Consider the following 144,179-nt stretch of genomic DNA (forward strand, 5'->3'; position numbering starts at 1 on the left):
GTACAAAAACTAAATTAGCAAAATAAACAAATTAGTAATGAAACATGACTTCATTTCGTCTGTTCAGACCATCTGGAAAGCTTGTGCCTTAATTGTAGATCCAATACGCCTCATGGGTAAATAGGCACCGCTGCATATCATCACCACCTGGCAGTTTAATAATTTTTTCAATGCCATAAACACAGAAAAAAGAAGTATCTCTAGAATGACAGGAAATAAAATGTGTAGCCATTGATGAAACATTACTTATATATTATCAGAATTATCCTTAGTATCATGCAGATGTTCAGAAATTCGTTTTAATTTGCGTGTTGCGCAACCAATGTAAGAAATCCTACATTTGGTGCCATCAATTTTATACACAACATAATTAGGATCACAATTGATAAACCTAGTAATATTAATTTTTTTGTATTTCATCATGATTATTGAATAGCTTGACATTAATAGAATGTTTGCATGTTTTCAAGAACAATTTGCCTTGTTAACATTGCAAGATTAAACGTAAAGAACCCTTTTTTTTATCCTCTACAGTCTAGAGCTGAGTGCATGGACAAGTTTCAGGAATTGGTGGAACAGGAGTTGAAATCTCTCAGGGACAAGTGTAATTCTAACTACATTGCATCAAATTTTTCTTTTGAAAAACACAGAGCATTGACAGAGATAAAAGATAATGTCCGATATCTCCATCAAGATGTCGGACAAAGGTGAAGTAGTGGTCATTATGAACAGTTCTGAATACCGTAATAAAATTCTTGAACTTTTGTCTGACACAATGACATATAAAAGACTTGCTGTGGATCCCACACATTTGTTTAAAATAGAGAATAATAAAATCATTGAAGAGGGGGTGTCATTAGGTGTGTTAACCAAAAAACAGGCAAAATTTCTGGGAGTTAAACATCCTGTTTGACCAATCATGCATGGTTTACCTAAAATTCATAAAGATGGGGCTTTCCCCCATGAGACTCATTGTTTCTGGTATGGGCTCAATTAATGAGCACATGTATGATTGGTTGGACTCGTTACAGCCACTGGTACAGAGAGTTCCTGGATATATAAAAGATTCCAGAGATTTACTTGATGTTTGTTTTCATAAAATTTGGTCGTCACAATATGCATGGTTAAGTTGTGATGTAGTGTCTTTATACACAAGTATCCCACATTCAGTGCCTATGGTAGCTTGGCAATTTCATCTAACTAGATTTAGCAATTACTCTTGAGACTGAATTTTTGCTCACTCAGGCTACTTTCACATTTGCGTTTTTTTGCGCTGCGTGCGCAGTACAGACGCGCATAAAAATGCATCAGGCATTTTCTTGTATTTTGCGCATGGTTTTTGCAAAAAAACGCATGCTTTTTTTGCGCTGACGTGCGCATAACCATGCGCACGTCAGCGCTCCCATATACTTTAATGGGTTTTGGATGAATTTTGTGCGCATTGCGTGCGCATGCGTTTTTTTGAGACAGGTCGGACGCACAAAAAATGCAACCGGATGCATTTTGTGCGCCCAGGCGCACACTACAAAAAAACGCATGCGCATACAAACGCGTTCAAACGCATGACTATGCGCACCCATGTTAAGTATAGGAAAAAAACGCATGCGCATGTGTGCGCAAAAACTCAGCGCAAAAAAACGCAAGTGTGAAACCAGCCTCACATATTTTTTTTCTTTTGACCAACAGTTTTTTAAAAATGTTCCCGTGTGGCGATGGGAGCCAAATTCTCACCTTCCCTAGAGAATTTAGTCATGTTGTATTGGGAGTATAATTGTCTCTATTCTGTTTCCAATGCCTACATGTCGCACATCGTCTTGTATGGTAGATACATCGATGATACACTCTTTATTTGGAGTGGAGATTTGTCTGCCATACCAGACTTTGTGCGACATCTTAACAACAATGAATATAATCTGAGATTTACTTATGTTGTTAATTCCACGTTAATTTCTTTTCTTGACTTGAATTTACAAGGTATCAATGGTGAAATCATTTCCACCAAAACTTTTTCAAAACCTTTTGCTGGTAACACCATACTCCATGCAGAAAGCAGTCATCCCAAACACACTATTAGATCAGTACCGGTAGGTGAATTTATAAGGATAAAGCGCAATTGCAGTCATGTTTGCAATTTAGAGTCTGAATTGGCTCTTTCAGCACAGAAATTAAAAAGGAGAAAATATCCAGAATGGACTTTGAAGAGGGCTCATAAAATAGTTTCTAATAAGAACCGTAGTGAATTAATTGCACCTCTAGTCCATAAGAATAAAAATAAAAATGATTGTCAATTTGAGTGCAAACCTTTTGTCTGTTTTCAATACAGTCCACAGTTTCAGGAGATTAGAAGTATAATTAATACATTTTTGCCTATTCTTTTTGAGGATCAAGTTTTAAGCAATATTTTACAATTTAGTTGTAATATTGTGGCGAGCAGGGTGCCCACCATAGACAATATTGTTTCACCTAGTTTATATACATCAAAAAACAGGGATAATATGTGGCTTAGATGTTATGTTTTTTTTTAAATGTAATAGAGTTAATTGTACAACATGCAAACATTCTATCAATGTCAAGCTATTCAATAATCATGATGAAACACAAAAATTTGATATTACTAGGTTTATCAATTGTGATTCTTATTATGTTGTGTACAAAATTGATTGCACCAAATGTAGGATTTCTTACATTGGTTGCGCAACACGCAAATTAAAACAATGAATTTCTGAACATCTGCGTGATATTAAATTTTGGCGTCCGCTGACTAGAGTGGACGGACAATGAAACATTTTTTGTCTGCACAGATCCGCACTTTTACACTGAGCATGCCCGGAAGCATTTCCTTGGCAGAAAATTAACCCTAAATCCCGTTCTGGTGGCAGAAAAAATTCTCTCTCTCTCTCCAGACCGCAGTTCCTTTAACTTTTCCCTGCATGCCGACTCCAGCGGATCCATCAAATACTTGGATCCGGTGCCATACGTTTGCCACTCGACGGAGACGGATCTGTATTAACGGCTCTGGCGGATTTAGCCGGCCGTCAAAATACGAAATGTGAAACAGGCCTTAGGCACAAGATTTCCAGATGGTCTGAACAGACGAAATTAAGTCATGTTTCATTATTAATTTGTTTATTTTGCTAATTTATTTTTGTACATATGTTTTGTTATACAATTTTTGTTGTTATATTTAGAATTAATGATTTTGTTTTGCTTTAGGACCTTTATTTTGTCACATGATCTATTGTTAGGATTTTCATTGGCTTATGGTTCTTTAAAGCTGTGGGGGTTGTGGTGTTTTACAAGCTTGGACAAAGATCACGTATGTGATCGAAACGTGTCGCTTTGCCATCACTTGTTGCCATTGGATCTGTCCCAGAGCAATAATGTTTTTTTGAATATTTTTCAATAAAGGATTTTGAATTTTTTAAGGAGCTGAAACGTTGTTACTTTTTATTGGATTTTCAAGTCTGACCTGGACGTAGCACCTGACATCAATTCATGGTAAGCTGGATTTTCTCTTCTATTGCTATTAGATTTCCACCTTCTTTGAATAATAGTATCAAAAAATTACCCAAAATGTAATCTTCTCTTCCTAGAACTACAGTAAAATGCAATGATCTTGTAGTCTTTGTTGCGAATCTCATTTATGCCTTGGTTTTCCACAACCTCACTTGAATGTAGGACTTTCTTAAATATTAATAAGGCTTTTCACAGCCAAAGCTTTCTGCTGTCACATATTGTGTCTTGGGACCCTAGTTCAACCATTGAGCTAACTAGTCAATGACTCAAATGAAAGCAAGTATTGTAAAAATGAAGAGTTTCAACAGTGTATCTCATTAGCAGCCTAACTATGGCAAACAATTAATAAGGTGCCTTTTGGTTGACTTGTATTGTCGGGTTTATTGAGACTAATTTAATCTACTATATTTATCTATTTATTTAGTATGGGAAAAACAGGAAGCTTTAATCATTTCAACAGCAAATAAACAATTCATTTTTTTTAACATATGACGATCCCTGACCTCTATTTCCTTTAACACTACAGTGGATATTTCATTCCCTACTGGGTAAAAAAAATTGCTTTTTTGAGCTATCGCACCCCTTCAGCACTTTTCCATTATGATGTGTAAGAAGCAATGCACAGTACAGTGAACAGTTGGTTAGAGCTTAGAATGGATAAGCTCAACAAGATGTGGATTTGTAAAATGTGAAATTGCAATGGAATATTGGATAAGTGTACCGCAGAACTAATTTACCTTTTACATAACACAATGTTCGGAGCAAGATTTATTTTTTTACATTCACAGCTTTGTTTCTGGAAAAACCAAAGATGTAGTGATGCTGACTTTATCATTCACAAGAATCTTTATTTACTAGCTGAAGAGCCCGGCGCTGCCCGGGCATAGTAACTAACTATGGTTAGTTATAACAAATTATAATGATTATATCTATATATATAAAGCTGAGTGCAGAGCGCCGCCCACTCATAGCCACATTCTCTTTAATATCCCACATCATCCCGTCAGCCAGAGCCTTTGGACTACTACCCCTAATATCCCACATCATCCCGTCAGAGCCACCGGACTACTACCCCTAATATCCCACTTCGTCCCGTCAGCCACAGCCACCAGACTACTACCCCTAATATCCCACATCATCCCGTCAGCCAGAGCCACTGGACTACTACTCCTAATATCCCACATCATCCTGTCAGAGCCACTGGACTACTACCCCTAATATCCTACATCATCCCATCAGAGCCACCGGACTACTACCCCTAATATCCCACATCATCCTGTCAGCCAGAGCCACTGGACTACTACCCCTAATATCCCATATCATCTTGTCAGCCAGAGCCACCGGACACCTACCACTAATATCCCACATCATCCTGTCAGAGCCGCTGGACTACTACCCATAATATCCCACATCATCTCGTCAGAGCCACTGGACTACTACCCCTAATATCCCACATCATCCTGTCAGCCAGAGCCACTGGACTACTACCCCTAATATCCCATATCATCTTGTCAGCCAGAGCCACCGGACTGCTACCTCCAATATCCCACATCTTCCCATCAGCCAGAGCCACCGGACTACTACCCCTAATATACCACATCATCCTGTCAGCCTGGGGTCAGAACCAGATCGCTGAGTGGAACGATCCTAAATTCCATACCTGGGATCCCTTTAATAGAGGCCTGATTTCAGAACCAGAGCGCTGAGTGGATTTGCCCTGACTTGCATACCGGAGATCCCTTTAAGAGAGGCCTGGGGTCAGTACCAAAGTGCAGAGTGGATTTGCCCTCACTTCCATACCGGGATCACTTTAAGAGGGGCCTAGGGTCAATATCAGAGTGCAGAGTGGATTTACCTTCACTTCCATACCGGGGATCCCTTTAAGAGAGCCTGGGATCAGAACCACAGAGCTGAGTGGATTTGCCCTGACTTGCATACCAATCATCTCTTTAATAGAAACCAGGGGTCAGAATTAGAGCGCTGAGGGATTTGCCCTAATTTCAATACAGGAGATCCCTTTAAGAGAGGCTGGGGTCAGTACCAGAGCATTTGAAGGCAATTGCCCTGACTTCCATACCGGGGATCCCTTTAAGAGAGCCTGGGATCAGAACCACAGAGCTGAGTGGATTTGCCCTGACTTGCACACCAATGATCCCTTTAATAGAAGCCTGGGGTCAGAATCAGATCGCTGAGGGATTTGCCCTAACTTCCAACCCCGAGATCCCTTTAAGAAGGGCCTGGGGTCAGTACCAGAGTGCTTAGTGCAATTGCTCTAACTTCCATACCAATGATCCCTTTCTTTAAGAGACCCTAGGGTCAAAACTAGAGTTGAGCGACTTTTGGTTTTTTAGGGTCGCGTTTCGTTTCGTGAAACCCGACTTTTCCAAAAGTCGGGTCGAGCAAGATCGTCCGATTATAGGGAAAAGTCGGGGTCGTCCCGAAACACGAAACCCAATGTAAGTCAATGGGGAATAAAAGTCAGCAGTGAGAGGAGGACAGGAAACACACCTACAGTGCCCATTTGAATGCCAAAAGCATCAATTCTTCTTACTTAAGCTTGTCAACCTTAATTAACTTCATAATACAAGTTACGCACTGAAAAATGGGGGTTATTTGGCTAAAGTTGTGGGGGGGGGAGGGCTGGCTGCAGGTTTTCATGTGCCCTGGGCGAAAGAGCGCCCCTTTAACACATACCACAACTCATCATGCTCCGATACGGCAGAGAAATAGCGGTATAGTACAATGAAAAATACCTCACTTTTTACATCTCATGACGAGGCCCATCTATTTCTCCATACAGAATCATTAGTCCCATATAATGTTTGAAACAGTATATGATGAGCTCCACATAATGCTACAGTATATGTTGGTCCCCATGGATGAAGCTCCACTGTCTTATGGGCCCAAATAATGCTCCAAACATAATGGGCCCCATTTCTAATGCTCTAGTGAATAATGGGCCCTGTAAATGCTGCTCCAGTGTCTGATGTCCACCTTTGGAATGTTCCAGTGTATGGTGGGCCCCAGCTATCATTCTCCAGAGTATAGTGCTCCACAAAAATTGCTGTCCCAACATTGAAAACAATCAAATAAGTCTCCTCGCTAGGGAATCCCTGTACTTGTCTGGACTCCTTGTCGTCCCCATCTTCCATCTCACTGCACAGTATTTCAACCTTGCAAGTGCTGTGATCCTGAGCAAGCAGGGGGGGCCCACTCGTTGGCGACGGCACTGGCACAGGGCCCCTGATAGTACGGTGGTGTGTCTGATGGCGGGTGGGCCGAACCTGCACTTTCATCTGCAGCTTCCTCTTTGTCACCGTGTAAGATGGAACTGTATATGGGAAGGGTAACCTGAGTTTCATCAGGGTCAGATTCAGGTCGTGTAGCGTGCGAGGGGAATGTAGTGGTCTGGGTCAATGTACCAGCAAATTCATCGAGCAGTGGCTGGGCATCAGTGCACTTGTGTCGCCCCCAGGAGTACGGTCGCCACAGTGGCATTACCTTCTTCCTAGGGAGTGTGATGTCATGCTTGGGAGCAACGAACGATCTCTCTATCAGGTTAACTGATTGGGCGGCATTATTCCCACGAGTAATGACCCTCCAAACAGCGTTCATGAAGGCAAAGTGTTTGTTTTACGTGGGCAGTATGGTTGCAAAGCTGAACCTTAAAGGAATGTCCAGAAGGGCACCACCAGGAGTGGAGCCTACGGTTAAATTCGACTCCACCTGGGAAACCTCAACCATGCCAGCTACAGAACAGATGCACACATTGCAAGCTTAATTCCGTTAACGAACGAGACTCCGTCATGCCCCGCTGTCCGAGTCCGGCTTACTAGAGGGACACGTGAGGCTCTGGCACATGAGATTGGCCAATAACTGGTGTGTCATGCCCTTACATGTCCGTGGCTGCATGTGCGCTACACTGAAAAGGCCAGCGTTTGTCGCTTACAGGTGCAGATAACCCGCTGAACAACGTTAGTGATGGGGATCACTGATTACAATTATTACCCGCGAACAATGATTTCCCAGTAAGTGCAGGTCAACCGCAGTTCCGGAATTAGGCCTAACCGTCATTCCTGAAAAAATGAAAAACTTACGTGTGCAAACCACAGGTGCTGTAGCTTGCTTAACAGCTCGACAGCCGTTCTCACGCCCAGTATGGATTACACGTGATTGCACAAAGGTGAGAAAGGGTACCGTATCCCCAGATAACATGTATGGATAGCGTACACATTCAAAATATATGTCTATACATCAGGAGGCAGGCTCAGACGGTGTTAGGCCCAGTATGGATTGCACGTGATTGCACAAAGGTTAGAAAGGGTACCGTATCCCCAGATAACATGTATCGATAGCGTACACATTCAAAATATATGTCTATACATCAGGAGGCAGGCTCAGACGGTGTTAGGCCCAGTATGGATTGCACGTGATTGCACAAAGGTTAGAAAGGGTACCGTTTCCCCGGATAACATGTATGGATAGCGTACACATTCAAAATATATGTCTATACATCAGGAGGCAGGCTCAGACGGTGTTAGGCCCAGTATGGATTGCACGTGATTGCACAAAGGTTAGAAAGGGTACCGTTTCCCCGGATAACATGTATGGATAGCGTACACATTCAAAATATATGTCTATACATCAGGAGGCAGGCTCAGACGGTGTTAGGCCCAGTATGGATTGCACGTGATTGCACAAAGGTTAGAAAGGGTACCGTATCCCCAGATAACATGTATGGATAGCGTACACATTCAAAATATATGTCTATACATCAGGAGGCATGCTCAGACGGTGTTAGGCCCAGTATGGATTGCACGTGATTGCACAGAGGTTAGAAAGGGTACCGTTTCCCCGGATAACATGTATGGATAGCGTACACAATCAAAATATATGTCTATACATCAGGAGGCAGGCTCAGATGGTGTTAGGCCCAGTATGGATTGCACGTGATTGCACAAAGGTTAGAAAGGGTAACGTATCCCCAGATAACATGTATGGATAGCGTACACATTCAAAATATATGTCTATACATCAGGAGGCAGGCTCAGACGGTGTTAGGCCCAGTATGGATTGCACGTGATTGCACAAAGGTTAGAAAGGGTACCGTTTCCTGGATAACATGTATGGATAGCGTACACATTCAAAATATATGTCTATACATCAGGAGGCAGGCTCAGATGGTGTTAGGCCCAGTATGGATTGCACGTGATTGCACAAAGGTTAGAAAGGGTACCGTATCCCCAGATAACATGTATGGATAGCGTACACATTCAAAATATATGTCTATACATCAGGAGGCAGGCTCAGACGGCGTTAGGCCCAGTATGGATTGCACGTGATTGCACAAAGGTTAGAAAGGGTACTGTTTCCCCGGATAACATGTATTGATAGCGTACACATTCAAAATATATGTCTATACATCAGGAGGCATGCTCAGACGGTGTTAGGCCCAGTATGGATTGCACGTGATTGCACAAAGGTTAGAAAGGGTACCGTATCCCCAGATAACATGTATCGATAGCGTACACATTCAAAATATATGTCTATACATCAGGAGGCAGGCTCAGATGGTGTTAGGCCCAGTATGGATTGCACGTGATTGCACAAAGGTTAGAAAGGGTACCGTTTCCCCGGATAGCATGTATGGATAGCGTACACATTCAAAATATATGTCTATACATCAGGAGGCAGGCTCAGACGGTGTTAGGCCCAGTATGGATTGCACGTGATTGCACAAAGGTTAGAAAGGGTACCGTTTCCCCGGATAACATGTATGGATAGCGTACACATTCAAAATATATGTCTATACATCAGGAGGCAGGCTCAGACGGTGTTAGGCCCAGTATGGATTGCACGTGATTGCACAAAGGTTAGAAAGGGTACCGTATCCCCAGATAACATGTATGGATAGCGTACACATTCAAAATATATGTCTATACATCAGGAGGCAGGCTCAGATGGTGTTAGGCCCAGTATGGATTGCACATGATTGCACAAAGGTTAGAAAGGGTACAGTTTCCCCGGATAACATGTATGGATAGCGTACACATTCAAAATATATGTCTATACATCAGGAGGCAGGTTCAGATGGTGTTAGGCCCAGTATGGATTGCACATGATTGCACAAAGGTTAGAAAGGGTACCATATCCCCAGATAACATGTATGGATAGCGTACACATTCAAAATATATGTCTATACATCAGGAGGCAGGCTCAGACGGTGTCAGGCACAGTATGGATTTGACGGCCCAGACTACACAGCGGAGGAGCAGGGAGAGGTAAAGATTGCAAATGCTGGGGCCCTGCCCAAGCAAGGGGGGCCTACTCGTGGGCGTCGGTACTGGCACTGGGCCCCTCATAGTACGGCGGTGTGTCTGATGGCGGGTGTGCACCACCACCATCAGAGACACTTGATTGCACTATGAAGGACCCTGTGCCAGTGCCCGCGCCCAAGAGTCGGCCTACCCACCTGTCCAGGGCAACGGCACTCGCATGGTGTCGTGCGCTAGGTGGTGACCCCGGCCATGGTGGGGGGAGGCAGCACAGTTAGGGAGTTTTAGAAAGTGGCATATGTTGATGTTGGACATTCAGCTGATGCAAAAGGTGAAATAGGTCAAGTCCCAGGAAGAGGTGGACCAAAGCAAGCCATTTTTCTGTCACCCTATGTGTCATCAGGGGAAGGTGGGACAAAATCCTTGGAAACCCATGCGTGGTTCATTTTAATGAAGGTTAGATCATCCACATTTTGGGTTGACAGACGGGTCCTTTTTTCTGTCAGGATTGATCCAGCTGCACTGAAGACTCTTTCCGATAGCACACTTGCAGCTGGGCAAGCGAGCTCCTGTAAGACATATTGTGCCAATTCAGGCCAGGTGTCCAGTTTAGCGGCCCAATAGTCAAAGGGGAATGACCTGTGTGGGAGAACATCGATATGGGAGGAAAAGTAGTTTGTAACCATAGTTGACAACTGCTGTCTCCTGTCACTTTCCATCGATGCAGTATTACCAGTTGTGTGAGCGGTACTTGAAAAATCAGTCCACAACATTGTCATGAAACCCCTGTCTCCAACGTCACTTCTGCTGTGTGCACCACGAACACCTCTGCCAAGCTGCCCCCGGCCCGTACGGCTCGTGTGAGAACCATCACCACTGCTGTGTGCTGGGAATGCCTCAAGCAACCGATTTACCAGAGTTGCTTGTTTATTAGCCAATATTAGGTCAAGGTTCTCCTGTGGCATGATGTTTTGTAATTTGCCTTTATAGCGTGGATCCAGGATGCTGGACAACCAGTAGTTGTCATCGTTCATCATTTTGGCAAAGCGTGGGTCCCTTTTTAGGATCTGCAAGGCATAATCTGACATGTGGGCCAATGTTCCCGGTGTCAATGATGCACTGTGAGTGCTGGTTGGAGGAGCACTTTCTGGCAAATCCACATCCCTCCAGTCACGCACAAACCCTGTACCAGACCTTGCCACGCCAACATTTTCACTTGCCCCACGAGATGCATCCTCCTCCCCTAAGTAATCATCCCCATCATCCTCCTCCTCCTCCTCTTCTTCCTCCACCTCGTCCAGGAGAGGTCCCTGAGCAGACAATGGCTGAATGTCATCAAGGATTCCCTCCTCCTCTTCCTCCTCATCAACATTGGCTGCAGACGCCTGCTCCTTAAGGTGCGTCAAAGTTTGCATGAGCAGACGCATAAGTGGGATGCTCATGCTTAGGATGGCGTCGTCTGCGCTTACCAGCCGTGTGCATTCCTCAAAACACTGAAGGACTTTACAGAGGTCTTTCAGCTTCGACCACTGCACACCTGTCAACTCCATGTCTGCTCTCAAAGTGCCTGGCCGTGCATCCTCCCACAAATGCATTATGGCCTGCCTCTGCTCGCACAGCCGCTCCACCATGTGCAGGGTGGAGTTCCACCTTGTTGCAATGTCGATAATGAGGCGGTGGTTGGGAAGGTGGAGCAATCGCTGCAGCTTCTGCATACGAACGGAGTGTACAGGCGGCCGGCGGATGTGTGCGCACAGTCTTCGCACCTTCTGGAGCAGGGCTGTTAACTCCGGATAATTTTTGAGGAAGCACTGCACCACCAGGTTCAAGGTGTGAGCCAAGCAAGGTATATGGCTGAGTTTTGAAAGGGCTATGGCTGCCACAAAATTACGGCCGTTATCACTAACTACCTTGCCTGCCTCAAGATGTACACTGCCCAGCCATGACTCAGTTTGTCGCTTCAAGTACTCGGCCAGCACCTCGGCGGTGTGTCTGTTGCCCAAACACATCATCTGCAACACAGCCTGCTGACGCTTTCCACTAGCTGCTTGATAGGGGGACACATCGTGTGCAACAGTGGCAGCTGCAGATGGAGTGCTTGTACGACTGCGCTCTGTGGACGAGCTTTCGCTTCTGGAGGAGGAGGAGGGTCGAACGCCTACAGCCAACTGTTTCCTATACCGTGGGCTAGGCAGCACTGTCCCACCACCGCTGTCCCCTGTGGACCCTGCATCCACCACATTAACCCAGTGCGCAGTGATGGACACGTAACGGTCCTGGCCATGCCGACTGGACCATGCATCAGTTGTGAGGTGCACCTTTCCGCTCACTGACTGCTTGAATGCATGGACAATGCGGTCTTTCACATGATGGTGGAGGGCTGGGATGGCTTTGCGAGAGAAGAAGTGGCGACTGGGTAGGTCATAGCGTGGTACTGCATAGGCCATGAGTTCGCGGAAAGCTGTGCTTTCCACCAACCGAAAGGGCATCATCTCAAACGAGATTAGTTTGGCAATGTGGGCGTTCAAACCCAGTGTACGCGGATGAGAGACTGAGTACTTTCTTGACCTACTCATAGTGTCTGGGAGGGTGAGCTGGACTTGAGAGCTGCATATGGTGGAACTAGCGGTGGACAGGGCGGACTGAGAGAGGGTTGATGATGGTGAGGGAGTTGGTGTTCTTTCTGATGGCCTAGAATCAGTCTTTCGTTGATATAACAGTAAATCCTTAAGGATATAAAGTTATTCTCGGGCTTACTGTGCGCTGCTTGACCGGAATGAAATCACCACAATATGAGAAATTTGACCATTTATTTCCCTACGCGTTTCAAAGTGTGAACCACTTCTTCTTCAGGGGTTGACATAAGGGGAACTGATACAGCGGCTTCTGGTTAAATAAATGCAATATTTGAACAAACCCTGACTGAGTGCATCAGTCAGGGTTTGTTCAAATATTGCATGTATTTAACCAGAAGCCGCTGTATCAGTTCCCCTTATGTCAACCCCTGAAGAAGAAGTGGTTCACACTTTGAAACGCGTAGGGAAATAAATTGTCAAATTTCTCATATTGTGGTGATTTCATTCCAGTCAAGCAGCGCACAGTAAGCCCGAGAATAACTTTATATCCTTAAGGATTTGCATTGGAGGTCACGCAGTGGACCTTCGGGCGTGCAGCAAGCTGACGGCGAGTTTATATGCTTATACCTCTCCTGGAAAGGGTGAGTAGACTTTTTTCATATTTATTCCATTTATCACCAGATAAGACCCTATTGCGCTCTTTTGTTTCCTAGTTTCATTATATTAGTTGATATAACAGTGGGATTCCCTGACTGCTGTGGCCTTGCAACGATACCTCAACATTTGCTGCTGTGCTAACCGGTGGGCTTACAGTGGGGGAAACAATGTAGCGTTGCTGACTACCTTCGTTGTGATCAGTTGCACATGTGGCACTTGAGGTTTGGTGTTGTGTCCACGCTTGCAAGTGCATGCTGGTTAAATGTCTAAGCATGCAACTGGTATTCAAATTTTTCAGATTTTTCCCTCGGCTAAAGGTCTTTGCGCACTTCTTACAGATAGCCTTGGCCTGATCATGAGGATTTTGGTCAAAAAAGTGCCACACTGCACTCTTCCTACTTTGGCAGACATTTTGCGGCCTAGCACGCTGTGATCTTTTGACCCTCTGGACAAGCTGTCCAGCAAGACTTTTGATGTTTGGAACCTGTCTTTGGAGTGCTCCGGGCCTGCCAGATAACAGCTGTTGCGATGTCGATGTCTGCTGTGGATGCTCCTCATCTGAGCTATTGGAAGCAGCACCCTCTTCCCCCAATGGATGCCAATCTGGGTCAACAACTGGGTCATCCATCACCTCCTCTTCTATGTCATGTGCACCTTCCTCTGTGTCACCGTGTATGGTGGTATAGTGTGCGGGAAGGGGCACCTGTGTCTCATCAGGGTCAGAATCTGGCTCTGTACACTGCGAGGACAATGTAGTGCTCTGAGTGAATGTACCAGCAGAATCATCCATCAGCGGCTGTGCATCAGTGCACTCCATGTCAGATTCATCTTGGCCTGGGTAATTCACCATTTCACTTGATAATCCAGGCATGGTATGTGAAAACAGCTCCATGGAGTAATCAGTAGTATGGCCTGCGTCATCCTTCAATCTTGGTTAGGGTGAAGGACACAAGGAAAGGTGTGGTTCATGAACATGAGCCTCCAATGACGACTCAGTGCTTTTACTTTTTACAACTGAAGAAGAGGAGGCGATAGAGCTGGAGGCTGAGTCAGCAATTTAAGACAAAACTTTTTCCTGATGCTCTGGCTTTAAAAGCGGTTTGCCAACTCATAGAAAACTAAGCGTTCGAGGCCTTATGTAGCCAGACGATGACGCAGGCTCAACACCTCCTGCATTCGGTCCTATTTTGCTCTTGCCACTACCATCAGATCCACCACCAACACCATCATTACCAGCTGCCAACCCCCGCCCAATTCCACGGCCTCTTCCACCAGCCTTCCTCATTTTTGGTAGAAATGTAGACAAAATCCAACAAACTATATAGTAATGTAAAACAAGGTACAAGGTGTCTATAGGACAGGGGAGATTTTGAATTTCTGCAGACACTTGTGGACACTGGACACTTTTGGATTGTGTGAGGCCCACTGATATCTGAGCGCTATGTCACAGGCTCGATGGCACAGCTGTGACAAAAGTGACGAGAGGATAATGGAGATTTTGAATTTCTGCACACACTTGTGGACACTGGACACTTTTGGATTGTGTGAGGGCCACTGATATCTGAGCGCAATGTCACAGGCTCGATGGCACAGCTGTGACAAAAGTGACGAGAGGATAAGGGAGATTTTGAATTTCTGCACACACTTGTGGACACTGGACACTTTTGGATTGTGTGAGACCCAATGAATATCTGAGCGCTATGTGACAGGCTCGATGGCACAGCTGTGACCAAAGTGACTAGAGGATAAGGGAGATTTTGAATTTCTGCACACACTTGTGGACACTGGACACTTTTGGATTGTGTGAGGCCCAATGAATATCTGAGCGCTATGTGACAGGCTCGATGGCACAGCTGTGACCAAAGTGACTAGAGGATAAGGGAGATTTTGAATTTCTGCACACACTTGTGGACACTGGACACTTTTGGATTGTGTGGGGCCCAATGAATATCTGAGCGCTATGTGACAGGCTCGATGGCACAGCTGTGACCAAAGTGACTAGAGGATAAGGGAGATTTTGAATTTCTGCACACACTTGTGGACAATGGACACTTTTGGATTGTGTGAGACCCAATGAATATCTGAGCGCTATGTGACAGGCTCGATGGCACAGCTGTGACCAAAGTGACTAGAGAATAAGGGAGATTTTGAATTTCTGCACACACTTGTGGACACTGGACACTTTTGGATTGTGTGAGGCCCAATGAATATCTGAGCGCTATGTTACAGGCTCGATGGCACAGCTGTGACCAAAGTGACTAGAGGATAAGGGAGATTTTGAATTTCTGCACACACTTGTGGACACTGGACACTTTTGGATTGTGTGAGGCCCAATGAATATCTGAGCGCTATGTGACAGACTCGATGGCACAGCTGTGACCAAAGTGACTAGAGGATAAGGGAGATTTTGAATTTCTGCACACACTTGTGGACACTGGACACTTTTGGATTGTGTGAGGCCCAATGAATATCTGAGCGCTATGTGACAGGCTCGATGGCACAGCTGTGACCAAAGTGACTAGAGGATAAGGGAGATTTTGAATTTCTGCACACACTTGTGGACACTGGACACTTTTGGATTGTGTGAGGCCCAATGAATATCTGAGCGCTATGTGACAGGCTCGATGGCACAGCTGTGACCAAAGTGACTAGAGGATAAGGGAGATTTTGAATTTCTGCACTCACTTGTGGACACTGGACACTTTTGGATTGTGTGAGGCCCAATGAATATCTGAGCGCTATGTGACAGGCTCGATGGCACAGCTGTGACAAAAGTGACGAGAGGATAAGGGAGATTTTGAATTTCTGCACACACTTGTGGACACTGGACACTTTTGGATTGTGTGAGGCCCAATGAATATCTGAGCGCTATGTGACAGGCTCGATGGCACAGCTGTGACCAAAGTGACTAGAGGATAAGGGAGATTTTGAATTTCTGCACACACTTGTGGACACTGGACACTTTTGGATTGTGTGAGGCCCAATGAATATCTGAGCGCTATGTGACAGGCTCGATGGCACAGCTGTGACCAAAGTGACTAGAGGATAAGGGAGATTTTGAATTTCTGCAGACACTTGTGGACACTGGACACTTTTGGATTGTGTCAGGCCCACTGATATCTGAGCGCTATGTCACAGGCTCGATGGCACAGCTGTGACAAAAGTGACGAGAGGATAAGGGAGATTTTGAATTTCTGCACACACTTGTGGACACTGGACACTTTTGGATTGTGTGAGACCCAATGAATATCTGAGCGCTATGTGACAGGCTCGATGGCACAGCTGTGACCAAAGTGACTAGAGGATAAGGGAGATTTTGAATTTCTGCACACACTTGTGGACACTGGACACTTTTGGATTGTGTGAGGCCCAATGAATATCTGAGCGCTATGTGACAGGCTCGATGGCACAGCTGTGACCAAAGTGACTAGAGGATAAGGGAGATTTTGAATTTCTGCAGACACTTGTGGACACTGGACACTTTTGGATTGTGTGAGGGCCACTGATATCTGAGCGCTATGTCACAGGCTCGATGGCACAGCTGTGACAAAAGTGACGAGAGGATAAGGGAGATTTTGAATTTCTGCAGACACTTGTGGACACTGGACACTTTTGGATTGTGTGAGGCCCACTGATATCTGAGCGCTATGTCACAGGCTCGATGGCACAGCTGTGACAAAAGTGACTAGAGGATAAGGGAGATTGGATTGCTTTTAAAAAAGCAGTTTGCAGAGCAGTGGGTAAACAGCAATGCCAGCCTGTCAGGAAGCCTTAACAGGCAGCCCAACAACCAACACCACTGATACACCACAATATAGCCTCCCCTTGCACTGCACACACAGTGACTGGTGTGTTGTGCAGGCCAAATCGCTAGCAGCAGAAGCAGTTTTTTTTTCTTCTCAGCAGGACAAAAAAAAAAAATTGGGATTGCTTTTAAAAAAGCAGTTTGCGGAGCAGTGGGTAAACAGCAATGCAGGAATGTCAGGAAGCCTTAGAAGGCAGCCCAACAACCAACACCACTGATACACCACTATATAGCCTCCCCTTGCACTGCACACACAGTGACTGGTGTGTTGTACAGGCCAAATCGCTAGTAGCAGAAGCAGTTTTTTTTCTTCTCAGCAGGACAAAAAAAAAAAATTGGGATTGCTTTTAAAAAAGCAGTTTGCGGAGCAGTGGGTAAACAGCAATGCAGGAATGTCAGGAAGCCTTAGAAGGCAGCCCAACAACCAACACCACTGATACACCACTATATAGCCTCCCCTTGCACTGCACACACAGTGACTGGTGTGTTGTGCAGGCCAAATCGCTAGCAGCAGAAGCAGTTTTTTTGTCTTCTTCCCTGCCTAACGCTCTCCCTACAGAATCAGCAGCAACCTCTCCCTATACTGAGATCGGCAGAAGTAAAATGGCGGTCGGCGTGCACGCCCTTTTATACCCCCTGTGACGCCCACCAAAGCAAGCAAATCACTTGCATGCCCTTCTGAAAGATGGTTGTGACCCCTGCCTATGTCATCACATTGCCCACAGTGTCCGTGGATCCTGATTGGCTGAAAAAGAGCGCAAAACAAACTTTTGAAACGCGACTTTGGCGCGTAAGTCGCCGACCTCGTGGCCGACCTCATCCTAGGGTCGGGTTTCGTGTCATGAAACCCGACTTTGCCAAAAGTCGGCGACTTTTGAAATTTTTCGACCCATTTTGCTCAACTCTAGTCAAGACCACAGAGTTGAGTGAAACGGTCCTAACTTCCATATCGTGGATCCGTTTAAGAGAGGCCTGGGGTCAGAACCAGAGCGCTTAATGGAATTGTCCTAACTTCCATACCAATGATCCCGTTAATAGAAGCCTGGGGTCAGAATCAGAGCGCTGAGGGATTTGCCCTAACTTCCATACCGGAGATCCCTTTAAGAAGGAAGATGTGCCTATGGGATGGAGGATGTGTGATGTGTATATGGGCAGGGAGGGGGTGATTCATTTCTGTCATGTGCTCTCTGCTCTGCTCCTTTCTGGGGGACAGACAATGGCTGGGAGCTTATGTTCCCAGGGATGCTAGATTTCTCCCACCCGGTCATTGTCTGCTGAGGTGTTATGAAGTGGGAAAACTGTTGCTCATAGCAACCAATCACAGCCCAGCTTTCATCTATTAAACAGCTCTGGTGAAATGAAAGATGCTTAGTGATTGGTTGCAAGGAAAACTGTTGCTCATAGCAACCAATCACAGCTCAGCTTCTTTTAAACAGCTCTGGTGAAATGAAAGTTGCTTCGTGATTGGTTTGTGATACACACATACACAAATACATTCAATTTTATATATATGGACTAGCTGAGGCCCCGGTGTTGCCCGGGCATAGTAACTAACTGTGGTTAGTTATAGCAAATTATAATGATTATCCTCCATCCCATAGTCCAGTGACCATAAACCCATCACACATCCTCCATCCCATAGTCCCGTGCCCATATACCCATCATACACATCCTCTATCCCATAGTCCCGTGCCCATATGCCCATCATACATATCCTCCATCCCATAGTCCCGTGCCCATATACCCATCACACATATCCTCTATTCCATAGTCCCGTGCCCATATACCCATCATACATATCCTCCATCCTATAGTCCCGTGCCCATATACTCATCATACATATCCTCCATCCTATAGTTCCATGCCCATATATCCATCATACATATGTATTTTACTTCAGTATTTGCTCAGAATTTTACCTCAGTATTTGGTCGGTGGTTTACCTCAGTATTTGGTCAGTATTTTACCTCAGTGTTTGGTCAGTATTTTTACTCAGCATTTTAGTATTTTAGCTCAGTGTTTGATCAGTATTTTACTTCAGTATTTGGTCAGTATTTTACCTCAGTGGTTGGTCTGTATTTTACCTCAGTGATTGCTGTATTTTATTTCAGTATTTGATCAGTATTTTACCTCAGTATTTAATCAGTATCTTACCTCCGTGTTTCGTCTATATTTACCTCAGTATTTGGTCATACTTTTACCTCAGTGTTTGATCAGTATTTTACCGCAGTATTTTATCAGTATTTTACCTCAGGATTTGGTCAGTAGTTTACCTCAGTATTTGGTCAGACTTTTACCTCAGTGCTTGGTCAGTAGATTACTTCGGTATTTGGTCAGTGGTTTACCTCAGTGTTTGGTCAGTATTTTACCTCAGTGTTTTAGCATTTTACCTCAGTGTTTGATCATTATTTTACTTCAGAATTTGGTCAGTATTTTACCTCAGTATTTAATCAGTATTTTCCTACGCTGGTAACAATAGAGTGCGGCAGTAAGGCTAGTTTCACACTAGCGTTTATTCCACGCAGCGCACTGCGCCGCTAAGCCCCACCCCCTGCCGGCTCCCTGCCCGCCCCATCCGGTCATCGCCGCCTACTATCGCACATGAACGCTTGCGATCTGCGCACCCTATCTTTAGCATAGGGTGCGCAGATCGTGCGCTGGCCATGCGCTAGTAGGATTTTGGTGTGTGCTGCGCACTTTTGAAGGTGCGCCCGTGTGCGCCGAATGCAGCATGTTGCATTTCGGCACGCTCGACGCACCTTCAAAAATGCGCAGTGCACGCCAAAATCCTACTAGTGCATGGCCAGCGCACAATCTGCGCACCCTATGCTAAAGATAGGGTGTGCAGATCGCAAGCGTCCATGTGCGATATTAGGCGGCGATGACTGGATGGGGCGGGCAGGGAGCCGGCAGGGGGCAGGGCTTAGTGGCGCCATGCGCTGCGTGGAGTAAACGCTAGTGTGAAACTAGCCTATTGGAGGAGGGAGGATTCATTTCTGTCATGTGCTCTCTGCTCCTTTCTGGGGGCAGACAATGGCTGGGAGCTTATATTCCTGGGGATGCTAGATTTTTCCCATCCTGTCAGTGTTTGCTGAGGTGTTGTGGGATGGGAAAACTGTTGGTCATAGCAACCAATCACAGTTCAGCTTCTTTTAAACAGCTCTTGTGAAATGAAAGATGCTTAATGATTGGGTGAGGCTATGTGGAGTGGGCGTGGCCAATACACACATACATGCACGCATACATTCATTCATTCATTCATTCATTTTTATATATAGGTTATTTATTATGCTTTGCTTATATAACGCTATCTTATTCCGCAGCTCATTGTTATTACTGTCCCCATGATAAACTTAGAGCTGCTATATATACATTTAAATTATGCAAATCACAACATTATATATTGCCTAAATATGAAGCACTTCCGATTATCAACAAATCATACAAAAAAGGAATGAAAGCTATATACCATAAAATCAGTAAAGTTTTATTAGGAACAAGTTAAAATGCCTTATAGCACAATACAATACATATGGGGGCAGTAAATGCAAAAGAAAAAGGCCTTAAACACCAGTGCATGAGGTTCAAAAAAACACATATACATGAATCTTGTTGTTGATCCATAAAAGTATAAGATAAGGGTGTCCCAAAAATGGTTAATGGAGCTTATAATGTAACGCTTCCAAAAGGAAAAACTCCTAAAGCAGATTAATATATGAATAAACAACAAGTGATCCTATATAAAACCCCATTAACCCCTTAACGACCGCGGGTACGCCTTTTAACGGCGGTACTTAATTAAGTAAATAGCGCCCCCCAGTGTCGGATTTTCTCTGGGGTCTCGGCTGCCGGGGATAGCCGAGACCCCAGAGAACATGAATCGGGTCGGTTTTTACTGACCCCGCTTTTGCGATCGCCGTTATTAACCCTATAACTGCTGCGATTTTGCATTTAATTTCTCTTTCCTCTGATGTGATTGCACATCAGAGGAGAGAGAAATAAGGTCCCCGATCCCACCCCTGTACCTCCTGGTGGTCCTCTGTCCCCTCCCGGTGGTCCTGGGTCCCTGCGGCTTCCTCCGGTGGGCACCGCCATCTTGGATCCGGAGAAAATGGCGGTCACATGCGCTGTGCGCTGGCCGGCAGATTCCATTCATTCATTTTGATCACTATGATAAACTATCATAGTGATCAAAATAAAAAAAATAGTGAATAGCCCCCCATTTATCACCCCCTTAGATAGGTAAACATAATGAAATAAAGAAAATATTTTTTTTTTTCATTTTTCCATTAGAGCTAGGGTTAGGGCTAGGGTTAGTGCTAGGGTTAGGGTTAGGGCTAGGGCTAGGGCTAGGGTTAGGGCTAGGGCTAGGGATAGGGTTAAGGCTAAGGCTAGGGTTAGGGCTAGGGTTAGGGCTAGGGATAGGGTTAGGGCTAGGGATAGGGTAAGAATTGGGGTTAGGGTTAGAATTAGGGTTAGGGCTAGAATTAGGGTAAGGGTTGGAATTAGGGTTACGGCTAGAATTAGGGTTAGGGTTGGAATTAGGGTTAGGGTAGGATTAGGGCTAGGGTTAGAATTAGGTTTAGGGCGAATTAGGATTAGGGTTAGAATTATGATTAGAGATTAGGGTTAGCATTGTGATTAGGGTTAAGGGTGTGTTGGAGTTAGAGTTGGAGCAAGAATTGAGGGGTTTCCACTCTTTACTAATTTTGGGGGTCTAATTTCTCCTGTTACCCTTGGGAAAATAACAAAATTGGGGACTAAAAAAATCACTTTTGTGGAAAAAAAAGACTTTTTATTTTCACGGCTATGCGTTATAAACTTCTGTGAAGCACTTGGGGGTTCAAAGTGCTCACCACACATCTAGATAAGCTCTTTGGGGGGGTCTAATTTCCAAAATGTCACTTGTGCAGGGTTTATATTGTTTAGGCACATCAGGGGCTCTGCAAACTCAACATGACGCTCTCAGAACATTCCATCAAAGTCTGCATTCCAAAATGGTGCTCCTTCCCTTTCGAGCTCTCCCATGCGCCCAAACAGTGGTCCCCCCCACATATGGGGTATCAGCATATTCAGGATAAATTGCACAATAACTTTTGTGGTCCAATTTCTCCTGTTACCCTTAGGAAAATAAAAAATAGCGGGCTAAAAAAATCATTTTTGAGGAAAAAAAAAAGATTTTTAATTTTCATGGCTCTGCGTCTATAAACTTCTGTGAAGCACTTGGGGGTTCAAAGTGCTCACCACATATCTAGATAAGCTCCTTCAGGGGTCTAGTTCCCAAAATGGGGTCACTTGTGGGGGTTTATACTGTTTAGGCACATCAGTAGCTCTGCAAACGCAACATGACGCCCGCAGACCATTCCATCATAGTCTGCATTCCAAAATGGCACTCCTTCCCTTTCGAGCTCTCCCATGCGCCCAAACAGTGGTTCCCCCCCACATGTGGGGTATCGGTGTACTCAGGACAAATTGCACAACAACTTTTGTGGTCCAATTTCTCCTGTTACCCTTGATAAAATAAAACATAGCAGGCTAAAATATCATTTTTGAGGAAAAAAAAGTGATTTTTTATTTTCACTGCTCTGCATTATAAACTTCTGTGAAGCACTTGGGGGTTCAAAGTGCTCACCACATATCTAGATAAGCTCCTTCAGGGGTCTAGTTTCCAAAATGGGGTCACTTGTGGGGGGTTTATACTGTTTAGGCACATCAGTGGCTCTGCAAACGCAACATGACGCCCGCAGACCATTCTATCAAAGTCTGCATTCCAAAATGGCACTCCTTCCCTTTCGAGCTCTCCCATGCGCCCAAACAGTGGTTCCCCCCCACATATAGGGTATCGGTGTACTCAGGACAAATTGCACAACAACTTTTGTGGTCCAATTTCTCCTGTTACCCTTGATAAAATAAAACATAGCGGGCTAAAAAATCATTTTTGAGGAAAAAAAAGTGATTTTTTATTTTCACTGCTCTGCATTATAAACTTCTGTGAAGCACTTGGGGGTTCAAAGTGCTCATCACATATCTAGATAAGCTCCTTCAGGGGTTTAGTTTCCAAAATGGTGTCACTTGTGGGTTTTTTCATTGTTTAGGCACATCGGGGCTCTCCAAAAGCGACATGACGTCCAATCTCAATTCCAGCCAGTTCTGCATTGAAAAAGTCAAACGATACTCATTCCCTTCTGAGCTCTGCCGTGAGCCCAAACAGTGGTTTACCCCCACATATGGGGTATCAACGTACTCAGGACAAATTGCACAGCAATTGTGGGGGTATGATTTCTCCTGTTACCCTTGTAAAAATAAAAATTTGGGGGCAAAAATATCATTTTTGTGGAACAAAAATGATTTTTAATTTTCACTGCTCTACGTTATAAACTTCTGTGAAGCACTTGAAGGTTCAAAGTGCTCACCACACATCTAGATAAGTTCCTTAAGGGGTCTAGTTTCCAAAATGGAATCACTTGTTGGGGGTTTCCACTGTTTAAGAACATTAGGGGCTCTCCGAACGCAACATGGCATCCGATCTCAATTGCAGCCAATTCTGCGTTGAAAAAGTCAAACGGCGCTCCTTCCCTTGCGAGCTCTGCCGTGCACTGAAAAAGTGGTTTACCCCCACATATGGGGTATTGGCGTATTCAGGAGAAATTGCACAACAAATTTTGTGGTTTATTTTCTCTTTTACCACTTGTGAAAATAAAAAAAAAAATTGGTTCTGAAGTAAATTTTTTGCAAACGAAAGTTAAATGTTAATTTTTTCCTTCCACATTGCTTTAGTTCCTGTGAAGCACGTAAAGGGTTAATAAACTCCTTGAATGTGGTTTTTGAGCACCTTGAGGGCTCTAGTTTTTAGAATGTTGTCACTTTTGTGTATTTTATGTCATGTACACCCCTCAAAATGACTTTAAATATGATGTGGTCCCTAAAAAAATGGTTTTGTAAATTTTGTTGTAAAAATGAGAAATCGCTTGTCAACTTTTAACCCTTATAACTTCCTAACAGAAAAAAATTTTGTTTCCCAAATTGTGCTAATGTAAAGTAGACATGCGGGAAATGTTATTTATTAAGAAATTTATGTGACATATCTCTCTGATTTAAGGGCATAAAAATTTAAAATTTTAAAATTGCAAAATTTTCAAAATTTTCACCATATTTCCATTTTTTTCATAAATAAACACAAGACATATCGAAGAAATTTTACCACTAACATGAAGTAAAATATGTCATGAAAATGCATTCTCAGAATCAGCTGGATCTGTTAAAGCGTTCCAAAGTTATAACCTCATAAAGTGACAGTGGTCAGAATTGTAAAAATTGGCCTGGTCATTTAGCTGTAAAATGGCTCTGTCACTAAGGGGTTAAAGTCAGATGGGTCCTAATACTAAAGTGGCAATGATAAACATATGCTATATATGTGCATAGTGCAATGTGTAGACAGACATGCTATAAAGGGTAATGCATAGTACAATAAATAGGCATGCTGGCTACTAAGGGTAAAGCATGTTAACAGCCAGAGAGGAAAAGGAAAGGGTTACTGCTGATAGACAGATAGCATACCTGGAAGGGTTTTATATAGGATCAATTGTTGTTTATTCATATATTAATCTGCTTTAGGAGTTTTTCCTTTTGGAAGCGTTACATTATAAGCTCCATTAACCATTTTTGGGACACCCTTATCTTATACTTTTATGGATCAACAACAAAATTCATGTATATGTGTTTTTTGAACCTCATGCACTGGTGTTTAAGGCCTTTTTCTTTTGCATTTACTGCCCCCATATGTATTGTATTGTATTGTGCTATAAGGCACTTTAACTTGTTCATAATAAAACTTTACTGATTTTATGGTATATAGCTTCCATCCCTATTTTGTATGATTTATACATTTAAATTAATCTGAAGGGGATTTGATTTTCCATTCTAAACTTGAGTAGTGAAGAGCGTCTAAGAAATAGCATACTTATTGTTTTTTGGTTCTATAATGATAGACTCTTAACTAGAGATGAGCGAATTTTTCAATGTTCTGTTCAGATTATGTTGGCTGAATTTGCAATATTCACCGATTTAATTAGGCGAATATTCGCCGAACATAACCGAACGTCATTCGCATCAATGGGAGGCAAAAACAAGCATGCATAACACCTCATAATGTCCCCAAATGCTGCCAAAAAACATCAAATGAGGGACAGACACCAGGAAAGTGGCCTCAATTCACCCACAGTACAGATTTTAGCATGGCACTGCAGCAATCAGCCAGGCATGACGCATCGGGATCTAGGGCAGCTTTTACAGCTTTCAAATGATAGTCACAGTAAGACGAGGTGGGTGACGGATCGGTGTAGGGACCCTTTGCTGGAAGCCCTAATACCACATGCTTAACCTCTACCTGCTTTCAAGCTGAGCCACACTCAGGTGGCACAAATATCAGTTTTCGAGAGTACGATTATTAGAAAATTTTAAGGATAGTAGCATTGGTAGTTGAGTCCAAGAAAGTGGAAGCCTGATGGACTCTGAGGCCTACTGGTACAGGTAACATGCATGAAGAAGACCCAACCAGGAGTGTTCACATTTACAAAATTTATTGGCAGACACCACAAAAGTGGCATTAATTTCACCACAGTAGAAATAGTATAATAGGGACCGACAGTTCTTCCACTACACCCAATACAACAGATGAACACCCAACCAGGAGTGTTCACTAGAGTTGAGCGAAACGGGTTGAAAACTTTCAAAAGTCGCCGACTTTTGGTAAAGTCGGGTTTCATGAAACGAAACCCGACCCTAGGGTGAGGTCGGCCACGAGCTCGGCAACTTTAGCGCCAAAGTCGCGTTTCTAAAGTTTGTTTTCCACCCTTTTTCATCCAATCAGGATCCACGGACACTGTGGGCAACGTGATGACATAGGCAGGGGTCACCACCATCTTTGAGAAGGGCATGCAAGTGATTGGCTTGCTTTAGGGGGCGTCACAGGGGGTATAAAAGGGCGTGCACGCCGACCGCCATGTTACTCATGCTGATCTCAGAATAGGGAGAGCTGCTGCTGCTGCTGATTCTGTAGGGAGAGCATTAGGCAGGGAAGAAGACACCAAAAACTGCTTCTGCTGCTAGCGATTTTGCCTGTACAACACACCAGTCACTGTGAGTGCAGTGCAAGTGGAGGCTATATTTTGCTGGATCAGCTGTGTTGGTTGTTAGGCTGCATTATAAGGCTTCCTGATAGCTGCATTGCTGTTTTCCCACTGCTCTGCAAACTGCTTTTTTAAAAGCAATCCAAATTTTTTTTTTGTCCTGGTGAGGTACTGAGCGTGCATTTTTTCATACCATACAGCGGTGTACGCTCCTCACACAGTACCGTGTAACGGCTGTTATCACGGCCACAGCGAAGCTATCTGTGTGTCACTCTGTAAGAACAAATCGAGGACATGTTCCGTTCTTACAGACCTACACCTTCTAGTTTTGTCTGCTTTTCAAACAGTTAAGTATATTTGCTGTTTGATCACATTCAAATCTATAGAGAGACAGCGTGTGTCAGTCCGTATACTTAAAAAACACGGAGCTTGACAATTTTACGGACACTTGACAGCGGTGTACGTGCACTCTCCTCTCTCAGTACCGTGTAACGGCTGTTATCACGGCCACAGTGAAGCTATCTGTGTGTCACTCTGTAAGGATAAGTCAAGGACATGTTCCTTTCTTACAGACCTACACTCTAGGGAGATTCCTATTCTGCCCAATTCATGAACCACACCTTTCCTTCTGTCCTTCACCCCAACCAAGATTGAAGGATGACGCAGGCCATACAACTGATTACTCCATGGAGCTGTTTTCACATACCATGCCTGGGTTATCAAGTGAAATGGTGAATTACCCAGGCCAAGATGAATCTGATATGGAGTGCACTGATGCACAGCCACTGATAGATGATTCTGCTGGTACATTCAGTCAGAGCACTACATTGTCCTAGCAGTGTAATGAGCCAGATTCTGACCCTGATGAGACTCAGGTGCCCCTTCCCGCATACTATACCACCATACACGGTGACACAGAGGAAGGTGCACATGACATTGAAGAGGAGGTGATGGATGACCCAGTTGTTGACCCAGATTGGCATCCATTGGGGGAAGAGGGTGCTGCTTCCAATAGCTCAGATGAGGAGGAGGAGCATCCACAGCAGACATCGACATAGCAACAGCTGTTATCTGGCAGGCCCGGAGCACTCCAAAGACAGGTTCCAAAAATCAAAAGTCTTGCTGGACAGCTTGTCCAGACGGTCAAAATAGCACAGCATGCTAGGCCGCAAAATGTCTTCCAAAGTAGGAAGAGTACAGTGTGGCACTTTTTTGAACAAAATCCTCATGATCAGGCCAAGGTTATCTGTAAGAAGTGCGCAAAGACCTTTAGCCGAGGGAAAAATCTGAAAAATTTGAATACCAGTTGCATGCTTAGACATTTAACCAGCATGCACTTGTAAGCATGGACACAACACCAAACCTCAAGTGCCACATGTGCAACTGATCACAAAGAAGGTAGTCAGCAACGCTACATTGTTTCCCCCACTGTAAGCCCACCGGTTAGCACAGCAGCAAGTGTTGAGGTGTCGTTGCAAGGCCAAAGCAGTCAGGGAATCCCACTGTTATATCAATGAAAGACTGAATCTAGGCCATCAGCAGAAAGAACACCAACTCCATCACCATCATCAACCCTCTCTCAGTCCGCCCTGTCCACCGCTAGTTCCACCATATGCAGCTCTCAAGTCCAGCTCACCCTCCCAGAGACTATGAGTATGTCAAGAAAGTACTCAGTCTCTCATCCGCGTACACTGGGTTTGAACGCCCAGATTGCCAAACTAATCTCGTTAGAGATGATGCCCTATCGGTTGGTGGAAAGCGCAGCTTTCCACGAACTCATGGCCTATGCAGTACCACGCTATGACCTACCCAGTCACCACTTCTTCTCTCGCAAAGCCATCCCAGCCCTCCACCATCATGTGAAAGACCGCATTGTCCATGCACTCAAGCAGTCAGTGAGTGGAAAGGTGCACCTCACAACAGATGCATGGTCCAGTCGGCATGGCCAGGGCCTTTACGTGTCCATCACTGCACACTGGGTTAATGTGGTGGATGCAGGGTCCACGGTATAGGAAACAGTTGGCTGTAGGCGTTCGACCCTCCTCCTCCTCCTCCAGAAGCGAAAGCTCGTCCACAGAGCGCAGTCGTACGAGCACTCCATCTGCAGCTGCTACTGTTGCACACGAGGTGCCCCCCTATCGAGCAGCTAGTGGAAAGCGTCAGCAGGCTGTGTTGCAGATGATGTGTTTGGGCGACAGACACACCGTGGAGGTGCTGTCTGAGTACTTTCAGCGACAAACTGAGTCATGGCTGGGCAGTATACATCTTGAGGCAGGCAAGGTAGTTAGTGATAACCGCCGTAATTTTGTGGCAGCCATGGCCCTTTCAAAACTCAGCCACATACCTTGCTTGGCTCACACCTTGAACCTGGTGGTGCAGTGCTTCCTCAACAATTATCCGGAGTTAACAGCCCTGCTCCAGAAGGTGCGAAGACTGTGCGCGCACATACGCCGGTCGCCTGTACACTCCATTCGTATACAGAAGCTGCAGCGATTGCTCCACCTTCCCAACCACCGCCTCATTATCGACATTGCAACAAGGTGGAACTCCACCCTGCACATGGTTGAGCGGCTGTGCGAACAGAGGCAGGCCATAATGCATTTGTGGGAGGATACACGGCCAAGCACTTTGAGAGCAGACATGGAGTTGACAGGTGTGCAGTGGTCGAAGCTGAAAGACCTCTGTAAAGTGCTTCAGTGTTTTGAGGAATGCACACGGCTGGTAAGCGCAGACGACGCCATCCTAAGCATGAGCATCCCACTTATGCGTCTGTTCATGCAAACTTTGACGCACCTTAAGGAGCAGGCGTCTGCAGCCAATGTTGATGAGGAGGAAGAGGAGGAGGGAATCCTTGATGACATTCAGCCATTGTCTGCTCAGGGACCTCTCCTGGACGAGGTGGAGGAGGAGGAGGATGATGGGGATGATTACTTAGGGGAGGAGGATGCATCTCGTGGGGCAAGTGAAAATGTTGGCGTGGCAAGGTCTGGTACAGGGTTTGTGCGTGACTGGAGGGATGTGGATTTGCCAGAAAGTGCTCCTCCAACCAGCACTCGCAGTGCATCATTGACACCGGGAACATTGGCCCACATGTCAGATTATGCCTTGCAGATCCTAAAAAGGGACCCCCGCATTGCCAAAATGATGAACCATGACAACTACTGGTTGGCCAGCATCCTGGATCCACGTTATAAAGGCAAATTACAAAACATCATGCCACAGGAGAACCTTGACCTAATATTGGCTAATAAACAAGCAACTCTGGTAAACCGGTTGGTTGAGGCATTCCCTGCACACAGCAGTGGTGATGGTTCTCACACGAGCCGTACGGGCCAGGGGCAGCTTGGCAGAGGTGTTCGTGGTGCACACAGCAGAAGTGGCGTTGGAGACAGGGGTTTCATGACAATGTTGTGGACTGATTTTTCAAGTACCGCTCACACAACTGGTAATACTGCATCGATGGAAAGTGACAGGAGACAGCAGTTGTCAACTATGGTTACAAACTACTTTTCCTCCCATATTGATGTTCTCCTGCACAGGTCATTCCCCTTTGACTATTGGGCCGCTAAACTGGACATCTGGCCTGAATTGGCACAATAAGCCTTACAGGAGCTCACTTGCCCATCTGCAAGTGTGCTATCGGAAAGAGTCTTCAGTGCAGCTGGATCAATCCTGACAGAAAAAAGGACCCGTCTGTCAACCCAAAATGTGGATGATCTAACCTTCATTAAAATGAACCATGCATGGGTTTACAAGGATTTTGTCCCATCTTCCCCTGATGACACATAGGGTGACAGAAAAATGGCTTGCTTTGGTCCTCCTCTTCCTGGGACTTGAACAATTTCGCCATTTGCATCCGCTGAATGTCCAACATCAACATATGCCACTTTCTAAAATTCCCTAACTGTGCTGCCTCCCCCCCCATGGCCGGGGTCACCATCTAGCGCACGAAACCGTGCGAGTTCCGTTGCCCTGGACAGGTGGGTAGGCCGACTCTTGGGTGCGGGCACTGGCACAGGGTCCCTCATAGTGCAATCAAGTGTCTCTGACGGTGGTGGTGCACACCCGCTGTCAGACACACCACCGTACTATGAGGGGCCCAGTGCCAGTACCGACGCCCACGAGTGGGCCCCCCTTGCTTGGGCAGGGCCCCAGCATTTGCAATCTTTACCTCTCCCTGCTCCACTGCTGTGTAGTCTGGGACGTCAAATCCATACTGGGCCTGACACCGTCTGAGCCTGCCTCCTGATCTATAGACATATATTTTGAATGTGTACACTTTGCTATCCATACATGTTATCCGGGGATACGGTACCCTTTCTCACATTTGTGCAATCACGTGTAATCCATACTGGGCCTGACACCGTTTGAGCCTGCCTCCTGATCTATAGACATATATTTTGAATGTGTACACTATGCTATCCATACATGTTATCCGGGGATACAGTACCCTTTCTCACCTTTGTGCAATCACGTGTAATCCATACTGGGCCTGACACTGTCTGAGCCTGCCTCCTGATCTATAGACATATATTTTGAATGTGTACACTATGCTATCCATACATGTTATCCGGGGATACGGTACCCTTTCTCACCTTTGTGCAATCACGTGTAATCCATACTGGGCCTGACACCGTCTGAGCCTGCCTCCTGATCTATAGACATATATTTTGAATGTGTACACTATGCTATCCATACATGTTATCCGGGGATACGGTACCCTTTCTCACCTTTGTGCAATCACGTGTAATCCTTACTGGGCCTGACACCGTCTGAGCCTGCCTCCTGATCTATAGACCTATATTTTGAATGTGTACACTATGCTATCCATACATGTTATCCGGGGATACGGTACCCTTTCTCACCTTTGTGCAATCACATGTAATCCATACTGGGCCTGACACGGTCTGAGCCTGCCTCCTGATCTATAGACATATATTTTGAATGTGTACACTATGCTATCCATACATGTTATCCGGGGATACGGTACCATTTCTCACCTTTGTGCAATCACGTGTAATCCATACTGGGCCTGACACCATCTGAGCCTGCCTACTGATCTATAGACATATATTTTGAATGTGTACACTATGCTATCCATACATGTTATCCGGGGATACGGTACCCTTTCTCACCTTTGTGCAATCACGTGTAATCCATACTGGGCCTGACACTGTCTGAGCCTGCCTCCTGATCTATAGACATATATTTTGAATGTGTACACTATGCTATCCATACATGTTATCCGGGGATACGGTACCCTTTCTCACCTTTGTGCAATCACGTGTAATCCATACTGGGCCTGACACCGTCTGAGCCTGCCTCCTGATCTATAGACATATATTTTGAATGTGTACACTATGCTATCCATACATGTTATCCGGGGATACGGTACCCTTTCTCACCTTTGTGCAATCACGTGTAATCCTTACTGGGCCTGACACCGTCTGAGCCTGCCTCCTGATCTATAGACCTATATTTTGAATGTGTACACTATGCTATCCATACATGTTATCCGGGGATACGGTACCCTTTCTCACCTTTGTGCAATCACATGTAATCCATACTGGGCCTGACACCGTCTGAGCCTGCCTCCTGATCTATAGACATATATTTTGAATGTGTACACTATGCTATCCATACATGTTATCCGGGGATACGGTACCATTTCTCACCTTTGTGCAATCACGTGTAATCCATACTGGGCCTGACACCATCTGAGCCTGCCTACTGATCTATAGACATATATTTTGAATGTGTACACTATGCTATCCATACATGTTATCCGGGGATACGGTACCCTTTCTCACCTTTGTGCAATCACGTGTAATCCATACTGGGCCTGACACCGTCTGAGCCTGCCTCCTGATCTATAGACATATATTTTGAATGTGTACACTATGCTATCCATACATGTTATCCGGGGATACGGTACCCTTTCTCACCTTTGTGAAATCACGTGTAATCCATACTGGGCCTGACACCGTTTGAGCCTGCCTCCTGATCCATAGACATATATTTTGAATGTGTACACTATGCTATCCATACATGTTATCCGGGGATACGGTACCCTTTCTCACCTTTGTGGAACATTCCAAAGGTGGACATCAGACACTGGAGCAGCATTTACAGGGCCCATTATACACTAGAGCATTAGAAATGGGGCCCATTATGTTTGGAGCATTATTTGGGCCCATAAGACAGTGGAGCTTCATCCATGGGGACCAACATATACTGTAGCATTATGTGGAGCTCATCATATACTGTTTCAAACATTATATGGGACCAATGATTCTGTATGGAGAAATAGATGGGCCTTGTCATGAGATGTAAAAAGTGTACTATGCCGCTATTTCTCTGCCGTATCGGAGCATCATGAGTTGTGGTATGTGTTAAAGGGGTGCTCTTTTGCCCAGGGCACATGAAAACCTGGAGCCAGCCCTACCCCCCCCACATTTTTAGCCAAATAACCCCCATTTTTCAGTGCTTAACAAGTATTATGAAGTTAATTAAGGTTGACAAGCTTAAGTAAGAAGAATTGATGCTTTTGGCATTCAAGTGGGCACTGTAGGTGTGTTTCCTGTCCTCCTCTCTCTGCCGACTTTAATTCCCCATTGACTTACATTGGGTTTCGTGTTTCGGTCGGACCCCCGACTTTTCCCTATAGTCGGCCGATTTTGCTCGACCCGACTTTTGGAAAAGTCGGGTTTCATGAAACGAAACTCGACCCTAAAAAAGCAAAAGTCGCTCAACTCTAGTGTTCACATTTCCAAAAATTATTGGCAGACACCACCAAAGTGACATCAATTTCAACACAGCAGAAATAGTATAATATAATCAGCCGTGTTGAGAATGTGGGCGATGCGGCGGTCGTTTCTCAGGCACTGCAGCATGAAATCAACCATGTGCTGCAGACTGCCAACTAGCCAAGAAACGCTGTCCCCTGCTTGAGGCGTCATCTCTGTCTGCTCTGCATCACCCCACCCTCGCTCTACATACTGACTACTAGAGCATTGTGTACTTCCCTCCTCTGGACAGATGTCTTACTCCTCCATTGACTCCTCCTCATCCTTCTCACAAAGTGTCCTCTGCCTAGGCCTTGTGAGGAACCATGTTGCGCAGACTGTCCAGAAGCAGATGGCATTTGTGACTCCTCTTCCTCCACCTCTTCCACAACCTCCTCCCTTAGTGCTTGCAATGTTTTTTCAAGCAGGCAGATAAGGGGGATAGTCATGCTGACTAGTGCATCATCTGCACTCGCCATCCGCATGGAATCATCGAAGGCACGCAAAACATGGCAGAAGTACTTCATAGAGGCGCACTCAGTGGTGGTGAAGTGTGAACGGCGAGCAGTGCGACTTGTTTGCGCCTGATGCAGCTGGTACTCCATTACTGCTGCCTGCTGCTCACACAACCTCTCCAACATATGTAACGTTGAATTCCACCTGGTGGGTAGGTCACATATGATGTGATATTCCGGAAGGCGGAATCGGCACTGCAGAGCTGCAATGCGCGATCTTGCCATGCTGGAACGCCACAAGTGAGCGTGCTCTATGCGGACCTTTTGCAGCAGTGCATCAAGATCCGGTTAGTCCCTCACAAAACTCTGCATGACCAAGTTGAGCACATGTGCCAGACATGGGATGTGAGTGAGGTTGCCTAGGCCCAGAGCTGCCACCAGATTTTGGCCATTGTCACACACTACCATGCCTGGCTGGAGATTCGCTGGCACAAACCACACATCGCTCTCCTGCTTGACGGCATTCCAGAGCTCCTGCACTGTGTGGCTTCGATTCCCCAAAGAAATTAAATTCAATACGGCCTGTTGACGTTTGGCCATGGCGGTCGTAACAGATAAGCGTTCATCGGTCCATGTGGAGGTAGACAGTGACGGCTCCTGCAGCACTGATTCAGAGGAACTGGAGTATAAGGAGGAGTCAATGTGTACAGACTGGATTCCTGCAATCCTTGGAGTTGGCAGAACACGTACAGCGCCACTCTCAAGATCTGTACCCATCTCCACAACATTTATCCAATGGGTAGTGAGGGAAAGATATCATCCCTGTCCATGGCTACTGGTCCACGCATCGGTGGTCAGGTGGACCTTGCTACTGACGGCGTTTAGTAGCGCATGTTTAATTTTTCCCTCCACATGCTTTTGCAGGGCAGGGACGGCTTGCCTGCTGAAATAAAAGCGGCTGGGCACGTTTTATTGTGGGACTGCCAATGCCATGAAGTTACGGAAGGTGTCAGTCTCCACCAGCCTGAATGAGAGCATTTCAAGGGACAGTAGTTTTGCAATTCCAGCATTCAGAGCTTGTGCTCGGGGGTGGTTTGCCGAGTATGGGCACCTTTTCTCCCATGCCTGTGCTACCGATGGCTGTAGACTGGCCTGGGAGTGTGAGGATGACAGGGAATGTGGTGCTGTGGGTGGAATGACACTGTGTCTCTGTACAACAGTGCCAAAGGTTCTTCAATGGCGATCCTGTGAGGAAGCCGAACCAGCTGTGTGTGAGCTGGAGGAAGAGGCTACAACACGAGCTGAAGAGGTGGTAGGTGGCTCTGTAGGTTGGCCTAGGTCTTCAGTGTGTCTTTTTAACTCCACCATGTGCTTGGTCCACACATGTTTCCACATATTTGTGGTATTGAGGTTGCTGACACTTTTCCCTCTTTTCACTTTCTGATTACACAGCTTGCATTTGACAAAGCAAATGTCATCTGCAACTCTGTCAAAAAAGGACCAGGCACTGCAAGTCTTGGGAGCGCCCGTTTTGGGTTTTGGAAGAGGCATGCTCCTAATGGGTGCCGAAGTGGAGGCTACAGGCAACCGAGTCAGCCCCCTCCCTCTCCTTCCTTTTTTGGCCATTCGGGGAATCTCTTCCTCAGAGCTGCTCCCACCACCTTCCTGTACCTCACGCCATGATGGGTCAAGGACCTCATCATCTACACTACCCTCTTCAAACGACTGCTTCTCCTGGGTAGTCTCGACAGCACAGTACGCACCAGAAAGTGGCACCGGAGTCTCATCATCAGATGCGTACTGAGGTGTGCTGACCATAGGCACTGGCCCACTCGCCTCTTCAGATTCAGAGAGACAAAGCTGTTGCACATCACTGCATACTACCTCTTCTTCAAATTCTCAAATGCTGCTTGGCTGGCCCCCTCTTTCCAAACCAACAGATTCAGAGAACAGAAGTAGAGATAGCTCCTGTCCAGGGCTCTCTGACTGCCTGGGCAATTAGGCAGGTGGTGAAGAGACAGATGGGTGCTCTTCAGTGCTCTGGACCTGAGAGGATCTGGAACTAATTGAAGTCGATGAGTTAGCTGCCATCCATCCGACAACGGCTTCAATTTGTTCGTCCCGCAGCAGTGGGGTACGGCGAGCTCCTACAAAGCTGTGCATAAAGAACTGTTCCCTGGGAAAACTGGGTGATGCTGAGTCACTGGTGCCTGCAGCAGGCACAGAATCCACACGTCCTCTCTCTGCAGAAACTCCACGCCCACGACCACGTGCCTTACTCCCTGCCTTCTTCATCTTGGTAGACTGATAAAGATAGGCAGAAAAGTACTAAAGGCTTAGTGTGCTTATTCCTGAACAGCTGCTAACAGGTATAAGAAACACTAATTTTATAAAGTGTGGACTAGATTTTAATATGAGCTAATGTGGCCTACACAACTGTAAAGTGGAGTGTTTGGTGAACTTTATTAACTTTTTTTTTCTCAAAAATACATTGGATGTGCCCAAAGATGTAAAACCGATAGTATCACAAACTTTTTGTAGCTATTACAATGCAGGAAGGTAACCTACAATGCAATAGATGAGGCTCCAAAAAATAGGCTAATACTAATCTGGCTGGGGCCGCGGGGCACAAGCCAGCAGAAAGGCTCCTCTGTCTACTCCTATATAGTGTTTGCAAATATTCTAGCTCGATACGGATGGAACCACACTAATAGGAGAAATCTGGAAAAATGAGCAGCACTAATGCAAAAAAGGACAATGTATGAGGCAGTGACGCATGCTGAGCTGACTACAACCGGAGGTGGCTGCAGAACACACTACAGCATGAGCTGCACTCACACACAGAGACCTCGCAGACAGCCGTGAACAGCACTGCAAGGCTGCAGAAAAGCTATTTACTCCTATATAGTGTTTTCAAGCAATCTAGCTGGATACGGATGGAACCACACTAATAGGAGAAATCCGGGGTTAATGTTTTGATCTCAGTGCAGACTCTTACCTGCACACCTGGGACTTATTATGGAGGCCTCTCATTGGTTCTGGGAAAGCTTCTTATTGCCTCAGGAAGCTCCCATACCTGTCAGTTATACTTTCGCCCTTGGCATAGTGTGGTGACCCCTGAGTGTGTTTGTGCTATGTTCTGGTTGCTTGATACTCTGTGTACGACTCGGACTGTTCTCTGGATATTGCTTGTTGGATTCTGCTTGGTACCTTCTATGTCTGTTTGGTTTTGACCCCTGCTTGGCCCCGACTATCCGTTCTGTCTCATCCCTGGTACTTTCCTGCTGCTATCTCTGTGTATGGCTTCCGTTTTGCCTGACTTTGAGTATTTCTGTTTAGTGTCCTGCCATCTCTGGAAGCAGGATGCTAAGCCCCGCCCCTTGCAATCACAGGACCTTCACTGCTTGCTAAACTTCAGCGTTCCCAGGTCCTGTGTGTGATTTCCGGCTGTACCTGACCCCAGGCCCCCCTACAGTGCGGGTGAGTCCCTGCTCAGCAGAGGCTGCACGCCGGCACTGACAGGATCCTGACATCACTACAGCGTGAGCTGCATTCACACACAGAGACCTCGCAGACAGCCGTGAACAGCGCTGCAAGGCAAAAGAAAACTTCTCACACAGCGGTTGCTAAAGTAGCCTGGGTAAAGCACAATAAAGCAAATCGCTAGCTCAAACTGTCCCTCAGAGTCAGAACAGCAGCGTCCTGTCCCTAAGTAAATTCACAGCAGAGTGAACCCAAAATGGCGGCGGCTTTTACAGTGCATCATGACATCATTTCAGCAGCCAATCACAGCCATGCCATTAGTTAACATGCCGAACATGCATAACAGGATGTGCCCACACTTCTTAGGATTCCTCATTAGCTGAATAAAATCAAACTGGCTCATTGCATTATGGGAACTTCCGATTCCAGTATTCGATATTCTAAAAGTATCGAACTCCGATACCCGATATTGCAGTATCGGAATGCTCAACACTGCTATCTATATATCTATCTCTATCTATCTCTATATCTAAAACAGAGATAGATAAAAATAGAGATAAATAGAAAAAACAGACAGCAGCACAAACTTGAGCAGATTTTGGGTGCAATACTTCCTGAGTAATGTGGATGTCCAACGCAAAATATAAATGGACAAAAATCAGGCAGCACTCCAGTTCAAGGAAAAATTCTGGACTTTAATCCAGTACCAAGTGGTGCAATGTTTCGACCTCACAGCAGATCTTTGTCAAGCAAAGACCGTGCTGTGAGGTCGAAACGTTGCACCACTTGGTGCTGGATTAAAGTCCACAATTTTTCCTTGAACTGGAGTGCTGCCTGATTTTTTTTCCATATAGAGATAGATAGATAGATAGATATAGAGATAGATAGATATTTAAAGAGATATACAGTAGATAGAGATAGCTATAGAGATAGAGAGATAGATAGATAGATAGATAGATAGATAGATAGATAGATATAGAGAAAGAAAAATAGATAAAGAGAGATAGAGATATAAAAAAGCAAAACACAATACTCACCTCTCCTCCTCGCTCCCAGGCTGATTCTGGCAGCCGGCTTCAGTGTCAGGAGCTGCCCCGTCGGCCAGACACACAGCGGGTGCGCGATGAAGTGACGTCATGGCGCAGCGGCTGTGAGTCAGTAGAGGGGACTGTGGGCATGGGAAGCAGTGAATATCCATTTCTCTTTAGCAGCGGGGACAGGGGCTCCTACCTCCTATCATCCTCTGCTGCTCAGCTGGCATGGGCCCCCATAGCAGCTGCGTGGTGTGTCGCTATTAGCGACACACCACTGGCTGGGGGCCCCTGGAGCAGCGGGGGCCCTAGGCAACTGCTGGCCCTGTATGCCAGCAGGTGCCAGGGCCCACCGGATGCCAGGGCCCACTGGAGAATCCTCCGGTTCCCCGATGGGCCAGTCCGACGCTGTCCGGGATTGGCATCTGCACTGTCGCAGTTACAGCCACAAAATTTTGCACAGTCACACGTCTGGACCCCGAGAGCGTCATAGGCTATGTTGTGAGGTGAAATTTTAACCCCGCGCATTCCAATTCACCAAACAATTTTGCCCCTAGGTACATAATGGGGAAAAAGTGTATGTATGTGTGTATATCCGGGATTGGCATCTGCACCGTCGTAGCTACAGCCACAAAATTTTGCACAGTCACACGTCTGGACCCCAAGAGCGTCATAGGCTATGTTGTGAGGTGAAATTTTAACCCCGCGCATTCCAATTCACCAAACAATTTTGCCTATTATTCTTATCATTTCTATGGTGTTATCGTCCTTCTGTAAAGCTGGAAATAACACAATTTATTACCATGCCAACACAGACCACCCTCTGACACAGACTGCAGGGGGAGCCCAGTATCACACAGGATAGGAATAGATACATGGCTCAGCAGACAGTATCACACAGGATAGGATTAAATACACAGCTCAGCACACAGAATAGTATTAGATAGACGGCTCAGCAGACAGTATCACACAGAATAGGATTAGATACACGGCTCAGCAGTCAGTATCACACAGGTTAGGATTAGATACACAGCTCAGCAGTCAGTATCACACAGGATAGGATTAGATACACGGCTGAGCAGTCACTAACACACATGATAGGAGTAGGTACACGGCTCAGCAGTCAGTATCGCACAGGATAGGATTATATACACAGCTCAGCACACAGTATCACACAGAATAGTATTAGATAGACGGCTCAGCAGACAGTTTCACACAGAATAGGATTAGATACACGGCTCAGCAGTCAGTATCACACAGGATAGGATTAGACACACAGCTCAGCAGTCAGTAACACACAGGCTAGGATTAGATACATGGCTGAGCAGTTAGTAACACATGATAGGAGTAGGTACACGGCTCAGCAGTCAATATCACACAGGATAGGATTAGATACACTGCTCAGCAGTCAGTGTCACACAGGATAGGATTAGATACACGGCTGAGCAGTCAGTAACACACAATAGGTTTAGATACACAGCTCAGCAGAAAGTATCACACAGGAGAGGGATAGGTACACAGCTCAGCAGACATTATCACACAGGATATGGTTAGATACACAGCTCAGAAACAGGATATGCCAAAGGAGAGGACATTTTCATTCCAAGAATTCCACTCATTCCATCTGATTTGTTTTTTGATTTTAAACGCCTCCAGTTTCCAGTTCAACTGCTATTTGCAATGTCCATTAACAATGCTCAGGGACAGGCCTTGAAAGTAGTAGGGATCGATTTGCAATCTCCATGCTTTTCTCATGGTCAACTTTAGGTGATCTGTTCAAGAGTTGGAACTGCCAAAAATCTGTTCATCTTTGCACCGAAAGGAAAAACCAAAAATGTTGTTTATCAAAAGGCTCTTGAAAGAGTTGAAAATAAATTACTATCAATACTTGGGTAATTGTTTAGTTAATTTGTGTTGCAAATCTGTATTGTTGAATATATGATGTGAAATGTTTTTATGTGCAATATAATCATGATAATTTGTTATAATTAACCACAGTTGGTTACTATTCCCAGGCAACACCGGGCTCTTCAGCTAGTTATTTTATATTTATTACCTTAAATTTGAGGATAAGTTCGAGTTTTCTTTGGTCGGTGTTCATTTCTTCTCGAATGGTCTACCATTCTCCTTTAGCAGCTAAGTATATCACGGATAATATATATTGTATCCATGCATAGATTTTATATTATATAGGTTTCTCCGAGATTAAACCGTGATATATATAGGTATTGCTATATACAGGTAGTTTTGGTTTCTCCACATATACATTGGTACACACACTCAAAGCTTGAGTTCACTTATTGACCGTACTTGTTCACAGACTTTAGTCATTTTGATTTACAGAATAAAATGATAACATTCAACCTTACTGCTTGCTATGGTAGGGGAGCATGAAAAACTCCAATAAGCATATCTGCATTACCTGTCCCATGAAACATCTACTCTCAATTACCATTTGTACCCCCAGATCATCAAACAACTTCTGCAGTGGTTTGGGCTTCTCAAACTTGCACCCACACTGCAAAGACATTAATTCACACATACTTATGCAAGTCATGGTTTACAATAAATTTTTATGTAACAGTGCTTTTGGAAAATGTTTCTGAGGAGCTTTTACAAGTTTCTTAGTTTTGATATTTTAATAGGACTGACATTTTAGTAGCTGTAACTGAGGTGAATGTAGGAGCATATCGAAAACTCTACCTTAAATCACTGATCCCTTGTTTTAGCCATGTGTTTTACCATGTGATTTAGCAGCCAGGAATGGTATTAAGACCCAAAAGCCACCAAACACCTATCATCATGTCTATATAGTGGTACTTCTCAATAGAAGGAAAGATGAACTGCACAAGAGCCTAAAGACAGTCTCATGCCTCTTGACTAACGGTCCTCTAACTGAAAACCTACAGCACATGCAACGATATTGGGGTGCTCGTCATTGAAAAAAACATATCCTTTGCATGAAGAAATGAGAAAAAACTTGCGGCACTCACTACTTTGCAGAAAGTCTCAAAAAGTCCTTTACTTCACTCTTAAGGTGTAGACATTTGAGCATGGAATGTGAGCTTTGGAGGAATGCGGGGAGTGCAGGGACCTGGACCCGTTGAAGTGGTAACATGCAAAACGACCATCGTCCTTCCCTGCACTCCCCCCATTCCTCCAAAGCCCGCATTCCAAGCTCAAGTGTCTATATAGTGGTACCCCCAAATAAATCTGAGAGAGAACACTCCTTCTTTCAAGATATGGGTTCAATTGCTGATGCAAATAATCAGAAATCAAGGTAGAAGGCATGTTGAATTACATCCTGTACAGCAAGGATCAAAAAACTGTCTGCTTCAATGAGCACAAGTCTCTTTGCTACCATCAAAAGTTTTAAGTCATTGGGTTGTGGTCATACTCTTATTGTCTTCGCCGTCATGTAAAGTTATATGAATAAAGCTGCTATCAGTCTGTCTGTCTTCTCCAGAACTCTGGGATCTGTCAGTGTATTCACTTACTATCTCTACAGGTCCCTAGATAACCTTTACTCCAAGAAGCATTTAATATAATGCCATCTATCTAGTGATACCCATGGAATTTTCGCCTGTTGAAGGGTATTATTCACTTATTGCTCAGCACAATAAAAAAGCTGAGTAACAATCTGAGGAATAAGGCAATTTTATTGCCCATCAATGCAAAGCACATTGGTGGTACTTAAAGGGTAAAGGAAAAATAGACTAGCAATATTATTTTAAATGAGTGCATGAAACCAGCTGGACAGCCATTAACGAATATTGGTGACATTTGAAAGATATTTAAAGGCTCAAGAATGGTTGCTGATCAAAGGGACTTTTTTCAAGAAGAAATTTAAATGGTTTGACTTCTGTACCTGTGATCTTTTACCATTTCTTTATCTTTGTTCTGCTTGTTATTTTATTGAATGGATAAATGTCCATTATTTTCTGATTCCAAAGAGATTATTTTAAAGGTCCCCTAAAGAAAAGCCCGAACTTCATTATTGTTGAACACTCACATGTATTTTGTTCAACTTTCAAAAAAGATTCTCATAATGAATCCGACAATGAATGTACGGCGGGAAGAAATACAAGGACACATAAAAATACAAAATAATACCTGTCAGAGCCTTGGTTGTGAAATGCTTTTCTTGTTTAGTGGAATGTTAACTATGCATTGCTAAGAGTAGAACAAAGCTCTGAGTTGCCATGTCAGATAGGCTGGTACCCAGAAAAGCAGAATATAATAAACTGCTCTCCTTTTTTTACTCGTAAACTTTTGAAAAACACATGTAGCTAGAAAACATGGCTGGCTTTTACGAGAAATTACTCCAGTCTTGTCCATTGAACATTTGGACATATATACTCCTTAACCACCAGTGGTAACTGACAGAAAAGGGCCCCTGGGCAATAACAATTTACGGGCCCTTTGCATTTTACGGTATTAGCTCATCATAATTCACAATTCCACAAGGTTTGGAAATGGAAATGGGCACATATGTGGCTGCACAGGTTGCACCAATGCTTTATCTGACCATGTCCTCAACACTGAAATTGCTACATCAAAAAGTAAAAGTCATGAAATTATGGAATTCATAGGATCAATACACATCTTAATGATATGCAAACAATGAAAAAATTAAAACAAATTTTTAAAACATCTCAATTTATTCAATATTGTGCATGAGTACCATTTGCAGAAGTACTGGTAATTACACACCTTGGCATGCTATAAACAAGTCTGTTATTGGTTGTTTCCGTAACGTTCTGCCAAGCTAAATTCACTTGAGCAGCATATCATCGAAATCCACTGCCAGCAGCTGTCTTTGCACCAATAATGTCCCAGATATGCTCAACTGGCGACTAATTCATAGACATTGCAAACCATGGTATTTATGGTACCATTTAGTCTTTGTTTCAATCATTACAACAGCTCAAAGCTAAATTGATTTTGTTGTGGAACCAGTTGAATGCTCTACTCTATAATTTAAGGAAGCTGTCTGAGATCTATAAAATGCATATACATTTTAGCTAAATGTTATCTTGCTAAAAAGTGTGCCTTATAGTCAGACAGATAGTCACAATAATTACCATATCTGTACACCTCACTTCTTTTCTTATGTTTTCATATATATTTTTTCATTCTTTCCTTATGCCATGTAATTATTTTTTTTTTATCATGTTTTAAATTCAGAAGCATGAAGTTTCCGTAAGGGACAGGTATTCATCCTATTAGGCAAATTTATTGTAAGATTGGTGGAAAGAATATCATTTTTGGGGTTGATAAAACGTTTCACGTTTTTGTGTACTGGCACGTCACACCGCAAACCTACACCACATTACAAATTATTATGCAAATTAGATTTAAGTGCCAGATGTAATTTTCTGTTTTTTTAAATAAACTCATACATGGTGTTATGTCTCAGAGCACTTGTGATAATTAAGAAGGCCACAGGCTTCAAGCAATATGGGAAAGAAAAAGGAACTCTCTGCTGCTGAAAAGCGTCAAATAGTGCAAAGCTTTGAACAAGGTATGAAAACATTAGATATTTCACAAAAATGTAAGCATGCTCATCATACTGTGAAGAGATTTTTGGCTCAGTTTTGGTCAGATAAAGGCATGATGAGGAAGGTTTTTGCCAGGCAAATCGGATTAAGAGAGCAGCTGCTAAAATACCACTGCAAAGCAACTGGTATTTGAAGTTGCTTGCATCTCTGGAGCCCCGCAAACTCAAGATGTAGGATCCTCCGATCCTCCGGAGATTTACAGAAGTACATAAACTTACTATTTCACCTCTCCCAAACAGTGCTGACAAGCAGAAATGGTAGCAATGAGCCCAAAAATACGAAAAAAATATTTTTGAAACAGTCTTGTTTACTGATTAGTGCTGTGCAACCCTGGATGGTCTAGATTTATGGAGTAGTGGATGGTTTGTGTATGGGTGCAATGTCAGTAAGGAGGTAGTGGAATCATGTTTTGGGTTTGAATCATGAGGAGAGAGCTGGTAGGCACCTTTAGGGTTCCTGAAGGTGTGAAAATGACCTCAGCAAAGTATATAATGTTTCTGAGAGACCCCTTTCTTCCATGCAAAAAATACCTCTGAGTGATTGGCTGCTATGGGCATAAAAAGAGATAAACTCATGGCGATTCCATTATCCTCCCTTGATATCAACCCTATTGAGAACCTTTGAAGTATCATAAAGCAAAAGATCTATGAGGGTGGGAGGCAGTTCACATCAAAACAATAGCTTTGGGGGCTACTCTGACATCCTGCAAAGAAATACAAGCAGAAACTAACCAAAAACTTACAAGTTTATGGATGCAATAATTGTAAAGATGAAATAAAAGTAGTGTTCCTATGTGAACATGTAACTTGGCCTGCTAAGATGTTTTTGATTGAAAAAACTTTTGTTTTCAGCAAATGTGAGCTCTTAATGCTGCAAATTCAACAAATGGCCATTTTTAGTTCTTTACAACCTATAAAATGTTTGGAAACTGTGTTGTATATAATGATTTGTAGCAGTGCATTTTGAATTTTTTTTAGTTTTGAAAAAACACTGTTATCATTGGGAGGTTTGTGCAATAAAATTTGTGAGGACCTGCAAAAAAATAAAAATTCTCGGCGCCATTTTATGCGTACTTCACTCTCTGGCATGGCATAATACCTTTCAGCAATCCGATCGCATTGTGCATCACAGCCAGTCAGGGGGGCTATAACAGACAATTTAAAATATAGAACTCGGCCAAAGAACGCCATTTTATAACTGTACTGTGCATCGATAGAAGTGGTCAGAGCATGCAGGATAGGGATAGATAAAGGTCTAATGATAAAGATTGCAGAATGGGCATTTGCGGATTACTACTTCAGTGATGATTAACCAGATTGAAAATAGGAGTGATTGTCTCAGGCTGTGACTAGAATTCCAAGATTCAAGTGATATAGAGTGACCTGTTGTATCTGTCTCATCGCCACTCAGAGAGTGACTGTGAATTATACATCTGTGATATATAGCAGCACCTTAAGAGCTGCTTTTTTTTGGACACTGACAGCAGGGATTCATTGTAGATTGTGTAACTTAACACTAGGACTACTGGACTCGTGACCCCGCCTAGAACTACTGAAAGGAGTCATTTTGACTCCTTGCTTGTTTTCGTTTATTTTTAGAGTTTCATTTGTGGTTATTTATTAATAGTTATATTTTTTGTAATGTATTATTATTGTGAGATCCAACAGTAATGCTTTTGATTGTTTTTTTTCTGCTTTTCTTATTTTTCTACAGAAAATAACAATAATTATAATAGACGTTTTTCAAACATTTTTTTTTATTCAAGTGCACACATATAAACAACAACTGAAGAACAAAAAGCAGAGAAAATGTAGGTGGAGGAGCATAAAAATGAAAATATGGCGCAGAATTCACTTTCTAAACATTTGGTGTTTCGCATTTTAGGCATTGCCTTTGATTTATGGCAGTACATTGCCCACACAAAGACTTACCACAAGTCTTACAATTGCCGACAGATCTATTTTTCTTGCACTTTTCTTTGATCTGGCAAAATTTTGTTTGAACCATCACTTCTGAGCATGTAGAAGCTTGGGACGTGGAACCCTTTTCCCTATCTGTGACATAAGGACCACTCAACTCTCTCACAAGCGTTTGCAAAAATGCCTTGCGTGACATTTTTTGGTGGGTAATCTCCTTGAATATTATCCATGCATTTATACCTGCAAAGTCTAAGGCATTTTCAAATGCATGAACAGGCCATCTCCTTGTGCATGTTCGTGTGGTATATTTTCGTGCCATCTGATCCACTACATCTACTCCATATTTTGTTTCATTGTAAAACTTTACCGTTTCTGGAGTTTTTTTAGCGGAATCAGACGCAACAACAACATCTGGATGGACGGAACTCAAAATGACAACATTTTTGTTGGGCTTTCCTTGATATACTGTAAGTGTAAAATTGTCTTCATTTCTAAACACTTTAGTGTTGTACAATTCCTCTTTCATGGATTTTATTTCTTTAGGCACTTCTCGCCTTATCTTGTTCAGTGTTCCCACGATGGTTGTTCCTTTGCTTTTTAGCTGTTTAGCTAATTTTACTGAAGTAAAATAATTATCGGTTGTAACATTGCGACCTTTTTTCAAAAACAGGTCCAATAACTTCATTACCACATGGTCAGCTAAACGGTCCTCAGCACGGCGTGTGTCATCTTTTGCCTAGATAAGGGAAGCCATTTGCCAGATATTTGCTCTCCTTATCAACAGCTAGCCAATATTTGTGGCCATATTTATCTGGTTTGGAAGGCATGTACTGCGTGAATGGACACCTAGTTTTGCTTGGGAAAAGTTGCTCATCCACCGTTATGTATGGGCCAGGTTTGTAACACGCAATACAATTTTCAATAAACCTGTCCCACACAGTAGAAAATAGAGCAAACTTGTCCGTTTGCAGTCTCTCCGATCGAGTAGATTTCTCATCAAATCTGATAAGATAAGAGCCTAGAGTAAACAAGCTATTTTGTTCAGTATTACACAGTAATACAAGCAGGTAAAACACAAGGAAAATGTGAAAAGTTGACATGTAAATTGAACTACATCTATATGAACATCAGGGTAAATAAGACAGAGTGAAAAAATTATGCACAAAACTTTATAGCAACATTTAGTGACAAAAGGACCTCAAAATATAGTAGGGAGTCAAAATGACTCCCTTCAGTAGTTCTTGGTAAATTTTGAAAAAAACGTGCAAATTTTTCACCAAAATTATTTATTCTCACAAAATCTTTTTTCACATCATATTTGAGGAAAAGTCACCGAGTTTCAAGCCGGAATTCTGAAAAATGTAGTCACAGAAGAGAAATAAAAAACAAAAGGAGTCAAAATGACTCCATCAGTAGTTCTAGTGTTAAGCCCCCGTTACACATAGCGATATCACTAGCAATATCGCTGTAACGTCACCGATTTTGTGATGTAGCAGCGATATTGCTAGCGATATCGCTATGTCTGATACTTACCTTCGACCGGCTCCCTCGCTGCTCATCGTTGGTCGCGCGAGAATGTCCTGGATCATTTCTCGTCGTCTGCTTCCTGCTGGGCTTCCTGTGGCGCCGACGAGCGACACGTGGACGCGGGCGGGAGGACGTCAGCATCGCCGTGTCTGACAGGTAAGTAGCGACCCCGACCCCTGCTTGTCACTAGTGAGATTTGCCTGTGTGGCACCTCACTAGCGACCACTTAGCGATGCACCAGCGATCCATCGTTGTCGGGATCGCTGGTGCATCGCTAAGTGTAACGGTACCCTAATTCTCGAAGTTTGTTCAAATCCACGTGGGACCACGGATTTTAGGAAATTCAACTCAAATTAGATCCATTTGCTGTTTTTTACCATGACATGTTGCAGATAAAAGGCTGTAGTCCTCAAATTCAGACAGGAAAAATAAAACAAGGGTGTGCATGAGATTTCTGAAGTCTCATGTACTATAAAATGCATCTTCTTTTATGCAATTGAAAATGCAGCATGTGAACATACCCTTAGATTTCACTTTGATATCAGTCATAATGAGAGGTAAACCTAAGGTTATGATCTCAAAACTATATGCATATTTTATTACCAGACATACGTTTAATTTTATAGAACACAGGAAAAGCAAATAATTACAAGACATTGGTAAAATAGATAAAGAGGATTGAGATTATATACTCTGTGTTCTTGAGAAGATATCTGCGATATATATATATATATATATATATATATATAAATTCAGCCTTTATTCATAGCCATAGAGCATATTTCACTATGTGTAATTTAGCTCATATGTCCACAAATGTGGTCCAGTTTGGAGCTGCTTGCAAATTCAAGCATTTTAGGCCCAGATAATTAATTACCTTAAGGATTTTTTGTGGGGTCTTCTATTTCATTATCTCCTAAAAGCTGTCCGTTGTGTTTGTTTAAAGGAAACCTGTAGCCATAAAAACGTTATTAACCTGCAGATATTATAATTTATTATTATAACGTCATTTATTCCATGGAGCTTTACATGTGAGGAGGGGTAAACATAATAATAACAAGTACAGTAATCTTAAACAATACAAGTCATGACTGGTACAGGATGAGAGAGGACCCTGCCCGCGAGGGCTCTCAATCTACAAGGGATGGGTGAGGATACAGTAGGCGAGGGTACAGCTGGTCGTGCAGCGGTTTGGTGGATCAGTGGTTACTGCAGGTTGTAGACTTGCTGGAGGAGGTAGGTCTTCAGATTCTTTTTGAAGGTTTCCATGGTAGGCGAGAGTCGGACATGTTGTGGTAGAGAGTTCCAGAATATTGGGGATGCGCCAGCGAAATCTTGTATGCGATTGTGGGAAGAGGAAAGAAGAGGGGAGTAGAGGAGATCTTGTGAGGATCGGAGGTTGCGTGCAGGTAAGTACCAGGAGACGAGGTCACAGATGTATGGAGGACTCAGGTTGTGGATGGCATTGTATGTCATGGTTAGGGTTTTGAACTGGAGTCTTTGGGTAATGGAGAGCCAGTGCAGGGATTGACAGAGGGGAGAGGCCGGGGAATAGCGGGGGGACAGGTGGATTAGTTGGGCAGCAGAGTTTAGAATAGATTGGAGGGGTGCGAGAGTGTTAGAGGGGAGGCCACAGAGCAGGAGGTTGCAGTAGTCAAGGCAGGAGATGATGAGGGCATGGACTGGGTTTTTGCAGATTCTTGGCTGAGGAATGTATGGATCCATGAAATGTTTTTGAGTTGAAGATGGCAGGAAGTGGAAAAGGCTTGGATATGTAGTTTGAAAGAGAGATCAGTGTCAAGGATAACTCCGTGGTAGCCAGCTTGTGGGACTGGAGAGAGTGGGCAGCCATTTACTTTAATGGATAAGTCCGTTGGGGGGGTCGCGAGAGATGGGGTAAAGATGATGAATTCTGTTTTGTCCATATTAAGCTTTAGAAATCTAGCGGAGAAGGATGAAATAACAGACAGACATTGAGGGATTCTGTTTAGTAGGGAGGTGATATCTGGTCCAGAGATGTAGATCTGTGTGTCATCAGCATAGAGGTGATACTGAAAGTTATGAGATTCTATGAGCTGTCCGAGGCTTATTAACCTACCTTGTACCTGTGTAGGGGGTATGATATATTGCGGTAATGCCCTTTCATTTCTCTTTCATCCCGGTGCCGTATAGTATCAGTGTATGTATAGTTGTTAATATATGATGGTACTGCTTCAAGATTTAGTGTATTACCATGTCTATATAATGGTACTGCTACACTGTTATGTGTATTATTGTGTCTTGCCAAATGTATGGATATATAATGTTATACCATTGTAATGCTGCTATGTATAGTGTATAGTGTAAGTGTAATTATTGGATTGGCCTCTAGATGGGGACATTTTAGTGTACAGAGCTTTCAGCTAGTGAATAGTATAGGAAAGGGTTAACAATAGGAGGGGCTGCTGTGTGGTAAGCTGGGAATGTTCCTTTAGGTAGTCAGAAGGGCCCATGTGCCCGAATAGTCCACATAGGCTCTAGGCCCAGGACACCATAGAAGTCATGTAACATTTAAGAAGAGAAGCTTAGCCATTCGGAGTCTATAGGACAGAAGTATGGTGTCAAGCAGCAGGATTTAAGCAGTACATAGCTGGAGAAAGGAAGCGGTCTGGGAAAATATAGGGCACAGATTGTTCAACATGTGACAGATAGTTGCATGGGTGATGCTTTCAGGACCGGGGCAAAACGGGCCAAAGAATCCCCAAGCACAGGAAGTCTGAACAGGGAGAATGCTGTGGTACCGCCTAAGGCGCTATTACCCCATAATGTACTGGAAGAGGTGGAACTGAGTACAGGGAAAGAACAGAATGTGAACTGTATGGTACTTGCTGTTGATGTTGTAACTGACAAGGATGTGTTGCCAAGTTGTTCAAGTAAAGTTTCACTTGTTGCATTTGAACCGGACTGTGTCTCAATTCTTGTGAAACCAATTGCAGAAAGGCTTCAGGACCACAGTGGTATCCCTGATGGCGCAGTGAGAGAAGACACAGGTATGCTGGTGAGGGAATGCTTTTTGCATGTAAGAGCAGGCCAGGGCACAGATACCCCAGAGTGCTTGGCCATGACTATGGCCCTGGCACTCCCTTACACTTGCACATAGCCAAATGGTGCAGTCAGAAAATTAACTTTTTTCACCCCAGCACCATTCAAGTCCAGCCACAGGGGCAGTGCAGGCACCGATGCGGATTCAGTCACCGCTCTTAGTATACAAAGCAGCGGCTGTAACTGCACCCCTGGACCTGACTGACAGCTGTCCTCACTTTATAATCATTGTCAGTCAGTGTCAGTAGCACAGTTACAGCTGCCGCACTCTATACTCAAATGATGACTGAACTCACGCCGGCAGCGCCCCCGTGACAGAAACCAAATGATGCAGGGGAGAATAAAGTTAATTTTCTTTCTGCACTATTTGGCTATGTACTGCTCGGGCAGGTTAGTAACCCTATTAATCTGCAGATAACCTCCATATCTGCAGGTTAATAGCATTTTTTAGGTGACATGTTCCCTTTGACATTCCCAAACCTAACTGCAGTAAGTGCTAATATTCTTCATGTGATGAACTACCGATTAAGAAGGTGAATAGCCTGAAAATGGATGGCTAATCAGGCTAAATTTCTTGCCCAAATGAAATTGTGTATAAATGATACTTTACTCTATAAGAAACAAATCTGTCTATAAAGGTTTAGTAGCTAAATACTGCATACTATAAAGTTTAGGAACCTTTCATGAACTTCCCTAGAACTGCAACTGCATTGGTCATATAGTAAAGTACGCACATAGTTCTTATTTTAATGAAATATACACCAACTTTATACCACACAGGTCATATAATAAAATACCCACAGATCTTGTTGTACTGTAATGTACATCATTTCATGAATTTTTATATGATATAAATAGAAATGTATTTTCAAAATCATCAAATGTTTATTATACTGTATGTGAATACTTGAGATGAGTGAGCACTAAAATGTTCAGATTCTCGTTATTCGAACCAAGCAATTCCTAATGCTCGGATGATCGTTTCGAGTAACCAGTATAATGAGAGTCAATGGGAAATATATTTTTCCGGCAGACCCTACAAGAAAGTCTGGGTGACAGTGAGAATGTTGAAATGGATGGAAAAAGTGCTGAATGGAAGGAGAACAGCATGGGGAAGACCCCTCAGATTGCTGTTGAGAACAATGGTGCCACACTTTGACTCCATTTTAAAGATTGACAATGTGCAAATTGTCTCTTCAGAGAGGAAGAGGACTAGAACTCTAGTGCCACCTATTGGAAGTAGCAATCCTAAAAGTCAATGTCGACCCTTTTACGAGCCTTGTCACATGACAGGATAAAAGCCAAACCAGAATGTCAATTTGCAGATACTGTGTTTCGTGGAACTGCCCCTCGTCAGTGCAAAGTGTGAGATCTGGTTTGGCTGTGTGAGAGGCGTCTGACCGATATCCAAGAAGTATTGTTTCTCCTTGTGGAGATTCACATGCTAAGTATGCCGAGATGAGGAGACTTAAAGCAGCAATGCTCCTCTGGGAAATATGTAAATTGTCTCTTCAGAGAGGAAGAGGACTAGAACTCTAGAGAAACGATACTTCTTGGATACCAGTCAGATGCCTCTCACACAGTCAAACCAGATCTCACATTTTGCACTGATGAGGGGCAGTACCCCGAAACACAGTGTCTGCAAATTGAGATTCTGGTTTGACTTTTATCCTTAGTCATGTGACAAGGCTCGTTAAAGGGTCGACATTTACTTTTAGGATTGCTACTTCCAATAAGTGGCACTAGAGTTCTAGTCTTCTTCCTCTCTGAAGAGACAATTTGCATATTTCTCAGAGGATCATTGAGGCTTTAAGTCTCCTCATCTCGGCATGCTTAGCATGTCAATCTCCGCAAGGAGAAACAATACTTCTTGGATTGACAATAAAACATTCAAAATTGATGAGAAATTGAAGTTTACAGAAAAAAAATTAAGAAACTTTTTTTTCCTTTATAATGACTTGTATATCAGGGGAAAATTAAAAAGATTAAAAAATATATAATTTAAGTAAGCCGAAATTGATTTTTTTATAAAAAAAAATTTGGAAATATAAGTGTATGTTGTGAAGAAAGCAAGAAGTGACAAAAATTAGGTACTCAGAGGGACTCAGATACACCCTGTACTAAACATAAACGAGGTCCTCATACACATTCTGTTCAAATTGTAATGCAGTGGTACTCGAAGACTTATAAAGGCTATGCACTAAGTGCAAATCCTGCCAAAAAAAAACAAGCAGGGTCATCCATATACCCTTGAAGGTACCAAATGTAGTTCTCATTTAAATGTTGTGAACAAAGTATAGTTGTGTTATTCCTACACTCATAAAAGCTCTGCACACAGTGCAAAGCCTGCCAATAATTACAAGCAGGGCCATCCATATACCATTGAAGGAACCAACTGGAGTGCCGCCTCATAAAAAAATAAGAAAGTGTAGCATTGTGGTGCTTCTACACTCTTAAAGGCTTTGCACAAAATGCAAAGCCTAGAAAAAATTATAAGTAGGGTCATCCAGTCATCCATAGACCATTGAACGCAACAACTGGTGGGCATCATTCAAATATTGATCATTAAACACACTTTATGTGCTGCTGTCATCTGATGGTGTGGAAATGCCAGGTCTAATCCAGACTTGGCATATTGTTATCAGAGTAAGTCTGTCAGCACTTTCTGTTGACAGCAAAAGTGCTTGTCTGTTATGACTCCTCTGGTGGCACTAAAAACCCACTAAGACAAGTTGCTAGCAGCAGGGCAGCACAATATCTCCAAGGCATAGAGAGACAGCTTAAGCCAGGTGACCAGGTGACTCTTCAGTTAGTATGTGTGGAGGCTGACCAGAATACCAATGAGCGTGTTAAAGCTGGTATTCCACAACTAGCCTCGGCTGCTCACAAAGCCTTGCCAGCATGTCCAGTGTGGCGTTCCAGTCCCTGGCCATGCTGCAAACCAGATTGTGAGCTGGCACTTGCATGCATTGCTGCAGCACTGCCAGAGCAGTGTACCTTGTACCTTGAACAGAAGCGCTGGCAAGTCTGGGTAGGTTTTCAGAAACCACTGAACTACTAAGTTGAGCACATGGGCCAATCATGGTACATTTAACCAAAGAAATAGGAGTGCAAGCAACCTAATACATAATCAATGATATGGACAAAAAAACCACTATGAAACCAAAAAGAGCCACATATCCAAAAAATACTGACACTATTGCAAAGTTATAATTAATATATATTCATTTGTATTAAGGACACCATTAGGACACATTAAAACCACAATACAAGACAACACATAATAAAAAAGCAAAAAAAGGGGGAGCAGGCCAGCATATATATTTTATATAGAGATATAGTAATAATCCAATCTAATATATTATATCTGGAGATATATCCCAACTCTCTTGATCAATAAATACATAAGAGTAAAGTGCATATATAAAGTAGTTATTAATCAATAAAGTGCCTAAAGTGAATAATTAATCCCATGATCTAAATAGAAATAAATGAAAAGTTTCAAGTACTAACCAGGATTCATCATATATGTGCCGTCACTGCCACCCCACACTCCAACGCGCGTTTCACATGTTGCTTCCTAAATGCAGATTGTATCTGATACAAATAGCAAAGCACAAAATTAGCCCTTACAAGGAATGTTGGTTTGATGGTTCAGCTTCAGCACCTGTATCAACACTACAGGACTCTGATACTCTGATTTGTTACACAGTGCATACACACACACCAGGACAAGCACTCTCTCCTCCAATAACAACTGTCACAGAGCTGTGTAATGTTCTCAGTGTGCCGAACCTGGTGGCATCTGTCCTTTTATAACCCATGGTGATGTCATATTTCCAGTCAATCGCAGCAATGCCACTACCAAGATGGCTATGGCACTAAAGTGATGAGCAAAATATCCCAGCATGCTTATTGGCTGTGAAACAGGCATTAAACATGCAGGATTCGGGTTTTAAATTGAATACCGGACAATGCTCGCTGAATGCCGAGCACATCCGAGCACTCAGATACTCGAGTGATATCCGAGTATCACAGAGCGCGTTCACTCATCCCTAGTGAATACCTTATGAGCTTCATTTTTGTGTCATCAATATAGTACAAATGGAAAACATTTATTCAGAAATGTAGACATTTTTCTGTTTGCAACAGTTGCCAGAGGCAGCGCATGTGTAAGGGGAGGCCAGAGACACTGAAGCATCTGTGTCCCGACCTTCCGTCACAGAAAATTGTAATCCTTTGCTCAGCATACCTCCATCTTCAGATTCAGGTCCCCTGGGCACTTCCCAGGTGGCAATGGCCCTTCTTCCATATGACCCTCAGTAAAGGAGAAACAGTATAACATGAATGTTTTCTTTACTTAGAACTTCACAAATTATATCCACAGTTGGCACATCATGGAATTCACATTCGACTTTACTTAGTTCCTCAGCTTTCCCTGCTTTGCTGATGCTTCCGTACGGCACACATCCGGACAGGACCATCCTAGACTGCTCCCCAGATGACAATTCCTTCTTCCTGTTTCACCCCAGACTTGAAATCATCTGCCACACAGTTTAGTTGCCTCCGGAAAAGCATCCGGCCCGTCTGTACCATTCCCTGCGAAGCTTCAACTTCTTTCTGTTCCTCACTCCAACCATCTTCCACCCTACAGGCGTCCGCCCAGGCTATGAGTCTCCAATAGAGTTGAGCGAAAAGGGTCGGTCATATTCAAAAGTCGCTGATTTTCGCTTAAGTCGGGTTTCATGAAACGAAACCCGACCATAGCATGAGGTCGGCGACCAGAGCGCCAAAGTCGCGTTTCAAAAGATGCTTTCAGCGCCCTTTTTCAGCCAATGATGGAGGACGCACACTGTGGGCAATGCGATGACATAGGCATCGGTCACCACCATCTTTGAGAAGGGCATGCAAGTGATTGGCTGGCTTTGTATGGCTTCACAGGTGCTATAAAAGGGCGTGAGCACCGACCGCCATATTACTTATGCCGATCTTAGCATAGGGAGAGCTGCTGCTGATGATGATGATGATTCTGTAGGGAGAGCGTTAGGCAGGGAAGAAGAACCAAAAAACTGCTTCTGCTGTTGGCGATTTCCACTTACAACACAATATTTTGTTTGCAGTGACAGGGGAGGCTCTATTTTTGTGCATCAGGTCTGTTGGTTATTTGGCTGCCTTATAAGGCTCCCTGATAGCTGCATTGCTGTTTGCACACTGCTGTGCAAACTGCTTTTTTAAAAGCAAAAATACTTTTCTTCCCCTTTTCTGCACAGTTACCAAGCGTTCATTTTTCCACCCTTTTGTGTGTGCACTGTGCAGCAATCCTGCTTATTAGGCTGCCTGCGTCCTTACTTGGACTGAGAGCATCATTGTCAGCGTCCTCAAATCTCTAGTGAGATGCAAAATCTCACCAATCCTATAGACACCCTCCACCTTGTCATTCACCATCGAATTTCAGCCTGTTACATTGAGGTGTAATCTCTACTGGGCCAGAGACAATAGTTCAGCGTCCTCAAATCTATAGTGAGATTCAAATTCTCACCAATTCTATAGACACCCTCCACCTTGTCATTCACCATCCAATTTTAGCCTGTTACATAGAGGTGTAATCTCTACTGGGCCAGAGACAATAGTTCTGCGTCCTCAAATCTATAGTGAGATTCAAAATCTCACCAATCCTATAGACACCCTACACCTTGTCATACACCATCCAATTTCAGCCTGTTACATTGAGGTGTAATCTCTTCTGGGCCAGAGACAATAGTTCAGCGTCCTCAAATCTATAGGGAGATTCAAATTCTCACCAATAGTAGATACACCTTCTACCTTGTTTTACAGTACCATATAGCTGGTGGTATTTTGGGTACATTTTCACAAAAATGAGCAAGTATGGTGGAAGACACCATGGAAGTGGGCGGGGGTTGCCAGCTGGTCCCAATGGTGGTGGTGTTGCATGTGTTGGTAGTGGCAAAAGCACAATGGCACCTAAGGCAGCAGGTGTTGAGCCTGCGTCATCGTCTGGCTCCACAAGGCCTCAAAGGCTCCCTTTTCCTGGAGTAGGTAAACTGCTTTTAAAGCCGGAGCTTCAGGAACAAGTTTTGGCTTACATTACTAACACAGCCTCCAGCTCTCTCACCTCCTCTTCTGAAGTTTCAAAAAATAAAAGCACTGAGTCGTCATTGGAGGCTCCAGGTCAGGAACAACACATTTCCTTGTGTCCTTCACCCCTACCAAAAGTGAAGGATGTGGCAGGCCACACTACCAATTACTCCATGGAGTTCTTTTTACATACCATGCCTGGGTTAGCAAGTCAAATCGTGAATTCCCCCGTCCAAGATGAATCTGACATGGAGTGCACTGATGCACAGCCACTGCTAGATTTTTCTGCTGGTACATTCACTCAGAGCACTACATTGTCCTCGTAGTGTACGGAGGCAGAATCAGACCCTGATGAAACCCAGGTGCCTCTTCCTGCATACTATACCTCCTTACACGGTGACACAGAGGAAGGTGCACATGAAATTGAAGAGGCGGGGATGAATGACCCAGTTGTTGACCCAGATTGGCATCCATTGGGGAAGAGGGCGCACCTGCCAGTAGCTCAGAAGAGGAGGAGGAGGATACGCAGCAGGCAACGACATCGCAACAGCTGTTATCTGGCAGGACCGTAGCAGTCCAAAAACGTGTTACAAAAAACAAAACAGTTGCAGGACAGCTTGGTCAGACGGTCAAATTAGTACAGCGTGCAAGGCCTCAGAACGTCTTTCATAGAAGGAAGAGTGCAGTGTGGCACTTTTTTGAACAAAATCCTAATGATCAGGCAAAAGTTATCTGTAAGAAGTGCACAAAGACCTTTAGCCGAGGGAAAAATCTGAGAAAATTGAATACCAGTTGCATGCTTAGACATTTAACCACCATGCACTTTCAAGCGTGGACGGACTACCAAACCTCACGTACCACATGTGCACCTGCTCTGAATGAAGGTAGTCAGCCACGCTACATCACTTCCCCTACTGTAAGCCCACCGGTTAGCACACTGCCAGCAACAAATGTCGAGGTGTCGTCTCAAGGGCAAAGCAGTCATGGAATCACAATGTTATTGCTACAAAAGACCGAATCTAGACCACCAGCAACACCACCAACACCATCACCATCACCAACCCTCTCTCAGTCCGGCATGTCCACCGCTAGTTCCACCATATGCAGCTCTCCAGTCCAGCTCACTCTACCAGAGACTCTCAGTTGGACAAGAAAGTACTCATCCTGTCATCCACGTACACTGGCTTTGAATGCCCACATTGCCAAACAAATCTCGTTATAGATGATGCCCTACCAGTTGGTTGAAAGCAAAGCTTTCCGCGAGCTCATGGCCTACGCAGTACCACGCTACGACCTACCCAGTCGGCACTTCTTTTTGCGAAAAGCCATCCCAGCCCTCCACATGCATGTGAAAGACAGCATTGTCCATGCACTCAAGCAATCAGTGAGTGGAAAGGTGCACCTCACAACAGATGCATGGTCCAGTAGGCATGGCTAGGGCCGTTACGTGTCCATCACTGCACACTGGGTTAATGTGGTGGATGCAGGGTCCACAGGGGACAGCGGCTGTGGGACAGTGCTGCCTAGCCCACGGTATAGGAAACAGTTGGCTGTAGGCGTTCGACCCTCCCCCTCCTCCTACTCCAGAAGCGAAAGCTCGTCCACAGAGCACAGTTGCATGAGCACTCCATCCGCAGCTGCCAGTGTTGCACACGAGGTGTCCCACTAACGAACAGCTAGAGGTAAGCGTCAGCAGGCTATGTTGAAGATGATTTGTTTGGGCGACAACAGACACACCGCAGAGGTACTGGCCGACTACTTGCAGCGACAAACTGAGTCATGGCTGGGCAGTCTACATCTTGAGGCAGGCAAGGTAGTTAGTGATAACGGCTGGAATTTTGTGGCAGCCATAGCCCTTTCAAAACTCAGACACATACCTTGCCTGGCTCACACCTTGAACCTGGTGGTGCAGTGCTTCCTCAATAATTATCTGGAGTTAACACCCCTGCTCCATAAGGTGCGAAGACTGTGCTCGCACATCCGCCGGTCGCCCGTACACTCCAGTCGTATGCAGAAGCTGCAGCGATTGCTCCACCTTCCCAAGCACCACCTAATTATAGACGTTGCAAAAGGTGGAACTCCACCCTGCACATGGTTCAGAGGCTGTGCTAACAGAGGCAACCTGTAATTCATTTGTGGGAGGATACACGGGCAGGCAGTTTGAGGGCAGACATGGAGTTGTCTGGTGTGCAGTGGTCGAAGCTGAAAGACCTCTGTAAAGTCCTTCAGTGTTTTGAGGAATGCACATGGCTGGTAAGCGCAGACGACGCCATCATAAGCATGAGCATCCCACTTATGCGTCTGCTCATGCAAACTTTGATGCACATTAAGGAGCAGGCGTCTGCAGCTGAGGAGGAAGAGGAGGAGGGAAGCCTTGATGACAGTCAGCCATTGTCTGCTCAGGGAAGTCTCGTGGATGAGGTGGAGGAAAAAGAGGAAGAAGAGGAGGAGGAGGATGATGGGGATGATTATTTTGGGGAGGAGGATGTTTCTCAGGGGGCAAGAAAAAATGTTGACGTGGCAAGGTCAGGTACAGGGTTTGTGCGTGACAGGAGGGATGTGAATTTGCCAGAAAGTGCTACTCCACCCAGCACTCACAGTGCATCATTGACACCTGGAACATTGGCCCACATGTCTGATTATGCCTTGCAGATCCTAAAAGGGGACCCCCGCATTGCCAAAATGATGAATGATGACGACTACTGGTTGGCCAGCATCCTGGATCCACGCTATAAAGGCAGATTCCAAAACATCATGCCACAGGAGAACTTAGAGCTAATATTGGCTAACAAACAAGCAACTCTGGTAAACCGTTTGTTTGAGGCATTCCCAGCACACAGCGGCGGTGATGTTTTTCCAACAAACCGTAGGGGGCAACATGGAAGAGGTGTTCGTGGTGCACACAGCCGAAGTGACGTTGGACACAGGGGTTTCATGACCATGTTGTGGACTGATTTTTCAAGTACCACTCACACGACTGGTAATACTGCATCGATCGAAAGTGACAGGAGACAGCAGTTGTCAACTATGGCAACAAACTACTTCTCCTCCCATATCGAAGTTCTCCCTCACCAGGCATTCCCCTTTGACTATTGGGCCAGTAAACTTGACACCTGGCCTGAATTGGCACAATATGCCTTACAGGAGCTCGCTTGCCCTCCTGCTAGTGTGTTACCCTGACAAGTCTTCAGTGCTGCTGGATCAATCCTGACAAAAAAGGACCCATCTGTCGACCCAAAATGTTGATGATCTAACCTTCATTAAAATGAACCATGCATGGGTTTCAAAGGATTTTGTCCCACCCTCCCCTGCTGACACGTAGGTTGCCAGAAAAATGGCTTGCTTTTGTCCTCCTCTTCTGCGGACTTCTCCAATTACTCCATTTGCAGCTGCTGAATGTCCAACATCAGCATATGCCAATTTTTCCACCTCCCTAACTGGGCTGCCTCCCCCCACAGGGCTGGGGTCACCACCTGGTGCACGCACCCATGCGAGTGCCATTGCCCTGGACAGGTGGGTGGGCACACTGTTTGGCAACGGCACTGGCACAAGGTCCCTCATAGTAGAATCAAGTGTCCCTGATGGTGGGGGTGCACACCCACCATCAGACACACCGGCATACTATGAGGGGCCCTCTGCCAGTGCCGTCGCCAACGAGTGGGCCTCCCCTGCTTGCTGAGGATCACAGCACATGCAAAGTTGAAATACTTACCTCTCCCTGCTCCATCGTCGTGATGTCTTCCGTATTTCCTGACAGTGACATTCTGGTCAGAGAGCGCGATGACATCACGTCTGTATGCCCTCTGCCTAAACAGTCCAAGTGCATTGAGATGGAAGATGGGGAGGACGAGGAGTCCAGACTAGTACAGGGATTCCCTAGCGAGGAGACTTATTTAATTGTTTTCAATGTTGGGACAGCTATTTTTGGGGAGCACTATACTCTGGAGAATGATATATGAGGCCCACCATACACTGGAGGATTCCAAAGGTGGACATCAGACACTGGAGCAGCATTTACAGGGCCCATTATGCACTGGAGCATTAGAAATGGGGCCCATTATATATGGAGCATTATTTGGGCCCATAACACAGTGGAGCTTCATCCATGGAGACCAACATATACTGTAGCATTATGTGGAGCTCATCATATACTGTTTCAAACATTATATGGGACCAATGATTCTGTATGGAGAAATATATGGGCCTCATTACTCTGTATAGCGCACTATGCGGTGGCCATAATACTGTATGGAGTAATATACTGTCCATTTTTGGAGCTATTGGAGAATTTAAAATGGATGTCAGTCATGAGATGTAAGAAGTAAAGTATTTTTCATTGTACTATACTGCTATTTCTCTGCCGTTTCAGATGATCATGAATTGTGGCATGTGTTAAAGGAGCCCATTGACACTCTTTGGCCCTGGACTCACGAAAATCTGGAGCCAGCCCTACCTCCCCACAACTTTAGCCAAATAACCCCAAGTTTTCAATGCACACTGTAGGTGTGTTTCCTGTCCTCCACTCACTGCCGACTTTTCTTCCCCATTGACTTGCATTGGATTTCGTGTTTCAGTCGGCCTTCGACTTTTCACGATAATCGGCCGATATCGCTCGATCAGACGTTTGAGAAAGTCGGGTTTCATGAAACCCGACTCGACCTGAAAAAAGGCAAAGTCACTCATCTCTAGTTGCCACATCTTCTTTCTACTGTACTGGCCCACTGCAGTGATGCCAAGTGGCCATGGATAACGTGGTCTGCAGCTACTTAATGTTGAGTGGCTGCTGAGCCATCCTGGGCCTATAGCCCATGTGGACACTTTGGGCACCCTGGCCCCATCAGAACTAACTTCCCTTCTCCTCTAACCTTAACTCCCGGAAGCCCCTCCTTCTCTTAACCCTATAGTACTCACTAACTATTCTATATACTAGAGTGCCCCCCTCTAGTGTCCAACCAAGAGTACTACGCTTTCCCTATACTGTACACGAAAACATAGTAAACATTATCACACTATATACAATGAGGAACATGGAAACATAGCCATCGTAATACCCAGGAGGGGTAGCAGTATCATACATTAGGTAGTATAGCAATAGCAATAAGCAAACAGGCAAAAACAGCAACGAACATTATTAAACCAACCCCTTTACACATGCACATATTGAGGTCTTGGTTCATCATTAAGCTAAGGTCTAAATCTGCACATGCGCTGACATCGGCGGAAATTTTTCTTAAGGCTATTGTCGTGAGATCAATGGCTTGTGCTTTGCACTACTAGAACACCCTACCCTCCCAGCCCAAGACCCACAGTATCACCCCACTTCTGCCGCTGCGACTCTGTCTTCTGAGACCTTGCTTCACTGCCACCTTCCCTCCCTGGTAAGCTACCATAAAACTATAAGACACTCCCCCATTTTCTACCCGAATATGGAGGTAAAAAAAAGTGTGTACTTTTCTTTCACTACTTTGTGCCCATAGAAAACTGTGATGATGATATGATGCTTTATATTCTGCTCAGGTTTTAACAGACATGTTTTTCATATATATTACTGCTGGTGGTTATATACTGGCTGTAAATAATACAAAGGGTAAATCAGTCTAAACTGTAATGTTCCAGGGAGGTTTGAAGGGTAACAATCAATAATCAATCATGGATGGCTCCCATTCACCTATATATATTTATAACAGATGAGACTTAGATATCTCGTGCTGCAAATAGGAGTGAAGCCTTCTCTGCTTTTCTCCTTAATATTCACTGATTTTGAAAATTACATTATATATTGAAAATTGAAATACTAATGAAATATGGCCCCTTCATTCATTTTTCTGCACTTTTTTTAATCACAGCAAATTTTTGTCTTGCATATTGGATTTTATTATTTATGAAATTAGAAATAAGCAATATCAGATCTTATCTACAACTTTTAATCAAACCTTGCATCTCTAATGAACATAGAATGCTCATTTATTTACTTGGCAGTAGCTAAATGTTTTGTCATTAAGAGATAATCCTCCATCAATAGTCGTACAGAAGATGATACATATTTAATAGTATATATTAACAGTTTCGCAGTCAAAGATTTCTGAAAAATGTATACCTTTGCTGACTGAGACTAGGGTTGGGAGAACTTCTAAAGAATTTAACAAAACTTTGTATTCTCTAGCCTCCAGAATGCAGATTCTTTGTAAATTCGCTTAGTGCAAATTCAGTAAAATGGTGGCCAGCTGAATAGTGTGGGGCCACCAAAAGGTTAAAAAAATCAATAAAAAATCATACTGTTAAGGATTGGCGGAACGCACCTAATTAAATAAATGTAGAGACTAGGTGCGTTCACAGTCCGGGGTCCACCGTGTAGAGGTGTTAACTGCCGTTAGACAATAATGTTACTTCACAGAGACTGCCCTAACATGCGTAGGAGCCATAACCTACCATCTCCCAGGGCCTGTCCGCCACCGGCACGGGGTAAAGTAGCCCAGTGGGTCATTGCCGGGGAGACCTGTTCTGGGCACAGGAGACGCACGCCCAAATGTAGTCTCCGACGCCCCGGGCCATATGCGGCCACCAATATGTTCTATTGCACGGACCGCCCTCGACACGTTAACCCCTGGCACACTGCAATCAAACATGATCGCAGTGTACGGGGGTTTAGAGATGCATCGGCAGGGAGGGGGCTCCCTCCATGCTTCCCTGAGACCCCCAGCGCAGCGCGATGTTCTGTGCTTCTCTGGGGGCCTCCTTCCCTGCAAGTCCCCAGATCCAATATGGCCACAGGGGCCTTTGGGGGGCTTGCAGGAAGGCGGCTTCCTCAGTGCCTGCAGAGAGCAGGCACGAGGAAGCCTGTGCAGCGCCTGTCAGATTGCTGATCTGACACAGCGCTGTGTGAAGTGTCAGATCAGCGATCTGACATATTACAGTGATGCACTCCACTGGGACAATGTAATAAAGTAAAAAAAAGTGAAAAATAATTTATAAAAAATCGCTAAATAAGTAAAAGAAAAATATTCCCTAATAAATTCATGTTTTGGAAATAAAAAAAAACACAATAAAAGTACATATATTTAGTATCGCTGTGTCCGTAACAACCCGCCCTATAAAACTGTCTAATTAGTTAACCCCTTTAGCGAACCCCTTTAAAAATAAAAATAAAAAATAAAGCAAAAAACAATGCTTTATATTAATACCACCGAACAAAAAGTACAATAACGCGCGATCAAAAAGACTGATATAAATAACCATGGTACCGCTGAAAACATCATCTTGTCCCACAAAAAAGGAGCCACCATACACCATCATCAGTGAAAAAATAAAAAAGTTATAGCTCGCAGAATAAAGCGACGCAAAATAATTATTTTTTATATAAAATTGTTTTTATTGCTTAAAAGCGACAAAACATAAAAAAAGACATAAAAGAGGTATCGCTGTAATCGTACTGACCCGAAGAATAAAACCGCTTTATCAATTTTACCACAGGCCGAATGGTGTAAACGCATCCCCCAAAAGAAATTCATGAAATGCTGTTTTTTGTTTGTGTCGCAAAAATCAGAATAAAAAGCGATCAAAAAATATCACGTGCCCGAAAATGGTACCAATAAAAACGTCAACTCGTTCTGCAAAAAATAAGACCTCACATGACTCAGTGGGTCAAAATATGAAAAAATTATAGCTCTCAAAATGTGGTGATGCAACAACTATTTTTACAATAAAAAGCATCTTTTAGCGTGTGACAGCTGCCAAACATAAAAATCCACCATAAATAGTAAATCAAACTCCGCTTTATCACCCCCTTAGTTAGGGAAAAATAATAAAATAAAAAAAGCATTTATTTCCATTTTCCCATTAGGGTTAGGACTAGGGTTAGAGTTAGGGCAGAGATTAGGGTTAGGGTTGAGTTGGGGTTGGGTTGGAGTTAGAATTGGGGGGTTTCCACTGTTTAAGCACATCAGGTGCCCTCCAAACGCAACATGGCATCTGATCTCAATTCCAGCCAATTCTGCATCGAAAAAGTCAAACGGTGCTCCTTCCCTTCCAAGCACTGCCATGCGCCCAAACAGTGTTTTACCCCCACATATGGGGTATCAGCCTACTCAGGACAAATTGCAAAACAACTTTTGGGGTCCAAATTTTCCTGTTACCTGTCACGCTGCCGCCGCTGCTGCCATCTGCCCCTGTCTCGCTGACGCCGCCTCTCCCTGTCACGCCACCTCCCCCCGAGCCCCGGTATACTTACCAGTCCTCGGTGTCCCAGCACGTGCCCGCTCAGGTCCCTGCTCCTGTGTCTCATCGGAGGCACAATGAGTTCAGCGGCACATGCGCATACTGTTCCTAGTGACCATCCCTAGTAACTTTGCCGCTCCCTCCTGCCTGCTCTATGGTCTAGAGGACTCTGACTCGGAAGTCCCCTGTGTACTCTGCTTATCAGGCCAACTCTTCCTCCTGGCTGTGCCTGACTGTCGTTTGTGCTACACAAGTGATCCTCACCCCACGTCTCCCTGCGTGCCTTGTCTTCTCTGCCACGAGCCCTTCCCACCTAGCCTCTGACCTTACGCCCTCCGTGTGCTTTCTCCTAGTGCCTGCCTACCTGTGTCTCGAAACTGCTTGTCTTCCCTTGTCTCCATTGTGTCGTGTCTACCAGCCAGAGTCTCCCAACCTGTCCGTGTTCCCGTGTCTCCACCGTGTCTACCAGGGAGAGTCTCCCAACCTGTCCATGTTTCTGTGTCTCAGCCATGTCTTCCTGTCAGTGACGCCAACCTGCCCATATTCCTGTGCCTCAGCCGTATCTTCCTGCCAGTGTCGCCAACCTGCCTGTGTTCCCATGTCTTAGCCATGCTCGGCTGCCAGTGTCTCCATCCCGTCCGTATTCCCGTGTCACGGCCATGCCATCCTGCCGCCAGTCTGCCTTGTCTTTCGCTGAGGCTCCTGTCACTCTTCCCTGGGTACCAGCTGCCGTGGTGATAGTCTCCCTCGGCCCTGCTCCTAACGCTCCCTGAATAGGGGGTGGTCCATCTGGTCAGCTCGTCCAAGGGAGGTTTGTTTCCACGGTCCAGCGGGTCCACCCTTGAAGGTCCACTAGTTGTCACATTACCCTTCGGAAAATAAAAAAAATTGAGGGCAAAAATATTATTTTTGTGAGAAAAAAATATGATTTTTTTATTTTCACGCCCGGGCGTTTAAACTTCTGTGAAGACCTTGAGGGTTCAAAGTTCTCACCACACATCTAAATAAGTTCCTTAGGGGGTCTAGTTTCCAAAATTGTGTCATTTGTGAGGGGTTTCCGCTGCGTAGGCACATCAGGGGCATTCCAAACGCGGGCATGACGTCTGATCCCAATTCCAGCCAAAAAAGTCAAATGGCGCTGCTTCCCTTCCGAGCTCTGCCATGCACCCAAATAGATTTACCCCCACATGTGGGGTATCAGCGTACTTAGGACAAATTGCACAATAACTTTTGGGGTTCTGTTACCCTTGGGGAAATAAAAATTGGGGGTGAAAAGATCATTTTTTTGGAAAAAATATGATTTTTTAATTTTACGGCTGTACATTATAATCTTCTGTGAAGTCCTGAGGGGTTCAAAGTTCTCACCACACATCTAGATAAGTTCCTTGGGGGGTCTAGTTTCCAAAATGGTGTCATTTGTGGGGGGTTTCCACTGTTTTGGCACATCAGGGGCTTTCCAAATGCGACATGGTGTCCAATCTTAATTCCAGCCAAAAAAGTGAAATGGCGCTGCTTCCCTTCCGAGCTCTGCCATGCACCCAAATAGTGGTTTACCCCACATATGGGGTATCAGCGTACTCAGGACAAATTGCACAATAAGTTTTGGGGTCATGTTACCCTTGGAAAAATAAAAATTGAGGGTGAAAAGATCCTTTTTGTGGAAAAAATATAATTTTTTAATTGTACGACTGTACGTTATAAACTTCTGTGAAGCCGTTGGGGGTTCAAAGTTCTCACCACAAATCTACATAAGTTCCTTGTGGGGTCTAGTTTACAAAATGGTGTCATTTGTGGGGGGTTTCCACTGTTTTGGCACATCAGGGGCTTTCCAAACCTCCCCATCTTGCATGAACAAGAAACCAATTAGACACAAAACAAATGGACCATACACACAGTGAACGAGTCTGTATGACAGGGTTCACACCACCAAAAGACTGAAAACACAGAAAAACACAGATGGGGAGGTTTCCACCCCTTCCTTATGGGCCATGCACACAAAAGCCGTCTTCCATAGGGTGTTCACATTGGACCTTACTTGCCTGAATCCTGCTTATACAAGTACTATACACAGGTTTTTAAATACATCGGTTATGACTGCTCTGAGATGGGTATACCTTGACATTTGGTAGAGCGGCTTAGTATACATTTTTTCCAAAAAATGTATCAACTAAATACCGTTTTGCAATCATCTTTTACTTGCTGTTTACTGTTACTTTTTTACAACAAAGTATTTTTATACATTTGTTTTACTGTGTTTCTCAGTGTTTTCAGTCTTTTGGTGGTGTGAACACTGTCATACACACTCGTTCACTGTGTGCATGGCCCATGTGTTTTGTGTCAGATCTTACCAGTGGCCCAAGGCCACAGAATCTAGTGGAGAGGAAAAAAAACCCTTGCAGGAGGGTTTGGGGTTTGTCAGTGTTGGTCTTAAAAGCAGACTGAGCGTGAAGCTTTTGCAGAGCTCTTTCTGTGTAAGGCAACACAAAGCCAAGCAGAGCCTAAAGCCTGGCACCCAAGCATAAATGGCGGTGTAGTCAGCTATGGCAACCGGTTGTGGACTGTCTTTGTTTTACTTTCTGTTTGTGAGTATGCTGTACATTAACCCCTTAACATCCATTGACGCACACAGTCAATCATGGCTGTGTGTAAGTTCCCGAACCAGGATGGACTGTGTCCGTCATGCATTTAAACTACCACTGCGTGTAAACACGCAGTGGTAGTTCAGTGCCGACAACTGTCTGTGACAGCTGAGAGGCACAGCAAGGGGTGCAGGGACCCATGCCATCAGTACCCTCACCCAGATCGCTGTGACTGGTCAGTCAATCTTTTTAATAAAAATGTAAAAAAAATATTAAAACTTAATAATAATAAAAAAATCCACTAATACACATTTTTATGCAGAAAAAAATAGACAAAAAAAGTACACGTATGGTATTGCCGCGTCAGTAAAAATCCGATCTATAAAAGTGTCACACTAGTTAACCCCTTCAGTGAACACTAAAAAAATACAAAAAAATCAGCAAATTATGCTTTATCATCATACTGCTTGGAAAAAGTGGAATAAAATGCGCTCAAAAAGACGAATGTAAATAAACATAGTATCACTTAAAATGCAATCTTGTCCCACAAAAAACAAGCCACCATACAGCTCCATCAGCGGAAAAAGAAAATAGTTAGGCTGGTTTCACACCAGTGTTTTTTAGCGCTGCGCATCGTGCATGCTAAACATGGGGGCACATGTTCTAACGTTTGCACGCGTTCATATGCGTTTTCGTGCGCATGCGTTTTTTGTAGTGTGTGCCTAGGCGCGCCGGATGCAACTGTTGCCTTTTTGGCCCATCCAATCTGTGTAAAAAAAACGCTTGCGCACGGAATGAGCAAATAAAAATCACATTACAGTCTATGGGAATGCAGGCATGCGCATAGATATGCGCATGCCTGAGTTTAACCCCTTCACCCCCAAGGGTGGTTAGCACGTTCATGACTGGGCCAATTTTTACAATTCTGACCACTGTCCTTTTATGAGGTCATAACTCTGGAACGCTTCCATGGATCCCAGTGATTCTGACATTGTTGCATGTTGTACTTCATGATAGTGGTAAAATTTTATTCAAATAACTTGCATTTGTTTGTGAAAAAAATGGAAATTTGGCGAAAATTTTGAAAATTTCGCAATTTTCCAAATTTGAATTTTTATGCCCTTAAATCACAGAGATACGGCACACAAAAAACTTGATAACTAACATTTCCCACATGTTTACTTTACATCAGCACAATTTTGGAACCAAAATTTTTTTTTGTTAGGAAGTTATAAGGGTTAAAAATTGACCAGCGATTTCTCAATTTTGCAACACCATTTTATTTTTACGGACCACATCACATTTGAAGCCACTTTGAGGGGTCTATATGATAGAAAATACCCAAAAGTGACACCATTCTAAAAACTGCACCCCTTAAGGTGCTCAAAACCACATTCAAGAAGTTTATTAACCCTTTAGGTGCGTCACAGGAATTTTTTTGAATATTTAAAAAAAAATTAACATCTAACTCTTTTTCACAAAAAAAATAATTCAGGTTCATTTTTTTTTGTTTTACCAAGGGTAACAGGAGAAATTGGACTGCAAAAGCTATTGTTCAATTTGTCCTGAATACGCTGATACCTGATATGTGGGGGGGAATGACTGTTTCGGCGCATGGCAGAGCTCAGAATGGAAGGAGCGCCGTTTGACTTTTTCAATGCAAAATTGGCTGGAATTCAGATCGGACGCCATGTCATGTTTGGAGAGCCCCTGATGTACCTAAACAGTGGAAACCCCCCACAAGTGACCCCATTTTGGAAACTAGACCCCCCAAGGAACTTATCTAGATATGTGGTGAGAACTTTGAACCCACAAGGGCTTCACAGAAGTTTATAACGTACAGCGGTACAATTAAAAAATCATTTTTTTTCCACAAAAATGATCTTTTCACCCCCAATTTTTATTTTCCCAAGGGTAATAGGACCTAAAAGTTATTGTGCAATTTGTCCTGAGTATGCTGATACCCCACATGTGGGGGTAAACTACTATTTGGGCGCATGGCAGAGCTCGGAAGGGAAGCAGCGCCATTTGACGTTTTTGGCTGGAATTGAGATTGGACACCATGTCGCGATTGGAAAACCCCTGATGTACCAAAACAGTGGAAACCCCCCACAAGTGACACCATTTTGGAAACTAGACCCCCAAGGAACTTATCTAGGTGTGTGGTGAGCACTTTGAACCCCCCAGTGCTTCACAGAAGTTTATAACGCCCGGGCATGAAAATAAAAAATTCGTATTTTTTCCACAAACATGATCTTTTAGTCACCATTTTTTTTATTTTCCCAAGGGTACCAGGAGAAATTGGACCCCAAAAGTTGTTGTCCAATATGTCCTGAGTACACTGATACCCCATATGTGGGAGAAAACTACTGTATGGGCACACGTCGGGGCTCTGAAGGGAAGTAGTGATGTTTTGGAATGCAGACTTTGATGGAATGGTCTGCGGGTGTCATGTTGCCTTTAGAGAGCCCCTAATGTACCTAAACAGTGGAAACCCCCCACAAATGACCCCATTTTGGAAACTAGACCCCCTAAGGAACTTATCTAGATGTGAGGTGAGCACTTTGAACCCCCAAGGGCTTCACAGAAGTTTATAATGCCAGGGCATGAAAATAAAAAAATTGTATTTTTTCCACAAACATGATCAATTAGTCCCCAATTTTTTTATTTTCCCATGGGTAACAGGAGAAATTGAACCCCAAATGTTGTTGTCCAATTTGTCCTGAGTACGCTAATACCCCATATGTTGGAGAAAACTACTGTATGGACACACGTCGGGGCTCGGAAGGGAAGTAGTGACGTTTTGGAATGCAGACTTTGAGGGAATGTTCTGCGGGTGTCATGTTGCCTTTGGAGAGCCCTAATGTACCTAAACAGTGGAAACCCCCCACAAATGACCCCATTTTGGAAACTAGACCCCCTAAGGAACTTATATAGATGTGTGGTGAGCACTTTGAACCCCAGAGGACTTCACAGAAGTTTATAATACCTGGGCATGAAAATAAAAAAATTGTATTTTTTCCACAAACATGATCAATTAGTCCCCAATTTTTTCATTTTCACAAGGGTAACAGGAGAAATTAGACACCAAAAGTTGTTGTCCAATTTGTCCTGAGTACACTGATACCCCATATGTGGGAGAAAACTATTGTATGGGCACACGTCGCGGCTCGGAAGGGAAGTAGTGACGTTTTGGAATGCAGACTTTGATGGAATGGTCTGCGGGTGTCATGTGCGTTTGGAGAGCCCCTGATGTACCTAAACTATTGAAACTCCCCACAAGTGACCCCATTTTGGACACTAGACCCCTCACGGAACTTATCTAGATGTGTGGTGAGCACTTTGAACCCCCAAGTGCTTCACAGAAGTTTATAACGCTCGGACGTGAAAATAAAAAAATCATTTTTTTCCACAAAAATGATATTTTTGCCCCCAATTTTTTATTTTCCTAAGGGTAACAGGAGAAATTGGACCCCAAAAGTTGTTTTGCAATTTGTCCTGAGCAGGCTGATACCCTACATGTGGGGGTAAAACACTGTTTGGGCGCATGGCAGAGCTTAGAAGGGAAGGAGCACCATTTGACTTTTTCAACTCAGAATTGGCTGGAATTGAGATCAGACGCCATGTTGCATTTGGAGAGCACCTGATGTGCCCAAACAGTGGAAACCCCCAATTCTAACTCCAACCCGAACCCCAACACACCCCTAACCCTAATCTCAGCCCTAACTCTAGCCCTAACCCTAGCCCTAGCCCTAAACCTAGCCCTAGCCCTAACCCTAGCTTTAGCCCTAACCCTAACCCTAGCCCTAACCCTAATGGGAAAATGGAAATAAATACATTTTCTTTTTATTTTATTATTTTTCCCTAACTAAGGGAGTGATAATGGGGGGTTTGGTTTACTATTTATGGAGGTTTTTATGTTTTCCAGCTTTCACACGCTAAATGACGCTTTTTATTGTAAAAATAGTTTTTGCATCACCACATATTGAGAGCTATAATTTTTCCATATTTCAACCCACCGAGTCATGTGAGGTCTTATTTTTTGCGGGACGAGTTGACGTTTTTATTGGTACCATTTTCGGGCATATGACATTTTTTGATCGCTTCTTATTCCGATTTTTGGGACGCAGAATGAACAAAAAGCAGCGTTTCATGAATTTCTTTTGGGGGGGTGCTTTTACACCGTTCCACGTGCAGTAAAATTGATAAAGTGGTTTTATTCTTCGGGTCAGTACGTTTACAGCGATACCTCATTTAGGTCATTTTTTTATGTTTGGTGGTTTTATGCAATGAAAACTATTTTATATAAAAAATAATTATTTTTGCATCGCTTTATTTTGTGAGCTATAACTTTTTTATTTTTTCGCTGATGATACTGTATGGTGGCTCGTTTTTTGCGGGACAAGATGACGTTTTCAGTGGTACCATGGATATTTATATGTGTCTTTTTAATCGCGCGTTATTGCACTTTTTGTTTGGCGGTATGATAATAAATCATTATTTTTTGCTTTGTTTTTTAATTTTATTTTTTAAGGGGTTCGCTAAAGGGGTTAACTAATGGGACAGTTTTATAGGGCGGGTCGTTACGGACTCGGCGATACCTAATATGTGTACTTTTGTTGTTGTTTTTTTTTTATTTGGGAAATATAGCAAAAATGCCAATTTTTGTCAAAAATGACGCATATATCTCACCCCAAAACTTAATATATCTATACAGCAGTAAGTGAGGTTAAAAATAACTTTTAATATGTAACTTAAAAGCTCCAAAACAATAATGTCACCAATAGTGATTAAGAGTATGCCATCAAATGGGTAATCCCTAGACAAAGATAGGAACACCCAGCCGCATCAATCAGGACATAAAACGTTGCTAATGTATCATATCAGGCAACAGTTTGTAAACAGGATACAGCATTTAACAGTTAGCACACAATGCCATAACCAATTGCATATATGTATATTGTGTTTGGCTAAACCAAAAGAGGTTTATAGCCACGAGATACAAGAAGGTGAGATATATAAAATAGGAACAATCTCACCGGTTTTTGCAGACGGCCAGGAGTCTCCAGGGATACTCTGTATACACACAGGGAGGTAGCGATAGGAAGACAATACCCTGTCAAATCCCTCAAAAACTAACCATCATCTGATCCCCAGACTTCTGCCCTTACAAGGGCAGTCCACAGCTCACCCTATATTGCACATGCCCAGTTGGCAGACAGCAGACAGCATTTATAGTGGAAGGATCCATGTTTTGAGCTTTAGCACTATGGCACTTTGCAACAAGTTAGTCCCCAGAAGATTTACTTGGATGAAACGCGTTGGGACGCTCTTCTAAGGGAAAGTGCAGGGCATGTGCAATATAGGGTGAGCTGTGGACTGCCCTTGTAAGGGCAGGAGTCTGGGGATCAGATGATGGTTAGTTTTTGAGGGATTTGACAGGGTATTGTCTTCCTATCGCTACCTCCCTGTGTGTATACAGAGTATCCCTGGAGACTCCTGGCCGTCTGCAAAAACCGGTGAGATTGTTCCTATTTTATATATCTCACCTTCTTGTATCTCGTGGCTATAAACCTCTTTTGGTTTAGCCAAACACAATATACATATATGCAATTGGTTATGGCATTGTGTGCTAACTGTTAAATGCTGTATCCTGTTCACAAACTGTTGCCTGATATGATGCATTTGCAACGTTTTATATCCTGATTGATGCGGTTGGGTGTTCCCATCTTTGTCTAGGGATTACCCATTTAATGGCATCCTCTTAATCACTATTGGTGACATTATTGTTTTGGAGCTTTTAAGTTACATATTAAAAGTTATTTTTTAACCTCACTTACTGCTGTATAGATTTTTTTTTTATTTCCAAAAAATGGATTTATTGGGGGAATAATTTTTTTTTCTAATATATTTGGCGATTTTTTTTAAATTATTTTAACACTTTTTTTTTAACTTTATTACATAGTCCCAGGTGGGACATCACTGTCCTGTGACAGATCACTGATCTGTCACATCACAGATCACTGTGACAGATCAGCGATCTGTCACAGGCACTACTGCAGACTTCCTCATGCCTGCGCTTTACAGGCACTGAGGAAGCCAGCTCCCTACAGGCCCACGAAGGCCCCCGCCGCCATCTTGGATTCTGGGGCCTGCATGGAAAGAGCCCCCCGCAGCAGCGCTGCACATTGCGCTGCCATGGGGGGCTCAGGGAAGCATGGAGGGAGCCCCCTCCCTGCCGATGCTTCCCTTTAACCCCTGGTACACCGCGATCATGTTTGATCGCAGTGTGCAAGGGGTTAACGTGTGTTATCACAGCTGACACCCGGCCGCGATTAGCGGCGCTAACCACGTGGGCGACGCTGATCGCGCTAGACATACTATCCCGTCCATGGGCATAGGGGCCCGGGTCCCATGGACGGGATAGTACGTCTGATGTCAGAAAGGGGTTAAAATCACATGCATTTTAAGAGTTAAGATGGCTAGAAACTGGTTAAAACACATGCGCCTAAAAAAAAACAAACGCATGCAAAACGCATGATGCATTTTTTTGCATGCGTTTCTATTGCGCACGAAGCGCAGCGCTAAAAAACGCTAGTGTGAAAGTAGCCTTATAGCTGTCAGAATAAAGCAATGCTAAAATAATTATTTTTATATTAAAGTTTTTATTATGTAAAAACGTCAAAACATAAAAAAAAGATATAAATGGGGTATCACTGTAATCATACTGACCCAAACAATAGAGCTGCCTTACCAATTTTACCACATGCAGAACGGAGAAAACAAATCAAAACAGTTCCTGAATTGCTGATTTTTGTTCATTCTACCTCCACAGAAATCGGAATAGAAAGCGATCAAAAAGTGCTATGTGTCCGAAAATGGTATCAATAAAAAAGTTAGTTTGTCCTTCAAAAAGCAAGCCCTCACATGACTCTGTGGGCAGAAATATGGAAAAATTATATCTCTCAAAATATGATGATGCAAAAACTTCTTACAAAAAAAGCATCTTTTAGTGTGTGACAGAAGCTAAGCATACAAAAATATATAAATCTGGTATCGCTGTAATTGCACTGAACCGAAGAATAAAGTCACCTAACCACTTATACCAAACGAGGAACGGCGTAAAAAATAAAACCAATTCTTCACCTTTTGTGAATTTGTTTATTCTGCCTCCCAAAGACTGCAGTAAAGTGATCACAGTGGTTTACCCCACATATGGGGTATCAGCGAACTCAGGATAAATTGCACAACAACTTTTGGGGTCCAATTTATCCTGTTACCCTTGGGGAAATAAAAAATTGGGGGCAAAAATATCACTTTTATGGAAAAAATATGTTTTTACTTTTATGGCTCTACGTTATAAACTTCTGTGAAACACTTGGGGGTTCAAAGAGCTCACCACACACCTAGATAAGTTCCTCAGGGGGTCTAGTTTACAAAATGGTGTCACTTGTGGGGGGTTTCCACTGTTTAGGCACATCAGGGGCTCTCCAAATCCAGTATGTCGTCCGATCTCAATTCCAGCCAATTTTGCTTTGAAAAAGTCAAACGGCACTCCTTTTCTTCTGAGCTCTGCCGTGTGCCCAAACAGTGGTTTACCCCCACATATCGGGTATGAGCATACTCAGGATAAATAGCACAAAAACTTTTGGGGTCCAATTTTTCCTGTTACACTTTATTTTCACGGCTCTACGTTATTAACTTCTGTGAAGCACTTGGGGGTTCAAAGCGCTCACCACACATCTAGATAAGTTCCTTGGGGGATCTAGTTTCCAAAATGGGGTCACTTATGGGGGGTTGCCACTGTTTCCACTGTTTAGGTACAGCAGGGGCTTTACAAACGCGACATGGCATCCGCTCTCGATTACATCCAATTTTACGTTCAAAACCTCAAATGGTACGCCTTCCCTTCTGAGCCCTGCCATTCGTCTAAAGAGTGGTCTTCCTCTACACATGGGGTATCAGAGTACTCGGGAGAAAATGCACAACAAATATTGTGGTTCATTTTCTCCTGATACCCTTGACAAAATAAAAAAGTGAAAAAAAGTTAAATGTTCATTTTTTCCTTCCACATTGCTTCAATTCTTGTGAAGCACCTGAAGGGTTAATAAAGTTTTTGAATGCGGTTTTGAGCACCTTGAGAGGTGCAGTGTTTAGAATGGTGTCATTTTTGGGTATTTTCTGTCATAGTGACTCCTCAAAGTGACTTCAAATGTGATGTGGTGCCTAAAAAATGTTTTTTCAAATTTTGTGGAAAAAATGAGAAATCGCTGGTCAAATTTGAACCCTTATAACTTCCTAAGAAAATTTTTTTTTTGCCAAATTTACATTTTTTTCACAAATGAACACAAGAAATTTTGAAGAAATTTTACTACTATCACAAAGTACAGTATGTCACGAAAAAGCAATCCCAGAAACAGTGGGATACTTTGAAGCGTTCCATAGTTCGTTCCAGAGTTATAACCACATTAGTCAGATTTCAAAATTAAGGCCTGGTCATTAACCTACAACATGGCTTGGTCCTTAAACAAGACTTTATTTTGATCTTTCCTGGGTCACTGCCTTCTCACTGCACAGCAAGGACACCGCTGCACTACAATACACTGTCTATACTGTATATATATAGTCTTCAATCTATGCCATAAAACATGAATATATTATTTTATTTTGTTTTTCATCATCGATAAACATGTCCTTTACCGTTTGTTTCACGCCCGGTAGATATCTAAAAAGATAATGTAAGAGTACACTATTGCTAGATATAGATCTGTTGCTTTGCTTAAGGGATGTTGTAAATATTCTCAATTCTATAAATGTCAATTCTTAGAGGTCAGTTTATTTTGCTCCATCCTATAAGCTAGCATTATTTGTTTATTTTTGTTTCTAAAGTTCATTGTAAAACTGGTTAATGATGAAAGAAAATAATTCTGGGAAAACTATAATTGGGTATTGTGGGCATCATTTTAGCTCATGTCTTCTGGTCATTACCAGGAATTCCATTACACTTTTTCCCAGCAGACCTAACTGTAATATTTTGCTGCAAGGGGTAAGAAAAAAGTGCTTACTGTTAACAGAACTGCAGAAGAAATGTGACCTCTGTATCATATCTGATCTTGATGAAATATTGCAAAATGTTTGATAGGTATGAATAAAATAGTTATTTGAAATATATATTTGCTGTAATATCTGCTCCGGTTAAAGAAACACTAAACTAACATATTTGATAATTACTAGAGATGAGCAAAACTGTCAATGTTCGGTTCAGTTCGGCAAATGTCCCGATGTTCGCCGAATGGTTTGACGACTAGTGATGAGCGAATAAAGAAATATTCAGATTCAGGAAAATCGACACGAATAATTTCTAATATCCGTGTATTCGCACCGAATAATAAATCTAATGCAAGTCAATGGGAAAGCCGAATATTTTTCTGCTGGACCCAACAAACAAGTCTAGGGGTCTAGAAAAAAAAAACAGAAATGGATGGGAAATAGCTAAGGGTATGTGCACACGCTGCGGATTCTGCTGCAGATCCGCTGCAGATTTGGCCGCTGTGGATCCGCAGCAGTTCTGCAGACAGTGTACAGTACCATTATAGTGTATGGGATTTACAATCCGCTGTGCACATGCTGCGGTTTTTTAACTGCGGAAAAGCTGCGGTTTTGAATCTGCAGAAAGAAATGACATGTCACTTCTTTCTGCAGATTCCGCTGCGGTTTGCCACCTATTCCATTGCCCAGGTGTCAAACCGCAGGGGAAAACCGCAGGCCAATCCACAGGTGAAACCGCAGGTCATTTTAGCTGCAGTTTTATCTGCGGATCCGCAGATACAAATGTCCTGCACCTCAAAGACATCATTGGCACCCACCGCCTGAGGACCAGGATCAAGCAAGGAATGGAAGTGATTCAGCACCACAGGCTTCAGGAGAGAGACGTGGAAGGTGTTTGGGACCCGGAGCGAAGCAGGCAACCTCAATTTGTAGGCGACCTCGTTGATACGTCCAAGAATTTCAAACGGACCGATGTAGCGTGGTCCCAACTTGTAGGAGGGCAGTTTCAACCGGATGAATTTGGAAGAGAGCCAGACTTTGTCCCCAACATGATACGTTGGAGGATCCAATCTCCTTTTGTCGGCATAATTCTTCATCTGATCAGTGGCCCTCTTGAGTGACGTATTGGTCTCGGCCCAAATCTTGGAAAATTCAGAGGACAAGGCGTTGGCCACGGGTACCTCAGAGGCAGGGTTTATTGGAAGGGGAACACCAGGATGTCTGCCAAAGACAATGAAGATCGGAGACTTGGCCGAGGACTTGCCAGCATGGTTGTTATAAGCGAACTCTGCCCAGGGGAGTAAGTCGACCCAATCATTCTGGTGGGCGTTGGAGAAATGACGTAGGTACCCAGTCAACGTCTGGTTTGTACGCTCTACCTGTCTGTTGGACTGTGGATGGTAGGACGAGGAGAAGTCAAGGGAAACATTCATGAGCTTACAAAGTGATCGCCAGAACTTGGAGGTAAACTGAACCCCTCGGTGAGACACGATGCATTGAGGTAGTCCATGGAGTCTGAAGATCTGGTGAATGAAAACTTTGGCCAGCTCCGGCGCCGAGGGAAGACCAGGCAGAGGGACAAAGTGAGCCATCTTGCAAAAACGATCCACCACCACCAAAATGACTGTGCAGCCTGAAGAGCAGGGTAGGTCGGTGATGAAATCCATGGCGATGTTTTCCCAAGGGGCCGCAGGGAAAAGGGCAATGGAGGCAACAAGCCGGACGGAGGTCTTCGTGGCACTTTGTTCTTAGCACAGGATGGACAAGAAGCCACAAAGTCGAGTACATCTTGGCGAAGCGTGGGCCACCAGTAGTGACACGTGATAAGGTCAAGGGACTTCTTAGTTCCGGCATGGCCGGCCAGTTGGGAGGAGTGCCCCCATTGGAGGACTTTTCGCTTGAGGTTCTCAGGCACAAGCCTCTTGCCTGGAGGAGGAGCAAGCAAGTTCACTGGAGCCACTGTGATGATCCTAGTGGGATCAATGATATGCGAAGGTTCCTCCGTGGTTTCATGTGGCTGGAAGACCCTGGACAGGGCGTCGGCTTTGGTATTCTTGTTGCCAGGACGGAAGTGGAGCTCGATGTCAAATCAGGCGAAAAATAAGGACCATCTGGCCTGACGAGGGTTGAGTCTCTGGAAAGACTGGAGATAGGCCAAATTCTTGTGGTCCGAGAAGAAGACAAAGGGATGGACAGCTCCTTCCAGGAGGTGACGCCATTCCTCCAGGGCCAACTTGATGGCCAGGAGTTCTCGGTCGCCGATCGAGTAGTTACACTCGGATGGAGAAAAGGCCTTAGAGAAGAAGCCACAAGGGTGCAGGCGACCGGAGGCGGATCTCTGGGACAGTACTGCCCCGGCACCTGTCGAGGAAGCGTCCACCTCGAGTACAAAAGGTCGATTGCTCTCAGGGCGATGCAGGACCGGAGCCGTGGAGAAAGCCTGTTTTAGGGTCAGAAAGGCCTCTTCCACCTCAGGAGTCCAATCCTTGGGGGTAGTCGCTTTACGGGTGAGAGCAGAAATAGGTCTTGTGATTGCGGAGAAGTGGGAGACAAATTGCCGGTAATAATTGGCGAATCCGAGAAAGCGTTGTATCGCTCTTACTCCGACGGGGCGAGGCCATTTGAGAATGGCAGACAACTTCTCTGGATCCATCCTTAGTCCAGCGTCAGAGATAATGTAGCCCAGAAACGGCAGAGAGGTCTGTTCGAAGAGACATTTCTCTATCTTTGCATACAGGCGGTTCTCCCGAAGATGCTATAGCACCAGGCGGACACTCTTTCTGTGGGACAAGAGGTCCGGCGAGAAGACGAGGATGTCTTCTAAGTACACGACCACACAGGAGTACAAGAGATCCCGGAAGATCTCATTGACGAACTCTTGAAACACCGCAGGAGCATTGCAAAGACCAAAGGGCATGACCAGGTAATCGTAATGGCCGTCTCGAGTGTTGAAAGCGGTCTTCCACTCATCACCTACATGGATACGGACCAGACTATAGGCTCCTCTGAGGTCCAGCTTGTAGAAGACCCGAGCCCCTCTGAGATGGTCAAACAGCTCCGGAATGAGTGGAAGAGGGTACCTGTTCTTGATGGTAATCTCATTCAAGCCCCTATAGTCAATGCACGGCCATAGAGTTCCATCCTTCTTTTTGACGAAGAAGAACCTGGCTCCTGTGGGTGAAGAAGATTTCCATATAAAGTCTTTGGCAAGGTTCTCTCTGACATACTCGGACATGGCGGTGGTCTCTGCAGGAGACAAGGGGTAGATTCTGCCCCTTGGAGGGGTTGAACCGGGAACAAGTTCAATTGGGCAGTCAAACGGCCGGTGTGGAGGAAGGACCTCCGCTTCCTTCTTATCAAAAACATCGGCATAAGAGCTTTAGGCTGGAGGAAGACCCGGAAATTCTGGATGTGATAGAGGAGCGGCCGCCAGGCAGACAGGAGTCAGACAGCGAGCTTGGCACGGGTGCCCCCAGCGGAGTATCTCCCCAGAAGACCAGTCGAGAACAGGCTGATGAGTCCTTAACCATGGAAGACCGAGTAGAATGGCGTGAGAGAGTTTAGGCAAAGCGTAAAAGGCTATCTTCTCTCGGTGTAAGGCTCCGACTTGCCACTCCACTTCTTCAGTGACCAAGGTGACGGTCACCTGTAGCGGTTTGCCATCCACTGTGGCAATGTGTATAGGGTTAGATAGAGTAACCACGGGAATTTGGTGTTTGTCCACCTCTTCAGGTCGAATGAAGTTACCTGCCGAGCCCGAATCCACGTAGGCCACCTCGGAACCACGTCTCTCCCCTGAAACCAAAAGCACAGAAATCGTAAGAGGTTGAGAGGGATCATCATCACCTAGGGAGGCCTCTCTTACCTGACCTAGGTGGAGAAGTTTCCCTGTCTCTTAGGACAGGTGCGGACATAGTGTGACGAATCACCGCAATAGAGGCACAGACCTTGTGCCCGCCTCTCTCTCTGACACAACTCGGCCAACTTAAGGTGATCTATCTGCATGGATTCGACCGAGGAGGGAGAAGAGGACACGGCCGAACGGGGACTGGCAGAACGGGTGAAAAGGGGAACTGGCCTGGTGGACCTCCTGTCTCTTGCTGACTCGTGAGCGCGCTGCTGGAAGCGTAGGTCAATTCGGGTAGCCAGCGAGATAAGGTCCTCTAAGGTGGACGGGGTATCTCGACCTGCGAGTTCATCTTTTATTCTGCCTGAAAGACTGCGCCAGAATGCCCCTACCAAAGCCGCGTTATTCCAGCCGAGCTTAGAGGAGACAGTGCGAAAGCGAATAGCTTTCTTGTCCGACTGTGAGAGAACCCTGATGTAAGTTAAAGAGTGACTCAGTGAGAGAGGCTAACCGGCCCGGCTCATCGAAGACCCTGTGAATAGTATCCAAGAAAACCGGGAGACTCGAGACTACAGGGTCGTCACGTTCCCAGAGGGGATTCAACCAAGACAGGGCCTCCCCCTCCAGATGGGACATGATGAAGGCCACCTTGGCCCGGTCAGAGGGATACTGCTGCGGCAACCATTCAAAGTGGAGGCTACACTGATTTAAGAACCCCCTACAGAGCTTGGGATCCCGGTGAAGCGAGGCGGTTTGGCAAGGCGGGGTGTCGGGAGAGCTGCAGATGTGGAGGGAGGAGTCAGGGCTGCGGTAGCAGCCTGGAGGGCCGACAAGCGAATGTCAAAGGAGGCCATATAAGACAAAATGTGGGCTTGAGTATCTTGTTGCTGACCCAGCTCCTGTTGAAGATTGGCCAGTTGAGTGGTATTTCCAGGATCGGCCACCTGCAGGGCCGACAAACGGGTGTCCATAGACTTCATTACCGACATAATGCGTCCCTGATTCTCCCGCAGGAAGAGCAACTCTTTCTGAGTAGCAGCAGTAGTACCGGCGGAGACCATGGCCTGATCGTACTGCTAGCGTGGGTGGTCAGGAGCCGAAATCTCCAGGAGTGGACCCTCTGGACCATGGCACCAAGGGGCCCAGGCAAGCTGTCAGGTGGAACCGACCCCTATACAGGGACCGTTAGGAGCAGGCCCAGGGATTTGAGTACAACGGTAGCTGGTACCGAGAGGGGCGGCTCAGGATGGACTGGAGTAGGACAGTGGGACTGAAGTGTAGATGACAGAACAGGGCTGGAACATAGGAAACAGGAATAGAGTAAGACTATAGACTGGAATGTGGAGGAACTGAAGTGTAGATGACAGGACAGAGTTGGAACACAGGAGACAGGAATAAAGGAGGACGGAAGGACTGGAGCAGGATGGAACTGGAACACCGGAGGCAGGACTGGAGTAGGACGGCAGGACTGACACAGGATGGAACAGGAACACCGGAGGCAGGACTGGAGCAGGATGGAACAGGAACACTGGAGGCAGGACTGGAGTAGGATGGCAGGACTGGAGCAGGATGGAACAGGAACACCAGAGGCAGGACTGGAGTAGGACGGCAGGACTGGAGCAGGATGGAGCAGGAACACCGGAGGCAGGAGACGGAGGAAACAGGAACACTGGAGCAGGACTGAGAATAACTGTTAGCGAACACAGAAGACAGGCTGCGAGGCTGCTGCAGGAAACACTGAGGACGACACCAAGAGACTGCAGAGAGCACAGGAGGAGGCAGGGCCCAGTGTGCAAGGTACCCCAACGATCAGGCGCCTCCCTCAGAGGGAAGCGGCCTGATATGGCCCCGTCTGGTCTACCATTGGTCCGAAGGTGCTTCCGAGTCAGGGCACAGCTGGAGCACAAGAAGCAGAAGGGAGGCGTGGCCGCGGCCTGTGGCACATGCGCATTGCATGCAGAGATGGCGTCGGCCTCCAGCCTGTCAGAGGTGACCACCGTGGCCGTCGGGTAGCGAGAGGCTGCGGCGTGGGAGCGGAGGTCGGGTGAGTATACAAAGACGGCGTGGGAGCAGAGGCCGGGTGAGTATGTCGGAGCGGTGTAACAATATGGCGTATGCTAACAGAAGTATTGTGTACAATTTCCCTTTAAATAAGGATCTGTGGGTAATGTTTTCGAACTAGCAGCTTATATATAGAGCATGTTTCAATACTCATATTATTATTCTGTATAAGGATGAAACCTTTAGTAGTGTGTGGAGCATATTAATGCACTGATGTTCCAAAAAGTCCAAGTGCAAATCAAAAATCAACATCAGGCTACCAGATACATGCTGAAAGAGGCTGTGCTGGGGACCTCACAATAAATTTTGCAGTTATTACAAGAGGTAGAGATAGGGAGTCCAAATTTCACCATAGTGTAGTAGGATATAATATTATGTCTCTCATGCCTCCCTTCCCTATGTCAGTTCTTAATGTTTATAGAAGTGTTTTTATGATTATTGCCTGCGGTACTGCTACATTGATAATTATGTATTACTACTCATTACTTATGTTGTCGCCACTTGAATTTGTTATCATTGTATTTACAACTGTATATATTGCCTCATGTCCCTGTATGAAAATATTGCATGTATATTATGTGTCTTTTGTGTATGTATAGTCAGGGAAAGTTAGTGCACCTGTAGTAGGGGCTGGCCGGGCTAGGGGGGTGGACCACTGCTTACCAGACGAGGCAAAGACGAGACGGAGACAGCTTCCACTTGTAACAGTTCCGGATTTATTTGTCGTCCTCCTGACGACCACCAAACACGCACCGCAGCTTCTTTACACCACTGTATCGCCAGGCCCAGGTACCTATTCTTCAGCTCCAGTCACAGTAACGCACCTCGTGGATCTTTCACTGGGGGCTGTCCTAGACCAATCTACCCCCAGCGCTTCAACTGCCCGAGATCATCTTCCAATCGGTACCCCCGGGGCCTCGTCTGTCTTGCAGTACGTCGAGTCAGGGTCTCCCCCCTGGCTGCCTCTTCTCCTTGCCTGTCCTGCAGTCCGTCGGGTCAGAGCCACCCCCCTGACTGTCTCTCCTTTGTCCGTCCCCCTGGCCGAGCTCTTCTCACTTTCTCCGTCTTCTTCTGAGCTCCTCCCAGGACTAAACTCTCCTGGAGCCCCACCTTCTTCTATTTATCCTCTCTCTCACAGGGGAATTTCCCACCCGGGCTCCTATCTCCCTGCCCCCATGACTAAGCAGATTCCTAAGCCCTAAGCTGATGTTAAGTCCTGTACTACTCTCCCCTGCCATCTTGTGGTCATTTCACGGTACTGCACTCCCTTTTCTGTCTTTCCCTGCTGTTACTTTTCTAACCTGTCAATCTCTGTCACTAGTGCACAAACTGTCCCCTCCTTCTACCAGTCACGTCTGTCCGTCAAGTCACCTTCCCCACACTCCTCCACCCTTTGTCCATTGTCGTCCCGACAATCGCACTCCCTACCTACGTCGTTCTGAAGCTTGTCCACAGTCTGTTGTCGGACCGGTCGTTGGGCCACACCTGCCACGGGGACTGAACTAAACCAGGAGCACCATGCTCTGAGCAGCCTACTGCTACCCGCCAGCGCGCACACCACATGACAACTTCTTTTGGGTTGGCGAGGTCCACCCGGACTACTCTACGGCGTGTACCTCCCACTGCTCTCCCCTTCCACTACCTTCAACCATTTCTTCCTTTTTGGGGTGTCCGTGGTGTCGAGGATCTGACTTGGGACCACTGTCTGGTTCGATATCTCTCATTTCCTCGTCCTTCATTAAAAGAGTCATGGTCGGCGTCTTTGTCACAACTACCTCGTACCCGGAACCTGTTACATACATTTTTTTTGTTAAACACACTACTTATTAAATCAACTTTAACATACCGTATATATGATTACCACTATTCTATTAACAATAGGAGTTACTCAACCGGAGTAACCCCCTTTTCTCTCTCTTTTTCCTCTCTTTTTTCTTTAACTCCTTCTTTACACATTATTTTCAAGCATAAAATGGAACTACTCCCCCTCCCGTTAACATTAGCACCTTTTCCCACATCCACGCTGTATCAGGAGAAAACAATAAACCTTTTCCTCAACTTTGGACGCATAACTGTCCTCTTTAGGCCTGCACAACGGTGCAACAAAATCCCAACAGTCCGGGCCATCTCCTGACGGCGGATGTTGCGCCAATCCAGCAGGGGAACCCCACAGCCGTGAGGTTCCCGGGATGTCTCGACTGTTCCCGAGCCCCGAGTGTTCTTTTTTTTTGCGCAGGGCTCAGGGGCCATCTCCCTCCTGAGAGATGAGTCAAAAGGGATAGAAGGGGCCGAAAGTGGTTCCACGGCGCGCGTTCCACGCCAGTTCTCTGCTTTGGAACCAGCAGTCCACCACCGGTGGTGGCGTGGACGCTCTCATTTCTGTCGACGTGGTGACTTTGCTCCATCCGGCCCCCAGCTCCTGCAGCTCCAACCGCAGGTGAGGGACCGGGGTCGTGGACCGATGAGAAGCGGAGCTGCGAAGCTGGGGCCTGCTAGCGTGATTAGCAGACGGCTCGGCAGAGGCGGCAGAGCCCGATGACCCGACCGAAGCCGCAATCGGGAACAGGGCCGGAGCAGCCACGGACCTTGATGGGCAGGCCGCAGCCGCAGTATGGCGTGCGTCAGAGGCGGCCGCGGACATCGGTGAGCAGGCCGCAGCTGGAACCATGAGCGAGGCAGAAGCGCAACCGGAGTTGCAGACGGGGCCGGAGTAGCGGCCGGCTTCATGGACAGGGCCGCTGTTGAAAGGGGGAACGCAGCAGCGTCAGCCGTGGGCTGGCTCCGCACCGGCGACACCGGACGTGGCGCCACCGGGCGGGGTGGTTCGGGGACGTGGCAGTTCCGCACCGGCGACACCGGACATGGCGCCGCTGGGTGGGGTGGTTTGGGGATGGGAGCAGGGGCATCGATCAGCCTGGCAGAGGCCGCCGAGTCCTCCGCGGCTGAGCCTCCAGGAGCACAGGAGGCCGCGCGGTGCGGCCGGGTGGTGGGGGCCGCTTGCGGAGCCACCGGCAGAGCCGGGGGAACTCTCACCTTCCCCAGCGCTGCGGCCTCCGACACGTCATTCCGCGGCTCCTCCCGCAGCCTCCGTTCTTCACCCCGCCGTTCGGCGGGGCTAGCCTCCAGGCTGGGGGATCCCACGGGGAGGCTCCTTGGCGATGTCTTCAGTGGCCGCTCCCGTGGCCCTGCAGTCGCTCCTCTTCTCCGCCCGTTGTCTGGCTTTCGTACCACCCCGGATCGTCCGATAACAAGCAAGGATCCGGAAACAGTCTCCATATTATAATCCACAGGCCAGCGATTTTATAATCCACAGGTGTTTGTAATCCACAGGCACTTGTAATCCACAGAGGAACAGTCCAAGTCCTTCTAGGTTCTTCAAACGTAGGCCTGCCGTGGAAGGTGTTGTATTAGCGGCTGCGATCCTGCCGACTACGCCAAATGTAGTAGGGGCTGGCCGGGCTAGGGGGCTGGACCACTGCTTACCAGACGAGGCAAAGACAAGACAGAGACAGCTTCCACTTGTAACAGTTCCGGATTTACTTGTCGTCCTCCTGACGACCACCAAACACGCACCGCAGCTTCTTTACACCACTGTATCGCCAGGCCCAGGTACCTATTCTTCAGCTCCAGTCACAGTAACGCACCTCGCGGATCTTTCACTGGGGGCTGTCCTAGACTAATCTACCCCCAGCGCTTCAACTGCCCGAGATCATCTTCCAATCGGTACCCCCGCCTGTCCTGCAGTCCGTCGGGTCAGGGCCACCCCCCGACTGTCTCTCCTTTGTCCGTCCCCCTGGCCGAGCTCTTCTCACTTTCTCCGTCTTCTTCTGAGCTCCTCCCGGGACTAAACTCTCCTGGAGCCCCACCTTCTTCTATTTATCCCCTCTCTCACAGGGGAATTTCCCACCCGGGCTCCTATCTCCCCGCCCCCCATGACTAAGCGGATTCCTAAGCCCTAAGCTGATGTTAAGTCCTGTACTACTCTCCCCTGCCATCTTGTGGTCATTTCATGTTACTGCACTCCCTTTTCTGTCTTTCCCTGCTGTTACCTTTCAAACCTGTCAATCTCTGTCACTAGTCCCCTCCTTCTACCAATCACGTCTGTCAGTCAAGTCACCTTCCCCACACACCCTTCTTGGAACATTAGAGAAGGGCAGTTTAAGTATATAGTTCCCCATAGGTTGGATAGTTGTAATTATGTTGTGGGCCACTAGTGGGATCTGATAGAAGTTTCATAGAGGGTTAAATGTAGGAGGGGCTGCTGAGACTTAAGGTTAGTGCTGGAGCATGGTTTAGTCAGACGGGGCCAGGGCATCTGAGTCCACGTGGGCTATAGGCCCGGACAGCTTGGCAGTCACGTAACGTTAAGTCGTTATTGCCCACATTACCCATGGCCACTGCAGGTCTTAGCAGTGTGTCAGAACAGGAAAAGGAAGATGTGGCGTCTCACTGCCTGGACAAATGCTTATAGGGCAGAAGTTGGCTCGACTAAAACGTTGAAAGGAGTTGGCACTTCAATGAGATCGGTACAGACGAGCCGGATGCTTCACCGGGGGTCATCAAGCGTAGTGATTGATGAATTCAGTACTGGGGCGAAACAGGCTGAATGAGATGTCATTGTAGTGAGGTCAGACCTGGAAGGAACTGGGAAGCAGTCTAGTACGGTTAGGTCCAGTCCGGGTGTGTACTGCACCGAAGTGACAGCAAGCAAGGGAAAGATCAGGAAGCATGTAAATGTGATGATGTACCAACTGTAGTTGTAATGTGTCAAGTCCTAAGTAAAGAAAGTGTTAAAGTTGTCTCGGACTGTGTCTCCCTTGATGTGAGTCACCTAGAAGAGGGACCGTTATGACCTTGGAAGTGCCCGGGTGAAGATGGAACTCGAGATGCAGGTATGCCAAGGAGCAAAGTATTGTTTCCTGTAGGGCAAGGGCTGGGCGCAGCTGCCACCAGAGAACAGGTAACGACGACTATGGTCCTGGCCCTCCCTTACAATTGCACAGTGTGCAAAGTTTTAAAAAAATTTCCCAAGGGGTCTGTATCATACAAGCTGAAAGAGGCCGTGATGGTGATCTCACAATACATTTTGCAGCTATTACAAGAGGTAGAGAAAGGGAGCACAATTTTCACCATTGCACAGTGTGCAAAGTTTTCTAAAAATTACCAAAAGAGTCTTTATCATACAAGCTAAAAGATGCCGTGATGTGGACCTCACAATACATTTTATAGTTGTTACAAGAGGTAGAGATATGGAGTAAAAGTTTCACCATTGTGCAATGTGCAAAGTTATCAAAAAATAAAAACATTACCCACATGGGCTATACATAGATGACCACTAAGTACTTGTTGCAAAAGCGGGAGGAGGTGATTTCCTGAAAAAAATGGTTTTGGATGGTAAGGGATGAACGCTAAGACAACTTAAAAATAAATTTGGGGCTGCATTTATGTTACGTTTCTGTCATCCATAGGGCTAACAAAGTTGGAGGAAATTCAGCCCTTGTTGAATTTTAGAAGAGTCAGCCTGTCTGCATTTTCCATTGACAGCCATGTGCGCCTATCCGTTATGATTGCATCGGCCGAACTAAGAACCCATTCAGACAACACACTTGTGGCAGGGCATGGCAGCACCTCTGTAACGCCGGTGTGTTTTGTGCCTTGTTTACCCGGAGTTACTCTGCATGTCTGTGCTCTCACCCTTTGCTCCTTCCCCCTAATCAGCTGGGATGCTGATGTCTGTTACCTGTTTGGATGCTGCTCAGTTCACTGCTCTGCTGCGTAGCCGTACATGTGTTGTAAGTAGTGGTGAGCGATACCATCCGATATCCAGAAATATCAGATCGGATAGGATCGGCCGATACACAAAAAGTATCGGGTATCGCCGAATGCGATACCGGAAGTCCCATTCAAGTCAATGGGACAGAAATATCGGATTTAAAAAAGCCCTTTCTTTCCTTGTACATCAAGTTCGGGAGGGGGAAGAGTGTGGGCGGAGCGTGGGCGGACACTGTGCATGTCTGTGTGCGCGGACGGGCTCTGTGCGGGCCTCAAGGGGGTCTGTACAGGCCTAACGGGGGTCTGTGTCGGCTGCCGGCGGTCTGTATGGGCCTACCGGGGGTCTGTGCCAGCTGCCGGCGGTCTGTACGGGCCTGCTGGGTGTCTGTGCCGGCTGCCGGGGGTCTGTACAGGCCTGCCGGGGGTCTGTGCCGGCTGCCGGGGGTCTGTGCCGGCTGCCGGCGGTCTGTACGGGCCTGCCGGGGGTCTGTGCCAGCTGCCGGGTGTCTGTACGGGCCTGCCAGGGGTCTGTTCCGGCTGCCGGGGGGTCTGTGCTGGCTGCCAGCGGTCTGTACGGGCCTTCCGGGAGTTTGTGTGTGCAGGCATCGTCCGATGGGACTACAAGTCCCATCGGGCGATGCCTGCTACAATGACAGTGATTGACACATTAGCCAATGATGGGACTGTAGTAGTCCCGTCATCCGGCTAATGTGTTGAATGTAAAAAAAAAAACATACATACTACATACATACTACATACATACTTCATATATATTACATTCATACAACATACACACATACTACATACATACTACATATATACTACATTCATACAGCATACATACATACTACATATATACTACATATATACTACATTCATACAGCATACATATATACTACATACATACTTCATATATACTACATTCATACAGCATACATACATACTACATACTTCATATATACTGCACTCATATAACATACATACTACATACATACTACATATATACTACATTCATACAGCATACATACTACATATATACAACATTCATACAACATACATACATACAACATACATACTACATTCATACAGCATACATACATACTACATATATACTACATTCATACAGCATACATACATATTACATACTACATACATACTACATATATACAACATTCATACAACATACATACATGCTACATACATACTACATACATACTACATTCATACAGCATACATACATACTACATGCATACTACATATATGCAACATTCATACAACATACATACTACATACATACTTCATATATACTACATTCATACAGCATACATACTACATACATACTACATACATACAACATATATACTACATTCATACAGCATACATACATACTACATATATACTACATTCATACAGCATACGTACATACTACATACATACATACAACATACATAAAACATGCTACAGATATACTACATACATACTACATACAATACATTCATACATTCATACAATACATACATATAGACATACAGTACATATAACATAGAGTACATACTCACCATTACTTGTCACTTTGATCCCCGAAGCCAGTGTCATCTATGAAAAAATATGAAAAAAACAAACCACCAAATACTCCCTGTTCCGCAGAAATCCACGAGTGTCCCACGCTGATCTCCCATGGAGAACAACAGCATCAGCTGATGCGACCGTTCTCTAGGGGCTCCAGGAATGCAATGACGGGAGGTAGATATCCTTCCGTACTGTATTCCTCCGCCACTGTAAAAAAAATAGTCCCTAGTCTCACTTTATGGCAAAAGCTGCATGGGAACTTTCCCTATATCAGCACTCTGGTATATTCTGAAGAAAGAGACCAATCTTAACAGGGACAAAAAGCAAACTGGCATAAACAGAGACATAAGAATGGAAATTCAGCACAGCCCCAGCAGGGGCTGGCTGACCACAAAAACTGAGTAAACCAGACCAAATCTCATGTGAAAAATAGCAGAGCACACTTAGCTTGAGAAGGCAGGAACAGAACTGGAAAGCAGAACCTCAGGGCAGGAGAAAATCACCAGCACAAAATTAGAGAGTCGGCTGTCTTAAATCCAGTCAGAGACTCCTAATGTCCACTCACAGTCCTCCTCCTCAGGTGGCAGGTCTCTGCCATTTAGATCAGCTTCATTACCTGCTGTCACCACCAGAGAGAGCCCTGTTGTGTGTTCATTCTCTGGTTCACCAGTTGTGAGTTCCCCTTCCAGACTCCCTCTGGTGGTGACGGGAGGTAGTAAGGCTGATTTGATCGGTGGAGATCTGCCACCTGAGGATGGGGATGACGATTGGACCTCGGGATTCTAAGATTGGATTTAAGACAGCCGACGCCCTATTCAGTTGCTGGTGATTCCTTCTGGCTTGTCAGCTCTTGGTTTTCAGCTCTGTTCCAGTCATCTAAAGCTAAGTTTTTCTGCTAATGTTAACACTTGATTTTGTTGGTCTATTCAGCTTTTTGTGTGGTCAGCCAGCCCCAGCTGGGGACTGTGCTGAATTTCCACTCTTATTTATCAGTATTTTGCCAATTGGCTTTTTGTCCCTTACTAGTTCGGTCTCTTTTTGCTCTGTCTCAGAATATTTCAGAGTGCTGATATAGTGGGAGAAGTCTAGTGACTTCAGGGTTAATTTTGCTATCAGAAGTGTTGGACATGATTTTTGTAGGGTTTTTTGCATGTTGCAGACAGTGTCTTTCCTTTCCTTTCCTGTCTAGTTAGTTTGGGCCCCATCATTTGCTCAGCCTATTTTCCTGCCTGTGTTTGTGCCTTCATCTTGTTTCACCGTCAATACATGTGTGGGGGCTATCTATTCCTTTGGGGTCTGCTCTGGGGCAGTTAGTTTTCCCTTTTCTTGCTTTAGGCTTATTTAGTCCTCCGGCCATGACGAGGCATCTAGGAACATCGTAGGCACGCTCCATGGCTGCTGCTAGTTGTGTGGTAAGATCAGGGATCTGCAATCTGCATAGTTACCAACCTCTCTGGTTTTCTGTGACTTAGCTTGTTTTGCTTTTTTCTCCTTGGTGACCCATTCATAACAGAATCACCAGCCATACCGCAATTTCTAGGGTACTCAAAAGCAGGAAAAAGTTGTTAAAAAAAAAAGTGTCATAAATTTTTTTTTCTTTTATATAATCTTTCCTCTTTTTTCTCTGGGGCCGTAGGAGGATTTTTTTTCTTTTTCCTAATGGAGATTAAGCAATTGTCTGATCGTGTGGAGCAGCTGGCTGCTGAAGTGCAGGGAATTTCCACCTACCTCATTCAGTCACATGCTGCTAAACCTAAGATCCCTACTCCTGATTTGTTTTCTGGGGATAGGTCTAAATTTCTGAATTTTAAGAATAATTGGAAATTATTTCTGGCCTTGAAGCCTAGTTCATCGGGGAGCTCTGTGCAGCAGGTTAAAATTGTCATCTCCTTGCTGCGCGGCGATCCCCAGGATTGGGCTTTTTCTCTGACACCTGAAAATCCTATTCTGACTAATGTGGATGCATTTTTTCAGGCCTTGGGGTTGTTGTATGATGAACCTAATGCTGTTGATCAAGCTGAGAGAACCCTGTTGGCATTAAACCAGGGTCAGGATTCTGCAGAGTTATGCTGTCAAAAATTCCAAAAGTGGGCGGTCCTTACTACATGGAATGATAGTGCATTGGCAGCTTTCTTTCGGAAGGTTTTATCAGAGACCGTAAAAAATGTTATGGTGGGATTTCCTGTTCCCTCTGGTCTGGATGATTCTATGTCATTAGCCATTCAAGTTGATCTGCGTTTACGTGAACGTAAAACTACATGGGAGGCGCTGCCACCTTTTGAACAAATGTCTGAACCTATGCAATGTGATGGGGTTTTGTCTAGGGCGCAACGTCAGGAGTTTAGAAGGCGTAATAAGCTGTGTTTTTTCTGTGGAGACGTCTCTCATACTATTTCTGTCTGCCCAAAAAGAGAAAAACGATTTGCACACACATTTGCTGTGGGCAGTATACAACCTAAGTTTCTTTTGGCAATTACTCTGATCTGCTCCTTATCCACATTTTCCACGAAGGTTTTTGTGGATTCAGGAGCAGCGTTGAATCTGATGGATTTGGACTTTGCTAAACGCTGTGGTTTTTCCATGACGCCTCTGCAGACGCCTATTCCTTTGAGGGGTATTGATGCTACTCCTTTGGCGGAGAATAAACCTCAGTTTTGGACCCAGGTGACAATGCGAGTTGCCCCAGACCACCAAGAAAATTGTAAATTTTTGGTGCTGCATAATTTGCATGATACTATTGTTCTGGGTTTTCCTTGGTTGCAAACTCATAATCCAGTTTTGGATTAGAAATCTGGGTCTGTGGTGAGTTGGGGTTGTCAGTGTGTTCTTAGGGACGCTCCAGTTTTCTCCACCTCTCCTCAGTCTCATGATATTCCTGATTAACTAGCCGATTTTTCTGATGTATTTAGTGAGAGCAAGTCTGCGTCTTTGCCTCCTCATAGGAGTTATGACTGTGCAATTGAGTTAATGCCTGGTGTAAATTTCCCAAAGGTCGGCTTTTCAACTTATCAGTACCCGAACATGATGCTATGCGATCCTATATTAAGGAGTCATTGGAGAAGAGTCATATTAGACCATCCTCGTCCCCTTTAGGTGCTGGGTTTTTTTTTGTGGCCAAGAATGATGGTTCATTAAGACCGTGTATTGATTATCGTTCCCTTAACAAGATGACGGTTAAATATCAGTACCCGTTACCTCTGATGTCTGATTTATTCTCCAGAGTTAAGAGTGCCTGCTGGTTTACTAAGCTTGACCTCAGGGGGGGCGTATAATCTTATTCGCATCAAGCACGGGGATGAATGGAAGATGGCATTTAATACTCCGGAGGGACATTTTGAGTACCTGGTGATGCCTTTTGGGCTCACTAATGCCTCTTCTGTCTTCCAGTCCTTTATGAATGATATTTTCCGTGACTTTGTGGATAAGTTTTTGATCATCTATCTGGATGATATTTTGATCTTTTCTAGTGATTGGGATTCTCATGTGGAACACGTTCGGACTGTGTTCCGGATTTTGAGGGAGAATTCCCTGTTTGTTAAGGGTTCGAAATGCCTCTTTGGTGTACAGAGGATTTCATTTTTGGGATTTATCTTATCTCCTTCGACTATTGAAATGGACCCGGCCAAGGTACAGGCCATTTATGATTGGGTTCAGCCTACTTCTTTGAAGGTTCTCCAGAAGTTTTTGGGTTTTGCTAATTTCTATCGTAAATTTATAGGTAATTTTTCTGGTATTGTGAAACCACTGACTTATCTGACCAAGAAGGGTGCTGATGTGCTGAATTGGTCTCCTGAGGCTATCTCAGTATTTCTGGAGCTTAAGCAGAGATTTACTTCAGCTCCATTTTTACGGCAACCTGATGTCTCACTTCCATTTCAGGTGGAGGTAGATGCTTCTGAGATTGGTGCAGGAGCTGTTTTGTCCCAAAAAGACCCTGTGACTTCTAAGATGAATCCCTGTGCCTTCTTTCCTCGAAAGTTCTCCCCATCTGAATGCAACTATAACGTGGGGAACCGGGAATTGTTGGCCATGAAGTGGGCATTTGAGGAGTGGAGACATTGGTTGGAGGGAGCTAGACATCAAGTTGTGGTGCTCACCGATCACAAGAATTTGATTTATCTGGAGTCGGCCAAACGCTTGAATCCTAGACAGGCTAGATGGGCCTTGTTTTTCACGTATTTTAATTTTGTGGTCTCTTTTCTTCTGGGCACTAAGAATGTTAAGGCAGAAGCCCTTCTAGGAGTTTTTTTGCCGATTCTCTAAGTGTGACCGAACCTACTACCATCCTAGGTGAGGGGGTAGTTCTTTCTGCCATTTCGCCCGATTTGAGACGCGCCCGGGAGGAATTTCAGGAGGATAAACCTGAGCGTTGCCCTATTTGAAAATTGTATGTTCCTGACCAGTGGAGAAAGAGAGTGATGTCTGAAATTCATTGCTCCGCATGAATTGGCTGGTCATCCAGGTATTTTTGGTACCAGAGATTTGGTGAGTCAGTCCTTTTGGTGGCCTGCCTTATCTCGCGACGTCAGGAATTTTGTACAGTCCTGTGGGACTTGTTCTCGGTCTAAACCCTGTTCTCATTCTAGTGGGTTGCTGATGCCCTTGCCGGTGCCCAAGAGGCCATGGACCCATATCTCAATAGATTTTATTTCTGATCTTCCTGTCTCCCAGAGAATGACTGTTATCTGGGTGATTTGTGATAGATTTTCGAAGATGATCCATCTTGTACCACTCCCAAAGTTGCCATCTTCTGCTGAGTTGGTGCCCTTGTTTTTACAACAGGTGGTTCGGTTACATGGGACTCCTGAGAACATTGGGTCCGACAGAGGAGTCCAGTTTGTTTCCAGATTCTGCAAAGCCTTTTGTTCCAATCTGGGAATTCAGTTATCCTTCTCCTCCACGTTTCATCCCCAGACCAATGGACAGACTGAGAGAACAAACCAGACCTTGGAGTCTTATTTGAGATGTTTTATATCTGCTGATCAGGATGATTGGGTCTCATTTTTGCCCTTGGCCAAATTCGCACTGAACAATAGAGCTAGTTCTGCCACTTTGATGTAACCCTTTTTCTGTAATTTTGGGTTTCATCCTCGATTCTCTTCAGGGCAAGTGAAATCTTTGTCCTGCCCAGGTGTGGACACTGTGGTTAAGTGAATGCAGCAGATATGGGACCAAGTGGTGGATAAGTTGTCACTCTCTCAGGAAAAGGCCCAGCGATTTTCCAACCGGCATAGGACCATTGGTCCCCAGTTTAAAGTGGGTGATATGGCTTGGTTATCGTCTAAGAATATTCCTATGAAGGTTGCATCTCCTAAATTTAAGCCAAGATTTATTGGTCCTTATAAGGTTTTGGAAATTCTTAATCCTGTTTCGTTTTGATTAGCTCTTCCAGTTACGTTCAAGATCCATAACGTATTTCACAAATCTCTGTTGAAGAGGTTTGTTGAGCCAGTGGTTCCTATGGCAGCACCTCCTGACCCTGTGTTGGTCGAAGGCAATGTGGAATATGAGGTAGAGAAAATATTGGATTCTCGTTTGGTTAGACGGAGACTCCAGTATTTGATCAAATGGAAGGGTTATGGTCAGGAGCATTATTCTTGGGTCTCTGCCTCCGATATTCATGCCAATAGATTGGTTCGTGCTTTTCACCGGGCCCATCCTGATCGGCCTGGTGGCGTGGATGAGGGTTCGGTTACCCCTACTCTTAGGGGGGGTACTGTTGTGAGTTCATTCTCTGGTTCACCAGTTGTGAGTTCCCCTTCCAGACTCCCTCTGGTGGTGACGGGAGGTAGTGAGGCTGATTTGATCGGTGGAGATCTGCCACCTGAGGACGGGGATGACGATTAGACCTCGGGATTCTCAGATTGAATTTAAGACAGCCGACACCCTATTCAGTTGCTGGTGATTCCTTCTGGCTTGTCAGCTCTTGGTTTTCAGCTCTGTTCCAGTCATCTAAAGCTAAGTTTTTCTGCTAATGTTCACACTTGATTTTGTTGGTCTATTCAGCTTTTTGTGTGGTCAGCCAGCCCCGGCTGGGGGCTGTGCTGAATTTCCACTCTTATTTATCAGTATTTTGTCAATTGGCTTTTTGTCCCTTACTAGTTCAGTCTATTTTTGCTCTGTCTCAGAATATTTCAGAGTGCTGATATAGTGGGAGAAGTCTAGTGACTTCAGGGTTAATTTTGCTATCAGAAGTGTTGGACATGATTTTTGTAGGGTTTTTTGCAGGTTGCAGACAGTGTCTTTCCTTTCCTTTCCTGTCTAGTTAGTTTGGGCCCCATCATTTGCTCAGCCTATTTTCCTGCCTGTGTTTGTGCCTTCATCTTGTTTCACCGTCAATACATGTGTGGGGGCTATCTACTCCTTTGGGGTCTGCTCTGGGGCAGTTAGTTTTCCCTTTTCTTGCTTTAGGCTTATTTAGTCCTCCGGCCATGACAAGGCGTCTAGGAACATCGTAGGCACGCTCCACGGCTACTGCTAGTTGTGTGGTAAGATCAGGGATCTGCAATCTGCATAGTTACCAACCTCTCTGGTTTTCTGTGACTTAGCTTGTTTTGCTTTTTTCTCCTCGGTGACGCATTCATAACAGAGCCCGGTTGGAGAACTCATGACTCCTCTGTCAACACAGCCAGCTCCACCACCATCACCAGAAGCCAGAGGTAAATCAGGAAATGAGGTCACAACAGTTCCTCTTTCCTGTTGGGCATGGTCATAGATTCTCATTTGGTTTCTGAACCTAGCCTTGTGTGTTTGGCTCTCCATGTTGCTCTTGGTCTGCCTGATCTTTAGCTCCTGTTCTGCCTTCTGCTATCAGTTCTAGGAAAGCTGATGTCTTTGTCCATGGGCCTGTCCTGTCTGTTATGAACAGGTCACTGAGGAGGATGGCAGGAATAGGATAGGCCACCAGGAAACTGGAAAGGTTGGTAACTTGGTGGATTGCAGACCCCTAATCCTAGCAAAACAACTAGCAGTAGCCGTGGAGCGTACCTACGATGCCCTAGATGCCTCAGCACAGTCGGAGAACTAACTAAGCCTAAAGCAAGAAAGGTGAAATCTATACTGCCCCGGAGTAGACCCCAAAAGAATAGATAACCCCCAAACATATATTGTGGGTGAGACAAGATGAGACACAAACGTTGGCAGAAAATAGACTGAGCAAATATACTGACTAGATAGGATATGAAAGGAAAGACACTGTCTGCAATCACGCAAAAACCCTAAAAAAATCCAGCCCATCTGATGTACAAAAAAACACAGGTCTCACGACCTCGCCCCCACTATATCAGCATTCTGGTATGAACTGGCAGCAAAGCAAAAGAGACTAATATGACAGGGGACTGAACAAACTGACACAAGCTGCAACATATGGAGCGGGGTCCAGCACAGCCCCCAGCAGGGAGCATGCTGAACACGCAAAGCAAAGCAAAAAAAGGCAAAACCAGATCAGAAGCAAAGGTTTAGCAAATGAACAACTTAGCTGAAAAATGCAGGATCAGGCAGCAGACAGCAGACCTCAAGTTGCACAGGAAGAACTAATCACCAGCAACAATTGAGGTAAGTCTGCTCACTTAAATAATCCCAATCAGTAGCCCCAGATCTCCAATCATCAGCATCAGGTGGCAGACCTCTGTCAATCTGGCCAGCTCCACTACCCACAGTAGCCACCAGAGGGAGCCCCAACTCAGAAGTAAGAGAATTCACAACAGTCCCCCCCTTGAGGAGGGGTCACGGAACCCTCATCTATGCCACCAGGCCGATCAGGAAGGGCCTGGTGAAAAGCACGAACCAATCTCTCGGCATGAATGTCAGAAGCAGAGACCCAAGAATTATCCTCCTGGCCATATCCCTTCCATTTGACCAAGTACTGGAGCCTCTGTCTAGCCAAACTCCAAATTACCCTTAACCAATACAGGGTCAGGGGGCGCCGCCATGGGAACTACTGGCTCCACAACCCTTTTCAACAAAGATTTATCTAAAACGTTATGAATCTTAAACGTAACTGGAAGAGACAAACGGAAAGAAACGGGGTTAAGGATTTCCAAAATCTTATAAGGTCCAATGAACCTTGGCTTGAATTTTGGAGATGCAACCTTCATAGGAATATTTTTTGAAGACAACCAAACCATATCACCCACTTTAAACCGGGGACCAATGGTCCTATGCCGGTTGGAAAACCGTTGGGCCTTTTCCTGAGAGTGGGACAACTTATCCACTACTTGGTCCCAAATCTGCTGCATTCTCTCTACCACAGAATCCACACTTGGTAAGGCCGAAGCTTCCACCTGCCCCGAAGAAAATTGAGGATGAAACCCAAAGTTACAGAAAAAAGGAGACATCAAAGTAGCAGAACTAGCCCTATTGTTTAGCGCGAATTCCGCCAAGGGCAAAAATGAGACCCAGTCATCTTGATCAGCAGATATGAAACATCTCAAATAGGATTCCAAAGTCTGGTTTGTTCTCTCAGTCTGCCCATTGGTCTGAGGATGAAATGCAGAGGAGAAAGATAACTGAATTCCCTGTTTGGAACAAAAAGCTCTCCAAAATCTGGAAACAAACTGAACTCCTCTGTCCAACACAATGTTCTCAGGAGTCCCGTGCAAACAAACCACCTGTTGTAAAAACAAGGGTACCAACTCAGAAGAAGATGGCAACTTTGGGAGTGGTACAGGATGGACCATCTTAGAAAATCTATCACAGATCACCCAGATATCAGTCATTCCCTGAGAGACAGGGAGATCAGAAATAAAATCCATTGAGATATACAGTGGGGCAAAAAAGGATTTAGTCAGTCAGCCATAGTGCAATTTCCACCACTTAAAAAGATGAGAGGCGTCTGTAATTTACATCATAGGTAGACCTTAACTATGGGAGACAAACTGAGAAAAAAAAAATCCAGAAAATCACATTGTCTGTTTTTTTTCATTTTATTTGCATATTATGGTGGAAAATAAGTATTTGGTCAGAAACAAAATTTCATCTCAATACTTTGTGATATATCCTTTGTTGGCAATGACAGAGGTCAAACGTTTTCTGTAAGTCTTCACAAGGTTGCCACACACTGTTGTTGGTATGTTGGCCCATTCCTCCATGCAGATCTCCTCTAGAGCAGTGATGTTTTTGGCTTTTCGCTTGGCAACACGGACTTTCAACTCCCTCCAAATGTTTTCGATAGGGTTGAGATCTGGAGACTGGCTAGGCCACTCCAGGACCTTGAAATGCTTCTTACGAAGCCACTCCTTCGTTGCCCTGGCGGTGTGCTTTGGATCATTGTCATGTTGAAAGACCCAGCCACGTTTCATCTTCAATGCCCTTGCTGATGGAAGGAGGTTTGCACTCAAAATCTCACGATACACGGCCCCATTCATTCTTTCATGTACCCGGATCAGTCGTCCTGGCCCCTTTTCAGAGAAACAGCCCCAAAGCATGATGTTTCCACCACCATGCTTTACAGTAGGTATGGTGTTTGATGGATGCAACTCAGTATTCTTTTTCCTCCAAACACGACAAGTTGTGTTTCTACCAAACAGTTCCAGTTTGGTTTCATCAGACCATAGGACATTCTCCCAAAACTCCTCTGGATCATCCAAATGCTCTCTAGCAAACTTCAGACGGGCCCGGACATGTACAGGCTTAAGCAGTGGGACACGTCTGGCACTGCAGGATCTGAGTCCATGGTGGCGTAGTGTGTTACTTATGGTAGGCCTTGTTACATTGGTCCCAGCTCTCTGCAGTTCATTCACTAGGTCCCCCCGCGTGGTTCTGGGATTTTTGCTCACCGTTCTTGTGATCATTCTGACCCCACGGGGTGGGATTTTGCGTGGAGCACCAGATCGAGGGAGATTATCAGTGGTCTTGTATGTCTTCCATTTTCTAATTATTGCTCCCACAGTTGATTTCTTCACTCCAAGCTGGTTGGCTATTGCAGATTCAGTCTTCCCAGCCTGGTGCAGGGCTACAATTTTGTTTCTGGTGTCCTTTGACAGCTCTTTGGTCTTCACCATAGTGGAGTTTGGAGTCAGACTGTTTGAGGGTGTGCACAGGTGTCTTTTTATACTGATAACAAGTTTAAACAGGTGCCATTACTACAGGTAATGAGTGGAGGAAAGAGGAGACTCTTAAAGAAGAAGTTACCGGTCTGTGAGAGCCAGAAATCTTGATTGCTTGTTTCTGACCAAATACTTATTTTCCACCATAATATGCAAATAAAATGAAAAAAAAAACAGACAATGTGATTTTCTGGATTTTTTTTTCTCAGTTTGTCTCCCATAGTTGAGGTCTACCTATGATGTAAATTACAGACGCCTCTCATCTTTTTAAGTGGTGGAACTTGCACTATTGCTGACTGACTAAATACTTTTTTGCCCCACTGTAGGTCCATGGCCTCCTGGGCACCGGCAGGGGCATCAACAAACCACTAGAACGAGAACAGGGCTTGGACCGAGAACAAGTCCCACAGGACTGCACAAAATTCCTGACATCATGAGATAAGGCAGGCCACCAAAAAGACTGACTCACCAAATCTCTGGTACCAAAAATACCTGGATGAACAGCCAAAGCGGAGCAATGAATTTCACACATTACTCTTCTCCTCCACTGGTCAGGGACATACAATTTTCCCATAGGACATCGTTCAGGTTTGTCCTCCTGAAATTCCTCCAGGGCATGTCTCAAATCGGTTGAGATAGCGGAAAGAACTACACCCTCATTTAGAATGGTGGTAGGCTCTGTCACATCAAGTGATTCCGCAAAGAAACTCCTAGAAAGGGCGTCCGCCTTAACATTCTTAGTGCCCAGAAGAAAGGAGACTACAAAATTAAAGCGAGTGGAAAAAAAAGGCCCACCTAGCCTGTTTAGGATTCAAGCGCTTGGCTGATTCAAGATAAATCAAATTCTTGTGGTCGGTGAGGACCACAACTTGATGTCTAGCTCCCTCCAACCAATGTCTCCACTCTTCAAAGGCCCACTTCATGGCCAACAATTCCCAATTACCCACGTCATAATTGCGTTCAGATGGGGAAAATTTTTGAGAAAAGAAGGCACAGGGATTCATCTTAGAGGTTACCAGATCTCTTTGGAACAAAACGGCTCCTGCACCAATCTCAGAAGCATCTATCTCAACCTGAAGTGGAAGTGAAACATCAGGTTGCTGTAGAACTAGAGCAGAAGTGAATCTCCGCTTAAGCTCCTGAAATGCCGAGACTGCCTCTGGACACCAATTCACCACATCAGAGCCCTTTTTGGTCAAATCTGTCAGTGGTTTAACAATACCAGAAAAATTACTTATAAATTTATGGTAGAAATTAGCAAAACCCAAAAACTTCTGGAGAGCCTTCAGAGAAGTGGGCTGAACCCAATCATAAATGGCCTGTACCTTGCCCGGGTCCATTTCAATAGCAGAAGGGGACAAAATGAATCCCAAAACCGAAATCCTCTGTACACCAAAGAGACATTTCGATCCCTTAACATACAGAGTATTTTCCCTCAAAATCCAGAACACAGTCCAGACATGTTCCACATGAGAATCCCAATCACTGGAAAAGATCAAAATATCATCCAGATAAATGATCAAAAACTTGTCCACAAAGTCTCAGAAAATATCGTTCATAAAAGATTGGATGACAGAAGGGGCATTAGTGAGCCCAAAAGGCATCACCAGGTACTCAAAATGTCCCTCCGGAGTATTAAACGCCATTTTCCATTCATCCCCGTGCTTGGTGCGAATAAGATTATACGCCCCCTGAGGTCAAGATTGGTAAACTAACAGGAACTTTTAACTCTGGAAAATAAATCAGAAATCAGGGGTAACGGGTACTGATATTTAACAGTGATTTTGTTAAGGGAACGATAGTCAATACAAGGCCTTAATGAACCATCTTTCTTGGCCACAAAAAAAAACCCAGCACCTAAAGGTGAAGAGGATGGTCTAATATGACCCTTCTCCAATGACTCCTTGATTAAAGATTGCATAGCATCATGTTCGGTACCGATAAGTTGAAAAGCCGACCCTTGGGAAATTTACACCCGGGCATTAACTCAATTGCACAGTCATAACTCCTATGAGGAGGCAAAGATGCAGACTTACTCTCACTAAATACATCAGAAAAATCAGCCAAATAATCAGGAATATCATGAGACTGAGGAGAGGTGGAGAAAACAGGAGTGTCACTAAGAACACTCTGACAACCCCAGGACAGGCCTTGCAGTCAATGCATAAGAAAACAGAATGGGAGTACAAAATGAATAATGTGAAGTGGATTCTCCGGTGGCCATCCAGTATGTGGCTTGAAAAGCTTATTGGGGTGCATGTAACTTTGGGGCAAGGATGGCCTTGCATTCAATGTAACATTTTTTTGGGAAACCCTCCTGTACCTCACGTGAAAGGGGTATTGGGGTGCATTGTAATTTTTGGCAGTCTATCCACTCACTGCATAGGCAATAACAGCATAGGAGACCCACTGTTTATTAATGGCCCGTTAAGAAGATTGATGCTGCCTGATGCTCCTGTAAAAATAGGCTCTGTGACTTTAAGAGTCCCTCCTTCATAAATGAAACAAGATGTGTCTGCTTATGTGTCACACACCACATAGCCAGCTAGGGTGTTAAATGTTACAATGACATTCCCCAGTGAATACATTTGAATTGGTTGAAAGCAATGCTAAAGTTGTAAAACGCCTCAAAAACGCTGTGTGTGAACATAGCCCAAGTGGTGGAGGAACATTTTTGTTTTGGGTTAATTATTTTGGCTTAGGTAAGAGTCATTAACCTGGAAAGGATGTTCCTTAACATATTACCCAACAAAATCCATTTTGGTTTCGCTTTTGTAGGTTTTTTGGTGTGCCTGTGAAAAGGGTGTGAAACTTTGACAACATTGCTTAGAGCTGTGACCTAGGAGTGAGAAATGCTTCCAGGGGCAGTTACCATGATGTTCCCGTGTCATTTGAGCAGTGTTTCCATCATTTTCAGATGTTTTTAGACCTTAAAAGGACCCCCGGGGGATCGCGGTAAAAATGCTCGGGTCTCCCATAGATTTACATTGGGCTCATTGTTCTGTCAAGTACAAGTACCCGAGTATTCCAATTTGCTCAACCAGAGCAACGAGCACCCGAGCATTTTAGTGCTCGCTCATCACTAGTTATGTGCCAACAATTTTGTCTGATGCATTTTGGGGGTTTTGAGTGAAATTATGGCCAAGTTGTCTATTTTTTCGGAGTTTTTTTTGTGTTGTTCCATTACACACAAATGAAATAAACCCGTGTATAATAAAACACGAATAAATGCAATAATTTTCTGGTATAAATACTTCATTCTGAGAAATAAATTTTTGAAAGACAACTATATAATGTTCATAAAACAGGCTAGCGCCAAACACAGCCCAAAGAAAAATCCATCATAAGAATATATTATAGAACTGAAAGCATATGTCATGATAGATGGTATGAAACAGATACATAGTTCTCAGATGAAACCCTATCCAGATAATTAAGCTGAAACCTCCATCTGCAGAATTTCTCCCTGTTCTATTCTTTTGTAATCTAGTTAATCACAGCTTAAGATATTAGAAAACACATTACATTACTGTCTGTGAGAGATTAAACGCGTGATATCAATACATGTATAATTTCAAAAACTGCTTTTAAAAGCACAGACTTGCCAAAGGCTATATAAACTCATAAAAAATGTATTCTCATTTTCTCTCAATAACTTTTCGGGAAAACATGCAAAAGAAAACAAATCCACTTTAGAAAATGCACATGTGAATATTTTAAGTTTTAAAAAAAATAATACTTAATGGACTATATTTATAACAATTGATGCAAAAGATTTTGACAGTTAAAAGAATCTTAGCAAATGAGGTTGCTGAGCATATTTTTCTTGCATGCGGATGGCTAGTGATGAGGCTAGTGCCTCGCTAATAAATTAGTCACATTTTGATACAACTAGCTTGATAATACAGGTGTACAAAGAAACAGTCTGATTAAATTACTGGAAAAATAATTAGAATTTTAATCAGCATGTTTTTTGTAACATTTATGTTGCAAAATTTTGAAAAAGAAAAAAATTGTAGAAAAAGAGAGACCCGCATTGGTTATAAAAAATTCAGCAATCGTTACATGAAGCTGATGATCATGATGTAGTGGATAAGACCTGGGAACCTGATCAGAATACGGAGGAGGTAATGTCATCATAGGAGCACATGAAGTGGCATCACCAGCTCTCAGGGGAAAAGCAAACTCACCAGTGAAGTGAGCAAGGCCCAAGCTGTCCTGCTTCTCTTGATCATTATATAAGTTGGATAAAGTCCCTTATGTCCACCTTCACCATAATTTTTACCTAGATTGCATTACCTTCAGAGAAATAATGGCATTTACTCCTCTTGGATGCAAGCTACCTATCGACCATTAGTGCTTCACGAAAGTTGTCTTATATTTATTATTTTTCAGTGATAAATATAATTTGTTGGGCATCAACTTGGATGAATACCCTCAGTTGGACTTTGCACAGAATTGTGCCGCAGAAAGGACTGGGCACAAAAAGCAAAACATTTTCTCTAACAAGAATTTGTGGGCTTCCATGACGACAATTTTCTTTACTGTCACATTTCCTTTGGACCCTTTCCATAAGACCCTTTGTTCGACCGATCCCCTATGTAGATCAGGGTACAAAAGCCAGCATTTTTTCTAACAAAAATTCTTGAACTTCTGTGCTACAATTTTCTTTAACCAAATTCTTATTTTTTTGTCAAAAATCTGGAATTTTTGTGTTTTGTCTAATGTGAAGTTATGACTAGATGTTTCTATAAACCAGAAACGCATGATATGTTTTCCATGGAGAATGTGCAATACTACAATATGGAATACATGGATGTTTTTATACAAGAAATTGGGCAGTTTTCTCTACTTTTTTCAATTATGTGAAGTTACCAATAGAACCCTGAGTAGGCTTAGGGCCCTGCCCAGGACTGGGAACATAAAAGGCTTTTTCAGTTTCATCATAACATTGATTGTAACAGGTAATCACACCAGCAATTAAACCTTGACATTAACCATCAATTGGACACCATGTTAGCAACATATTAAGTTGATAGGACTCAGTGTTCATAACACAAAAATGGATGGTCATCAACATGTCCAGGACGCTGCTTTTGTTTAGAAAATGCATGGCAAGCCAAGTTTGGTCTCAAATTCTTAGTAGGCCCCTGCACAGGAAATTTCAGCCATCCTCTTGGACTTACAGGCAAAGTCAGAAAGTCTGCCTGATCACAAAGACTAACAGAGATAACGGAGAGGGATAATTTTTGGACAGTATTTCATTAAAAAATAAAAACATGAAAAGTCTGTCTGTGCAGTGTTATTAAACAGACTACTCATTACATATGGCTATAATCCGTCAATAAGGTGAGGTCACTCTGACATTGCCCTGTATTTGTGTTAAAGAACTCTAAAGGGGTTGAATATGCCCTAACAGACCTCAAAGTGTTTGTCAGGGTAATTATAGACTTTTCAATACTGTGAATTCCCTCAAATTTTTTGGCTGCAAATCAAATTTTTTGGGACAAACTTGAGGAAGCTGGCAGATTTGAAATTTAAGTGCTTTGCTCACCCCTTTTTTTCCCACTATATCTTTGCATGTTAATAATGGCTGCAGATTAATCTCAATTATAAGGTAAATCAATCATATTAGATTAATTATAGTTTATTTTGGGATGAGTTGTGTTTTTTACAAATCTATTTTAGGACACATATAATTTATTTAATTATACTTATGGTTTGACGGGGGCCATGATAATAACTTGCAACTTTACCAGTGTTGTTTTGCAATTTAATTTTTTGGCTTTGTTGACATTAAATAATAAATTAACTTCATTCTACAGTCATTTCACTGCTATAATATATTTACCTACTTTGTGTTGGTACGTTTTGTCTTTGTGTGCTACTGCATTTGCATGATAAACCCCATCTAACTACTTAACAACCGCAGATGCACCTTTTATTTAGAGGCAGTTAAGGGTACTTATTCCTCAGCGCCACTTTTAACGGTGCTGAGAAATAAGAGTATAGTGCCTCCCAGCATCAGAAAATCTCTGGGTTGGGGTTAGGGTTGTGTTGGGGTTATGGTTGTGGTTAGGGTTACGATTTGGATTAGGGTTAGGGGTGTGTTTGAGTTAGGGTTGGGAGTTAGAATTGGGGGATTTCCACTGTTTAGGCACATCAGGGGGTCTTCAAATCCGACATGGTGCCTGCCATCAATTCCAGCCAATTTTGCATTCAAAAAGTTAAAAGGTGCTCCCTCTCCTCTGAGTCCTGCCATGCGCCCAAACAGTGGCTTTCCCCCACATACGGGGTATTGGTGTACTCAGGAGAAATTGCAGAACAAATTTTGTGGTCCATTTTCTCCTGATACCCTTGTGAAAATCAAAAAGTTTGGGTCTAAAAGTTTAAAATTTAAAAGTTTGAAAATTGCAAAATTTTCAAATTTTTTGCCAAATTTCCATTTTTTTCATAAATAAACGCAAGTCATATCCAATAAAGTTTACCATTATCATGAAGTACAATATGAAATTAAATAAAAAAATCTCAGAATCACCGGGATCCGTTGAAGCAGTCCAGAATTATAACCTCATAAATTGACAGTGGACAGAATTGTAAAAATTGGCTTGGTCACTACGGGACTAATTTCTTCCAGTGCAGCAACATTTCAAGGCTCATAACATTTTTATTTTTTCTATCAACAGGGCAGCACTTTTTGTGTGAAAAGTTTTTGTTTTCATTGCTATAATTTTTGGCATCAATTTTAATCTCTGTTGTTGAAGAGCAAGATGTACTAAGCTAGCAATTCTCTCATTGCTTTTTAGTTTTTTTTACACTATTTACGTGCAAGAGAAACAATGCAATAATTTTATCAGACATGTTGTGCCAGATTTGGTGAAGTGTAGCTTTTTTTCTGAAGAAAAGTCTGCTGCAGAAACCTTAAACGTTTTTGGTGCTTGTTTAGGGTATGTGCACACGACATCATTTACATGCCGGCACTGCTGCCTTGTTTTCTCAGGCAAATCTGCTTCAGGAAAATCCAGTAAGTAATTTATCTTGATGTAGCTTTGTCTGTGACTTTGGACTCGTTGTTGCTTGAAGCAGCTAAAAAAGTGACATAAGATGGTGCTTTTGCAGAGCTTTTTCAGGCAGATTTCTCTTGGTATCCACATGAAAAACATGTTGTGTGAACAGAAACTATTAGGCCACAATCACACATTCAGTATTTGACCTCAGTATTTGTAAGACAAAATTAGGACTGGAACAATATGGCTACTTTCACACATCAGTTTTTTGCCGTCAGGCGCGATCCGGCTCTTTTTTAAAAAAACGGATCCGGCTAATTCTAAAGCCGGATCCGGTTTTTACCCATTGACTTGTATTAGCGCCGGATCGTGCCGCATGGCCTTGCATTTCGTCCGGTTTTTGCCAGATCCGGCGAAACTTTGCATTCCGGCATCTGGAAAAAACGGCAACAGTAACGTTTTTTGTCTCCGGCATAAAAAAGCATATACTGTGACCAGAAGATGTCAGGCGCATGGTGAGAGTAGGAACAGAGTCTGGGGGCCGTTGGATGGTGAGTATATTCCTTTTTTGTTTTGTTATTGTATGTTTTTCTAGCGCCGCTGATCAACCAACGTTAGCGGTGGTGTGCTTCTTTAGAAATCCGGACTGCATCTGTCACTGATTTGTGGCGCCCTAGCAGAACCCTACCAAGCACCTACGTGTGATTTTTGTGACAGACAGACAGACCTGACATGATAAGATGAACATATACTGTATATATATATATATACACTCACTGGCCACTTTATTAGGTACACCATGCTAGTAAGGGGTTGGACCCCCTTTTGCCTTCAGAACTGCCTCAATTCTTCGTGGCAGAGATTCAACAAGGTGCTGGAAGCATTCCTCAGAGATTTTGGACCATATTGACATGATGGCATCACACAGTTGGCGCAGATTTGTCGGCTGCACATCCCTGATGCGAATCTCCCGTTCCACCACATCCCAAAGATGCTCTATTGGATTGAGATCTGGTGACTGAGGAGGCCATTTGAGTACAGTAAACTCATTGTCATGTTCAAGAAACCAATCTGAGATGATTCGAGCTTTATGACATGGCGCATTATCCTGCTGAAAGTAGCCATCAGATGTTGGGTACATTGTGGTCATAAAGGGATGGACATGGTCAGCAACAATACTCAGGTAGGCTGTGGCGTTGCAACGATGCTCAATTGGTACCAAGGGGCCCAAAGAGTGCCCAGAAAAAATTCCCCACACCATGACACCACCACCACCAGCCTGAACCGTTGATACAAGGCAGGATGGATCCATGCTTTCATGTTGTTTACGCCAAATTCTGACCCTACCATCCGAATGTCGCAGCAGAAATCGAGACTCATCAGACCAGGCAACGTTTTTGCAATCTTCTACTGTCCAATTTCGATGAGCTTGTGCAAATTGTAGCCTCAGTTTCCTGTTCTTAGCTGAGAGGAGTGGTACCCAGTGTGGTCTTCTGCTGCTGTAGCCCATCTGCCTCAAAGTTCGACGCACTGTGCGTTCAGAGATGCTCTTCTGCCTACCTTGGTTGTAACGGGTGGCAATTTGAGTCACTGTTGCCTTTCTATCAGCTCGAACCAGTCTGCCCATTCTCCTCTGACCTCTGGCATCAACATGGCATTTCCGGCCACAGAACTGCCGCTCACTGGATTTTTTTTCTTTTTCGGACCATTCTCTGTAAACCCTAGAGATGGTTGTGCGTGAAAATCCCAGTAGATCAGCAGTTTCTGAAATTCTCAGACCAGCCCTTCTGGCACCAACAATCATGCCACGTTCAAAGGCACTCAAATCACCTTTCTTCCCCATACTGATGCTCGGTTTGAACTGCAGGAGATTGTCTTGACCATGTCTACATGCCTAAATGCACTGCGTTGCTGCCATGTGATTGGCTGATTAGAAATTAAGTCTTAACACACAGTTGGACAGGTGTACCTAATAAAGTGGCCAGTGAGTGTATATTTATATATATATATATATATATTTATATAGATTAATATATTTTTTAATCTTTTTTTTTTCTTTGAAGGATTTTGAAGATGAAGAGGTGGCTGAAGAGGTGCTCCCAGAAGAAAAAAGAAGGGGTGGAGAGATATCTGGAGTGGGCTCACAATTCGTAAGCTTCTTGCATACATCACAGAAACACAACATCACAGTACACTCAACACATATAAAACTATTTAGTACAGACATCACACTGCAGACAACAAATAAAAATAGATGATTGCAGATATCACACTGCACACAGCACATATGCCTACATCCAAGCACAAATTTTTTTTGTTTTATGTTTTTTATTATAGTCTTCGGAATCTTTTAGCCGTTCAAGAGGTCCACAAAGTGCCTCCCAGGGGGGCGGTCGTCATCGTGTAAATACCTTTTTTTTTTCTTCACCTTTCTTTTAATTTTTTCGAAAATATTTTTCGCCATATTATTTCCCCCTTTTTTTATTTTTACTTTTTTCGCAATTTTTTTTTAAATTGTTTTGGCACTTTTTAAAATTTTTTTTAGTTTTTTGGCCCTTTTTTCCCAATAATTTTTTATAAATTTTATTGGGCATTTGTCGAATTTTTTTTTTAAATTTTTACACCCTTTTTTTGGTAGTTATTTTTAAAAAAATTTTGTCTTTTTGGTAGAATGTTTTTTGATGATTTTTTTGTGTCTAGTTTTGAGGCTAACATGTTTTTTTTCCTTTAACAGGATTCACAGCGTGCTCCTGACTCGGACGGTGAGAATTGGGGGCTGGACATTGACCTCCTAATTGATCTGGTCCGAGAAAGGGAGCCGCTGTGGAACATGGGGGACCGCCGCCATGCCGATCTCATAGTCACACGGAAGTTGTGGGAGGAAATCTGTGCCCAACTTGTGGCCAACTGAGAGGACCTCGATGCTCGGTCCAAGATTCTAAACCATAAGTATACACATTTCAGTAATGTGGCTGCATGTAAACCAGTGTTTCCCAAACTTCAGTCCTCGTGGACCGTATTTGGGTTCTGTTTTCAGGATTTCATTTGTATTACGCAGATGGTGGAAGTATCATCAAGGCATCTGTGATTATATCACCTGTGCAACACTATGGAAATCCTGTAAACATGACCCGTGGGGGACTTGAGGAGTGGACTTTGGGAAACCCTGATGTTGTATAATAACTAGTGTTGAGCGATACCGTTCGATACCCAAAAATATCGTATCGGATGGTACCGCCCGATACGAAAAAAATATCGGGTATCGCCGATTCCGATACCGGAAGTCCCATTCAAGTCAATGGGACTTCCGGTATCGGAATTAAAAAAAGCCCTTTATTTCCTTGTTGGCTAATTCTATATAATTGAAAACAAATAAGAATCATGTAGAATGTATTGTGGGAGGTGGAGGAGACATTAAAAGCATAGTGGTTTATTCAAATCACATGGCATAGCATTAATTCAAATTTTTTTTTTCAATACGTTCGGAGTTAAAAAGATATTGACTATGTTAACCTTTTTTATATTTTGTCAGATATGTACTGTATGTTTCACAACTTCCATGCTCTTCACCTTCTTTTGTACTTCTCCCACACTTTCTCCTTCATGATCCGCAGCAGTAGCATTTTTTTCATCAACTTTTTCTTCACCTTATTCATCTTCGTCCCATTAATTTTTTTTTCCATTCTTCATATTCTTCTTATTCAGCTATTATTAATTTTAATATGCTATTTCTTCATCTTCTTCCTATTCTTCTTTGTCTTCATTTTCTTATGGTGACAGGCATTCCTGTAGTACTTGTCTATAAAAGTTATAAGATTACACCTTACGTTCTGCCTGTCACAAAAGATTTACAACAGGATTTGTCCACGTTCAGTTTGGCCTGCAGCAGCAGGCATTTTCCAGGGGCACCACGAGGAGGAACGGACTCACCCCCATTTACTGCTTAGTCTTCTTCTGCTTATAATTTTGATTTCTTCTATGCTGATTTTTAGTCTTATGCTTAATGTTCTTCTGCTTTCTGTTCTCCTGCTTTTGCTTCTTCTGCTTCTTGTTCTTCTGTCTTTTGTTCTGTATCTTGGTGGTTGTCTTCATGTTCTTTGTCCTCTTGGTCTTATTATTTAGGGTCATATTTCTGGTCTTCTTTGGTGTGGTCTTCAGGGTCGTCATCATCAGGGTCGTCGTCATGGAGATCAATAAGGATTACCAAAGACAATTTCAAAAAGCTTGATCTTGGAAATGTAGCAGAAGGTACAAGAAGGCTGAGAAACTGGTGAGAACCAGCAGACAGTGCTGGCACCCGGATGGGTAGCAGAAGTAACAAGAGCCAATGGCACTACCGAGGACCAACTGACGGTGCTGGACCACGGTTACTAAGCAGAAGGTACCTGTGCTAAAAAGCACTACCAAGGACCAGCTGACGGTGCTGGACCTCGGATACCGAGATGGAGGCACCTAGGCCAAAGGCTGTGGCGAGAACCAGCAGACAGTGCTGGCACCCGGATGGGTAGCAGAAGGAACAAGAGCCAATGGCACTACCGAGGACCAACTGACGGTGCTGGACCACGGTTACTAAGCAGAAGGTACCTGTGCTAAAAAGCACTACCAAGGACCAGCTGACGGTGCTGGACCTCGGATACCGAGATGGAGGCACCTAGGCCAAAGGCTGTGGCGAGAACCAGCAGACAGTGCTGGCACACAGATGGGTAGCAGAAGGAACAAGAGCCAATGGCACTACCGAGGACCAACTGACGGTGCTGGACCACGGTTACTAAGCAGAAGGTACCTGTGCTAAAAAGCACTACCAAGGACCAGCTGACGGTGCTGGACCTCGGATACCGAGATGGAGGCACCTAGGCCAAAGGCTGTGGCGAGAACCAGCAGACAGTGCTGGCACCCGGATGGGTAGCAGAAGGAACAAGAGCCAATGGCACTACCGAGGACCAACTGACGGTGCTGGACCACGGTTACTAAGCAGAAGGTACCTGTGCTAAAAAGCACTACCAAGGACCAGCTGACGGTGCTGGACCTCGGATACCGAGATGGAGGCACCTAGGCCAAAGGCTCTGGCGAGAACCAGCAGACAGTGCTGGAACCCGGGTGGGTAGCAGAAGGTACCCATTGAAAGCAAAGTAGCCAGGCCGCAAGCCGGCCGCAGTTACCGAAAACCCACAGTCCTACAGGGGGTCCATGTCCCATTGGCACTACGGATCCAGCCTTCAGTGCCAGTTCCCGCAGCCCACATAGGAGTCACCTAAACTGCAGGCACCGTAGAGTCGGCTAACCCGGCCGCAAGATGACAGGACAACGGATTGGTGGCATAGTGACCTTGACACTACCCGGAAACAGCAGGCATGCTGAAAACAGGCTGGGCAACAGGGAGTACCCGTGCCAAAGACACTGCCGAGAACCAGCTGACGGTGCTGGAACTCAGATGGGTAGCAAAAGGTACAAGAGCCAATGGCACTACCGAGGACCAACTGACGTGCTGGACCACGGTTACTAAGCAGAAGATACCTGTGCTAAAAAGCACTACCAAGGACCAGCTGACGGTGCTGGACTTCGGATACCGAGATGGAGGCACCTAGGCCAAAGGCTCTGGCGAGAACCAGCAGGCAGTGCTGGAACCCGGGTGGGTAGCAGAAGGTACCCATTCAAAGCAAAGTAGCCAGGCCGCAAGCCGGCCGCAGTTACCGAAACCCACAGTCCTACAGGGGGTCCATGTCCCATTGGCACTACGGATCCAGCCTTCAGTGCCAGTTCCCGCAGCCCACATAGGAGTCACCTAAACTGCAGGCACCGTAGAGTTGGCTAACCCGGCTGCAAGATGACAGGACAATGGATTGGTGGCATAGTGACCTTGACACTACCCGGAAACAGCAGGCGTGCTGAAAACAGGCTGGGCAACAGGGAGTACCCATGCCAAAGACACTGCTGAGAACCAGCTGACGGTGCTGGAACCCAGATGGGTAGCAAAAGCTATAAGAGCCAATGGCACTACCGAGGAACAGCTGACGGTGCTGGACCACGGTTACTAGGCAGGAGGTACCTGTGCTAGAAAGCACTACCAAGGACCAGCTGACGGTGCTGGACTTCGGATACCGAGATGGAGGCACCTAGGCCAAAAGCTCTGGCGAGAACCAGCAGACAGTGCTGGAACCCGGGTGGGTAGCAGAAGGAACAAGAGCCAATGGCACTACCGAGGACCAACTGACGGTGCTGGACCACGGTTACTAAGCAGAAGGTACCTGTGCTAAAAAGCACTACCAAAGACCAGCTGACGGTGCTGGACCTCGGATACCGAGATGGAGGCACCTAGGCCAAAGGCTCTGGCGAGAACCAGCAGACAGTGCTGGAACCCGGGTGGGTAGCAGAAGGTACCCATTCAAAGCAAAGTAGCCAGGCCGCAAGCCGGCCGCAGTTACCGAAACCCACAGTCCTACAGGGGGTTCATGTCCCATTGGCACTACGGATCCAGCCTTCAGTGCCAGTTCCCGCAGCCCACATAGGAGTCACCTAAACTGCAGGCACCGTAGAGTCGGCTAACCCGGCCGCAAGATGACAGGACAACGGATTGGTGGCATAGTGACCTTGACACTACCCGGAAACAGCAGGCATGCTGAAAACAGGCTGGGCAACAGGGAGTACCCGTGCCAAAGACACTGCCGAGAACCAGCTGACGGTGCTGGAACCCAGATGGGTAGCAAAAGGTACAAGAGCCAATGCCACTACCGAGGACCAACTGACGGTGCTGGACCACTGTTACTAAGCAGAAGATACCTGTGCTAAAAAGCACTACCAAGGACCAGCTGACGGTGCTGGACTTCGGATACTGAGATGGAGGCACCTAGGCCAAAGGCTCTGGCGAGAACCAGCAGGCAGTGCTGGAACCCGGGTGGGTAGCAGAAGGTACCCATTCAAAGCAAAGTAGCCAGGCCGCAAGCCGGCCGCAGTTACCGAAACCCACAGTCCTACAGGGGGTCCATGTCCCATTGGCACTACGGATCCAGCCTTCAGTGCCAGTTCCCGCAGCCCACATAGGAGTCACCTAAACTGCAGGCACCGTAGAGTCGGCTAACCCGGCTGCAAGATGACAGGACAATGGATTGGTGGCATAGTGAACTTGACACTACCCGGAAACAGCAGGCGTGCTGAAAACAGGCTGGGCAACAGGGAGTGCCCATGCCAAAGACACTGCTGAGAACCAGCTGACGGTGCTGGAACCCAGATGGGTAGCAAAAGCTATAAGAGCCAATGGCACTACCGAGGAACAGCTGACGGTGCTGGACCACGGTTACTAGGCAGGAGGTACCTGTGCTAGAAAGCACTACCAAGGACCAGCTGACGGTGCTGGACTTCGGATACCGAGATGGAGGCACCTAGGCCAAAAGCTCTGGCGAGAACCAGCAGACAGTGCTGGAACCCGGGTGGGTAGCAGAAGGTACCCATTCAAAGCAAAGTAGCCAGGCCGCAAGCCGGCCGCAGTTACCGAAACCCACAGTCGTACAGGGGGTCCATGTCCCATTGGCACTACGGATCCAGCCTTCAGTGCCAGTTCCCGCAGCCCACATAGGAGTCACCTAAACTGCAGGCACCGTAGAGTCGGCTAACCCGGCCGCAAGACGACAGGACAACGGATTGGTGGCATAGTGACCGTGACACTACCCGGAAACAGCAGGCGTGCTGGAACCAGGCTGGGCAACAGGGAGTCCCCGTGCCAAAGACACTGCCGAGCACCAACTGGCATTGTTGGAGCCCAGGGACAATCATGGTGTAGGCCGAGGCCTACTTGGTGGTAGTTTTAGATTGTTTGTAGGCTACAACAGACTGTCAACGTGCTCCAATTAGGCATCTGTCTCCACTCTGTTTCCAGGATTTCACGTGACCACCAACACCGCCAGTTTATGCGTACAGTAGCCGTCTGCCCAATCCACACGTGTTCCTGTGTTACTGGTGTTCTGTAATGTCAGCAGATCCCCTGATGTTTGTCTGCCAATGTCTCCTGCTCTGTCCACATTCCCACCACTTGCAGTGGGAAGGTGGACAGCGCAGGAGACAGTGCCGGACACACATTGGGGGATCAGCTCACGTTACAGAACACCAGGAACACAGGAACAAGTGTGGAATGCATGGACGGCAACTGTGAGCAGGAACTGGCGGTGTTGGAGGTCAGGGGAAATACTAGAGACAGAGTGGAGACAGAGGCCAAATCAGAGAATGTTTAAATCTGAAGTAGTTACAATTTGGAGGCAGCAGCAGTTTGCCCTCCACACAGCAGGGGATCAGCTGACGTTACCGAACCCCAGTTTCACATGAACGAGTGTGTTTTTCTGTGTGGACAGCACTTCCCAGCACCAACTGGCGTTGTTGGAGCCCAGGGACAATCATGGTGCAGGCTGAGGCCTACTAGGAGCCAGGTGTAAAGCTGAGGTATTTTGACTTTGGAGGGAGCAGGACAATTTGCCATACACACAGCAGGGGATCAGCCGACGTTACCGACCCCCACTTTCACATGAACAAGTGTTTTTTTCTGTGTGGACAGCACTTCCGAGCAACAACTGACGATGTTGGAGCCCAGGGATAGTCATTTTGTAGGCTGAGGCCTACTTGGAGGCAGTTTAAGATCAGACGTTGTTTGAATTTGGAATCAGCAGCAGTTTGCCCTCCACACAGCAGGGGATCAGCTGACGTTACCGACCCCACTTTCACATGAACGAGTGTGTTTTTCTGTGTGGACAGCACTTCCGAGCAACAACTGACGATGTTGGAGCCCAGGGATAGTTATTTTGTAGGCTGAGGCTTACTTGGAGGCAGTTTAAGATAAGACGTTGTTTGACTTTGGAGGGAGCAGGACACTTTGCCCTCCACACAGCAGGGGATCAGCTGACGTTACTGACCCCCACTTTCACATGAACGAGTGTGTTTTTCTGTGTGGACAGCACTTCCGAGCACCAACTAGCGTTGTTGGAACCCAGGGACAATCAGGGTGCAGGCCGAAGCCTACTAGGAGCCAGGTGTAAAGCTGAGGTATTTTGACTTTGGAGGGAGCAGGACACTTTGCCCTCCACACAGCAGGGGATCAGCCGACGTTACCGACCCCCACTTTCACATGAACAAGTGTTTTTTTCTGTGTGGACAGCACTTCCGAGCACCAACTACCGTTGTTGGAACCCAGGGACAATCAGGGTGCAGGCTGAGGCCTACTAGGAGCCAGGTGTAAAGCTGAGGTATTTTGACTTTGGAGGGAGCAGGACACTTTGCCCTCCACACAGCAGGGGATCAGCCGACGTTACCGACCCCCACTTTCACATGAACAAGTGTGTTTTTCTGTGTGGACAGCACTTCCGAGCACCAACTAGCGTTGTTGGAGCCCAGGGAGAATTATGGTGTAGGCCGAGGCCTACTTGGTGGCAGTTTTAGATTGTTTGTAGGCTACAACAGACTGTCAACGTGCTCCAATTAGTCATCTGTCTCCACTCTGTTTCCAGGATTTCACGTGACCACCAACACCGCCAGTTTATGCGTACAGCAGCCGTCTGCCCATTCCACACATGTTCCTGGGTTACTGGGGTTCTGTAATGTCAGCAGATCCCCTGATGTGTGTCTGCCACTGTCTCCTGCTCTGTCCACATTCCCACCGCTTGCAGTGGGAAGGTGGACAGCGCAGGAGACAGTGGCGGACACATATTGGGGGATCTGCTGACGTTACAGAACCCCAGTAACACAGGAACACGTGTGGAATGCATGGACGGCAACTGTGAGCAGGAACTGGCGGTGTTGGAGGTCAGGGGAAGTACTAGAGACAGAGTGGAGACAGAGGCCAAATCAGAGAATGTTTAAATCTGAAGTAGTTACAATTTGGAGTCAGCAGCAGTTTGCCCTCCACACAGCAGGGGATCAGCTGACATTACCGACCCCCACTTTCACATGAACAAGTGTTTTTTTTCTGTGTGGACAGCACTTCCGAGCAACAACTGATGATGTTGGAGCCCAGGTATAGTCATTTTGTAGGCTGAGGCCTACTTGGAGGCAATTTAAGATCAGACGTTGTTTGAATTTGGAGGCAGCAGCAGTTTGCCCTCCACACAGCAGGGGATCAGCTGACGTTACTGACCCCCACTTTCACATGAACAAGTGTGTTTTTCTGTGTGGACAGCACTTCCGAGCACCAACTAGCATTGTTGGAGCCCAGGGACAATCAGGGTGCAGGCCGAGGCCTACTAGGAGCCAGGTGTAAAGCTGTGGTATTTTGAATTTGGAGGCAGCAGCAGTTTGCCCTCCACACAGCAGGGGATCAGCTGACGTTACCGAACCCCACTTTCACATGAACGAGTGTGTTTTTCTGTGTGGACAGCACTTCCGAGCACCAACTAGCGTTGTTGGAACCCAGGGACAATCAGGGTGCAGGCCGAGGCCTACTAGGAGCCAGGTGTAAAGCTGAGGTATTTTGACTTTGGAGGGAGCAGGACACTTTGCCCTCCACACAGCAGGGGATCAGCCGACGTTACCGACCCCCACTTTCACATGAACGAGTGTGTTTTTCTGTGTGGACAGTACTTCCGAGCAACAACTGACGATGTTGGAGCCCAGGGATAGTCATTTTGTAGGCTGAGGCCAACTTGGAGGCAGTTTAAGATAAGACGTTGTTTGAATTTGGAGGCAGCAGCAGTTTGCCGTACACACAGCAGGGGATCAGCTGACGTTACCGAACCCCACTTACACATGAGCGAGTGTTTTGTCTGTGCGGACAGCACTTCTGAGCCCAACTGGCGGTGTCGGAGCCCAGGGAAAATCAGGTAGTAGGCCGAGGCCTACTTGGTGGCAGTTTGCGACTGTTTCTAGACTACTACTAACTGTCAACGTACTCCAATTAGGCCTCTGTCTTCACTCTGTTTCGAGTATTTCCTCTGGCTTCCAACCACGCCAGTTGCTGCTCTGAAATGCCGTCTGCACAACCCACACTTGTTCCTGTGTTACTGGGGTTCTGCAACACCAGCTTCTCCCTAGAGGTGAGTCAGGCAATGTCTCCTGCTCTGTCCACATTTCCACTACAAGTAGTGGGAATGTAGACAAAGCAGGAGACATTGCCGTGCTCACCTCTGGAGATGAGCAGATGTTACAGGACCCAGGTAACACAGGAACAAGTGTGGATTGTGCAGACGGCACTTGAGAGCAGAAACAGGCGGTGTTGTAGGCCGGAGGAAATACTCAAAACAGAGTGGAGACAGAGGGCAAATCAGAGAACATATTAAATCAGAGGTAGTCAGAAGTTGTAGGCAGCAGGAGAGTTTGCCGTACACACAGCAGGGGATCAGCTGACGTTACTGAACCCCACTTACACATGAGCGAGTGTTTTGTCTGTGCGCACAGCACTTCTGAGCACCAACTGGTGGTGTCGGAGCCCAGGGAAAATCAGGTAGTAGGCCGAGGCCTACTTGGAGCCAGGTGTAAATCTGAGGTTGTTTGACTGTGGAGGGAGCAGGACACTTTGCCATACACACAGCAGGGGATCAGCTGACGTTACCGAACCCCACTTACACATGAGCGAGTGTTTTGTCTGTGCGGACAGCACTTCTGAGCAACAACGGGCGTTGCTGTAGCCCAGGAAATAAAGTTCAGGTCATAGAAACATGAACACAACAGGAGACCTGGATCCTGTTGCCAGCCAATTATTTATTCTGGAAGAGGACTGGCAAATTCAGGTGAGATCCAGGCCTTGTTCATTTTCACAAAAGTAAGCCGGTCAACATTATCGGCGGATAGTCGCGTGCGACGGTCTGTTACCACACCACCTGCAGCACTAAAGACACGTTCCGATAATACACTGGCAGCAGGGCAAGCCAGCACCTCCAATGCATACTGGCTAAGCTCTGGCCATGTATCCAGCTTAGAGACCCAATACTTGAACGGGGAAGAGCCGTTTGGGAGAACACTAACAGGGCACAACAAGTAGTCTGTCACCATCTGATGGAAACGTTGCCTCCTGCTGACTGGAGCCGTCTGTGATGGTGTAGCCGTTTGTGGCGGTCCCACAAAACGTTTCCACATTTGGGCCATACTGGCCTTGCCTTGTCCTGCGGCCCTGCCTCTGCTACCTCTTTGTGCAGAGCTTCCTCCACTGCCTCTACCCACATGGCTGCTTTGAAAAGCACTACCAGCAACACTTGCGGGGGGAATGGAGAACATGATGGCCTGCACAAGTGTTTCTTGGTACTCCCGCATTTTTCGCTCCCGGTTCAACTGTGATATGAGGCTTTGTAAGTTGTCCCGGTAGCGAGGATCTAGGAGGGTGTACACCCAATAATCAGCCGTGTGGAGAATGTTGGCGATGCGGCGGTCATTTAACAAGCACTGCAGCATGAAATCAACCATGTGCTGCAGACTGCCAACTGGACCGGAAACGCTGTCCCCAGCTTGAGGCAGCATCTCTGCCTGCTCAGCATCACCCCACCCTCGCTGTACACACTGACTACTAGAGCCTTCTGTACCTCCCTCCTCTGGAGAGACGTGTTCCTCCTCCTCCATTGACTCCTCGTCATCCTCCTCACTAAGTGTCCCCTGCCTGGGCCTTTGTGTGGAAGCACGTTGTGCAGATTTGCCAGAAGCAGATGGCATTTCTGACTGCTCATCCTCGACCTCTTCAAAAACCTCCTCACTTAGTGCTTGTAAGGTTTTTTGAAGCAGACAGATGAGGGGGACAGTCATGCTAATTAGTGCATCATCTGCACTGGCCATCCGCGTGGAGTCATCGAAGGCACGCAAAACTTGGCAGATGTCCCTCATAGTGGCCCACTCAGTGGTGGTGAAGTGTGTCCGGCGCACAGTGCGACTTGTTTGCGCCTGATGCAGCTGGTACTCCATTACTGCTGCCTGCTGCTCACACAACCGCTCCAACATATGTAACGTTGAATTCCACCTGGTGGGGAGGTCACATATGATTCGATGTTCTGGCAGGCGGAATCGTCATTGCAGAGATGCAATGCGCGATCTTGCCATGCTGGAACGCCGCAAGTGAGCACACTCTAGGCAAACCTTGTGCAGCAGTGCATCAAGATCTGGATAGTCCCTCAGAAAGCTCTGCACGACCAAATTGAGCACGTGTGCCAGACATGGTATGTGAGTGAGGTTGCCTAGGCCCAGAGCTGCCACTAGATTTCGGCCATTGTCACTCACTACCAAACCTGGCTGGAGATTCGCTGGCACAAACCACACATCGCTCTCCTGCTTGATGGCATTCCAGAGCTCCTGTGCTGTGTGGCTCCGATTCCCCAAAGAAATTAATTTAAGGACGGCCTGTTGACGTTTGGCCACACCTGTGCTCATATCTGGCCTAACAGGCTCACGCAGTGCTGACTCCGAGGAACTAGAGTAGGAGGAGGACTCAATATGTACAGACTGCATTCCTGCAATCCTTGGAGTTGGCAGAATACGTACAGAGCCACTCTCCAGATCTGTACCCGGCTCCACAACATTGACCCAATGGGCAGTGAGGGAAAGGTATCGTCCCTGTCCATGGATACTGGTCCACGCATCGGTGGTCAGGTGGACCTTGCTACTGACGGCATTTAGTAGCGCATTTTTAATTTTTCCCTCCACATGCTTTTGCAGGGCAGGGACGGCTTGCCTGCTGAAATAAAAGCGGCTGGGCACATTGTATTGTGGAACTGCCAATGACATAAAGTTCCGGAAGGTGTCAGTCTCCACCAGCCTGAATGACAACATCTCAAGGGCCAGTAGTTTGGCAATGCCGGCATTCAGAGCCAGTGCTCGGGGATGGTTTGCCGAGTATGGCCGCTTTTTCTCCCATGCCTGTGCTACCGATTGCTGGTGAGTGGCCTGGGAGTGTGCTGATGACTGCAAACGTGGTTCAGTGGGTGGAATTTCACTGGGTCTCTGGACAACAGTGGCAGTGGTTCTTCCATGGCGTTCCAGTGAGGAAGCCGAACCAGCTGTGTGTGAGCTGGAGGAAGAGGCCCCAACTCGAGTTGAAGAGGTGGTAGGTGCTGCTGAAGGATGGCCTACATCTTCAGTGTGTCTGTGTAACTCCACCTCGTACTTGGTACGCACATGTTTCCACATATTTGTGGTATTGAGGTTGCTCACATTTTTCCCTCGTTTCACTTTCTGATGACACAGCTTGCATTTGACAAAGCAAATGTCATCTGCAACTGTGTCAAAAAAAGACCACGCACTTCAAGTCCTGGGAGCGCCCGTTTTGTGTTTTGGAAGAGGATTGCTCCTCACGGGTGCCAAAGTGGAGGCTACAGGCAACCAAGTCTGCCCCCGCCCTCTCCCTCCTCTTTTGGCCGTTCGGGGAATCTCTTCCTCAGAGCTGCTCCCACCACCTTCCTGTGGCTGACGCCATGATGGGTCAAGGACCTCATCATCTCCACTCCCCTCTTCAAGCACCGGCTGGTCCTGTGTTGTCTCGCCAGCACCGTACGCACCAGAAATTGGCAACTGAGTCTCATCATCATCAGATGAGCACTGAGGTGTGCTGTCAATAGGCACTGACCCACCCGCCTCTTCAGATTCAGAGGGACAAAGCAGTTGCGCATCACTTCATACTCCCTCTTCTTCACGCTCTAGAATGCTGCTTGGCTGGCCACCTCTTTCCAAGCCAACAGATTCTGAGAACAGAAGTAAAGATTGAGATGGCTCCTGTCCAGGGCTCTCAGACTGCCTGGGCAATTTGGCAGGTGGTGAAGAGACAGATGGTTGCTCTTCAGTGCTCTGGCCTTGGGAGGATGCGGAAGTCATTGAAGTGGATGCGTTAGCTGCCATCCATCCGACAACGGCTTCAATTTGTTCGTCACGCAGCAGTGGGGTACGGCGAGGTCCTACAAAGCTGCGCATGAAGGACTGTTGCCTGGTAAAAGTGGGGGATGCCGGGTCACTGGTGGCCGCAGCAGACACCGAATCCCCACGTCCTCTCCCTGCTGCATCCCCCCGTCTTCTCCCTGCTGAAACTCCACGGCCACGACCACGTGCCTTACTCCCTGCCTTCTTCATCTTGGTAGACTGATAAAGATAGGCAGAAAAGTAAAAAAGGGGTGGCTTAGTGTTCTTATTCCTGAACTCCTGCTAACCAGTATAAGAAACACTAATTTGGCTAAGAGTGTGTGTACTACACTTTAAAATGATCTAATGTGGCCTAGACAACTGTAAAGTGGAGTGTCTGGTGAACTTTATTTCCTTTTTTTTTTGGGGGGGGAAGAAACGGATGTGACCAAAGTTTGAAAGCTATAGTATCACAAACTTTTTGGAGCGATTACAATGCAGGAAGCTAACCTACAATGCAATTGATGAGGCTCCAAAAAATAGGGTGATACTAGTCTGGCTGGCCCTGAAGGGCACAAGCCAGCAAAAAGGCTCCTCTATCTAATCCTATATAGTGTTTGCAACCAACCAATGACAATGGATGCGGTTGGAAGCACACTAATATAGGAGCAAAAATCTGGCTAAGTTAGCTGCAAAAAAAGGACTATATATGAGGCAGTGACGCACGCTGAGCGGACTACAGCTAGCGGTGGCTGTAGAACACACTGCAACGTGAGCTGCACTCACACACAGAGAGACCTATCAGACAGCCAAAAACAGTGCAGAGAAATGGACTATAGCACTGAAAGGCTGCTGAAAGGCTCCGCTGTCCACTCCTTTAGTGTTTGCAACCAACGTATATGGATACATATGGAAGCACACTATACAGGAGAAAAAAAAAGCAGCAATAAAAGAAAAATGTGTATGAGGCAGAGACACACGCTGGGCGGCCTACAAGCAGACGTGCCTGCAGGACACACTACACAGCGTGGGTCTGCACTCACACAGCCCTTGCAGACAGCTGTGAACACTGCTGCTAGGCAAAAGAGAGCTACAGTGGTGGTTTATGTAGCCTGGATAAAGCACAATATTGTTTTTAGAATCGCTGTTTCTAACTGTCCCTCACAGTCTTCAACAGCAGCCTGTCCCTAACTGAATTCACAGCAGAGTGACCAGAAATGGCGGCTGCAGCGGTTTTTATAGTGCATCATGACATCATTTCAGCAGCCAATCACAGCCATGCCAGTAGTTAACATGCCTACATGCCTAACAGGATGTGCCCACACTTCTGAGGATCCCCATTGGCTGAATCAAATCGAGCGGGCTCCTAGCATTATGGGAACTTCCGATTCCGGTATTCGATATGAAAAAAGTATCGGAACTAAGTATCGGAATTCCGATACAGCTAATATCGGCCGATACCCGATACTTGCGGTATCGGAATGCTCAACACTAATAATAACCAATTTGTGCTTTCTCTTTTCAGGGGAGAGAATTGTGAAGCAGTGGCGATCTATCAGGGATCGCTTCAAGAAGGAGTTCAACAAAGAAATGCGGGCCCCGAGTGGCTCTGGAGGACGCAGGAGCAAGTAAAAGTATGCGCACTCCCTGTTGTTCCTCCGGACAACAATGGTGACTAGAAGGTAAATATTAAAAACCGCATGAACAAAAAAAAGTAACATGTCTAACAAATTCTTTTAGTTTCAGCCAGGGACATGCAATAGCAATATATTAATTTTGTTTTTTCTCTCTTTCTTCATCAGTACCGTGAGCAGCACTCGGGAGCCTGCACATTTGGACCCTTCTGGGGTGATCCTTCACGAGACCGCCACCAAGGGACACTTCGACTGCCCTTGCCCATCTGCACCTTCACAGCCTGCCCTCACATGTGATCCCTCCATCCCATCCACCAGCGCTGCAGAATCGTGGCCAACTCCATTCCATGAATCTGCTGGTGAGGAAATAGCTTTCCCTTTACCCCACCCTTCTGCCGCTGCCACCTCTAGTACACCTGCGGGTACTGGGCGGCAGCGGGATCAGTAAAAGAGCTATGCGCCTGAATTCTTGCATCTGATTGCATCTTTTCAAAACTGTCTCAAAGTGTTGTCTGAGCAAATTGCCGCAGGCTTTAATATGCTCAGCAACAGCATTCTTGAGGTCAAAACACTTTTGCAAAGCATGCATTCAGATGCAAGTCGAACTCCAAACCACACATTTTCCAGGTCTGTAGTTGAGCGCATAGATGGACTATCTCCTGGCCAGCAGATGCATGTAATGCAGTCGTGCCACGCTGCTCTAGCGCAGGTTACCTCCCAAGCTCCTCCACCCACCCTAGTAATTCCACCCACACCTGCCCTCCGTTCAGCCTCTGTCCCCCCTCCCCCTCCTATTCAATACCAGCAACCTCCCCAGTATCAGCAACCTCCCCCATACCACCAAACTGCCCCGTACCAACAACCTGCCATATTCCAACATCCTTCCCCGTACCATTTCCCAACCACATCTTCTGCGCCTCCAATCCCTGCCCAACCATCTTCTCCACCACCCACCACCTCTTCTGCCTCCCACATGTCCTCCCATTCTTATTCTTTTTCAACCTCTTCACCTCTTTTACCTACCGATCCTTCCCCACCACCACCATCCCAGTCCTCTCTCCACACTCCCTCAGCGGTCATGTGGTACCACTCATTAAAACTCATGAATATGCGCATATTCATGAGTTTTAATGAATGGCACCACGTGACCGCTGAAGGCAGGAAGAGAGAGCACGGGGAGAAGCTGGAGGCTCAAGACACAGCGTCAGGACGGGTAAGTATGACCTGACACCCCCGCTCCCCCTCCCCCTCCGACCCCCCGGTGTATATGACTCGAATATAAGACGAGAGGGGGACTTTCAGCCCAATTTTTTGGGCTGAAAATCTCGACTTAAATTTGAGTATATACGGTAATAGATCTAGACACATTAAATACATATATATATACTGTATATATATATATATATATATATATATTTTATACATGTCATATATAAAGTGCTCTCAGTGAGAGAAACAAAATAGGAATCTTGTGGGTATGATACCTTTTAATGGCTAACAAATAATAGTGAATGTTGTTACAAAGCAAGCTTTCGGGACTGCTTACCTCCCTTCATCAGCCTGATATGACAAAATATTTGAAGAAACCTTATTTATATACAGTTTAAAGCACAACATTTCAATAAACAAACAATGAGCTTGAAGAGAGAATCCTTAATTAGGTAAGATCAGATAGGTGGTATGAAAAGTTCTGAAGATCAAAGGGCTACTTGGAGTAGATAGCTCAGATATGGTAATGGGTCATAAAACCTTCTGACAAATTGAGTCCTGTGTGAATAGAATCAAAGATAGTAATGAATTTATGCTCCCACACTCTCCGATGTGTCTGCGATTTAAAATTGCCTTTTAAAATGACAACTTTCATATTGCCTATGTTGTGTCCTGGACCACAGAAATGTTTAGCCACAGGTAAATGGGTTTTTTTGTCTGTAATTGTATGACGATGAGACCTTATCCTTGCTCTCAGTCTCTGTCCTGTTTCTCCAACATAGAGGCCACCCACAGGACATATATTGCATAGAATTAAATACATCACATTGGAAGAGGAACATGTGAATGTCCCTGGGATCTTATAGTCCTGCTGTGTGTTGGGAATTTGGATTTTGTCTTTGGTCTCTATATGAATGCAGGTTTTGCATCTTCTCCCATTGCAAGGATATGTTCCTCTTGGTGAATCAGAGGGTATTGAACTTCGGATAATGATGTTTCTTAGATTGGGAGGTTGCCTGTAACATAGCAAGGGGGAGTCTTTGAATAGTGTTTTTAACCGGTCATCCTTGTGTAGGATATGGTGAAGTTTCTTAGCCATTTTTCTGAGTATTTCAAGCTGTGGGTTGTAGGTCACTACCAGAGGTACACGATGATTTTCCTCTTTTTTTCTGTATTGAAGTACTTGACTTCTAGGGATCCTTGTGGCCCTAATGATCTGATCATCAATGGAGGTGGGATGGTGACCTTGATTTAAAAATGACATTTTAAGCTGGGTTAGGTGTTCATCCCTGTCCTTGGGACTGGAACAGATACGGTTATATCTGAGGGCCTGGCTGTAGACAATGGATTTCTTAATGTGTTTAGGATGGAAGCTGTCCCATTTGAGGTATGTGGGACGGTCAATTGGTTTCCGATATAATGATGTTTGGAATGAACCATTTTGGATTTTTATGGTGGTGTCTAGGAAGTTGATTTTTGTTTTTGAATGGTCTAATGTCAAGTTTATGGTTGGATGAAATTTGTTGAATTTGTCATGGAAATTTAGAAGTTCTTGTTCAGGCTCAGTCCAGATTATTAATATGTCATCAATGTAACGGAAATAGGCAAAGGGTTTGATGGAGCAGGATGCTAAAAAGTCATTTTCCAGTTTAGCCATGAAGAGATTAGCGTACTGGGGTGCCATTTTACTTCCCATAGTGGTGCCGGTGCGTTGTAGGTAGAGCTCCTCACCGAAAGAGAAAAAGTTGTGTGTGAGGATGAATCTGGTAAGTGCTATTACAGACTTGGAGGGGATCCCATTGGCCTCAAGAAACATTTGGCAGGCCGCTACTCCATCTTCGTGTGGGATGTTGGAATATAAGGATTCGACGTCCATGGTGGCTAAGATGGTGCTGTCGGGGAGGGGACATATCGTGGATAGCTTATTAAGCAGGTCTGTAGTGTCCTGTATATAGCTGGCTGTTTTCCTTACCAGCGGCTTGAGGATGTTTTCAATCCACCCTGAGAATTTTTCAGTTAGTGTTCCCACCCCTGAGATGATTGGCCTCCCTGGGTTGCCTGGCTTATGAATCTTGGGAAGCATATAGAAAGTTCCCATCCTTGGATTCTCGGGTATTAAGTCCAGAAGGTTTATGGGGTTTGTACATAGACCTTTGATGACTCTTTTCAACTCCCTCAGATATTTTGGAGTTGGGTCATCATCCAGTTTGGTGTAGTACTGTATATCCATCAGTTGTCTGTGAGCCTCTTTGATGTAGTCAGTTGTATTAAGGAGAACTATGGTACCACCTTTATCTGCAGGCTTAATTGTGATCTCCCTGTTGTTCTTAAGGCCGTGAATCACCTTTTTCTCCTGCAAACTTATATTAGATGTTTCCTTTGCTTTTTTATCCAATATCGTGGACTGCATCAAATGTCTAAATGACATATGTACAAACCCCATAAACCTTCTGGACTTAATACCCGAGAATCCAAGGATGGGAACTTTCTATATGCTTCCCAAGATTCATAAGCCAGGCAACCCAGGGAGGCCAATCATCTCAGGGGTGGGAACACTAACTGAAAAATTCTCAGGGTGGATTGAAAACATCCTCAAGCCGCTGGTAAGGAAAACAGCCAGCTATATACAGCTATATACAGGATACTACATACCTGCTTAATAAGCTATCCACGATAGGTCCCCTCCCCGACAGCACCATCTTAGCCACCATGGACGTCAAATCCTTATATTCCAACATCCCACACGAAGATGGACTAGCGGCCTGTCAAATGTTTCTTGAGGCCAATGGGATCCCCTTCAATTCTGTAATAGCACTTACCAGATTCATCCTCACACACAACTTTTTCTCTTTCGGTGAGGAGCTCTACCTACAACGCACCGGCACCGCTATGGGAAGTAAAATGGCACCCCAGTACGCTAATCTCTTCATGGCTAAACTGGAAAATGACTTTTTAGCATCCTGCTCCATCAAACCCTTTGCCTATTTCCGTTACATTGATGATATATTAATAATCTGGACTGAGCCTGAACAAGAACTTCTAAATTTCCATGACAAATTCAACAAATTTCATCCAACCATAAACTTGACATTAGACCATTCAAAAACAAAAATCAACTTCCTAGACACCACCATAAAAATCCAAAATGGTTCATTCCAAACATCAGTATATCGGAAACCAATTGACCGTCCCACATACCTCAAATGGGACAGCTTCCATCCTAAACACATTAAGAAATCCATTGTCTACAGCCAGGCCCTCAGATATAACCGTATCTGTTCCAGTCCCAAGGACAGGGATGAACACCTAACCCAGCTTAAAATGTCATTTTTAAATCAAGGTTACCATCCCACCTCCATTGATGATCAGATCGTTAGGGCCACAAGGATCCCTAGAAGTCAAGTACAGAAAAAAAGAGGAAAATCATTGTGTACCTCTGGTAGTGACCTACAACCCACAGCTTGAAATACTCAGAAAAATGGCTAAGAAACTTCACCATATCCTACACAAGGATGACCGGTTAAAAACACTATTCAAAGACCCCCCTTGTTATGTTACAGGCAACCTCCCAATCTAAGAAACATCATTATCCGAAGTTCAATGCCCTCTGATTCACCAAGAGGAACATATCCTTGCAATGGGAGAAGATGCAAAACCTGCATTCATATAGAGACCAAAGACAAAATCCAAATTCCCAACACACAGCAGGACTATAAGATCCCAGGGACATTCACATGTTCCTCTTCCAATGTGGTGTATTTAATTCTATGCAATATATGTCCTGTGGGTGGCCTGCATGTTGGAGAAACAGGACAGAGACTGAGAGCAAGGATGAGGTCTCATCGTCATACAATTACAGACAAAAAACCCATTTACCTGTGGCTAAACATTTCTGTGGTCCAGGACACAACATAGGCAATATGAAAGTTGTCATTTTAAAAGGCAATTTTAAATCACAGACACATCGGAGAGTGTGGGAGCATAAATTCATTACTATCTTCGATTCTATTCACACAGGACTCAATTTGTCAGAAGGTTTTATGACCCATTACCATATCTGAGCTATCTACTCCAAGTAGCCCTTTGATCTTCAGAACTTTTCATACTACCTATCTGATCTTACCTAATTAAGGATTCTCTCTTCAAGCTCATTGTTTGTTTATTGAAATGTTGTGCTTTAAACTGTATATAAATAAGGTTTCTTCAAATATTTTGTCATATCAGCCTGATGAAGGGACATAAGCAGTCCCGAAAGCTTGCTTTGTAACAACATTCACTATTTTTTGTTAGCCATTAAAAGGTATCATACCCACAAGATTCCTATTTTGTTTCTCTCACTGAGAGCACTTTGTATATTTTTTTCTACTGGCTAACACGGTACCAAACCACTTTTTTCGTTTTACATACATGTCATAGAGACACATTTATATATACATTTCTAATTCATACAGTTCTTCATTGCAGAATAGCCGCTGAACCATTTGCCGGCTTTTGTATAATCATTCTTCTGCCCGACATGAAATGACACATGGTTTGCTAGTTTCACACTTGCTTTTTTTTGCAGCGCGTTTTTCCCGCAAAAAAACGCATTGAAAAAACGCATACAAATGCATACAAACGCTGCGTTTTTTTCAAGCATTTTTATGCGCATGCAGGAAAAAAACGCAGTGTTTTTGTGCGTTTGTATGCGTTTTTTGTGCGTTTGCGTTTTTTTACAGATTTTGGAAAAACCCCACAAAAAAGAAAAAACAACCATTCAACAACACACAAGACCAATGGGACTTCATTGTGGGTGTGGTATGTTAATATATAGACCCTGTCTACAGTATTCTTCACATTTGCTTGATTCTTCTCGTGACCATGGATCTACGCTGGAAGAGTTTTCACTTCAACTTGGATTTGGACATCGCGATGGCTCAGGCATATGCAGTTGCTTGCCATGAACAAAGGAAGAGAGAGAGGCAGCGAAGACGGTGGCGTATGTGGATACATCCGATTGTTGAACTCCGGGAGAGCCGTGGGGCATACCACACCCTCTACAGCGAGCTCCAGTCAAACCCGGAGAAATTTACAGATTATATCCGGATGTCCCACGAAAGTTTCATGGATTTGCTTGCTCGTGTCCAACAATCCATCCGGAGACAGGACACACAGCTCCGTCGTGCGATTCCTCCTGAGGAACGGCTACTGGTGACATTACGGTATGTTTTAAAAACCAAGGGGTGCGGTCTGATGTTTTTTTTTTAAATTTAGTATTCAAAACCTTGGGTAATTAGTTTTCGTGAATGTACTAATATTTTATTTTATAGTTTTTTAAAATAATATACATAAATATTAATTTTACTTCTTTGTCTGTTCACAGATTCCTGGCGACTGGAGAAACCCTATCTTCACTACACTTCCAGTACCGTATTGGAATCTCTACCTTGTCTGGAATTGTTGCTGACACCTGCCGGGCTCTCTGGAATGTTCTTTGTCCAGAATTTATGCCCCTGCCCACCGCTGAAAAGTGGATGGAAATTGCTGACAAATTCTGGACAGTATGCAATTTTCCCAACTGTTTGGGAGCTGTTGATGGTAAACACATACGGATCATCAAACCCCAAAGAACGGGATCTGAGTACTATAATTACAAAAAGTACTTTTCAATAGTACTCATGGCCATTGCGGATGCCGGATGTATGTTTGTAGCAGTGGACATTGGAGCATTTGGCCGTGGTAATGACTCACAGGCTTTTAAAAACTCAGACATGGGCCGGAGGTTGTATGGCAACCAATTTAATTTCTCTATGCCATGGCCTCTTCCTCACTCCGAAGCTCCGCCACTGCCCTTTGTAATGGTTGGTGATGAGGCTTTTCAAATGTGCGGAAACTTACTGAAACCCTACTCCAGCCGGGACTTGGACCACACCAAAAAAATATTTAATTACAGGCTGACCAGGGCCAGAAGAACTGTCGAGTGTGCTTTTGGGATTCTTGTCTCCAGATGGCGAATTCTGGGCACGGCCATTAATCTTAAACTTGAAACAGTCGATGAGGTGGTGAAGGCCTGTGTGGTTCTACATAACTTTGTGATGGCTAAAGAGCACCCGACCTTTGAACTGGACGATGATGCTCCTAACCCATTGCCTGAATTCACTCAGCACACTCTCAGGTCATCCGTTGAAGTTGGCCAAATGAGGGACCAATTTGCAGCCTACTTTATTTCTGATGTAGGACGGGTGCACTGGCAAGATGAAATGGTGTAATGTTTTTGTTTGTTTATGGTAATAAAAAACCTTATTTGATACCATTACTGAGTGCACTATATTTTTTAAACTCCAATTAAATAAAAAACTTCCCATGTATAACTGAATTTTTTGATGTTCACACACCTGGGCAGGTAAATACACATATGAGTTAAAATGCAGCATTGCTAGTCTGCGTGAAATATATTGGAACGAGCAAAGCTGCAGGCCATGAATCAGGAAACCAATTTTTTTCAAGAGAAAATTGTCCAACTAGTTGAAACCCAACCCCAATGAAAGTCCATGGGGAATACAAGTCAGCATTGAGTGGATGAATGTAATCTGCTCAATTCCAACTTACAAGTTATTACACTAGGCCTTGGAATGACTATACTAGGCCGTGGTATTTCAAATATGAGTATAGTAGGCCTTGGGCCTACTAGTATAGTCATATGTGAAATACCACGGCCTAGTATAGTCATACCAAGGCCTACTCGATTTTTACCAACTAGGATCTTGTTTCACGAAAAACAAACTGGTGAAACTTGACAAGTTTCAACAGTTTGTTTTTCATGAAACCAGATTCTAGTTGGTAAAACTAGAGTTATTACACTAGGCCTTGGAATGACTACACTAGGCCATGGCATTTCAAATATGAGTATAGAAGGCCTTGGGGCTAGTAGTATAGTCATATGTGAAATACCACGGTCTAGTATAGTCATACCAAGGCCTACTTGATTTTTACCAACTAGGATCTTGTTTCACGAAAAACAAACTGGTGAAACTTGACAAGTTTCAACAGTTTGTTTTTCATGAAACCAGATTCTAGTTGGTAAAACTAGAGTTATTACACTAGGCCTTGGAATGACTACACTAGGCCGTGGTATTTCAAATATGAGTATAGTAGGCCTTGGGCCTACTAGTATAGTCATATGTGAAATACCACGGCCTAGTATAGTCATACCAAGGCCTACTCGATTTTTACCAACTAGGATCTTGTTTCACGAAAAACAAACTGGTGAAACTTGACAAGTTTCAACAGTTTGTTTTTCATGAAACCAGATTCTAGTTGGTAAAACTAGAGTTATTACACTAGGCCTTGGAATGACTACACTAGGCCGTGGTATTTCAAATATGAGTATAGTAGGCCTTGGGGCTAGTAGTATAGTCATATGTGAAATACCACGGCCTAGTATAGTCATACCAAGGCCTACTCGATTTTTACCAACTAGGATCTTGTTTCACGAAAAACAAACTGGTGAAACTTGACAAGTTTCAACAGTTTGTTTTTCATGAAACCAGATTCTAGTTGGTAAAACTAGAGTTATTACACTAGGCCTTGGAATGACTACACTAGGCCATGGTATTTCAAATATGAGTATAGTAGGCCTTGGGCCTACTAGTATAGTCATATGTGAAATACCACGGCCTAGTATAGTCATACCAAGGCCTACTCAATTTTTACCAACTAGGATCTTGTTTCACGAAAAACAAACTGGTGAAACTTGACAAGTTTCAACAGTTTGTTTTTCATGAAACCAGATTCTAGTTGGTAAAACTAGAGTTATTACACTAGGCCTTGGAATGACTACACTAGGCCGTGGTATTTCAAATATGAGTATAGTAGGCCTTGGGGCTAGTAGTATAGTCATATGTGAAATACCACGGCCTAGTATAGTCATACCAAGGCCTACTCGATTTTTACCAACTAGGATCTTGTTTCACGAAAAACAAACTGGTGAAACTTGACAAGTTTCAACAGTTTGTTTTTCATGAAACCAGATTCTAGTTGGTAAAACTAGAGTTATTACACTAGGCCTTGGAATGACTATACTAGGCTGTGGTATTTCAAATAAGAGTATAGTAGGCCTTGGGCCTACTAGTATAGTCATATGTGAAATACCACGGCCTAGTATAGTCATACCAAGGCCTACTCGATTTTTACCAACTAGGATCTTGTTTCACGAAAAACAAACTGGTGAAACTTGACAAGTTTCAACAGTTTGTTTTTCATGAAACCAGATCCAAGTTGGTAAAACTCGAGTTATTACACTAGGCCTTGGTATGACTATACTAGTCCGTGTTATTTCACATATGACTATACTAGGCCTTGGGTTGGTTTTTAACATGTATTTACCCATCAGTGTGTGTGAGCGGCGCAAACAACATTAATGAAACTTTGTAATGGTGAACCACAAATGTAAATTTATTTTTAATCACAAAAATAAACCAAAAAATTATTTTTTCCGGCGTTTGGGGGCAGATGGTTTCAATTTGGGGGTGTGCAGGGAATATGCAACACTTGCAGTTGAAGACGGTGTTTGAGGGGAAGGGGCAACAAAACTTGTGGGGGAAGGTAGTCCAGTTAAGGGAATTAAACAAGGAACACTTGGAGGAGAGGAAATCTGTTCAGGTACATTAGTTGTAATGGCATGTCGCCGTAGGCTTGTGTGCCTGGACCGACTTTGGCCCAATGCCCGCCTTGATAGATTTCGCCTTTAACTAGGGGCAAATATTGAGTGTAGGTCCCCCGTCTGCTGGTGTGGCTGCTGCTGCTGCTGAGGTGGCTGCTGCTGCTGAGGTGGCGGCTGCTGCTGAGGTGGCGGCTGCTGCTGCTGAGGTGGCTGCTGCTGCTACTGAGGTGGTTGCTGCTGCTGCTGAGGTGGCTGCTGCTGCTGCTGAGGTGGCTGCTGCTGCTGCTGAGGTGGCTGCTGCTGCTGAGGTGGCTGCTGCTGCTGCTCTTCGTTGGCAGTGCTCGTCCTTGCAGGAGGACTGGTGGCGGCAGTGATGGTCCAGGTTTGCGGAGTGGTGGTGGCAAGGCTACTACATGTTGTTGTAGCGGCAGGGCTGTTCCATGTTTGCCTAGTGGTGGCTGAGCTCCACGCATGCATGGGAGTGGCGGTGGTGCTCCAGACAGGTCACCAGCTGTGTGTGTGGCTGACCTGCAAGGTGCTTCCTGGCTGTCGGATGGCTGGGACGGGTCAGAGGACGTCCGAGGAAGGACCGCTCCAGGGCCAGGTTGCAGGGTGCTGCTCCAGGTGCTGTGGAAGAAAGGAAAATCATTACTACCATGCCTTTACAAGAAGCATCAGCTGTGGATTAGAAAAACACAGATTAATAAAAATAAAAACCCAAAATTTATAATACTTACGATCTCGTGGCAAGGACCGGTCTTAGGAACTGCAACGCGTGATAGTGACGGTATCTAGTTCTGGTCCTTGACGCAGATCCACTGCGAACCTAGCCCTCAACACGAACATCACTGTTGAAGCGGTCCTTGATCGAACGCCAACGTGTTCGGACTTTGTCCACTGTTGGTAAAAAAAAAAACAGTGCCGTCAAGGACAACAGTCACTGCGGCACAATATAGCAATACAATACTCAAAGCAGTCACTGTAGAGCCCGATGACACTGTTGGGTTTCCTGCTAGAATATACCTAGCACGAAACCCAACAGTGCCGTCAAGGACAACAGTCACTGCGGCACAATGTAGCAATACAATACTCAAAGCAGTCACTGTAGACCCCGATGACACTGTTGGGTTTCCTGCTAGAATACACCTAGCACGAAACCCAACAGTGCCGTCAAGGACAACAGTCACTGCGGCACAATGTAGCAATACAATACTCAAAGCAGTCACTGTAGACCCCGATGACACTGTTGGGTTTCCTGCTAGAATACACCTAGCACGAAACCCAACAGTGCCGTCAAGGACAACAGTCACTGCGGCACAATGTAGCAATACAATACTCAAAGCAGTCACTGTAGACCCCGATGACACTGTTGGGTTTCCTGCTAGAATATGCCTAGCACGAAACCCAACAGTGCCATCAAGGACAACAGTCACTGCGGCACAATACAGAGCAGGGAAATACTCACTAAACGCCTTTTTGGAGGATGCTGTGGCGCTGTCCCAGCCATCCATCAACGCTGCGGCCACCTCATTCCATAGCCGCCGGGTCACCACAATGTCCTTGTACAGCCGGTCACGGCTGTCCCACAACGGCGAACGCTCCTGGACCAGGCTGATGAGCTGCTCATTATCCAGGTAGACGTCTTCATCCCGTTGTGGAACCTAGACAAAACACATTCATTAGAATAATCAAATTTAAGTTGAATAAAAAGTTACAAAAAAAAGAAACATAAAAAAGAGTAAAAATAGAAGATAAAAAATAAAGAACATTACAAATCATTTGATACATACATTCCGTATCACCACCGGGACTTGGCTTCGCTGCTCCTGCTCTTCGCCCTCATTAGTCCCGTCCGCAGAAGATGATGATGACGATGTCTTAAAAAGTTGAAAAAAACGTAAGAGATTTGGAGAAGCAGCAGATATACTTACCAGATGCACGAAAATAATCACCTCACGGTCTGCTTGCGCCAATTCCTGCCGCGATGGGGAATACTCGGATTCTGAAGACATACTGCATGTAAAAATAATAAAAATCATTAGTACATACATAATTTAAAAGGACAGGCATATAATGTAATATACTCACATTCTTCGCTGATAGAAGATGGGTTCCTTGTTGACTGTCTGCTCTCCAATCTGTCAGTGTAGTAGTGGCAGAGTTTTGGCAGGCACCTCCTTTATATAGACTTTTTTTTTTTTACTTTAGAAGATTATAACTAGTACAACAAGTGGACACCACCAAAAAAACGCATACATGCGCATGCCAGTGCGCACGTATGCGCATCCATAGGCTATAATGGCCATTTTTAGCGCAAAACGTGCGCATACGTGCGCATGCGCTTTTTTGCAGGACCAAAAAATGCAACATGCTGCGTCTGTAAAATACAAACGCACACCCCAAAAAAACGCAGCGCATGAAAATCGCATACGTGCGCATGCCAGCGCGCAGGTATGCGCACCCATGTTAAATATAGGGGAAAAAACGCATGCGCACGTATGCGTTTTTTTCCAGCGCAAAAAAACGCAAATGTGAAACCAGCCTTACATATAGTTAACCATTTCATTTCATGTTTTTTTTTGTCTATCACTATTAATTATATGAGGGTTTTTGGTTAAAATTTTGGAGTTGTAGGGGTTCATTTAAGGGGTTAATTCGTTGTATTAAATTGCGGGGACTCCCTGCAGCCTCAGTGACGTCAGCGGGAGTCCCAGCAATTTAATACAATGAATTAACCCCTTAAATGAACCCCTACAACTCCAAAATTTTACCCACAAACCCTCATATAATTAAGTGTTAGACATAAAAAAAAACATGAAATGAAATGGATAACTATATGTAAACCATGTGTCATTTCATGTCGGGCAGAAGAATGATTATACAAAAGCCGGCAAATGTTTCAGCGGCTATTCTGCAATGAAGAACTGTATGAATTAGAAATATATATATAAATGTGTCTCTATGACATGTATAAAATATATATATATACATATAAATATATATATATATATATATATATGTGTGTCTAGATTTATTAATTAGTTTCTTTATTTAAGCGATCACTGTGATATTACTGTATTTAAAAAAAAAAAATAATGGGCTTTTGGTGCGATTTTACCGCAACTCACACATCGGGTCCGTTTGCAATCCAATTTTTTCTCACCCCCATAGACTTGCATTGTCGAATCCGATCCGAAAATCTGTGACAATCGCAGCATGCTGCGATTGTCTCGGTCCGAGGATCGGATCCGATAAAAAAAAAAATCACATGATGTGAGCTTCCCCATAGAATAACATTGGGACAAATGCAATGTGATTTTTTATCGCATTGCATTCGTCCGATTTAATCGCTAGTGTGACTCCAGCCTAAAGGTAATGTTCTGGTAATCATGCAAGGTGGTTTCTTCAGAGTGGTCCTCAATGGAAATCTGTTCGTTGCAGATAACAAAATTGTGCAGGACCACACAAGCTTTGATCACCTCGTCCACAGTTTCAGTCTTGAGGTTGATCGCGGTCAATAAAACACGTCATTTTGCTGTAAGAATACCAAAAGTGCACTCCAAAATTCTTCGTGCTCGTGTGAGGCGGTAATTAAAAATTCTTCTTGTAGGTGTCAATGCACTACTGGAGTACGGTTTCAGTAGGTGTTCTGGGAGCTGAAAGGCTTCATCCCCTACACAAACAAAAGGCATTGGTGGGCCTGATGTTTCAGGCAGCGGTCTAGGGGGTGGAAATTGGAAGGTGTTTCCATAGAGATGCCGGCCCATTGCTGACAATTTAAAGACTTGGGAATCATTGGACCGGCCATAGGCCCCAATATCAATCGCTATAAATTTGTTTTCAGCATCAACGATGGCCATGAGGACAATGCAAAAATACTTCTTGTAATTAAAATATTCCGATCCAGATGCAGCAGATTTGACGATGCAGATGTTTCCCGTGAAGCGAAAAAAGAAGAAATATGCAGGACTCACCGATGTAGCTGAAAAACTGAGCGTCTTTATTTCACATAAATTCCATCAAATGTGTGGACATGCAGGATGTTAGAGGAATGCTAGGGGAGGGAGGTGCCGGACAACGGCCGTTTCGCGATTACTCGCTTCTACGGGTCCAGGTGAGGGGATTAGCTAAAGGTCATTCCCTTTATAGGATCACAGACCTTACTAATTAACATACATAACGAGTTGTGAAACAAACATTTACAAAAAAATATATAGTTATACAATATACAGAGTGCAAGATACTAGTAAAGAATAAATCTTTCCATATCGATTTACAAGATAATCTATATTTTTACAATATCATAGGAAGATTATAATCTAAATAACTTTACATACAATTTTTTATATAACATTTTTTATAAAAATACTGATAGATCGATCCGGTCATTTAGTCCCAAAGGACCTTGTGCGTTCGCTTTCAGAATCCATTTTGCTTCTTGTTGCAATAAAGCTTTGTCATGGTTACCTCCTTGAGGTGGAAAATTGACCTTTTCAATCCCTGCAAAACTCAAAATTTCTGGGTTAGCTTTATGCACATCTTGAATATGCTTAATTAATCGCAGTGAGCCCTTTCCTGATGTAATAGATCTATAGTGTTCACCAAAACGTATCGTAAGTGGTCTTATAGTTTTTCCAATATAAAAATAACCACATGGACAAAAAATAATATAAACCACGAATTTAGTTTGACAAGAAATGTAGTTTTGTACCTTATATTCAATAGAGCCAAAATGTATAGAATTCCCTGTCAGATGAAGATGACAGTATTTGCAGTGACCACATTTATAATTTCCTTTTATTGATAAATCTCGTAGCCAATTTTTTTGAGGGGGACGAAGTCAATGATGTACTAATAAATCACCTATATTATGTGCCCTTTTGTATGCAAATTGAGGAACTAATTTACCATCTGTGTGTAAGGTTTTTTTCTGCATCAATGAGATGCCAGTTTTTTCTCACTGCTGCATGTATTGCTCTATCCATTGCACTATGTTTGAAACAAAAATTAAATTTTTTTGTAGGTTTGACTACACTATTTAATTTTTTAGTCCTTTGCTTTAATAAATCCATCTGAGAAAATTTTTTTACCCTTTCATATGCTTATTTAATAAAGTCATAGGGTATCCCCTTTGCAAAAAACATTGTTTCAGCTCAGAAATTTGTTCATTAAAAATGGTTTCATCATTATTCAGTTTTCTTACTCTTAGCATTTGACTATATGGAAGTCCCTTTTTAGTGTGTAATGGGTGAGCGCTCTTATAATGTAAGTAATTATTTGTTGCGGTTTCTTTTCTAAACACTTCTGTTTTTAAAAAGCCATTTTTTATTTTAAATTTGATATCAAGAAAATCTATTGTGTTTCCCCGAAATGAAAATGTGAAGCACATGTTGTCACTGTTCACATTGTTCAGGTATTTTACAAAATCTGCAAATTCTTCCTGAGAACCCCCCCAGATAATAAAAATATCATCCACAAAGCGAAAATATACTTGTAAATGTTTTAAGTGTGGATTTAGGGCTGTTTTTATATAAGACTCTTCAAATCGTGCTAGAAATAAATTTGCATAAGCACAAGAGACTGGCGTGCCCATTGCTGTGCCCACCCTTTGTATATACCACTTATCCAAAAATTTGAAGGCATTATGTGTTAAAACATAATCGAGTGACTCGATAATAAAGGAAATAAAATTCTGTGATTTGTTTGTGTTATCTAAAATCTCCTTTATTGCTGCTATGCCTTTATCATGGGGGATGCGGGTATATAGACTCTCAACATCAATAGATGCAAGGGAGAAATGTGGTTGCCAATGAAAATCTTTCAATTTTTTCAATAAATCTCCTGAGTCTTTTACAAAGGATGGCACAGCTTTTAGTAAAGGTTTTAGTAGCCAGTCTAAGTATTGTGAAAGTGGTTCAGTCAAAGAGTTTTTCCCTGAAATTATAGGGCGACCTGGAAGCTCTTTTAACCGCTTTCTGCCATTAGACGTACTATCCCGTTCATGTGCCCTGGGACTTAATTCCCAAGGACGGGATAGTACGTATAATGCGATCAGCGGCGCCCACGTGGTGAGCGCCGCTGATCGCGGCCGGGTGTCAGCTGATTATCACAGCTGACACCCGGCACAATGTGTCAGGGGTGGTCACGGACCACCCCCGACACGTTAACCCCTTGTACACCGCGATCAAACACGATCGCGGTGTACCAGGAGTTAAAGGGAAGCATCGGCAGGGAGGGGGCTCCCTCCGTGCTTCCCTGAGTCCCCCACGGCAGCGCAATGTGATCCAAGATGGCGACGGGGGCCTTCGGGGGCCTGTAGGGAGCTGACTTCCTCACTGCCTGCAAAGCGCAGGCATGAGGAAGTCTGCAGAACTGCCTGTGACAGATTGCTGATCTGTCACAGTGATCTGTGATGTGACAGATCAGCGATCTGTCACAGGACAGTGATGTCCCACCTGGCACTATGTAATAAAGTAAAAAAAGTGTAAAAATAATTTAAAAAAAAATCGCTAAATAAATTAGTAAAAAAAAAAAAATATTCCCCAATAAATTCATTTTTTGAAAAAAAAGAAAAAAAACAATAAAAGTACACATATTTGGTATTGCCACGTCCATAGCGACCCGCCCTATAAAACTGTCCCATTAGTTAACCCCTTTAGCGAACCCCTTAAAAAATAAAAATAAAAAACGAAGCAAAAAATAATGATTTATTGTCATACCACCAAACAAAAAGTGCAATAACATGCGATCAAAAAGACGCATATAAATATCCATGGTACCACTGAAAACGTCATCTTGTCCCGCAAAAAACGAGCTGCCATACAGCATCATTCGCAAAAAAATAAAAAAGTTATAGCTCGCAGAATAAAGCGATGCAAAAATAATTATTTATTATATAAAATTGTTTTCATTGCAAAAAACCGACAAAACATAAAAAAAAGACCTAAATGAGGTATCGCTGTAACCGTACCGACGCGAAGAATAAAAGCGCTTTATCAATTTTACCGCACGCGGAACGATGTAAACGCACCCCCCCAAAAGAAATTCATGAAACGCTGGTTTTTGTTCATTCTGCGTCCCAAAAATCGGAATAAAAAGCGATCAAAAATTGTCACGTGCCCAAAAATGGTGCCGATAAAAATGTCAACTCATCCCGCAAAGAATAAGACCTCACATGACTCGGTGGGTCAAAATACGGAAAAATTATAGCTCTCAATATGTGGTGATGCAAAAACTATTTTTACAATAAAAAGCGTCTTTTAGCGTGCGACAGCCGCCAAACATAAAAACAGCCATAAATAGTAAATCAAACCCCCCGTTATCACCCCCTTAGTTAGGGAAAAATAATAAAATTAAAAAAAGTATTTATTTCCATTTTCCCATTAGGGTTAGGGCTAGGGTTAGGGCTAGGGTTAGGGTTAGGGCTAGGGTTAGGTCTAGGGTTAGGGCTCAGATTAGGGTTAGGGGTGTGTTGGGGTTAGGGTTGGAGTTATAATTGGGGGGTTTCCACTGTTTGGGCACATCAGGTGCTCTCCAAATGCAACATGGTGTCTGATCTCAATTCCAGCCAATTCTGCGTTGAAAAAGTCAAATGGTGCTTCTTCCCTTCCAAGCTCTGCCATGCGCCCAAACAGTGTTTTACCCCCACATATAGGGTATCAGCATACTCAGGACAAATTGAAAAACAACTTTTGGGGTCCAATTTCTCCTGTTACCCTTCGGAAAATACAAAATTGGGGGCAAAAATATTATTTTTGTGGAAAAAAAATGATTTTTTTATTTTCACGCCAAGGCGTTATAAACTTCTGTGAAGCACTTGGGGGTTCAAAGTGCTCACCACACATCTAGATACGTTCCGTGGGGGGTCTAGTTTCCAAAATGGGGTCACTTGTGGGGAGTTTCAATAGTTTAGGTACATCAGGGGCTCTCCAAACGCACATGACACCCGCAGACCAATCCATCAATGTCTGCATTCCAAAACGTCACTACTTCCCTTCCGAGCCCCAACGTGTGCCCATACAGTAGTTTTCTCCCACATATGAGGTATCAGCGTACTCAGGACAAATTGGACAACAACTTTTGGGGTCCAATTTCTCCTGTTACCCTTGGGAAAATAAAAAAATTGGAGACTAATTGATCATGTTTGTGGAAAAAATACGATTTTTTTATTTTCATGCCTGGGCATTATATACTTCTGTGAAGCCCTTGGGGGTTCAAAGTTCTCACCACACATCTAGATAAGTTCCTTAGGGGGTCTAGTTTCCAAAATGGGGTCATTTGTGGGGGGTTTCCACTGTTTAGGTACATCAGGGGCTTTCCAAAAGCAACATGACACCCGCAGACCATTCCATCAAAGTCTGCATTCCAAAACGTCACTACTTCCCTTCCGAGCCCCGACGTGTGTCCATACAGTAGTTTTCTCCCACATATGAGGTATCAGCGTTCTCAGGACAAATTGGACAACAACTTTTGGGGTCCAATTTCTCCTTGTACCCTTGGGAAAATGAAAAAATTGGTGACTACAAGATCATGTTTGTGGAAAAAATACAATTTTTGTATTTTCACGCACGGGCTTTCCAAACGCGACATGGTGTCCGATCTCAATTCCAGCCAAAAACGTCAAATGGCGCTGCTTCCCTTCCGAGCTCTGCCATGCGCCCAAATAGTCATTTACACCCACATATGGGGTATCAGTGTACTCAGGACAAATTGCACAATAACTTTTAGGGACCTATTACCCTTGGAAAAATAAAAATTGGGGGTGAAAAGATCATTATTGTGGAAAAAATATGATTTTTTAATTGTACCGCTGTACGTTATAAACTTCTGTGAAGCCCTTGTGGGTTCAAAGTTCTCACCACATATCTAGATAAGTTCATTGGGGGTCTAGTTTCCAAAATGGGGTCACTTGGGGGGGTTTCCACTGTTTAGGTACATCAGGGGCTCTCCAAACACGACATGGCGTCCGATCTGAATTCCAGCCAATTTTGCATTGAAAAAGTCAAATGGCGCTCTTTCCCTGCTGAGGTCTGCCATGCGCCGAAACAGTGGTTCCCCCCCACATATCAGGTATCGGCGTACTCAGGACAAATTGCACAATAACTTTTGCAGTCCAATTTCTCCTGTTACCCTTGGTAAATTAAAAAAAATTGAACCTGAAGTATTTTTTTTAGTGAAAAAAAGTTAAATGTTCATTTTTTTTTTAAATATTCAAAAAATTCCTGTGACGCACCTAAAGGGTTAATAAACTTCTTGAATGTGGTTTTGAGCACCTTAAGGGGTGCAGTTTTTAGAATGGTGTCACTTTTGGGTATTTTCTATCATATAGACCCCTCAAAGTGGCTTCAAATGTGATGTGGTCCGTAAAAATAAAATGGTGTTGCAAAAATGAGAAATCGCTGGTCAACTTTTAACCCTTATAACTTCCTAACAAAAAAAAATTTTGGTTTCAAAATTGTGCTGATGTAAAGTAAACATGTGTGAAATGTTACTTATTCAGTTTGTTGTTTGCTATATCTCTGTGATTTAAGGGCATAAAAATTAAAATTTGGAAAATTGCAAAATTTTCAAAATTTTTGCCAAATTTCTGTTTTTTTCACAAATAAACGCAAGTTATTTTAATGAAATTTTACCACTAACATGAAGTACAATATGTCACGAGAAAACAATGTCAGAATCACCGGTATTCATGGAAGCGTTTCAGAGTTATGACCTCATAAAGGGACAGTGGTCAGAATTGTAAAAATTGGCCTGGTCATTAACGTGCAAACCACCCTTGGGGCTTAAGGGGTTAAAGACTTGTGCACTTTTGGCACACTATACCAATAGGGAAGTTCTGGGTATTCTGGAAAGAGTTTTTCTGCTCTCTTTTTTGATAATATCCCCAATTGAACATACTTTCTTAAAAGAGATCTTAATTTGTCCTTATATTTATGCAAAGGGTTGTCATTTAGCATACAGTAGGTATTACTATCATTCAAGTGATTTAGGGCATCTTGTATATAGTATGTCTTATCCAAAAGATCCAAATTTCCTCCTTTATCAGATTTCCTGAAAACAGTATCACTCCATCCCTTCATTTCTCGCAAAGCTTTCATCTCAGTTGCTTTCAAATTTTTTTCTGACATGGGGTAGAGTAAAGCTTCTACATCCTTGATGACCATATCATGGAAAAGATCGATACAGTTCCCAGGAGATATAGGAGGCATGAAATTTGATTTTATTCCTCCTTTAAAAGGTATTGTTATTTATTCGTTGGAATTAACTGATTCCAGGGAGAAATCTGGTTTAGTTATACTCATTAACATTTCAACATCACTTAAAAATTGTCTGGGACAGATATCTGAATTTAGCATAAAGCCTAAAGGACCAATAGTTGGAGGTTTATCACCTTCATGTGTAGGAACAGAAACTGCAGCTGAAACACTGGAAAAAGATTTTTTAAGATGTAGCTTTCTTATACTTTTAAACAATTCAATCCTAAAATCGACATAATCAAATTTTTATGGAATACAAAAATTTAAGCCTTTAGATAGAACTTCAGTATGTTCACTGGATAATTGGCGCTTTGAAAGGTTTATTATACGTAGATTGTCCACTGGAGGTGTTATTTCCTCCATGATACTTGCTTGCGTTTCTTTCCTTGATTTTGTAATTTTCCGGTCTCGTCTTGTTTTTTTCCTAAAGGGGGCGTATTATTAGAGGTAGAAGGAAAAGTAAGCATGCTTGAGTCCTCTTGATCGTCTGCAACACTTGAGTCCGAATCCATGGTCCATCCTTCATAGTTATTTTTCTTTTTATGAGCCATGTAGTATCTCCGTTTTTTAGAAAAAGAGGAACGATTTTTATTCCAGGAAAAAATCATGTTATTTTCATAGTCATTTTTATCTCTCAAAAATTTTTCTTTTTTCTTCTGTTTAATATCGATTTGTTGTAATACGAGTCTTTTATCCAATTTTTTGTAAAAATTTGTATTTTGGTTTTCTGTGTAGCGTGACTTTAATTCTGATTTCGCTTTCTCCAACTGTTCAGTCAGATGATCATACTCCTGCTCATTTTTCTCTGCTACCAATTGTAATAAATTGAGAGAACATTGGTGAAGGATATCAGTCCATTTCTTTTGGAAAATAGGATCATCTTGAAATTGTGAAATTTCCTTGAAGATACGTAAACCTCTCGGGACTCTCTTGCATTCAGTGTATGATTTCAATGATTTTACAGTCCAGAATGATCGGATTTCTCTCTCAGCTAATGATTGTATTTTAAATTCAAGTGATCTTGTGCTGATAATATGCAGCTCTTCCTTAAGATTGCACTCTGCAAAAAACTCCCCTGCATCCTCTCGTCCTGCTAAAAGTCCCTGTTCAACCGCATTCATGTCAGACAGCTCTATATTTACATCTGTGTCCATTGTATGGATAAAAAGTGAGTGAAATAAACCCTGTGCTCAGTTCAATTACACAAGTTGAATGATCCCAGCAAAGAGCAAACAGATGAACGGCATACTAGGGCACACAAATCACCACATTACCAGACGGAGCTATTTATCTGAAGTATTGCGGCATATGATTCAGTCAAAAAATGGAGGTGCTTGCATGAAAAAACATAAATATTTCAGCTCTTTGCTGGGATCATTAAAGATTTAAAATTTTCCATACATACACCGTTTAAAGCTGTCTGCTTGTCAAACAGTATCGTATATCTGCTTTCTGATTACGGTCAAATCTATACAGAGACAGCGTGTGTGTGTGTGACTCCGTAAAAAAATAGACGGAGATTTAAAATTTTCCATACATACACCGTATAGAGCTGTCCGCTTGTCAAACAGTATTGTATATCTGCTGTTTGATTATGGTCAAATCTATACAGAGACAGCATGT

This window comes from Dendrobates tinctorius, unplaced genomic scaffold (genome assembly GCF_039654945.1).
Source record: "Dendrobates tinctorius isolate UK_male_01 unplaced genomic scaffold, ASM3965494v1 ptg000250l, whole genome shotgun sequence".
Classification (NCBI taxonomy): domain Eukaryota; kingdom Metazoa; phylum Chordata; class Amphibia; order Anura; family Dendrobatidae; genus Dendrobates; species Dendrobates tinctorius.